The 144,179-nt window shown below is 41.6% G+C and overlaps 1 protein-coding gene across 1 annotated transcript; it reads right to left on the reverse strand.

The window, feature by feature from the left end:
* Positions 1-14,384: 14,384 nt before the first annotated feature.
* On the reverse strand, positions 14,385-76,687 carry LOC124582336 (dehydrogenase/reductase SDR family member 11-like). Its single transcript, XM_047131309.1, has 6 exons — positions 76,556-76,687; positions 74,653-74,658; positions 53,945-54,107; positions 42,806-42,935; positions 37,333-37,462; positions 14,385-14,429 (listed from the first exon to the last, which is right to left on the reverse strand). The coding sequence occupies exons 1-6, from the start codon at positions 76,685-76,687 to the stop codon at positions 14,385-14,387; spliced, it is 606 nt and encodes a 201-aa protein (XP_046987265.1).
* Positions 76,688-144,179: the final 67,492 nt, after the last annotated feature.

Raw genomic sequence — 144,179 nt, forward strand, 5'->3', positions numbered from 1 at the left:
GCTTCCTTAATGTGTTGCAGGTGAATGCTGAATTTTGCAGTTAAGATCTTTCTGAATACTAACATCATCAGACATTAGAGTTCCACTGCTGGGTGAAGTTTCCATCCAGACTTCTCCAGCCATTACAGTCACAAGCTACTAACATCCCTACATCTGCCGCCCATCTGCTGAAGTCACCTCTCCACCTCCCATTGTCAGCCTCAGTGCTTCCCTGTTTCACCTCTCTGTAGAGACTCCAGCAGAGAACTCCCTCAGCCCATCTTACACACATTCTCTGGATCTCATAACCCACCCACACACCTCCACTTAATTTCCATTTATCTCCCACTCCAGTTTCCTCACTGAGTCGTTTACATATTTCCCTATCTCTCTTGGCAATTTCCAGTACACATTTGTGATACTACTGAAGTGTCCCTCAGCCTTTTTAACGGCTTATGCATTGAAAATTTGTATCTATCTGCCACGAGACTAAATTCATATTATCAGAGAATATATAATAAAATGTATTACAATTTGTGGGTCCCAGTTTGTTTGAGTCTGGCAGAATGAATATGGGATCACAATAATTGTATAAGCACAAATTGTAAATATCTTAGAAAAGAGTCTGGACACCCCTAAGTAAGATGGAATTGACCACAAGACTTCCAGAGAGGTGGGCCCACCAGCATACCTACATAGAAGGAAATGGGTTGTATTGTGTTGTCAGGAAAGAAGCAATAACAGCAGAATGGGTCAATCAGTGGACCCCATGACAGTGAGTGTGTAATAGTCATTAATTTGGAAGGAGTGGAGGCTACTCAAGTCACATCCAATAACGTAAGTTTAGACCAGGTGCAAAAGTCAGAGAAATAGTATTGACATCAAAGATTTATACCAAATAAATTAATAGGAGATACCACAGACCCTCCATTGTACACAAAACAGGTCAGAACACTGTTGCAGAAGCTGTGAGAAGACACTAAAAAATTTAAAGGAGCACCATATCCAAAATAATGGTGAAGTTTTACAGAATCTCAAAATTTAGCACAGATTTCAGTCAGAGATGCTTTTAATATTTTCCACAATAAAACTGTCTGCAAATCTGGCAGAGAATCATGAAACTTAAATTACACATTTGCGATGCTACTTCAGTGACCCCCAGCCTTTTCAAAGGTTAACACATTAAAGCACCAGCCATAAACAATATTATCAATGGAAGTTCTTCGACATAGTCAGCTACTGTAAAATTTCTAAACTGAGAAGTGTTTAAGATCTCACGGTAGCCTCTGTTTAAGTACCTACTAAGTGATGTACTCAACTGGAATGAACTGCATCTCCCAACATGTAAGAAATAAATATATTTTGACGGCACAATTATTTGTAAATACGAAAGGAGACGGAAACACAAAGCACTAAAGGCAGTCATAGTCGTAGCGTGTGGCTCGTAATATTCGTGAAGAATCTTAAGACGCTGTACAGTTCGCAAGTGCGAAATAATGAAGAAGACTGTGTTGAAGAATCCAGCATGTATCCATCAGTAGGTGACGGGTGAACATCTGCCTGCAATCCAAAATGACGTGGCGCAGGCTGATCCACACTTATATTGGACAGGTGAAAGCAGCTCGTTACACGAGACCTAACCACCCGCTGGAGCGTCCAGCAGGCCAGTTGCGGATACGGCGTGAGCTGTGTAGCTGACCTAGGCTTACGGCAAGAGGCGGCTGTGGCTGCGGTGTTGGTGCGGCCAGCGCCTGCCATCATCCGGGACGGTGCTGCACCTCACGGCAGCTGTGGTGGTTAAATAAATTCCCTAGTGAGTGCCTGTCCTGTTGCTTTCCCTCCACTACACACTACAGCGGCGTGTGTTTGGCAACCATATAGACTCAATGAGTGCGTTATTCACGGCTCCGACATCCGCTGGAGTTCCGTCAAGTACTGCTCCATAACAATCCGAGAGCTTCCCATGTCTCTGAACTTAGAACGAGAAGATTCTGATTTTCATGTCTCCTTTAAACCTGCGTTAAGAGAATTTTGTGAATTTTGAAACTGAAGGTTGCTAGTGAGCGGAGTGTTGAATCGTTTAACCTGTAATGTCATTGTGGGGAGCCAGAAGGGTGGGTTCTTTGAAGTTTAATGACAGAGGGGTATTGACTACACACAAGCCACTGGTACGCTGTAACAACGTTGGAACTTCTCGTAGGCGATTGAGGCTGAGAGTGTAGGTTGAGTTTACAATTTTTCCTGCACATGGCGCCACACAGCGTCGGTTTACAAGGCTTTCCTGGGTTGTCGTATTGCTTATGTCAAAATCATATTTGCTTGTGTCTTCTGTGAATAGTGAATATGTAGTACAGTCGAAACCCCGTACAACGATTACCGATACCCTGACGAACCCGGGTGCAGCGATAATTGTGTAGAGTCCCAGCTGCTTCCCTATATGTACTATTCTGTATAATGGCTCTGAGCACTATGGGACTTAACATCTATGGTCATCAGTCCCCTAGAACTTAGAACTACTTAAACCTAACTAACCTAAGGACACCACACACATCCATGCCCGAGGCAGGATTCGAACCTGCGACCGTAGCAGTCGCGCGGTTCCGGACTGAGCGCCTAGAACCGCGAGACCACCGCGGCCGGCTATTCTGTATACAGCTCATTATAAGGACGGGGTAGTTTTAGCAATACCCTGTAATAACGAAGACAAACTTTCGTGGACGTATCTATTTTCAGCTTCTAAGGATTTACCATAAGGGTACGTATGGTTTCTAAAACCTCAGGACGTTCAGCGTTATATTTTCGGAAGCTTCGCTTCGTACAGCGGTAAGCAAGTACCGAAATCCTTATAGCCGCGGGCGACCCCTTCTCAGCGTCAGTTACAGAGTCATAGACCTCCTGCCTTTGAACCATTGTTATATGTTTGAATATGTACATTGTCGAACTTGAGTTGCATTCTTCAATGTTGTGTGGGGCTCAAACGAAGTTTATTTCCGTGACTTAAGCGATTTTTGAATGTTTCTATCTTGTTGCAAATACGGCATGGCCTTGACTAATAATATTTGGACAATGGCTGCAACTCGGAAACAGATAAGGCTAGAGATTGAAAAGGAGATTTTCAAAGAGATCGATAACGGAACGAAACAGCTAGATGTCGCGACGAAGTATAGACCTGCTCAGTCAACGTTATCTGCATTCCTCGATAGTCAAAAAGAAATTGAAGAAAGTTCTCTATGTGGCAAGTTTAACATTTCAAGAAAAAGAATGAAAGCGAAACGGTGGACGATGTGGACAGTGCTTCACTGCTATTTAATAATGAATTGCAAGCACAAAAGCAATAAATGGCCCATTGGAACGTCAAAAAGGCTTAGATTCCTATGATTTGCTTGGCGATTCCAATTTTAAGGCTGTTTACGGATGATTCCAGAGATTTGGAGAAAGACATGAGATCATTTTTAAAGTGATTTCAGGAGAAGAAAAATTAGCTGCTTTATGTGATGCAGAATGTTGGCACGTGTAGACTGGTGGAATAATACAGTCCCAAAAAGAAATACAGTGCATATGAGAGCGGGCTGTTCTACCAGCTGATGCCAGAGAAATCGATGGCCTTTAAAGGAGAAAAGTGTAGAAGAGGGAAGCAATTTAAAGTACTCCTTAGGGTCCTTCTCTGGAAACAACGAGTCGCTGAGACGGAAGTTGACACCTCTCGCGATCGGACGATCAATTAATACCTGATGATTAAAAAATATTAGAAACCCAGCACGTAGGACTACATATATTTTATCTTATTTTCCTTTAATTTTAAAATTGATTCGGGACCTTCATCTGTGATGTTACGCGTGTGCATGAAGACTACATACAGTACAGTACTATACTAGAGTAATTTTATGTATTTCCCTTATTATAAATGTCATTTATTTTAATCCATTCAATTACAAGGCATATTGAAAAGCATGAAGACGTCTGCTTTCTTTAGTGGGTGACTGCTTTTTCTTGATAAAGAGATAAAAGGAGAAATAAGTATGCTGCATTTCTGGTGGATAGTTGTAGTGCACGTAACAAAGTGCCAGCGTTGAAAAATGTAGAATAATGCTACTTCTCCCCGAAATGTACTCCGATCCTTCAGTCACTAGACATGGGAATAATTAAGAGCTTCATGACGAAATACCGTTCACCTCTAGTTCAAGACGTGATTTCAGATATTGAAAGAAAGGTGGACAGTCCCTAGTGTAGCAAATGCAAAGCAAGCTTGTGACATGATTCTAAAATCTGTCATCTAAGAGTTAAAGGGTAATTTTACCTGCTGAGTATACTGATGATGACAGTGATGTAATAAGTGAGAATCCTTTTCGTCTGATGTAACTAATAGGTCAATTGGAAAATGTTCAGCAAGTATGATATTCAGTCGCCAGTGTTTCAGCTGAACAATTGATTCCGGGAGAGGAGATAAAGACAATATTTACAACAAAATCTTTAAGGAAAAAGGAGCAAAGAAAAATAAGCGAATTCTTCTGTACACGAGCGTAAGGTACTCTAATGATAAGTGGAGTGAACAAATTGTGTTTTGTTATTTGTTTTTAATGTTATTTCTCTTCGAAAAAGTGCTACAGTTACTGCATATGCCGCCTTTTAAGTTGCAGTACTGTAGCAGTCATTATTAAGAAATCATCATCTCAAAAATGACACTCCTCTAACAATATCATTTTCTTGGTGCCATGAATATTGTTCTATAAAAGTTTCACCATATACGATATACTGAACTTACCATGTTTGAAGTCTTCCCTAAAACTGCAGTCACCTTTTAACGTAGGTATGCAATAGAGAAAGCATATATTTGAAAATACTGTCGTAGTGTTTCCAATCGTACTACAGTGATGTAGTGTTGATACTATTGAATATTTGTCATGTATAAATGTCTGACATACACTCATTATTCGTTACATATGCTTTACTGCTGTGATCGTTCTGTAAGGAAGAAAGCGGAAAAACGAATGTAATAAGTTACCACGTATTTCTGGTTGATAATGATCTAATAAATAGGCGGTTACGAGAGATTTTTCTACAAAACTTCACGACAAATACGTTAGCTAATTCATTAGTAAATTGTTGTTAACATTTTACCGAGTCAGACAATAATCGTGGCTCGAAAAGGAACAATCTGAGAAAAGGTATCACTCCCAGCTAAATTATCCTCTCCACAAAAAGCAGTAGTAGCAATATCTGGTGCGTTTCAGACATAAGTGCGTGCCCTATACAAGAAAGCTGCATACTGAAAAGAATTATCAAAACTGGTTAATTATCGGTCCTTCAGGTATCAATACAGATACGGGCAAAACAGCAGTTTCAGTATAGAAAATTTCGTTTACGTAACCATCACCACTTCACATTGACGGGGAAAACAATGAGAAAGTGCTACTCAACAACGATATAATATGCACTTGGCCGTTATCGAAAACACGCGGTGATGTTAAACAAATACAGTGTCTACAGAGCAAAATGCATCACATATTCAGTGATGTCAGGTCGGTTGTGCATATACTATCAACCTCGTTACACCCTCATTCACGATAAGATGACCGTAGCGTCGTCAACACAAAGTGCAACAATATTGTGGTCGACCAATACAGCTATCTGCTCACATTGTCAACATCCTAACTGCCATGCGCGAAATGCAACATAATAATTGACTTATGCTCCTACCAGTATTAAAATAATTTAATACTACTGTCTCATAAAAGTAGATTAATATAATTTTCTCCAAATTATTCACTTTTAATAACAACTGAGGACAAACAACTCTACCTAAGCCGTCCCAAGTCCCGTTGAAAAAAGAGGAGTGAGAAGAGTAACGCCTCGTTAAAAAACCTTGGTTCACTTGACCTGGGTGATAGTACCTTGTAAGGGTTCCTTGCCAGTATAACGGCGAACACCTCAACAGCAGTTCAAGCGGAGCAGCAGATCATCGAAACAGTGGAAATGGCAGAAGAGGCAAGTTTTGTAAAGAAGATAAAGCATATCTAAAAGTCCAGACACGTCTGTGTGGCAAACATCGATAACCTGGCCAGCGTCTGTTCACCATGTGAGGTGCGGCTCAACACTGAGCCTCAGGAACTAACAGTTCCTGGTTCCGTCCAACCAGCATTAGCTGGAACCCGACTACAAGCACAATAATTCGTACAAGTAACACTGAAGTTACTCCTGTGGCGACAATCAAGCTATCGGATTGTGGGTAGCTTGGGCTAGTACGCGGAAGAAAGTCGGAGTTCTCTGGTAAACTTCCACGAAAGTCTTACCCATATATTGATACTTTAACTTCGGAACATTTATTCAGACGAGCAAACTACAGACTCTTACTACAGAACTCAACAGAGAGAAAATCCAAGTCCTTGCACTTCAAGAGACTAGATTCACTGATTCGAAACGAGACTACAACAACAACCGTATCTTTAAAAGCAAAACAGACATAATTTGTTATGGCCTTTATTGTGAATAAGGACAACCTTGAACCTGTTACATAAATAAATCCAATTAGCAACAGACTAATGATCATGCGAATTAAGCGCACAAACAAGACATATACAATTATTAATGTTCTTCGCGCCGACTAGCATTGACAGCAAAAAATAACGAGGCAAGACAGAAAATTTTTGGGACGAAGTTGAAACTCAGATGAACAAAATTGGAAAGGAGTACATAATAATTCTTCTCCGTGATTTCAACGCACAAAATGGTAAAGAGAGGAAGTATAAAAAAAATAGTTGCAATTACGCAGCACACAAATTCACGAACAAGAATGGCGTCTGGCTCATAGAGTTGTGCCAACAAAACAATCTAAAAATAATGTCAACATCACTTCGAAAGTACCCTAAGAAGCAAAAAACTTGGCGATCCCTGATCTTTAAGCTAGGTGAATTTGAAGTAGACCATGTTGCGGTCTACTAGGGTTTCCGAAAAGAAATGCACGACATTGAAATCCGAAGAGAAGCAAATATAGATTCTAACCACTATCTTACCAGAATCAAAATTAAATTCAAATCCAAAAGGAAATACCAAAGGAAAACACCACTAACTCCTAAATTTGATTAAAAAAAAAAAGAAATCAAAAGTTACAGAGGAATGGAAAAACAACCTACAAACAACTGAAAAGATTTCCAAACAAAAATTATAGAGGAAGCAAGAGAACTGATCCCATTAACGAGAAAGTCCAACCACCCAGGGTGGAATTCAGATTTTGATAATGCAATGGAAGGGAGATAACGAGCCTCCTAAACTATAACTGTGCTAAGTAGGAAATCACACAAGAAAATTTTTTTGAAGTGAGAAAACAAACAGCTAAAATACTTAGACGAGCTAAAAGAAATCTTTTAATGAACAACTAAACTCAATTGAAGAAGACTTTAGGAACCACAAACCAGACGACTTTTACAGAACGCTTGCAAATCAGATCAAAAGATACACTCCACTAAACTTCTGTTTCAAGAAACAAAACGGAAAATTGGCTCTAGCTAACAAAGAAAATTGTCAATAATTAGCCAAATATTTCTCATGACTTCAAAACTGCTCACAACGATGTACGAGATTCCCCAGATTACAAGCAGCACATACGAAAGAAGCTTCAGTACCGCCAACTGAAAAAGCAATTTGTAGTCACATTAAAAAGCTCAATAATAATAAGTCATTGAGAGAAGGTGGAACTGTAGATGAACTACTGAAGAACAGTGGTCCAAATTCCTGAAAAAGGGATTAATCAAGTCATCCAAGAAATTTGGCAGACAGAAAAAATTCCAGAGAATTGTAAATGTGCTTTAATTCATCTATTGCACAAAAAGGGTGACTGATCAGATGCAAACCAGCACAGAGACATTTTACTTCTGCGGTCACTCACAAAATTTTATCCTCGTGTCTTCTAAAGTGAGCACAAAAACAGCTAGAACATACAGATTAAATTTAATTAGGCTTTAGACCTAATAGGTCGTTCCCGGAACAGATCTTTAATCTTAAAACTATTTTAAAAATTAAATCAATAAATACGAAACCATTGCTCTGCACATTTGTTGATGTTTTAAAAAAAGCTTACGATTCTATAGACAGACCATCTCTATGCAATATTCTAGAAGAACGCGGACTAGATACGAAAACTCGAAAACTGTTCGAACAAACACTGTGAGAAACCAAATCAAAAATTTAATTGATGTATGAAATGTCGTAACCATTCTTAGTTAAAACAGGGGTAAGACAAGGAGATGGGATCCCGCCACTATTATTCAACATAGTTTTAGACAAAGTAATGAGAGAATGGGAAATAGAACTAAGAAAACAAAACTTTTGGAATCCAATCGAACTAGGAAGAGGGCAAGGAAAACTGAACTTCCCATGCTTCGCGATTGCAGATGACTTGGCGATTGTAACCAACAAAACAGCAATAAAACAAATCGAGACCCTCGAAGAATGTGCAGAGAAGGTTGGCTTGGAAACCTACTTTTACAAGACTGAATTCATGTGTTCCAAGTTAGATATTCCGAAACTTTAAAAAAATGAGGTGAGATCAACAGAGTCAAACACTTTAACTACCTCGGTGGAATTATTAAACCAATAGGGTTTTAAAAATAGCAGAAAAATCAGATTGCAGGAAATCAAGTAAGTGGCCAGACACTACAACACAGTAATCAAACCGGCAGTCGCATATGCAAGTGAAACACACTCATTGAATCGAAAACTAGATTTACAAGAAATTCAGAAAGTAGAGAGAAAGTTTATTAGAAAAATTTTGACACCGTGATACACACAAGATGGATACAGACTGCAAACCATCGAGACAACAGAAAAAGTATCAAACATCGAAATTGACGTCAGAAAGAGGCGAATAAGGTTCTATGGACACCTACACAGTTTACCTGGAAACAGACTAACCACAAGTCTATTGAACTATGTGACATCCCTTAAAGGATCAACTAAAGTTAAGAAGGATTTGATAAAAGCAAAAATAGAGGTAACAAACACATCAACCAGGGATACATTCAGAAGCAAAATTGACTAGTGGAAGTTTATTCCAGAAATGGAACCAAGACGATACCGAGCAAAGTGGGCTGAAGAACGAAAGAAAGTCTTCAGGGAGAAAATGAAGAAATATTGGGAAAATAAGAACCCTAAGAAATATCGAAAATCACCCGATTATCGTTCTCCAATTGGAACATTCGCTAATAACAATCGTAATATTGACAAGAAACTCGAAATTTTAAAATTGTGAAGTAAGTATGCTCATAAACATTTTTGCACTTTTTTCCCTTAAACACATCTCATTGCTGCCAATCTCTCATCTTTGTCCAATGAAAGGTCTAAGCGAAATACCCCTTTCAGCTTGTCAAGTTATCATTTCAATAGTGCACTTAAATATTCATTAATGGACTTGACGTTCTCCTGTAACAGTACTGGAGGCAGCGGGTACTATCCATCAGTGTCATTCGTGATGTTCCTAAATGCAGTGTCGGACTTTATGGGAAGGTTTCTTTCGTACTTGTAAGCCTTTGGTGTGAGAGTTGGAAATGTATATAGTGTCAGAAATAGAAATCCGGCACATTTTTGTTATAACAGTGGGGAAAACAATTCAACACTGATAATTGAACTTAGGCATGAATATTTATCTCCAGCTGTGCTTAAGCATATAGCTTCCTATGCTCCATAAGCATAAGAAAAACAGAAGATTTTCAAGTCCGCTGAATCAGAAGATGCTGCTTGTTTAACATGAGGCTCTCCACTCAGTAGCAGTTCGAAACAATCGGCTGTCAGCGCCTCGCCGCAACAGGTTGAACTTCACAACCTGACAAGCTCCTGTAAGAAGTGTCGAGGCTAGCAGAGCTTACTAGCGGGCTGTGGCTGAATTTTCGCGGGTGATGTGGAATTCCACCCTTAGAACAATTGGCCAGCCGCGTTAGCTCCCTCTGTCCTAGCATCGTGGATTCTGACGCCATAGAGATTGCAGATAGAAAAGACAGGCCGCGGCGCGTACGTCACGATTGTAGGTCTGAACTCTATCGATCGTTCAACTCAGCAGACAAAATGCGTTTCCAAATCCGTTAATTCATAACTAGGGGTGTATGTACTAGGGAGAATTGCATCTTCTACTAGAATCTGCTGTTATGAAGTCTGACTGATTACTAGCCCTGAAATAAAATTTACGATCAATTCTTGACATAAATGGTATAACGGCTTTTTTATAGCAGTTAGTCTTTTCTGCGTAACAGTCCTCATTTCATACAAGATGTGGTACCTTATGCAACTGGTAGTCATTTGGCATGATTTTTATTTCATTGTACCCCAGTACAGCGGTAGCAAATTATTAATAGGTCTATGGACTTATCGTTATAAGACTACTAAACAATAAAACTACGTGATAGTGGATTCCAGTAGAAGGTGCAATTCTCGTTTGTAGATGCACACCCAGTTACGAGTTAACAGGTGTAGAAACGTAGTTTGTTCCTGAGCTGAGCGAGTTGGCAAGCGAGCTCGGCCTACCTTCGTGGCGTATGTGCAGCGGCCTGTCTTTCTCGCAGGTCTCGATTACATCAGTCTTCTAGAGGATTATCTACTTAGGACGAAAGCCCTTATTCCGCAGTGACATGAGGGGAAAACAAAGTGGCATCGTGAATTCTGTATTTAGTTAAAGTGGCCTATTTCTGTCACTATGACAATGTGACATGCCAGATTTTTGAATTTCCTGCCACTTCATGCTTGGATGACTTCTCTGCTTCCACCATGACGTCAGCGGGGTGAGGCAGTTCATCCATTTTCCTGATTTTCTTCCTAATTTCAGCTTTTTTATAAAAATTTATCTGTAAATAAACTCTCTCCCCTTGTGGGATGTGCAAGCACATATTGTATTCAACTACTGAGGAATACTGACTGTTGATTGGCCCTGCGATGCGCATGTGAAAAGTGTTATGTAACAAAACTTTAGAATCTCTGGAATACTGAATCTGAAATAATTAAAACTAATCTAATTAAATGCCAAACGTAACATACTGTGCTTTCAGAGCGTAATATTTAACTGAAACTCAATACTGAACTACATTATGATAGTTGCATGACATCAGGTGCAATTTCTGAAATGAAATACCCAAAAAAATAAAATGTTGTTCTACTCAGAAAAAAAATTCTGAAAATTAATCTCCTTGCTTGGCTCAACACTTGAGAAATCTGACTATGAACTGTGCGAAGTGAGATCTGTCCTGAAAAAAAATTAACCTACCTCTTGCTCACCATGCTTTTGTATGTCTGATGTAATGGCGTTCTGGAAAGCAAACTGAAATCAGCAGAAGCAACAGCTAAAGAAAAAATAAGCCAATAATTACAAAATTGATTTTTGCTCGTCAAAAATAATCTGTATCTTCATGTGGAGTAAGGTGCAATGCACACTGGACACAACATTCAAAACTTCACTAAGAATAATGGACATGACTTATACTTTAAAGAAAATCGTTCTTCAAAAATTAACCATTGATTATTAACAAAAAGGGACTATATAACATAAGATGACTAAAAATTACGAAATCCTCCAATTACAAAAATTACAGACATACAGTTAATAGTGTTATTTGAGGTACAACAAAAACAAAAAGATCAAATTAACGGTACTCATGAATCTTATTCGTCGTTTAAGTGACAAAAATATCCTCAGTTAACAGTTCTGCCAAACAAACATTTCCTTCCTACAGTGCACTGACAGTCTTGAAATATTCCACCAAAGATCTTCTTTATGAGCAGGGTCAATGACATGTTTACAAACAACTTTTATCTTCATAAAAAATATTTCAGATAATTGCTTTCAGATTCACAATTACCAAATAACCTTCTCTACAAAACTCAACTGCTCACTATTATACTTCAAGTAAGAACGCCCTAGCGCTGCTCAACTGACAGGCGAGCAAGCGAACCACAGATAAACACAGTCAAGGATATTATTCACTGCTCGTGCAGTGCGCTTATTCAGCGTCATCACAGAATAACAAAGGTGAATTATTTTCAATGGCACAAAACATACGAAAACCTTACAATTCTAGAATATCCAGCCATTTTATACAAAAGGCAGCTAGACTTTGTCACATGGGTGGGTGGAGGGAGAGGGGGGAGGATATCCGATGGTGCCATCGGTGACGCTACGACTGAGTTACTTCGTTCAAGTATATTGACGTTGATGATTTCAGGCTGAAATGAAGTCATTTGAAAAGAGATTCAAAGACAATTATCTGTAGCCTATGATTGTGGCAGCGTGTGTTTCCTTGTTTCTCCTAAGTAAAACATTGTTTAATGCCATAACGGTATGAGTGACAAGGTAGGTTTACCACTTTGACATGTTCTATAAGTCAACTCAAGTGTCGCTGACAACGTCGACAGTCAGTGCCTGAGAACACTGCACATCTCCGCAATTTACAAAACGTGTGTCACTGTTGTCTAATGTAGCCCCAAGCTCATTTAACTTCGCACAACAGATTTCCTGTTTCCAGTCAAAAAGGAGTTACACTTTATGAGAGGACTGCATCTAAGACACCTTGAGGTCAGACTAGACTAACTTGATATGCGCAGTTACGATAATTTCATGCAAAATGAGTTTTTAATTGTTGTATTTATGTGTAAGTTTGGTTATTATATTCCTTCTGCAGCGCATAAAAGTCGTTGTTTAAGCATTACGAATAATTAGGCGAACAGCATTGATAAGCATCCAACTCTGAACTGGATTGATAGCAACAGTCCTGTGCAAGAAACATACAGAAACAATTTTGAGAATATTTCTGTATTTCTCAGGGTAATAACAGATCAGTAACTCTAACTGTATTGCTCGTAGTAGTTGGGATAGTTAGTTTATGAGCTTGTGATACTTCTGTAAGTGTGTTACGATATTTGTAACTAGGTCCTGGCAAAGAAGAGCTGCATTGAGGCAACTCGCTGCCGATTTTGATTTAGGAAGGGCAGTGAAATGTTTGTGGAGTGGAACAATGAAAAACGGAGGTATTTTTCGATAGCTCCGGCAACCTGAAGAACAATATTTTCGGCCACACTCTTCTTGTTGTCAGGGATAAAAACTTTAAATGAAACTTAAGCGTGTATAAATTTTTTATTCCCCATCTGATCTCTTAAACAGCTTCCACCACGTATTTGTAAATACACTAATATTAATGTTTTACCTACATTGATAAAATACGCAGGATAACGGATGCAACTATAGGTTTGTTAGATATTACTTATTCCTTCCATACTGGTAAGTTACATTTAGTTTGAACATGAACCATCACATGAAAGGTTTTCTTCTTTCTTTGCAAGGAAGTGTCAAAATTTAATTCATGAAAAAGTCCCTCGGTATCGACTTCTGCTTGGACCTGCCGTGGTCTTTCCTCTTTTGAAAACAGTGACAGTTTCCCATTCTGCTGTGTCAGAGTAAAAATTTTTAATAGCTGTTTGATATGTGTGAGGATCATACACCTTGAAGAGAGGGCATTTGGAGATCTTACCGCCTGCACTGACAATGTTTCAGCAGCGTCTTTAAGTTCACAGTAGTCAGTTGTATGCATCTGATTCGCTGGACGAGTTCATAATTTCAGCTGATGGAACTGCTGAGGTATGCACTGCTTCTCACAAAGACCATGTAGCTTCTGGTAATGATGTTGCAAAGATTTATTCCGTGATTTGACATTGGAACAAGTCCAATGCCATGAAACGAAGTACTAAAATCACAAGAGCTCTGAAAACGCATTTTGAAAACAAAATATGTTTAGAACGTTGACATTTTCCCCTCTTCATATATTTCTTGTCATGATTTCTCTAGTCTTGAATACCTCTGAAATTGGGAATCACATCCATTTATGTGACTTGTTTCGTAAGTAATCAGTCACTCACATTTGATGGCACTGACGTTTCATACATATTTTAATGTTTAATCTTCCACTGTAACAGAAGAACCTTACGATCATAGACACATACCAAAAGACTGATGTTAATGAAGTTTGTTAATATACGAGTTATTAACCCATGATCTTCAGAAAATTGACAGGGCTGCTTCACATGCATAGATTGATTCAGTTTGTCTCTGTTGTAGCGTGTGTCACGTTTATTTTCCACTGTGTATTTTTTTACTGTATTACTGATGATGCCACAGATGTAATCTTCCGGTCGGAGGCTCTCTGAGCTGTTTCCAATTTGAACATCGCTATTCATGAAAGCTGAAGGTTTAACAGCAAGCTATATTCTGAAGAATTTCGTTGCCAAATACTGTACAGAGAAACTGTTTCCTTGGTTGTTTACACTTATATTACGCATTCAGAGTTTCTATTGCATTTTGCGTCGTATACTCGAGTACTGCTGCTGTAATAGGATACGCAGCGTCTTTGGCGAATTTTACGAAGCACTTTAATATTTCGTCAGCAATAGAAATCTCCTGTTGGACGAATGATAATATTGTAGACCTGCAACAGAAAAAGGAAAATTATTCTCTGTTATACAAGCACACAGAAGAGAAGATACACACGTAAACAATTGAGAAATCTAAATGCACCAAAGCAAAGACATAACACATTTTGTTAAAGTCATTTTACAGTATGATATTCACCAACTATAGTAGCAGTGTGTATATTAGACTCATTGAGCCCAGTTGCAAAGATATACATCTAAATTCGTGACAGGTATTTTATTAAGTCGCATTGCGTTTCGGATACGGTGAGTCCATCATCAGTAGATAATGTTGCTTCGTCTTTAGCCTATGATTCAGTATTTCGTCACTCTACCTTGTTGTCTGTCAGTTACGGGTTTTGTATATTTTGAGTTTGGGAAAGTTAAACTCTTAGAATGAGATTACTCCTAATTAGGCCTTGGCCTGAATCAGTTATAACATGGCAGGTCATGTCATGTCACGCCCGATGTTAATATCGATGACGTTATATCGTTGTAGCAGTATATTATGTAATAATTTTTTTAATATATGAGAGTAATAAAATCTGTTTCTGGCGTTGATTGCTACAACTGTACACAGCACGAAAAATCTGCAGACAGTATTAGAAAGATTACTGTCATTTATAAATTTTAATTCTGTGGAAGTCTGTGGAGTGTACACATATTAAGCAAGTTAGTAAATACATAAATATAGTATATACTGTAATTGTCAAATATGTCTGTCACAGGCAGTAAGAAAACAAGAAACAGAGCTTTAAAATGCTGCATTAGTAGCAAATATGTATTATCGTACGAACACAAATTCCCAAAAGCACTTCCAGTTTTGCGAACAACTGCTTTAAGGTGCTATCTGTTATGTCAACTGACAAACAGGTTTTCAGGCTTCCGAGCACTCATAGTCGTTGATTGTCATTAGATGACTAAACCCGATGCGTTCGCAGGGGAAGGTCGTAGAAACCTTGGCTGAAACATCAGTTTTGCCTTCCAGCGGCAGTTATAACACATTGGACAAGAAAATAATTGGACGCCCCCAGAAGACATGGTGAAGTTTATACCGAGTAACGCTTCCTACGGCCTCAATAACAGCCTCACTTTCCTAGACATGGATGCATGCGCAGATTAGGTTAGGAAGTGTGCCATAAGGACGTTGTGTCCTCTCCTGAGGCATGCTGGCCCTCAGTAGCGGCTCCTTGATACCCTGGAAACTCTTACTGAACGGAGTTTACGACCGAGCTGCGCATGCGCATTCTTTTACCAGGAGAGATCTAGTGGATTTTCTGGCCACAGGAGTAACTCAACATACCCCAGACAGTTCACAGAATCGCCGGCCCTAGTGGCCGAGCGGTTCTAGGCGCTTCATTCTGGAACCGCGCGACCGCTACGGTCGCAGGTGCGAATGCTGCCTCGGGCATGGATGTGTGTGATGTCCTTAGGTTAGTTAGGTTTATGTAGTTCTAAGTTCTAGGGGACTGATGACCTCAGATTTTAATTCCCATAGTGCTCAGAGCCACTTTTTAGTTCACAGAATCACTACCATGTGTGGAAGTACAGTGTCCCGTTAAAAAAATGACAACAAGATTTTGTTGCATAAGTGATAACACTTGAGGACCCACGATGTCTGCTCTGTACCGCTCTGCTGTTAGAGTTTCTCCAACTCCCAGCCTTGACTGAACTCACAGCTGATGGATCCTCACACGAAGACTTAGCAGTAAAACCACTATATATGCCTCTTCGAAACACTGGAGGAAAGGGACCTCTTCCCAGTTCGCCGCCATATTCACCGGCGATTATCATCAGGGGGCGTCCAGAACTGTTTTCTAGTCACGGCACCACTCCAAACGCATCCACCTGTGTGGTGTTGGTAACTTTACTCTACGCAGGGGACGGTAATTCCCTAGTCTGCCTGCTGCTGGTCTCTGACCACGGTGCGAGATTAGACGGAATGTTCAGTACCCTCTCTCGGATGACAGGTGCGGATGTGTGCACGATTCGGCGATTCTCCCTTTCCGTGGTCTGTTGTAGAGGCCCGGAACCTTGATAACAAGAATGCGTGGCCTCATTTCCCACGCCGTCCAATGAAAGGCAACATCGCAAATCTGGACGCTGCACTATTCGCTCTAGCGGCCTAATGGAGGCATTTCGTATTTTTGTCATGCGCTGATACCGCTGTGTCATTCGAGTACGTGGTATCTATGTGGCTTTCACAGTGATCACTGAACACTTGGCGTTCTTCACGCCCCTCGTAAATCCTATGAGGACTGGTAACAGCGCTCGACATGAACGACACTGACGCACCGCGGTCCCCATTCTACCAGTCACAAATTTGGAAGTCGGATCATTTACATACCCACCGATTGCGAAGTTATAGTGATATCCGGTCATGTGTTCTGAGTGCTTCACATACTTTCTCAGGAAGTACAAATGATTATAAAAAAAGGAAGAAACTAAAAATGCTCGCGAAATAGCGATCGGTAGAGTTGAGTGGTTTGGTCGTGAAACTGATTCCTGTTTATGTTCTCCAATAGCATGTGAACAGTGCAGGTCTGTGAAGAAACGGCTTTCAGAATAGAGATCATATTACCAGAACTGTGTCACCGTAACTGACGTAGTAGTAACCAATCTAAAAATGGCTCTTAGCATTATAGGACTTAACTTCTGAGGTCATCAGTCCCCTAGAACTTAGAACTACTTAAACCTAACTAACCTAAGGACATCACACACATCCATGCCCGCGGCAGGATTCGAACCTGCGACCGTAGCGGTCGTGCGGTTCCAGACTGTAGCGGCTAGAACCGCTCGGCCACTCTGGCCGGCCAGTAACCAATCTCTCTGTGTCCAATGTTTGCATTGTTATGAGGCATTCTAGCATTTCTGCAAACGACAATCCCACGGAGTAAGCAACAGATCTTACTGAAGCTTCAGGTAGGTGAAATAGGTTGCGGTCGTTAAAAAACTTGTCTGAGGGCTATCAAAGCTGTATTGACAGTCGAGTAGGGAACAGACTATGAAATAGTACCAGCAGCAAAGGTGTTTGCTTTCATTATTCCAGCCATGGACGCTTGCAAAGTTAGCCTTACCTCCTCTCTACTCGAAGTGAGAAGACTTCACAGGAAGAACAACTCTCAAAAGAATAAAGACTGTTGTAACATGAACGTGTGAAAGATATTCGTTCTACAAGACTTTGCTTTTCCATAGTACAGCTGTGAGGAAGTTATTTACTGTTCATTCAACAGAACTGACTTGACGTAGGAAGCATTTTAACTGAAAGAACAATAGTAACCACCACCTGCCGGTCCACATTCGGGAATATCATTTAACGTTGTTACTATCACTTTCCTTCAAGATTGTTTATTTAGCAACAAGAGTCCACCAGCGTGTATATGAAAAGATATTTTAGACAGCCATCCTCCTAGGCTGCGTACCTTTGATATTATTTTACAGTATTAGTTAGTGTTAAAATTCTGTTTTCTTATTTCAGTCAGCCCCATACTCAAGCTACAATTTCTCATTTTAATTAAAATTGTTGCTGTCTGACTAAGTGTCCGTGCTGAGTTTCTGGGGCAGTATATGGCCCACACTGGCGGTTAGTCATCTAGAGAGCAACGCTGGGTGTCCCTGCTGCTCACTGATGCCCATTCGCTCCCACATTCTGGCCACCCGCCCGGCAGCTGCTGAGAATATGTGCGATGTCTTTGATGTGAAACAAGTACGGCTCGGACGTAACTTCAACCCTGCCTTGCTCAGAGTCAACTCAATGTCCAGAATCCAAAACACAATAACTTTATTTTTAACAAATATAACAATTGTAATAAAGCTGGGGCAAGTAATGCATTTCAATGTCACAGCACTTTCCTTTATTGAGAGTGAGACAGAACTGTATCTCCATCTGTTCTCTTCACGCTCTTCTAAGTCTTGGCAGGTGAGATGAAAGGAGAACGGGGATAATCGAGCGTGGACTGAGAACGGCTCAATCATTTATGTAATTCCCGTAAATCCCCAACAGCGTTCATAGAAACACCTACACTGATGAGACGTAATATTAGGACCAGCTGCTTAGCTGCGTATTGGTCCACCTTTGAAGCGCAATGCAGAAGCCATTCAGCGTTCCATGGAATTTTGAAGTTCTTGGTAGGTTTCTGCAGGTATGTGGCGCTAGATAGCAACGCACAGGTCAGGCAATTGCCACAAATTACAAACCTACTGTTTCTGGGAACGAATCTGGGCCCAATGACCTATATGTTTCAGATCAGTTGAAACTGATGATCAAGACAGGAGAGTCATGTGAATGCACTGTAACACCCCTCAGACAACTTTAGCACGGTTCTGGATTTGTGACACGGACAGCTATCCTACTGCCCTGCCAGATGTCACCGCCGTCGAGGAGGGATGTAGGTGATCCACAAAAACGTTCACGCAGTTCACAGCTGTGAAGGTGCCTTCAATAACTTCCACAGTCCCATGGAAGCCGAGATAAATGTCCCTCACAGAACAATACTACCCCAACCGGCCTCTATCCATAGCGAAGAGGTCGTCACGACCAATAACCTGGTGACGCAAAAAATTTTGATTCATCCGACTAGGCTACACTTCTCCATTGATCCAAGGTCCAGTCACGACGATCCAGTGCCCGCTGCAATCGTGATTGCTTCGGTTAATGAGGGAACGCCTGGGAGTTGCCTGCTGTTGAGGCTCTTGTTGAGGGATGCAAACACTTGTGCGTGCACCAGCATTGTGCTCTGTCGTCGCATCTGCCACAAATCGCGCCTAGCCTGCTTCACGAAGTGGGCGAGCCTCGGGCTTCACCATTCTGTGATGAGGCGTGAGGTCCACCACGTTGCGGCCCATTCGTGGTTCACCGTCGTTCTACCACATTCTGCATGTATGTATGTTCTCAGAAAACTACCGTAATATACATTTCCTATCCTACTTATTTCCTCTCTCCTTCCACTCGCATAAAGGGTGAGGGAACAACAACTGCCTATAAGCCTCGTTACGGCCCCGAATTTCTCTCATTTTATCTTCGTGGCCCTTAAGCAAAATGTACGTTGGTGACAGTAGACTTGATCTGCAGTAGACGAAAACAGGGTCGTCGTCCCTCCAGGTATTCCCATTTCAGTTCCGTAATAGCTGCGTGCTGATCGAACCTAAGGGTCCCAAATCTAGCAGCACGCTCCGAACAGATACCATGTCTTATTTTAATTCGGCCTGTCGGGCATCCCAAACACTTGAGCAGTAGTCAAGAATGGATCACACTAGCATTCTGTACGCCGTCTGCTTTACAGATGAACAACTTTTCTCAGAATTCTCCAAATGAAATGAAGTCGATTATTCGTCTTTCCTACTACCTGTCTGAGCTACTGAATCCATTTCAGCTCCAACTGCACTGTTACGCCAAGATATTTTATTGATGTGACTGTGTTAAGCAACACATTACTAATGCCGTATTCGCATTTACAGGATTATCCCTGCTATGCATCAGCATTCTCCGTATAGTATTGTTTCTTCTCAATAGCTGGGTTGCTTAAGTATTTTATATATGCACCCTGTTTTTCTTTGACAGCTTTAATTATATCCTCATTCCAAATTGTTAGGCCTTTTCTTACTACAGGCTTTCTCCTGTTTGGGTCTGGGATGTCTTCAAAATCATGAATGAAAAAGTTCTACATTGATTCACACTGTCGGTTAAGGATTCATTGAGGTGATTTTAGCTTGTGAATGTAAATCCCTCCTGTAACCCTTTGTTTATAATATGTGGGCCACAAATTGTTATTGATATTACCAAAAGAGTATTCATGATGAGCAATATACGATGCAAATATGGTCTTGTTTAAGTTTTTGCGTCCTGTACAGAAGCAAGAAGAGGACATGTTAATTTGCATCTGCCAGGCTTTCAATGCCACTCTTCACTGGATTAATGTGAAAAAATTTTATTCTGTAGTTTAATGTCTATGTGGAACGGTATTTCATATAGTTCAACAGTTGTCACCATGTATTATATCCCGACTAACTGTCAACTAAGAAGAGTGAGTGTGGCTACAAGTACATCGGGCAAAAGAAAGACTGTATCAAGTGGGATACATAGTCAGTTTACGCTTTGATCGGATGGACAAGTCGACAGCGAAAACATCAGAGGCGGGCACATGTTCTCCTTTAATCAATGAGTTTTCGATTTTTTTTGGATATAAATATGCAGTCAGTTGCTTTTTTGGAGTTTTGATACGACTTATTGTACTATCAACTAGTTTTCGAGCCACTGCAGGTTCATAACGTAATGTACATATTACATCAACATTATGTCGTACACCAAGTGTATATAGACGACGTGGTGATAGTGCTGGCAGAGATAACGAAAATTTTGTAATTAGTAACGAAACGGAAAGGTTGTTATTTTATGGGTACTTACAGGGCACTGCATGGTGATATCCAGAGTAAACACGTTCCCACAATGCTCATTATCGATTATACACAATAGTTAACTACGGCTGGTTTGATACTTATTCACAGAAGGGAAACACTGGATGTAATTACAAAGAATATGAAATCGGTAGATGTCTGTCTTTCCTACTCATGATATTCGGCGCAAAGGGCTCTTCATGAGAGAATACAAGCACAGATAGCATATTTAAGGCAGTTTTCCTAGCTGCAGGTATGTTCTTATATTGGCAATGTACATCTAATATGGATTAAAAAGTCACACAAGAGACAAACAAACAAAGTGAAATATTAAGTATGTAATTAAAGGGCAAATGGGTTACAGTACGCCATATTTGTCATGTGACTATGAGAATATAATTTATGCAAGAGGATGAATATTTCTTATCACCTTCATTTCTCTTTCTGTATTAGGCAGGAATTGCCTGTTATGGCACCCATCTCTGTCGAGGTATTCCTTGCTCTCTTCTCCCATGGCACTTATAATTTCTTGTCTTTTAGGGAAGTCTCTCACTCTCCATTCTTTGTTGATGTTCGTTAAATTTTCTTCTGTAACCTCGAATTTTAGCATTGAGTCTAAAGATTTGCAGTTCTTCTCTAATAACTTAATTTCTTAGCCTGCCTTCTCTTGTTCAAACTTTAACACCTCTAAGGAATTTCATTTCTTGTGCCTCAACCCGGCTTTCTTGCTTCTTGGTAATCATCCAGGTCTCACTTCTATAGAGCAGTGTGGAAACTGCAACAGTTTTGTAAAATTTAATTTGAGTGTCTTTCCTGGTTTTGTTTTTTAGGTACCTCTTAACTGTTCCACATACCCAATTGAATTTATTTAGCTTCATTTCAATATCTCTGCTGTAGCCATGTGTCATTTTACATCCAAGGCAACAGAAATGGTTCACTTGTGGTAAAATCTTCTGATCTATCAGTATTTTGGTCCCGATTGGTTCTTTCCCCATGAAGGCCATTGTCTTAGTTTTTTTTTTTTAAAGTTCCATGGTAAATTTTTCACTTATTTGTTTTAGCGAGTAGATTCCTTTCTGACGGTCATCTTCCTTATCTTCTAGGATCACTGCCTCATCAGCACATAGTAAATTATTTAAAAGAATGTTTCTGTCTAGGTAGAATCCTTTATGAAATATTGATTTCCATATATGTATTATTTCATTAATGTTGGTGTTGGACAAAGTTTGAAAGATGCAGAACTTTGTTGTACCCCTTTGTTAGTTGGTATCTCCTTAGTTGTTTCACCATTGAGATCTAGGCTGATATTTGTGTCTTGATATAAACTTTTTATCACATTTACAAGATGCTTTGGATATCTGCGATTCATCATTATTTCCCAAAGTTTCTGTCGATTGATATTGACAAAAAAAATTTTAAAGTCAATAAAAGCAATGTATTTTGACTTATTACACTCTCTTCGTTTTTCTGTTATTTGTTGTAGAATAAAAGCCGCACCTATTGAGGAGTGTCCTTTTCTAAAACCCATTTGTTCCTCATGCAGTCAGTACTGATTCTGCTATGTTTTTACATCTTGTATTTAAAATCTTAGCATACATCTTGTATGCTGAGTCCTGTAAACGTATTCCTCTGTAATTATCACATAGGCTTTTATCTCCTTTTTTAAAAATTGATATCACTGTAGCTGTTGTCCAGTCGTTGGGAATACTCTTCTTCTTCCAACATTGGTTGAAGAGATGTAGCAGTCGTTGGTAGCATCATTCCTCCATATTGTAATAATTCAGCTTTAATGCCGTCCTTTCCTGTTGCTTTTCTGTTCTTAAGTGATGTTAGTGCAGATGTTAATTCGTCAGACTGATTTCATCTAATCCTTTCTATTGTAGTTGTTCAATTTCTGTTTCTTGTGCTTTATGATCAAACCACAATTCGCTGTACAGATTTATCCACTCTTCTTCTTCAACACAATTTATTTGTATTTTATCTCTTTCTGGTGTGTTTCATGCTTTTAAAACCTTATTTGGCATTTGTGGTCTTCCATGGATATCATGTTCGATATTAGAAATAAAGCTATCCCACTGTTCCTGATGTACTTTCTTTACTACACGTTTAGCATTATTTCGTTTCTCCGTATAGTATTGTTTCTTCTCAATAGTGGGGTTGCTTAAGTATTTTATATATGCATCCTGTTTTTCTTTGACAGCTTTCATTATATCCTCATTCCAAATTTTAAGCCTTTTCTCATTCTAGTCCTTTTCTGTTTTGGTCTGGGATGTCTTCAAAATACTGAAAGAAAAAGTTCTACATTAATTCACATTGTTCGTTAAGGATTCTTTGAGATGATTTTAGCTTGTGAATGTAAATCTCTCCTATAACCCTTTGTTTATAATATGTGGGGCACAAATTGTTATTGATACTACCAACAGAGTGTTCATGATGAGCAATATGCGATGCAAATCGGGGCTTACTTAAGTTTTTGCATCCAAAGGCCTCTTTATATTCTTTGTAGCACGTTGCAAAAATTTTCCCGTTTGTCCTGTACAGAAGCAAGAACAGGAGCATGTCACGCTTTCGATGCCACTCTCCATTGTATTAATGTGAACAACTCTTATTCTGTAGTTTAATGACTGTGTGGAACGGTATTTGTTATAATATGTGGTCTGAAAAGATTTGTAAGTTTGTATGACACTTTGTCAAGAAATGTAAGGCGGGCAAATTTTGGCGTTTATTTCTTGGCTTCTGATGGTGGTGGTAGTTGCCTAAGTTAACTTTCGATTTTTCAACTAGGTTGTTTATGAGGGAACTGTTATATATTTTTGGCTATAGATTTAAGTATGTTCATTGATTTACATTCATCTGCTTCACTGATGGTGTTGCATAGCGTGCACTTACAAGATGACCCGAATAGATTTTGTGTTGGTCAGGATGGTATACGTTATTGGTAATTGTAACATCAGCAGTGGTGGATTTTCTATATGTTTGGGAGGTATGCTTGTTCTTGTGACTACAAAGACTGAAAATAGTCATATGAATCGAATTAATTCCTTCATGTCCCTGATCTTCAACTATGATACTGATATTTAAGTACATTTCATTCATGTCATCAACTAAATTATTTACTTCTTCTTTTGGACCAGTGAAATGTGCCATTGTGTAACTCACGTATCTTTTATACCACATAATTTTGGCGGGATATTGTGGATGAGTTAATAGTTTTTGTTGTAGGTTATGTACAAATAAGCCTGCAAGCAAACACACCAGGTTACTATACATTGCCAGACTAGTATCTCGTGTATAATACTTACCATTGAATAAAAATATATGTTACAACATTAATTCAAGCGATATCCTGAGTTCAGAAATTTCTACATTGATTAGCTTTTCTGTACCTGATAAAAATCTTTTGTATTACTGACAGGTTGTATTTGAAGAATATATTTCTCTAGACGTTTACTATGCCAATGGAGGCAAATACTGCAGTGTCTAGCGTTATTAGATACTTAATGTTGCTAATTAACACAAAAATATTTTCAATTGAAAAGATGTTTTCGATAGTTTAATATTTCTTCAGTGTATTATTAAGATTTGTGGTATTTTGTGTCGTAGCTTGTTTATAACATTTACAATTGGACATATAGGATAACCACTTTTGTGAATCCTAGGTTGAGACCTTAGCCTCGTGGACTGTTTATTCATTACAACACGGTACTGGGCTTCATTAATGGTTAGTAAAAAATTTAAAATTTAATAATTTTTTCAGCTGACCGTTATAATTTAGGGGTGTGGTCTCTTTTTAGTTCAGTGATAATGTTAGATACAAAAAATTCGATTGGGTTGGAATTGTAGTCACTTCGATACACAATAACTGCTGTGTTGCTGTTATCCGCTTTTTTTAGAATGGCACCATACCCAGAAAAGTTTCTGTTGATGTCTGTATTATCTCTTTAATTTGGATTGATGTTGAAAATTTGTTTACCTTAAGATTTCCTTTTATGATTATTTGCTTTATGATCTATGGTTAAATTTAGCTATGGCACAGGCTATTTTGTTGATAATAATTAAAATGTTCACATTATTGAGTAAATTGTATGGTTCTTTAGAATCAGGTGTAGTCTAGTGTGGAATTTATTACTTTAGTCTTTGTTCAATGGCTGTACTTGGGAAAACCCCTAAACACTGTGTTTTTGGGCACCAAAAGTATGCTACTAGTTGTGCTGCTGGCCGCTTCTGTAATGGTAAATCGCTGAAAATTTTACCGTATGTCCTTAACATGATGTTCTCTGGGAATTTCTAAACCTTTCTTCGATTTTAACATGTCTTACAGGGATCCAGAGGTTTAAATTCACCGTACATAAGTAAAACATCTGAACTGAGGCGTAAATGTAGGTTTAACTGACGTAGAGACCGCATGGCAAGGGTTCTGACGTCACTATCTTGAGCTGGAAAGTATTCGTTGGTGCTTCTTAACTCCGTAAGCACCTTACAAAAAATTGTACGAATTTTTTTGTACTTTCAAACACCGCATGATTTGGTATACTGTAGGCGTAGCCTAAAAATATTGAGCTCTTCTGTGTAAAGGACTGTAAAGTGAACGTATATTGGACGGAAAACGATTCTGTTTTAACGTTACAATATATGTATTTATTTTTCGTTTATATGTGTGGTAGTATGTAAATACGTCGAAGTATATAAGTAAAATGTCAAGACTTTACTGAGATACAGACTTCATCTTATACAAGCAGCACACCCTGCTGTAACAGGGCAAAGAAGGGAATTAGTTGAACAATTCTTCTGTCGGAGCACAGAAAAGACAAATACGCTTACTCTGTAAAAGGTTCAGAGAGAAGTGGGGAACCAGCTGCCTCAGTCCATTTTCCGCCTTCGCCACCAAAAGTTTTCGGCATGAGAACATATTCATCCTTTCTTGTGCTGCAAGACAGTAGCAGAGAGACACTGACATTAGAAAAGAGATAGAGAGAGGGAGAGGATTTGGGGGATGTGGCAGCGAAAGAGGAAGAGATGGATGAATGTTATAATAGTGGGAACTAAAGAGAAAGGAGACAATGGAAAACAGAAAGAGAGATGAGTGGAACCACACATAGGCTTAGAGGTCTGGAACGTTCCCATCCTCCCTCCCAATCAATAAAGTTAACAAAAAAAGACTGCCCACTTTCTCCCACATCACCCACGCTTTTAAGTTTCCTAGTCTAGAGACCAAAGCCTCAGGGAAACCACCCCCAAGGACACAAGTGGAGAGGAGACAATAGAGGCTGAAAAAAAGATAACAATGGCAGTGTGACACAGAGAGACAATGAAAGTGAAAGGAGGAGACAGTCGTAAGGAAGAGCGAGAGAAGAGTATGATGACAATGACAATCGGAGAGAGACAGACAGGAGAATGTCCAATGAGAGAAGAAGTAGACATGGGAAGGGGACGTAGCAGTGAGAGGGAGATGATGAATACAATGACATCGGTACTGAGAGGGACTCCGCGCGACTGCTACGGTCGCAGGTTCGAATCCTGCCTCGGGCATGGATGTGTGTGATGTCCTTAGGTTAGTTAGGTTTAAGTAGTTCTAAGTTCTAGGGGACTGATGACCACAGTAGTTAAGTCCCATAGTGCTCAGAGCCATTTGAACCATAAGAGGGACTGGGTAAAAGGAAATAGAATGTTGTGTATTAAAACAGTGCGAATATTTCACATGCCAAAATCATTGGTGAGGTCGTCGAAATGAGGACTGACACAGTTGGTTACCCACTTTTCAGTTAAAGTCATTTATAGAGCAGTCCATTTGCATTCTTTGTGCTCAAATTGTGGTATTTTACTGCTGGTATATACTGCTACATTTAACAATAACTCGCAGGGTTCCCTAAGTGATCGTAGTAATGTTGCCGACCAAAGTTTCTTTTCATTTTGACTGGTAAACAGAAGAAAATTCTGTCCTATTGTTCTCATCCTTTTCATACACTCCTTTATTTCCTTTTGAATCAGCAGAACTAAATATGCTACTTTGTTTCTTACCCAATAACTTGTTTCCACTTACGTCAGTTTCATCTGTGTCACATAAATTCCTCATAAGCGCTATTACACTGTCAACATTCTACATCCTGTTATCGTATCTCGAGGTGGATCTTCAATTATTATTATTATTATTATTATTATTATTGGCCCTTGATGTAAATTTAATATTTATCTGTAATGGGCTGTGTGCGTTTGTAGCAACCAATGTTTTACACTCCTGGAAATGGAAAAAAGAACACATTGACACCGGTGTGTCAGACCCACCATACTTGCTCCGGACACTGCGAGAGGGCTGTACAAGCAATGATCACACGCACGGCACAGCGGACACACCAGGAACCGCGGTGTTGGCCGTCGAATGGCGCTAGCTGCGCAGCATTTGTGCACCGCCGCCGTCAGTGTCAGCCAGTTTGCCGTGGCATACGGAGCTCCATCGCAGTCTTTAACACTGGTAGCATGCCGCGACAGCGTGGACGTGAACCGTATGTGCAGTTGACGGACTTTGAGCGAGGGCGTATAGTGGGCATGCGGGAGGCCGGGTGGACGTACCGCCGAATTGCTCAACACGTGGGGCGTCAGGTCTCCACAGTACATCGATGTTGTCGCCAGTGGTCGGCGGAAGGTGCACGTGCCCGTCGACCTGGGACCGGACCGCAGCGACGCACGGATGCACGCCAAGACCGTAGGATCCTACGCAGTGCCGTAGGGGACCGCACCGCCACTTCCCAGCAAATTAGGGACACTGTTCCTCCTGGGGTATCGGCGAGGACCATTCGCAACCGTCTCCATGAAGCTGGGCTGCGGTCCCGCACACCGTTAGGCCGTCTTCCGCTCACGCCCCAACATCGTGCAGCCCGCCTCCAGTGGTGTCGCGACAGGCGTGAATGGAGGGACGAATGGAGACGTGTCGTCTTCAGCGATGAGAGTCGCTTCTGCCTTGGTGCCAATGATGGTCGTATGCGTGTTTGGCGCCGTGCAGGTGAGCGCCGCAATCAGGACTGCATACGACCGAGGCACACAGGGCCAACACCCGGCATCATGGTGTGGGGAGCGATCTCCTACACTGGCCGTACACCACTGGTGATCGTCGAGGGGACACTGAATAGTGCACGGTACATCCAAACCGTCGTCGAACCCATCGTTCTACCATTCCTAGACCGGCAAGGGAACTTGCTGTTCCAACAGGACAATGCACGTCCGCATGTATCCCGTGCCACCCAACGCGCTCTAGAAGGTGTAAGTCAACTACCCTGGCCAGCAATATCTCCGGATCTGTCCCCCATTGAGCATGTTTGGGACTGGATGAAGCGTCGTCTCACGCGGTCTGCACGTCCAGCACGAACGCTGGTCCAACTGAGGCGCCAGGTGGAAATGGCATGGCAAGCCGTTCCACAGGACTACATCCACCATCTCTACGATCGTCTCCATGGGAGAATAGCAGCCTGCATTGCTGCGAAAGGTGGATATACACTGTACTAGTGCCAACATTGTGCATGCTCTGTTGCCTGTGTCTATGTGCCTGTGGTTCTGTCAGTGTGATCATGTGATGTATCTGACCCCAGGAATGTGTCAATAAAGTTTCCCCTTCCTGGGACAATGAATTCACGGTGTTCTTATTTCAATTTCCAGGAGTGTATTTATTAACATTATAAAACTTAATGTAACTTTTATCAAACTTCGAACACCTATCTTTTTAGTGTAAGAAACCTGTGCAAGATGTTGGATTACCTATGATAGTCTGTAATTTTCGTAGGAAGAAGAAATGCCTAATTAAATAAATATTTTATACGCAGAAAAGGTTATCTGCATCTTTTATGACCATTGTCAGTACGTACTTGAACATGTGGAGGTTGCGATAACATATAGATAACTGCATCCGCTATGTCTTCAGGTTCCATCATAGGCGTATGCATATTTTCTAGTGCTTCAAGCGAATACTTTTTTAAGTTATTATATATAGCTGTTTTCACAATTCCTGGCGATATTTCCTAAAACAAATATCAAAGGTTAACAAACAGAAGACATTACTTAGTTTTAAAAAACTGTTTTATTTGCCCTTGAAATTTATTATTTATTTAAGGATCATTTATATATTTCTCAAACTTATTATCCTAGTTCAAGTATATTAAACGTACGACGGTTATTGGGCAAGTAAGAAACAATCGGTCACAAAGTGGAAACCGCAGTGAAAATCAAAAATGTTTGTTTTGGAACAGTTAGTTACAACTTCCACCTCCTTCTGTACATAGTCGCCGCTCCGACTTAGACGTCCGTTCTAGCATTGTACCAACTTTAGAATACACTCATCAAGAAGGCAGCTTACTGTGTTTTCCGACAATTTTCTACTCCGGTCTGCAGCTCGTTGTCTGTGTCAAAATGTTGTCTTCATAGCCGGCAGTTCATCTGAGCAGGGACGAAAATCTTTGGGAGCAAATTGCGGGCTGTATGGTGGGTGATCAAACACTTCCCATGGAAAACGCTGCAGGAGCGTCCTCACTGTCCTTGAAGTGAAGTGTGCGGTCGGAAACTTTCATAAACAAGATAATGCATGACAGTTACGTCACGTGGAGTTGCATGAAACGAAGCCAAAAACTCCCGGCACGCCTCATATTTTGTGGAAGTCACCATTCTCTGGGCATCGTTATGCACTCATTGTGCGCTCAGAACTAGAAAGAGCAACTTTACACTATCTACCGGCATACTAGAGACACTGTCCAACATATTTGTGGGAAGTCTGATCGGATTTTCACTGTGGTTTCCATTTCGCGACCAATCATTCCTTACTGTCCAAATTAGCCCTCATACATTGTGAAATAAAGGTTTTACAACAGGTTTCACCAATAAATTACATGACTTGTTCAGTCTAGAAAACGTAAAGAAGGGTTGTTAGGTCAGATTCACTTTTCACGAGGTGTTAAACTCATAAACAGAGAATAATTTCAATTACATAATTTAATTAGTGAGATGCGTATGTTTGGCTTATGTACACTAAAGTTCAAGCCTGATCTTACTCAGTCTGATTAACGAGCTACTATTTTTCCAATCGTATATAAGTATTGTGAGACAGATGCTTTCGAGTAAGTGTTTAGTGCATCCACAGAATGGTGTGTGTTCTTAGCTAATGAAAGAACTTATACATGCATTACTCGGTCAAATGTCTTGAGAAATCCATAGCTGTTAGTAAGTTATGTTACGTAAGTAAAATTGTATAAAGACTCGTTGCACTACTTTTAGGCACTCTTTCTGAAACATGGGTAAAATTATTTCTATGTGCGTCTTTAGGTAGCTGATCTGGCGAGAGAGTGAAACGGAAGTATAGGGCCAGAGCTTTATGCTCGTGGGTACACACACACACACACACACACACACACACACACACACACAGTATCCCAGGAATACTGCAACCAACTTTCGTGGGCGGGGGTTGTTGAATGTGTCTGGAGGAACAATTCTAGAATAGCAACCCGCGCTCAGAAAGATCAGTAGTAGAAGAATGCGGTAGTTTAGACACTAAGTCAGTATTTTCCAAAATCCTAATGTGGAATACAAGAGGCAGGACAAACTCAAATGTCTCCATCCATTAACAAATTAAAAGTTACTTCTATCTCTTCTTTCGTTGCTCCACGAAATTGTACTGGATAGGCATTGAAAAATGTGTATGAAATTCTGTTTAGCAGGAATGAATCAAATTTGGAAGTCCATCTAGTTGGGCACAGTTTCATCAGAGCCTAACACGTCTGTTAGTTCATCAGTTTCTTTTATTTGTCATCTCTGAAACACGTAATCACTGAAGAACACATACATTCATGGCCCTTTGTCGTAAAACTGTTGCAGTTCCTACATATTCATGACGGAATCATTTCGTAGCAAATTTTGTTGCGTAATGAACAACATGTAAACTCAGTATCTAGGTAAAATGCTTTACTTCCTGATTGCAAACCTGTGTATTTGCCATTCATAGATACAGCATGATTATATTATTGACCACTGTATTTATCCAGCTGTATTTTCATCTCGTCTAAATAATTTTATTATTTACTTTTCAAAATTCTCAGTATCATAGCCACTTACACCACTGCTTTCCTCATTTCAATCTCATTTCCATTTGAGTTAGTAAAATTTAAGTGCAAATATCTTATAACACAAAGTTGGTCCATTCTAGAAGTAGTAGGGCAAGGAGAGAAAGAGACAACCTTGAGCCCAACCTAGAAGTCATTCTGGGAAATATCACGCAGTTGAGCTTTTCATATTTTACTGATGTCAACATCAGTATTTCCTTATCTCCAGTCACTCGAGGAAGCATCTCACGCTGCTCGTCCCAAGGTCAAGGAGGAGAGGGCCTGTGCACACCTACTGCCACTGTGGAAATTTTGCATTAAGCACCCCCCGTCCCCTCATACACACACACACACACACACACACACACACACACACACACACACGTTGAGCACCCCCTGCATTCGTGGGAGCGAGATTCGACTGCTGTTCACATGCATTACTAACTTCCAAAAATTCGTTTAAGGACTGCCTATGCCTGTCCTCACGTTGGTACCTAAGTATCATTCGCTGTGGAATACAGGAACGAGTAAATTGCATACTTCTTAATTCACAAATAAAAACCGACATTTGATCTAAAATATAAGTAATAAATTAGGAATTCTTATTCATTGAAAATGAGATTTTTACCTTAAATACTATCCCACAACGTCTGAAAACATAAATAAGAGCAAGTCCATTTTCACATCTTGCTCCTGTTACTTACCAGATGGTTGCATGAAAAATCGATATTTCTCTGTAAATAATTAAAAATCAGCATTTGCTTCGAAAATGTAAATAAAAAATTAAAAATTCGTATTTGTTGAAAGTGATCTGTAGCTTAAATGCGACTCCATAAACCCAGAAAACGCGAAATAATTGCAAATCCCAATTCCTCCTATCATCAGCACAATACTGCACTGTAACGTCGAGTCCATAGTTAGATCTTTGTACCACGACAATAGATGGCTCCAGTGTCAATTAAAAAACAGCAGCAGCACGAAAAATGCATAATTTACATTTCTATTAGAGGTTAAAACGCTGTCTGATGTTGCAACATTGCAACACTGCAGTGTAAAAGAAAGTGTGAGTTAATTTCCACATATATACAGACGTTAAGTTAGTGACCAAAGTCTGAAATATGCACCCCAAGGCAAAGGTCAACAGTCGTCATTTTAGAAATTAGGCCTTAAAATTCTATGTCGTAAAACTACCCTATCCAGGCCTATAGCTGCAGAAAAATATGTCTACGTTGGCATTCAAATAGAGACACTGGATCTAATTATTCACAACACACCTTCAAAGTATGTATTTCAAAGTGTTTAAATAGTGTGAAGCACCAATTTAGGAGGGACATCGATGATACGTCGTGTTGTTCAATATAAAAAACATAAACGAAGCTTTCCAGTGGCAATTATTACTATTATTACAAATACCACAGCACGTAAATAACTGCAGCTTGCAGTCAGAAGGCCCTGTAAAAGCTTTATAGACTGTATTTGACCGATATTAACCCTCTCAATACCAAAGGGTTGGGGGGATACGTTACTTTATGCCTTCCTTTTGGAAATATTGAAATCTAGTCAGGTGTTTTATTTCTTAAAATTTTGTAAAAAAATATTTATTGTCTTTAATGAAGTCTTCCCCCAGATTCTATGAATCTTCCACATTTCTCGTTTAAGTTTAATCGGAAAATTTAAGTTTAAGTGAGATGTTCATAAAGTCTTCCGCTCTTGATAGTAATGCGACTTCCCACGACAGTCGTCTTACTCCACAAATAATAACATGGTGTGACCTTAGAACGCGGGGAAAGTATGTGTCTCTGGGTTGACAACAACAATGGTCTCAACAATGATTCATTTCCGTTTGGGTCTTTATTGTTTCCTGTTCAAGGGCACTTAGTTCAGTGTTAGATACAACTGTGATTGAAAATGTAGTGACAGTCACTTAGTGACAGAGGAATACCATAGATCCTGGAAGAATCTACAGATTCTCAAGTTGAATTTGATGAAACTGACGACTAGTTAGTGAACCTGAAGAAGTATGTGTTGTGCTCGAGGATATGGACAGTGACAGAGAACCTAAGACTGGGAACCTAAAACTGATGAGGACGCAGCTGCCAGTTAATGACAAGTACATTACAAGCACTGGAAAATTTTTTAGCACCAAACCTCCTCACATTAGAAGACTAGTGGCACAAAACATAGTCAGAATGAGAAGGCATAAAGGCGAAGGTAAAGTAGGAACAACAAGAGAATCATTCGAAATTTTTTATCTCCAGAAATTGTCAACATCATAATAAAGCGTACCACTGAAGAGGCACTGAGGCAGAAAATACCCAAGACAGACAGTATTGAACTCATGGCGTATATAGGACTTATTTTTATTATGGGGAAGGAGAATGACAGTAAGTCATCTGTTACGGATTAATGGTCCTACACTTCAGGAAGGTTTGTTTATACTGTTACCATGAGCCGAATCACTTTCCAGCAGCTGATAGTAGAGAGTCGAGAAGCGATCGCAGGAAACCTGATAACTTTGCTGCAATAGGAGTAATTTTTCATAAAATAAATTAATGACTGCGAAAATATTATTTTGTTGGGATGCACATTGTTACTGATGAAATTTTTTCATTGTTCCACGGCAAGCGTCCCTTCAAGACCTTCATGAAGGGAAAACCTGGTAAATACGGTTTACTTATACGCATGCTCACAGACGCTAAAACCAGATATGTTCTCAGCATGGAGCCTTATGCTGGGAAAAGAAATGATGGTGCAAAACAACAAAATTCCGCTGCAGCTGTGGTCAAACGCCTGGTGGTTCCTCTACATAAATCAGGGTGACATGTCACCACAGACAGATATTACGATTCAATTGATTTGGCCGAAGATCTATGGAGGAATCACAAGCAAACTCTCTTGGGAACATTACAAGCTAATAAGAAGCATATACCTCAAGAACTGAAAGATATCTCATGACGAGAATTACATTCTAGTGAATTTGCTTTCAGTGATACTAGTACTGGAAATATTCCAATTGTTTCTTATATTCGCCATGAAAGATCTTAAAGAAATTTACTGTTTCAATCATCTCAACGTTATGACGCCGCAGTTGGTTCACCTACTGACACTAAGAAGAAAACAATTACAAATTTACATTACGGATTCCTCCAAATTGCTTAACATCTAAGGATTATTATGGAGGAGTACGAGACCAGCTGACGAACCCTTTGGTTAATAGTTATTAATAGTGAAGCCTCAGTATTATGTGATTGATAGAAGATCAGCACCGTCATGCCTTTCACTGTTGCATGGACAGCGAATCCTGTATTTTAAAAAAAGGAAAAACAGTTTAATTAGCAAAAATCAGTCTGACAAGTAAAATGAACAGGCAAACTGCTGCGCAGTGATTTATTTCAGCCCATCATTTTTGCAGTGCAGTCCGAGCAAAGCCGAGTTACCCGTTGCCAAATAAGGAACAACTGTAGGGCATAAACGAACATTTTGAGAGAATTGATTGGCGACTCCATGTTGTCTTGTGCACTACGACCAGGTAACAGGTATACTTGAAAAAAGAGACAGCATTGGTCGTATATTTTTTACTATTGCAAAATCGATTTTCTGTCACTGAGTGACCATCTTCAGTGCTGTATTGTATAACTTAAATTGGGATGCACTGTTGTCACTAAGCTTACGGCAGTCACATAGACTCATGTGATTGCCGTAAGCTTAGTGACAACAGTGCATCCCAATTTAAGTTATACAATATAGCACTGAAGATGGTCACTCAGTGACAGAAAATCGATTTTGCAATAGTAAAAAATATACGACCAATGCTGTCTCTTTTTTCAAGTATACCTATTTTGAGAGAAATTAAGATCAGTTTTGATTTACAGAGTTTCACATAAATTCAGAAGCTGCATTTTTCTGATAGGGGCACATTTACATTACGTAACGGTTAACCATTGTGTAAGACAGATTGTTCATGATAAAGCCACCCTGAGTATTCCTGTGAACCATTATTGACATAGATTCTAATTTACAGACGGTCAGGTGTGTTGTAGATTAATCGGAATCTCATACATAAGAAAAGTTATTTGCAAGGATCTATTTGCGTTCAGGAGTAGGGAAGCAATAGACGATTCCATATCAGAGATGGTAACCAGAATATTAGAACCTTTCTTTCAGATAGTTAGCGAGAGATTCACTCACACACACATACAGAGCAGTTTGCCAATTACGAAACAAAAGCATTTAAAACACCAATTGTAGAGAATGGACGGGAGCAGAGAGGGAAAAGGGCCTTGAAACACAGCGAAGTGGGATGTAAAATACGCGAATCTATGCTGTTTACAATTAGACACAACGTGATGTGGAATAGAAAGAACGCAACATACCAGACTTCATTTACTAAAAGTGTTCAATGATTATCATCCGACGAAGCATATAATTTTGAAGATAAGTTGATAAAATATTGACAACAATGTGGTTCCTTTTATTCCATGTAAGATATTACGGATGTGATTACAGAGAAGTACATTTGAATAGCGATGAAGTGACGACCTCTTGTGTGTACTAAAAAGTGTACAACGCTCTGAGCAATAGGGTTCCCGTTAAGCCACATTTTATTATTAGGACTATCCCGGCAGCCTCTGAAAATTGGTGACTGTGTTTCACTTCACTCTGAAATGAGAGTCCCATTAAAAGGCTGAGACAGCTAATGGACGACACCGAGTTTCCAAGTACCTGATATACCTGAGTAGGAACCTCAAAGGCCTTCCCAGTAGAAACTAACGGACCTTCTGTTGAGCTGGTGCCATCTTGGCGACTCTGCAATGCACAGAACAGAAACCAGAACCCATTCACGAAAAGCTGGCGTGTGAGTATGTAGGGAACTTGATGCAGACAGTGACTGGTGCATCGAGTCTTGTGAGACTGCCGTGGGAACATCTTGTCTCAATACTGGTCGCCGTGGAGTGATTCTCTGGAGTGGGATCGAAGTGGTTGGCAGCCTGTAACGTCGAATGATAGGGTGGAGCTACCTAATTTCTGCCCTTTATTGTGCTACAGTGGAAACTGAGACCACCATTAACATGGTGACACTATGGGAAATTCAGCGCCATCAAAAACAGGATTAGGGGGGAAGAAGAAGAAAACTCTTGAGCACGGTCCTTCGAGGGGATGGAATTGGTTGATTTGAGCGCACTCTATGTGAAGAGGTGACAGCGTTTCGGAGTGGGCACTCTGACTTGCCATTCATGCGACATTTCAACATGCCTCGTATTCAGTTTCCAGACTGATTGAGCCTTGCATTCATCCAAAGATCTACTGTCATTTTGTGACATCCACAGCTTCCGTTCGTTGTCGGACGGTTCTTCTTTCAGTCCACTTTTCCGATTGTGTTCTTGTTACCTGACCTACAACTGCAAAAATATAGCTTGGATGTCACCCTTGCAGGTAAATTACTGCAGATAAAATTCATCACGTGTACTCTGGGAGACAGCAAACAATCGATTTGCAAGGGGCAGCAGCTCTGTGCCAATGTCGAGTGACCGTTTCTCCTGCGGAACGATTACTGAGAAAACATCGCACATGATGCGTATTGAACTGTTCTCAGTGTCGCTTGTAAAGCCGCGGCCGGCTACAGAGAAATGCGAAGATAAAAGCCACCGGCTGTCTGTCAACAGCCACGCGGCACCACGCAGCCTCAACTGCAAACTGACAAGTCATGCGGGCCCATCTTCGCCTTCTTCCACCACTGATTTCAGCATGGCAGATAAAATGGTCAACTCCTTGCTGCAAGTCTAATTGCTGAGCAGTGTCTTCTTCGTACTAGGCCTGAGAATTCCATTATTTGTTGAATCCAAGCACGGAATAAACAATTACTGTTACATGACTTTAATATTTGATAGCCGTATTTACTAGATGAGTGCGACAACAGGGGATTACTTCATTGCATTTGTTCCCTTATTCATTCTTTCAGCAAGGCCAGTGGACCAAGGTGCCCATGGAGAGCTTCTATGATGGTTGGAGCGCAGGAGGGAGTGGAGGAAGGCAGTGGGACTGCGGAAGTAAGGAGACGGATTCTGTGTGGGTAAGTCAGCCAGTAGGAGTCTTGCTACCGAAGGTTGGAGTCAAAAACTCGGAGCATTGGATCAGACAGACAGCAAGTTTTAGATTGGCATACAGTCTGCTCCATAGTGGCAGATTCGTCTGTGAGATTGTGTTAGCAATGGTTTATTTAATTAACTTCCTATGTCTATAACGAAGCCTGGATGCTTATAATGAGCTTTTTAAGTTTCTGTTTACTCCATTTCCTTTCCTGCAATTTATGTACACTTGTTTCAACTGTCTATTTACCAGACTGGAAAATTCTGTATGATTGAAAAGTGTATTTACGTAACCACAAAATTAAGAAACACCAGTCCCGCTCGGAGGCTTCGAAACGAAACAACATAATGCATTTGAAACTCACCCCACACCGTATGTTGCTCTTCCTGGCAACCAGATCCTTCTTCAGTCCTTCAAGCAGAGCCTTGACAGCATGCTTGCTGGCGTAGTACATCGAGTACAATGGATCGAATGGCATGATATGACCAGCTATACTGAAAACAAGAAAAAGAAACAAACTTGTACTGCCTGTACTATGTGGATAAAGCTTATATACTGTGTAACTTGGCAGGATTTAACCACCAAACATGAATAATTTTGACAATTCGTATTTCATTTACTTAGTAGGGGATCGCAGTTTTTAGGGGGGCGGGAGCTATCGAATTATTAATCGTTCCTTGGTTGGTGCTGGGTAGCCTTATACTAACATTTCTGTGGAGATGCAAACTGAGAATGTAATTTTCTGACAGAAAGGCGAAAGTGGGACTTCACGGTACCTGTGATCGACATGGATGCTGCTGGGAAGCCCGTTTCATGGATCTAAAAGGAGAATGCTGATAGTTTACAGCCCAAGACAGTCGCCTCATCGTGAGGCCGGTGGAAAGGACTTCTCTTGATTGACCTGTGGTCGCTACGGAGGCTTAGGCGAGATGACGCAGAAAGCATGAGATTGTAGACATAGAATCTTACAAGTGCCACGAACAGCGTTTTTCAGCATAAGGAATGTACGTGGGATGCCTGCCGCAAATCCGTGTTAACGGCCGAAAGAAGTACTTACGCGAAGTGCCATCCCGCATTTCTGCCAAAAGACACAGAAACGTATTCGGTTAGTTCAATTGCAGATGGAGGAGAGGTCATAATTTGTTCTAGAAACTTCTATTGGGCTGAACATGAGCTGTAAGAAGTTGACTGATAGCTTCTTGATGTGTAGAGTGGAAGGTACTCAATTTGTAGTCGGGGCTGTGATTGGCTGTAAGGAGAATACACACTAACGACGGGAGGTTTACTAACTGGACGCTTCTGCCGGAGGGCGTCTCTTGGTGGTGTCGGTAGGATATATTTGACTACAAAGCGATTTTGAGAGCTCTCTAGTGAGTGTCGGTGAGTGAAAAACTTAGGTGGATACCGTTTCGAGACATGGCTGGCGAGGTGTCAGAGAACTGTCTCAGCATTAGATTCGAATGTGCTGATGTTGCCACTAGGAACTGCATCATTCGTCTCTCTATGAACAGAGGTATGTACCTGTGCTTCTTCGGGGAGACGAAGTCATTACAGAGAGCTACTTTACGACGTTACATTTATGAAATGTCTCTGCTCCTGGCTTATAAGGAAGTAGAATTCTTAATTCGTCATTTCACGGAAGTGGCCTCGACCCCAGGAGGTTGCAGACGCCGTTTGACGTCCTCTGTGTAGTCAGAATTTTCAGCTACGCAAAGCACTTTGTCTCTACGACTACTGGCAGCAGTTTACAGATAATCGCTCCAGAATTGTTCTTCACAGAATTCAATTCGGCGATATACGCACCACGGCTCGGCAGATAGGCACTTTTTCAGAATACGAGCGTTCCATTTATTTGATCTCAGTGCCTTTTACTGCCAGTGCCAGTAAGTGTAGGGGCTTTCTTAACTTAGATGTTAAACAGTGTCAACCACTTAAATGTTTCTGTCGAATAAAATCTCAAATTAATATCAATTAGTAGCAGCTAACGTCCTATGCCAATGAATGATCATTTCGCATTGTTTCTTCGAGAGTTGTTTTTATAATAAAAGTATTGTCAGTACCCGGATGATCTACTCTTGCTAGAATTAGACTCCAAACACCGATCTTGATCAAGTCAGAGTGGAGATTTGTCACAACTTGGGGACTAACCCAGACGGTACTCCCAGTTGGAGACTGTCAGTGGTAAGGTTAATTTAATTCACTTATTAAGCGTGATCATGCCACTGCCATCACATCATTTACTGCCATACACATAATCACACGCAATTAGAAGGGGTAGTATTGGCACTGAAGTGACAGCACTCTTATGAATACGTCTGTATTTCTCATTGTTTTCTTTCCTTAAAATACATAAACTTCAGTGTGATACTGAAGAAGTTGCAGATTCCTCCCTACCAACCATGGGAGCGAAACAGAGGATTAGGTGTGAGGAGTGTGTTTGATAGATTCGACAGGTGCAGGAACTGATACACCAGATGTGCTGTACATTTAGTTCCTCCGAGGAATTTTTCGTTGATGAGTATTACTAATGTTAGTATCAACTCTGCAGCATGTTGTTGGTCGTAACAGTGAGCAAGTGACAGTATTTAGCACTACTGGGCAGTGGTTTAGGCACATGATGAGTTAGTACACAGATATAGCAAAATGCCTGCAGCTCTACAGAGAGTAGGTTATGAAGATCTGTAGGTTACAATAATTGTATGCCTTTGTTTCTATAGTTCAAGTGAACACAAAGAAAGCACACTGCACGTCGTCAGGTCTACGCGAAGAAGTTTTAATGTCCCGTCGACATCGGGGTTACTAGGGACAAACACTAGTCCTGTTTAAAATGATCACATTAAGAAATCAATGGTGGCCTTGAAAGAATTATTCTGGCTTAGGCCTTAAAATGAACAAGGAAACCACAGGAAATTTTCATGGGGATCGCTGGACGGGGGTCAAAAATCCACACCTCCACCTTTTTTATGTACCATACCGTCTCGCGCAATTCTAATTTTCCTGTTTCCTTAGATGCATGAGAATTCTAGATGGTAGCAGAATGCTACATTACTTTCACAGACGCTGTCTTCTAAGGGGAAGCGAAAGTAGATCCGTTGTAACGACTCCTTCATTCGAGAAAACCGTGTATAATGCAAATATTTTTTTCTGACAATCAAACGTCTTATCTACTCTGGTGTCAAAAATCCAAGCAACAAACAGAAATCATGCAAGGTTGCGTTAATTTTGCAGCAGAACAAAATAAACAGATGACAGTAAAGTAGAAACAATGTAAAAAATACAGAACGTAAACAACTGCACCATTTTTTCTTCGTTTTTTTTTCAGCTTAACGCATTTTCACACACATTCCGACGACTGGTTAATGTGACTGTCCCGCTTCCATTCTCTTCACTGCAGAGAGTCTGATAGGCGACTCCTCTGTGCCACACGGCACCGTCTGTGACTGTGTACACCACGACCGCGGTTGTCGGACTACTCGACAAATACTGCCTCGTTTGATGGGTGCTCTGACGTCATCGTTGGCGTTACCGGAATGTCATCGTTCATGCAGATCACGATTGTATGGACGTCTGTTGACATTTGCTATGATTATATCGTGAATTATACAGACAACGGGGGAATAGTGGTTTAATTTTGGACACCAGTGCAGACTGTGGAGATAAGAGTCAGCTTTCATGTTCGTTAATAAACACGCAAAAATACAAGAACTTCTAGCCATTCTCGAAACGTGAGACGTTGATTGGAAATTCGGCAACGAAAACGCCCAACAACAACAAAACATAATCGTAATGGATATTTTGCAACTTGCGCAGTTGTTAAATTTTTCATCGAGTGCAGATAAAACTAAAGTTCAGACGAGGTCGGCTGTCATAGACAGGACATTACCGACTGTCACTCACGCAGACACACACACACACATATATATATATATATATATATATATATATATATATATATATATATATATATATACCGCCGCCCGAGCCACCACCACCACTACCATCACCACCACCACCACCATCACCATCGTCACATCAACACTACCACCAACAGTAACAGCACCAGATTAACAGTAATGATTCACAGTGGTGTCAACAGTTAAGTGAAAACGAAGACCATAAACTCTAAAAATAAAAAAACCAACTGCAAATCTTCAAGTGTTATCTTAAACTGGGTAAACACTACACAGTTTGTAACAAGTGAGGTAGTGTTTGTTCTTTTGGCAGCTATAAATATGAACCAATACCTCGAGAAAAGAGTATTCGGAAAACGGAAATCATTTTATTATTTTTCAACGACAGTACACGATATCATCACCTGTAATTCTACTGTCCGAATTGTAAAGAAAGTAGCTAGTCTTCTAATAATGAAAGGTAAATGAGGTGTAAAGCTAAACCTAACAGGAAAAGTATCACGCACGCTTATAACGCTGCACGAAAATTTGCAAGAGTGTACTTACGAGATGACATTGCTTGTGGTTTTTCAAAGCAATATTCAATTTTTATACCACGAAAAATCATTTCTAGTTATATAGCTGGGTAGATAATCTACATATCCTGAAAAAAGTATATTTAAAGATGTACATTTTTCTGCTCTGGGAATTTGGTGAGCGTAAAAAACCGAAATAGTTATGATAGGTCTCAAAGAAAAAAAAAAAAAAAAACAGAGTACAAGTTTACAAAAATCTGCAACCTAACAGCTAGCGTCAAATGAGGCGTAATGCAACAATTTATTTTAAGCTGTGTGGTGCCGGCCGGAGTGGCCGCGCGGTTAAAGGCGCTACAGTCTGGAACCGCACGACCGCTACGGTCGCAGGTTCGAATCCTGCCTCGGGCATGGATGTGTGTGATGTCCTTAGGTTAGTTAGGTTTAAGTAGTTCTAAGTTCTAGGGGACTTATGACCACAGCAGTTGAGTCCCATAGTGCTCAGAGCCATTTGAACCATTTAAGCTGTGTGGTAATACGAAGTTGATTTACTAAGTGTAGTGAAAAATCAAGGGAAAAAGTTGCTCGATAAACAACTCACCTTACTTCTGGACGTTGTCTCCCATGAGGGAAACACACGTGGTCCAGCGATCTTCCAGCATTTTCATCCCATCAATAGAAATAGGTTCTGTCATACTCTTCGAAATACTCGTTGACTGCGGCTGTAACGTTTTCATTTGTTGAAAATTCCTCCCCAGCAAACTAAAATTTCTGGTTAGGGTACCGAAAAAAGTAACTTGGAGCTGAGCTTCGTGTGCAAAGCGAATGAGGAAGCAGTTCAAAGCCCAGTTACACCATTATCACTGATGTGTGGGATGGAGAATTATACTGGTGAAAGAGCACTTTTTTGTGTGCCAGCCTAGGTTTTCCTTCAGCCAACACAGTGTAAAATGATCCAGCAATGAAGCATAATAAGGTTCAGGTTCGGTTCTACATTTTCCCAGCTAATCAATGAGGAATATTCCTTGAGACTCGCAATAAACAGCACGGCACTGGAGAATTCTGAACCAATCTCATTGTACATTGGTACATACATTTGCTACATGATGAAGAGGAGTACTGTAATCCAAGAACTGTCAAGAAACTTATTACCTCCTCCCTAAGGTATCTCATGAAATGATCTTCATGTCAGAGCTATCGCAGGCGTCAGTGCAGAATTCGAGCATAGGGCGTTTTTGAGGTACCCGAGACAATGTTTCTCACACGATAGCTGATGTTGACGTTTATTGGAAGCTAAGAAGCCCAATAAAGCATCTTCCCTGACAGTCACATGCTGAATGGCTGTATTTTTAAGAATACCTCTATACAGACTCACAAGACGAAAAAGTATCACTATAGACGCTTTGAGGTCTACCTGCATATGTGGATGACGAAGCCGTCGTCGACTCCCCTGTCCAGCATGCTCTGGACGGCCTCCCTCGTGCAGACGGACAGCCCCAGGACGTTGACGTCCAGTGTGTGCTGCCACTCGGCTGTCTGTCCAGCTGGGAACACAGCATGCCACCATCATCAGTCAGCAATAAAGCGAAGGACGAGGCCTGCAGTGAAATCGTGTGTACCGTCACATCATTCGAAAAAAAAAAAAAAGCATCATTCGAATTGCTTACGCTATTAAAGCTACTGACCCTGTATACAATGAAGCTACTCAGAACAATTTTATGTGTAGTGACAGGGCATCGTCGTTTAAGCCGATTCCGTAATCCTCGTAACAAGAAGTCGAGTGCATACTGTTGTATCTACGTCTTCACAGCCACTTTATGTCACAAGTACTATCAATTTGAGACTGTTAAGACTGTCTTCCACAGGGTCCAACCTGTAAAAGTCGGAGGGTGTCACTTCTGAACTGTGCAATGGGTAAGGGATGTTGGTCCAGTGTAAGAAGGTGCCAGATTAGCTGCCAAAGATTCGTGCGGTTTGGCATTACTATTGTGAATTTGGTTCGCTTTCTTATTCTTGTGTAATGTCTTCCGGGTAATGACGCCTTTATGCATGCGAAAGGTGAACGAGTCTCTCGTTATTTATGAACAGCGGCATTACAGAAAAATCAAGAACCGCGTCCTTATTATTCCAAAAATAGAAATAATGAATTTTTTTGCTGCTGGTTGCCTCTTACATTTGTTTAGCATTCGGAAGAAGATACGTCGCTTGTACCTCGACCTTTATTATTCTGGATTATATACAGTGTGGTCGGAAACAATCTGAAAAGCTTTTGAGGCTGTTGGAGAGTAGGCTGAGTTGAGAAATAGTTGTTAAGAAAAGAACTCGATACGTTGCTCCGTTTCCGAAATAGTAAGCACTGAATGTGCTTGAGTGCGCAAATTCAAGCGGCCCCCCAGATTCAATTAGTATCAGTTGTTATAACATGGATGCCAACTTTCGAGACTGTTCAGCCTTCGGCTCTGTTTCGATCCTTACTACCGTCCCATGATTATTTATTCTGGCGATCTCTTGCTCGGTATTCGGGAAACAAACGAACATGTTTGGCGACACTGTCTCTGGCGGTCCTCTTGAATTTGCGCGCTCAAGTTGCAACGGCCTGACTTCCATTGCCTTTTATTCGGACACGGCGCAAAGTACTGAATTATTTCTCAGCGCAACTTACCCTGCAACAGCATTAAGTGCTATTCAGACTGTTTCTGGCAACTCTGTACATTCACGTTTCATCACCGGCCAGTAGACGGGATGCAACGATATCTTTGTTGGCTTCCAATACTTGCAAACTTCTCTTTATCAGTCGCAATCCAATAGATTCACACATTCTGATAGTACAAATTTTCTTCCATTCTGCGTAATGCTTTTGGAACGCAAACAATGTTCTTTGAAAGCTCTCAGTTTTTTAAACAATTCTCTGCATAAATAGACTTTCGCCTCGCTGAGGATTTGTGTCCATGATTCTAGTTTAAAGTGTCCCACTTTTGACACCTTGAAACAGTACGTAACACTGTAATTCCTTTACTAACAAAAAAATTTATTTCATTATATTTCATGAATCTCATATTTTATTTTTCAATTTCAGTATTGCTTAAATGTTTTGAAGGAATCATCATAAATCATTTGTAACTGATGTTTTATCAGAAAGGTGCCTCAAAACCAACATGCATTAAATTTATGAATTTAAACTACAAAGAACACAGGTAAAACAAAACAAGTCGCCTGTAGTGAGAAGTTCGTAAAATAAATCAATCGTACTGTGCAGATGGAATCTGTTGCCTAATTGAAAAACGACTCAACTTAAACAAAAATCATTGAAACGAGTTCTGTAGGTTAGAAATATCTATAATACCAAAGATATGCGTAACTTTGTGTTACAAAATCAAAGTGGTTGTGCCAAACTTACACTAATGATGCGGCAGGGAATCATTCCATCGTGTAACACTGGTTAAAAATGAATAAAGGTAAGAGGGTAGATGGACAAGCGTTAGCTCGCCCTCTCGGATAAATCCAACGAGTAAAACGATGTTAACCTGGTATGTAGTCTCTCTCTCTCTCTCTCTCTCTCTCTCACTCACTCACTCACTCACTCACTCTCTCTATTTGTTTAGTCGATTCCCACTAACCATGACCCCATAAACTAAGGCACGCTAATTTCTTCTGTGCTGCATTTTCTCCTGCAGGCGTTCCAGTTTCGAATCCATTACTGCGATGACCCCGTCGATCCATCTCATCCTTGGCCGCCCATTTCTTCTGCCTCCGATCTTGCCCAGTATTACCGCCTTTTCCATCGAATGGTGTCTTCTAGTAATGACCCCAAAGTAGGACTGTTTTTTTTTTTTTTTTTTTTGTTTGTTTGTTTGTTTGAGAATTATACCGTCGAAGCAACAGTCTGGTATTATCTTCTGTATTCGTACTCTTTGCAGTCCATGAAACTCTTAAGAATTTTCTTCCAATGCCACAATTCAGAGGTATATATTCCACGCCGTCCAGCCTTCTTGCGACTCAGGTCTTACGTCCGTATATCACAATTTACTATAAGGTTTTTTGTTTTAAAGTTACGTCTCTACTCCTTAAAACACTGTCGACGCTGTACCTCCCCCATCCTCAAAGCAACAACGGTTTCTTGTTTTGGTGGCTGCATTCACCAACACAGAAAATACCTCCGTTTTTTCTCCTCCTGTATGCCATGCAGTGATATATGCAGTTGCACAATTTTCGTTTCCTTGACGTTCTCCCTCGGACCAGCAGGATGTTTAACTCTCTTTCACCTTCTGCAACCAGTATGGTGTCATCTACATATGTAAGATTACTTATATCAATCTCAGCTAATTGAATTCCAGTTTATTCTTCATCATGCCCAGCATTCCTCACAGTGTCCACTGTTGAGCCAACTGACTTTCATCCTTTCCTGTCGCAAGGTTGAACTCCCCTTGGTAGCGTTGCAGGCATGTGTCATTGTAGGAGGGGGGGGGGGGGGGGAGAGGGTGTAGAGGTGGAGCAGGGAACAATGGAAGAGAATCATTCTACGGTTGGGGGGGGGGGGGGTGGGTTACCAACGAAGATGGGACCAAGATTTATACTGACCCACTCCTGACGAAGGTGCGTCTTAACAAGATAACATTAAAGGCCGGCAGTATGAATAAGCACCATCCACCCTGTACACAAGCAATTGACCAAAATAACTAAAATCTTACATGACATTTTAATTATTCTTCAAAAAAAGTGTTCAGATGTGTATGAAATCTTATGGGACTTAACTGCTAATGTCATCAGTCCCTAAGCTTGTACGCTACATGTTGTTGTTGTTGTTGTTGTCTTTAGTCCTGAGACTGGTTTGATGCAGCTCTCCACGCTACTCTATCTTGTGCAAACTTCTTCATCTCCCAGTACTTACTCCAACCTAAATCCTTCTGAATCTACTTGGTGTATTCATCTCTTGGTCTCCCTCTACGATTTTTACCCTCCACGCTGACCTCCAACGTTAAATTTGTGATCCCTTGATGCCTCAGTACATGTCCTACCAACCAGACCCTTCTTATAATCAAGTTGTGCCACGAACTCCACCCCAATTCTATTCAATACCTCCTCATTAGTAATGTGATCTATCCATCTAATCTACAGCATTCTTCTGTAGCAACACATTTCGAAAGTAGCTATTCTCTTCTTGTCCAAACTATTTATCGTCCATGTTTCACTTCCATGCAAGGCTACACTCCATACAAATACTTTCAGAAACGACTTCCTGACACTTAAATTTATACTCGCTGTTAACAAATTTCTCTCCTTCAGAAACGCTTTCCTTGCCATTGCCAATCTACATTTTATATCCTCCCTACTTCGACCATCATCAGTTATATTGCTCCCCAAATAGCAAAAATCCTTTAATACTTTAAGTGTCTCATTTCCTAATCTAATTCCCTCAGCATCATCCGACTTAATTCGACTACATTCCATTATCCTCGTTTTGCTTTTGTTGATGTTCATCTTATATCTTCCTTTCAAGACGCTGTCCATTTCGTTCAGCTGCTATTCCGAGTCTTTTGCGGTCTCTGACAGAAATACAATGTCATCAGCGAACCTCAAAGTTTTTATTTCTTCTTCATGGATTTTAATACCTACTCCGAATTTTTCTTTTGTTTCCTTTACTGCTTGCTCAATACACAGATTGAATAACATCAGGGAGAGGCTGCACCCCTGTGCCACTCCTTTCCCAACAGCTTCTTCGCTTTCATGCCCCTCGACTCTTATAACTGCCATCTGGTTTCTGTACAAATTGTAAATAGCCTTTCGCTCCCTGTATTTTACCCCTGCCACCTTCAGAATTTGAAAGGGAATACTCCAGTCAACATTGTCAAAAGCCCTCTCTAAGTCTGCAAATGCTAGAAACGTAGGTTTGCCTCTCGTTAATTTATTTTCTAAGATAAGTCGTAGCGTCAGTATTCCCTCACGTGTTCCAACATTTCTACGGAATCCGAACTGATCTTCCCCGAGGTCGGCTTCTACCAGTTTTTCCATTCGTCTGTAAAGAATTCGCGTTAGTATTTTGCAGCTGTGACTTATTAAACTGATAGTTCGGTAATTTTCTCATCTGTCAACACCTGCCTTCTTTGGGATTGGAATTATTATATTCTTCTTGAGGTCTGAGGGTATTTCGCCTGTCTCATACGTCTTGCTCACCAGATGGTAGAGTTTTGTCAGGACTGGCTCTCGCAAGGCCGTCAGTAGTTCTAATGGAATGTTGTCTAATCCCGGGGCCTTATTTCTACTCAGGTGTTTCAGTGCTCTGTCAAATTCTTCACGCAGTATCGTATCTCCCATTTCATCTTCATCTACATCTTCTTCCATTTCCATAATATTGTCCTCAAGTACATCACCTTTGTATAGACCTTATATATACTCCTACCACATCTCTGCTTTCCCTTCTTTGCTTAGAACTGGGTTTCCATCTGAGCTCTTGATATTCATACAAGTAGTTCTCTTTTCTCCAAAGGTCTCTTTAATTTTCCTGTAGGCAGTATATATCTTACCCCCAGTGAGATAAGCCTCTACAGCCTTACATTTGTCCTCTAGCCATCCGTGCTTAGCCATTTTGCACTTCGTGTCGATCTCATTTTTGAGACGTTTGTATTCCTTTTTGCGTGGTTCATTTACTGCATTTTTATATTTTCTCTTCATCAATTAAATTCAATATGTCTTCTGTTACCCAAGGATTTCTACTAGCCCTCGTCTTTTTACCTACTTGATCCTCTTCTGCCTTCACTATTTCATCCCTCAGAGCTACCCATTCTTCGTCTACTGTATTTCTTTCCCCCATTCGTGACAATCGTTCCCTTATGCTCTCCCTGAAACTCTGTACAACCTGTGGTTTAGTCAGTTTATCCAGGTCCCATCTCCTTAAATTCCCACCTTTTTGCAGTTTCTTCAGTTTTAATCTACAGTTCATAACCAACAGATTGTGGTCAGAGTCCACATCTGCCCCTGGTAATGTCTTACAATTTAAAACCTGGTTCCTAAATCTCTGTCTTACCGTTATATAATCTATATGATACCTTCTAGTATCTCCAGGATTCTTCCATGTGCACAACTTTCTTTTATGATTCTTGAACCAAGTGTTAGTATGATTAAGTTATGCTCTGTGCAACATTCTACCAGACGGCTTCCTCTTTCATTTCTTACCCCCAATCCATACTCACCTACTATGTTTCCTTCTCTCCCTTTTCCTACTCTCGAATTCCAATCACCCATGACTATTAAATTTTTCGTCTCCCTTCACTACCTGAATAATTTCTTTTATCTCATCACACATTTCATCAATTTCTTCTTCATCTGCAGAGCTAGTTGGCATATAAACTTGTACTACTGTAGTAGGCGTGGGCTTCGTGTCTATCTTGGCCACAATAATGCGTTCACTATGCTGTTTGTAGTAGCTTACCCGCAATCCTATTTTTTTATTCAGTATTAAACCTACCCCTATTTGATTTTGTGTTTATAACCGTGTAGTCACCTGACCAGAAGTCTTGTTCCTCCTGCCACCGAACTTCACTAATTTCCACTATATCTAACTTTAACCTATCCATTTCCCTTGTTAAATTTTCTAACCTACCTGCCCGATTAAGGGATCTGACATTCCACGCTCCGATCCGTAGAACGCCAGTTTTCTTTCTCCTGATAACGACGTCCTCTTGAGTAGTCCCCGCCCGGAGATCCGAATGGGGGACTATTCTACCTCCTGAATATTTTACCCAAGAGGACGCCATCATCATTTAACCATACAGTAAAGCTGCGTGCCCTACACGCTGCGTAACCTAAATTATCCCAAGTACAAACCCACACACCCATGCCCGAGGGAGGACTCGAACCTCCGCCGGGAACAGCCGCACAGTCTATGACTCCAGCGCCTGAGGCCGCCCGGGATTAACCGAAGCTGAATGTATAAAACATTTGATGAGCCCAGGAAGATCATAAACGCTTATGCAAACGTTTGTGGAGGATGCAGTGTCTGTCGAACGTTCGCCAAAAGAAGTCCATTCGTAAACGGTCGGCGGAATTGGGAGTTCTAAACTCTACATTACAAAATCATATCAGGAATGATTATAAGCTAAAGGCATTTAAACCTTCGTTTGCAAACGAACTGCATGGTAACAACATCCGAATAGTCATTAGGCTTGTGTGGGTGAATTCTTGATGTCTTAGCAACTCTTCCTTCAAGTGACAGATTGTTTTTCTTTGACAAGTGTGCAATATGTCGCAGTGCAAGAGACAGAAAGGTTTCTGGAGTAAAGAAAACCCATATTTTTATGACGAACTAGAACACAACCCAACACATGTCCTGACGTTGGCTGCAATGTCTGCAACCCACTTGGTAGCTCTATATTTCTTCACCTCTTCTGTGAACCACACTGCTTATGTCACCATGCAACGCGATTGGTTTATTCCGCATCTGCAAGATCGGGAACTGCTCGGGCGTATGTGGTTTCAGCAGGATAGGGCACCAGTCCATTCTGTTATCGCTGTTAGAGAATGCTTCAATGAGATATTTTATTATAAACGGACTGGATGTTGTTCTGTCCACTCGCTTGTACCTTTGGAGTGGCCGCTTCGAAGTTGTGATCTGTCATCCTGTGAGCAATGCATTTTAAGGGGTTCATAAAATGGAAAGTTTCTGTCACACGTTGCGAGACAGATGTACTTAAGAATTTTGTTCGGCGAACGTTTACTGCCTTCATGCCAGAAATTTGGAGGAGAATTTCGCATCTTACATGTAAGAGAATCACACTGTGTTGTGAAAACGGTGGCGTACCCAGACACTCCGGAATAAATAATTAAGAACAGTCACACAACCTCAAAGATGTCCTCTGTCATGTTGCCATATGAACACAGTGTCAACATCTAAGTATATACGGACACACCATAGGGGGTAATGCGACTTTGTGATCACTCGTTGGTCTTCTGGGTAATCCACGTTCCAAAATTCGAATCTCAATGACGGCTCGGAAGTTCTTAATTGCCGAGAACATAAAACAAATTTTTCCACAAATTATTAGTAAAAAGGATTTTTCTTCACTTGTGAAGATTTCCAATCACACATTAACCATTTGGAATTAACATCGTCCCTCACGTATGCTTAAAAATAATATTTGACCGGGGAAAACATCTGAAAACCTATCACGAGCTTCTAGAATCCATTGCACGCAGAGTCGCCGCTGTATTGCTTTCCAAATGTGGACCAACAGGCTTTTAAGCAATTGATCATTATGTTTTTTCTCATAAGTGTGTAAAAGATTTTACCAATTGTTGAATGGCAGTTTATTCTGGCTATAGTAACGCATTATTAATCTGTGTCGCCTACCAGGATAACTGTCTAGGCCTGTACAGCACACGTCTTGGAGACTCATTCAAACCCCAGACAGGTGAGCCCAATGTTGCGCCGCTACTGCCGCTGTTAATCAACGGACGACCGCCTTCAGTAACATGAAATGTATTCGCAGTAGCGATTATGGGCAACCATCAGCTGTATAATGGAATGATTGTAATTGTCGTTGTACGGAAATTACTACAGATCAGAACAAAGCAGACTAGCAGGTGGGCATTATCTGAAGCTAATTCCACAGGTTCGAATACTGTAATGCGCTGGTGTCCCCCTCATACCGCAGCACTGCAGTTACTGCAACTGTCAGCCTGTGTCCCAGCTCGAGGTAGTTCCTGCTTATACGTATATAGGACGAAATTAGGCCTCCCTCGTGTGTGTGTGTGTGTGTGTGTGTGTGTGTGTGTGTGTGTGTGTGTGTGTGTGTGCTAAGAGATTCCTCCTGCTTATTTTTCGTTCAAATTCCATGAGCCGTGAACAACAGCTACGTCTCCTATCCCTAGTCTCAACAACTGGTTTATCTCGCAGTGTGTTTGCCGTTTCAACATGACATTGCCTTATCTGCCCGCCTATGAACGCCTAATGCTATTAGTTTTCTTTGGCTACGTGGTCTATAGCTGGGCTCGTGATATGGCTTACCGCCACACACTGCCTTTGCTATTTCATCATGGAACTGCTTCATCTGCCATCTTGGAACGTCGTAGACGGCTGGTTTGCTTTCGGCATTTTCCCAGAGTAGCTTATGATTCTTTTCTTTGTTGTTCCTGCTGCCTCTTTTCCTCTTTCATTGACTAAGCGTATCAAACTTAGTGAACTGAACGATGCTTTATCGAAAATTGTATCAATAATATGTGACAACTTTGCTTCTTATGCTACACGCAGTTTGTACAACAGAAATGAGTAGTGGTTGCTTCTGTGAGGGCGCGCTCGCACGCGATCGTACTGGCGCCACTTCTGCGCGCGTTCCATCGATTCTAGCCCTCGTCGTATCATCTTTGCTTGGTTGAGTGTTACCTTTGGGGCTGTGTAGTAAGGAGTGGTGTATGGAAGACGGATCTGGACGGGTGTGCCTGATTACCCTGCGTAATGACCGATGCAGAGAGTTGAAACCGTTGACCGTTAGTCTGTAGGTGCCCTCCTTTACCTGCAGCGTTTACCGTTGCTTCGGGTGAGCTGAGAGGGCAAAAAGCGGCTCTCGTCGCATGTATCGTGGTTACGAAATACATCAGTTAATTGTGGTGGCCTAAATACGCCGAGGTGTACTGAACCTCTTGTTAGCAGCTACCAGCAGGAGGGCAGTATTATCCAGTCCATACTTGGAGTCCTGAAGCTATTGTCCTCCTTCGCATTTATGTGAAATCATGTACGAAGACTATTCAGTAACTGCTCTACTTAAAGACTGTTAATTCTCGTGCGGTGCTAGCTGGCCAGGTATCCGGTTCTTTTATGCCTTTCAGTAACACCTTTTGGACCTGTGTGTGTCAGTCTGGAGGTTTCTGTAAGTGCCAAGCTAGTATTTTGCAATGGTAATCTGGTTCCTGAAATCACTGTTATCATTATTCGATACTACTGAGTGTGATTTTTCTTTGTTGTAGACGTTATGGCCTTCTTTCAAATGACTTTGTACATTTTTCCTTGTTATTTCTAGGAAGGTTAACTTGCAATGTTTATGAGCGGGGCGCTCCTGTGCTAAAGTTTTAATAGTTGGTATACTTGCGAATAATTTTAATTGTCCGTTTAAATACTACTGTGTATATTAATTTCTGTCAAACGTGTCTGCTGTTTGTCGTTTGGTACATGTCGACAGCTTTGTATAGGCAGCTGTTGTGCTGGTCCGATGCAGGAACGCGTCTTCCATCTGCTTCGGCGGCTTTCCCGTCAACGCACGAGGCCTAGGTGTTGGCAGGTCACACACGCTTCTGCGGATTTCTCATTTCCACCTCAAGCTGAGCAGTTTATTGCCATTCTTTTGGTATCATGACTTTGGTCATTTTGAGAAAGTAATTTGGTCAGTGTTTCTGTTGTTGTAAGATCATTGTAATTCACATGGTTCAAATGGCTCTGAGCACTATGCGACTTAACCAACATTATAGGTACTTGTGTCCAACGTTTGCCTCGGAGCAGGTCTTGAGCATACTGTTGCAGTGGAGAAATGGTTCAAATAGCTCTGAGCATTATAGGACTTAACTGCTGAGGTCATCAGTTCCCTAGAACTTAGAACTACTTAAACCTAACTATGTACATTACACACATCCATGCCCGAGACAGAATTCGAACCTGCTACCGTAGCTGTCGCGCGGCTCCTGACTGTAGCGCCTACAGCCGCTCTGCCACCCCGGCCGGCTGCAGTGGAGATGTACGCATTTTAACGCCCTTTATTTGATGTTTGTTGAACTTAAATTCAAGTCCTGCTGTGGGGTTAGTCCAAAGTTGTGCTGTTAGACGCGCAGACGCAGCCCTGCCGCCCGTTTATTTCATCGATTGTTCGTAATCGGTGCGTGTGAATTCCTAAGGAACCAAACTGCTTAGGTCATCGGCCCCTAGACTTAAACTCTACTTAAACTAACTTACGCTAAGAACAACACACACACCCATGCCCGAGGGAGGACTCGAACCTCCGGCGGGAGGGGCCGCGCACTGCGTGACATGACGCCTCAAACCGCGCGGCCACTCCACGCGCCTTTGTAATCGGGCCATCACTGTGTTGCACCGTTCACATGTTCTTAAACTACCACTTGTAATTATAAGTATAGTGCAAATGTCATTATGCATTGCGATATTACTTTAAAAACCTCAATTATCTGTGTTAATTTAACGAGATTCTTGGTAACTGTTGGTTGGCTTATGAGAGAATTGCTATTAATTTTTTATTTTTATTTATTTATTTTTTTTTTCTTGAGGTGAATGATAAATGACGCACGGAGTTGGCCCACCCTTGCACATGTTTTCCTTAAGTTAATCCCGATCCTTGCTCTGAGTCTCAAAAATATCACACGACACGAACAAGACATCCAGCCGTGGGCCAGAGAGAAACAAGAGAAACAGTAAGCGTACAAGAATCCTTTTCAGCACCGGTTCTGTGCGTAATTTACCACCTGTCCATATAAACCGTAAATCTCTTTCCAGATTCTTTGCAGCATCATGACGTCTCAAGATTCTTACTTGAATGGAGACGAACTGTGGCTCACTTACTTGTGGGAAGGTTTTCTCTGCAAACGCCGGCGCTGTTGATAAGAACATCGACCCCTCCTAAATTCTCTTTGATCCATTTGAAGGCGCATAGAACATTCTCCTCGCAGGTAACGTCACATTGCAACGGATAGAGCGTACCCGGAGCGTCCTTCAGTTCTCGAGCCTGCAAGAAATAAACGACAGATTTGTCGAATCTGCACGAGACAGAAGAAAAAAAATCATTAGGAGATAGATCAAGTGTATCATTTAACAAAATTCCAATCTACACAAGTGAGTGTCGTAACTACATGAACAAAGGAGCTGTTGCCAAGAAGGATGATAATATTTTTGTTTCTCTCCCCAGACCCTCGGAATTCGCGAAGACAGGTAGCCTCACTTAACTTGATCATATGTGTAAAGAAACTTACCATAGTCATTCAATGTTAAGCTTTTACCACTGACTAATCGAATTAAAGCACCAAACAGGTAACAACCAAAAACTTACATTTTCATAATTCTTCAAAGAACTTAAAGCAAATCAGTATGAGAAATAAACAATTTTTAGGACTTCAGTTGGTTATGTGTTCACTGTTGTACTTAGTGCACCAGAGACTTAAAGACCAGCTCTTCACCTGAACAGTAACCACAATTCAGATAGGATATCTCGCCGGCAGCTGTGACCGAACGGTTCTAGGCGCTTCATTCAGGATCCGCGTGACCGCTATGGTCGCAGGTTCGAATCCTGCATCGGCCATGGATGTGTGTGATGTCCTTAGGTTAGTTAGGTTTAAGCAGTTCTAAGTTCTAGGGGCCTGATGAACTCAAATGTTAAGTGCCATAGTCATCAGAGCCATTTGAACCATTTTTCAAATAGGATATCGACTATGTCAGGTGTGCCGCTCTACTGGAAGCCACATGCCCTGCTCTTAATCTATTGATGGTGGAAATCTTCCGCTTTAGACTAGAATTGTGGGGAAACAAGGGTGATGTGGTATGTGCTGTTAGATACTTCGGCCCCAGGTAGTCTGAAGTTGATGGCGCAACATAACGACTCTCTTTCAGGAATCTATTCATAACCTTCCATAAAAGGAAGACGTATGGACAACTTATTACAAAATATAACAACGTAGCAACATATCAGTATCACGTGCTGTTCCTGATTTTGTTCTGTTCATTGTGAATGCATTATAAAAGAAAGACAGACACAGCCATAACACAAAAACAGACATAAAGCGAAGTAGCAACGGAAGTAATAGTGGGTTCTTCACTGAGGGACACCGCTAATAAATATGGACTAAATTTCATGACACTATCACTTTCCCTGTCGAACAATGAAAACTGGTTACCCCAATCTAGCTACATCTACTGTTTACAACTACACTGATGGGAAAAATCGCAATATCAAAAAGTGATTAATGTAGAGTAATGAAATTTACGGAATACATTTGTCTAGTTAACATATTTAATTGATTAACATTAAGAGGTCATAGGTTAATGTAAGCGCGAGATAAACCATTCTAAATGTGAAATTTTTGTACACTGATAACCCGTGTAGCCACCAGACTGTCGAATGCAAGCATGCAAACGCGCATCCATTGTGTTACACAGGTGCTGGACGTCAGTTTGTGGGAAGGAGTTCCATGCCTATTGCAGTTGGTCGGTCAATAAGGGGCGGTTAATGCTGTTGGTGGATGACTCTGGAGTTTTTGTTCGATGACGTCCCATATGTGCTCGATTGGAGACAGATTCGCTGCTCCAATTGGACAAGGCAACATGTCGAGTCTTTGCAGAGCACGTAAGAGTAAAACAGCGGTATGTGGGCGAATATTATCCTGTTGGAAAACAACCCTGGTCTGTTATTCACGAATGGCGGCACAACAAGTCGAATCACCAGACTGACGAACAAATTTGCACCCAGGATGCGTGGGCTGTTCACGAGAGAGCTCTTGCTGTCGTACGAAATATCACCCCACACCATAATTCCAAGTATAGGTCCATGTGTCAAGCATGCAGACAGGATGGTTGCAGGCCTTCAGCTGGATTCCTTCTTACCAACACACTAAGGCAGAACCAACATTCATCAGAAAACACAACAGACCTCCACTCAGCCCTCCAACGAGCTCTCGCTTGATACCACTGAATTCGCAAACGGCAGTAGTTTAGGGTCAGTGGAGTTCACGCTATAAAATGTCTGGCTCGGAGCTGTCCTTGGGGTAATCCATTTGTAACGGTCTGTTGTGTCACCGTGGTTCAAAATGCTGCTCAAATGACTGCTGAAGATGCAGTGCGATGTGTCGGAGCCATACTCCCAAACAGATGGTGTTCCCTCTCGGTAGTGCCCCGTGATCGTCCAGAGCCCGGTCTTCTTGCGACCGTACATTCCCGTAACCACCGCTCCCAGCAGTCATGTGCTGTGGTTATATCCCTGCAAGTCCTTCTGCAGTATTGCAGAAAGAACCTTCAGCTCCTCGTAGCCCTATTACAGGACCTCGTTCAAACCCAGTGAGGTGTTGATAATGGCGTCTTTGTCCCTGTAAGGGCAACGTTGACTAACATCAACTCACCGCGTATAATCTCAAAGATAACTAACCATTACGACCGCACGTATTTGAAGCCAACCCATTTTGGCTTCTCATAATTGTACTACTAGCGAAAATATTAAGTGACAAGGGCGAATTGTGAATCGACATCATCTTTAATATGAAGACACACGCTTACCATCTTTCGTTTACGTCGCAAAACTCCTTGGTGTTGAGATTTCCGTCAGTGTATAGGACCACCTCTTCATCTGAGTAATAATCGCAATTTGAATAGGATTTTAATTATATCCGTTTTATTGGAATCTAAGTGGGTGCTCTTAACCCATTAATGGTGAGAATTTTCTTCCCCTTCAGACTAGAATCTTGGGGAAGCAGGGCTGTTGTGATACGTGCTAATAGATGGTTCTGTACCCAGATTCGTTGAAGCTGATGTAGCAACATAACGTTCACCATTCTGCCGTTGTCTCAGCTAACTGCAGTTGGTATTTGTCATAGTGAAGATGAAATATTAAAGTCTGTAGCAGTTGTTGCTCCTGTCGGGCAACCAGAGCAGCGCGATATTCACTGAGTCTTCGATTTATGGAGTTCTTGCGATGTAGCAAGATATCTTAGGAGGTCCTGCGCTAAATAGTTCGCAGTTTTTTCTCCAAACAGACCTGGCAACGGGCAAGAGAGTAATTATGGAATCGGTACGTATCAAGAGTCTGCCGACTTGTTTCATATTGTATGATCTGTCAGAAAGGAGGTAACATAGGTGTTAGCCCGAATTTTTCTGTGGGTCCCAGACAGAAGCGGCACATATTTATCTTTGCAAAGTACACAGCTTCTACAAGGATGCCTCATGTCGTCGAGCCCCCTGTGAACAACTATTTGCCAGGCTTTCCAAAATCAGTATCATTTGGACATGGTTGAGTCTCAAGTCGCTTGTATATATCGCCGCTTTGCTAACTTCATTATCTTGTACTGAATAACGAACGCGAACTGGGATATCTATTGCTTGACATCAAATTACCCCAGTTCAGGGTATATTCATATTGGATATATGTATACCACGAACGTACAGGAAAAGACTATGTACAGCCCGAGCATTTTGCTATGAACTGGAGCCAAGCGGACTGTCTAAAGCAGAATCTTCGCCAGTTCGGTGCAGGGCTTACCTGAAGAATCCACGAGCTACGGAGACTCGTACAGTTATCCCAGTGTCCACCAAAGACCAGAAGCGGCCAAGAGGGAAGAGAGGGCATGTGGAACACATTTTGTTGAGTGTGACTCGAAATTCCCCAAGATCTCCAGATAAAAATTCGTAATCTGAAAACCCAATAACTGAAACCGATGTAATATCAAATATGGGACGTGAGGTTCCTGAAGTGTTAGTTGTCATCTGCCGGAGCGAGACCTTCAAATAACTTTCACATAACACTAGAATCTCCGTTCAACAGTAAAGGGAATGTATATGGCAAAGTTGGGACAGAAACTCTCCTCGTTGTTGGGTGCGCAAAATTATTAGGTTAGGTGAAATGCAAATAAAACGTAACTGCTAGTACACACAGACGAAAGTAACTAACGGTGGTCCAGTTAGCCTGATAACTGCATGCTTGCACAAGGTGTCAGCATTAGACGCGCCGTTCTTAAAGTCATTCAGCATAGCCTAAATAGAATTACACGGATGCAGCTCAACTATACCTTAGCAGAAAGGGGCTACTTTCATACAGCTAGTACAAACCAGGAAATGTTCACTTACATTATCGACTGTGAGAACAAGCATTCTTGTAAAGTAATGTTAAACCGCTCATCAGATAACTGCTCCGAAAAATTAGTTTCGCAACAATCACGTGAGAGATACAGTTTAGCGCTGCTGACAACAAGTAAAGTAGATCATCCTGAGTCCGCCGACAAAGAGACAGTGATTGGCGAACATGGTTAGCGATGTTGGTCACCAAGAGAAAACATTCCAGAATCATAGACGAGTTGTGGCTGATGTTCAAACTCACTATAGATCTCTACGTAGCTAATAAAAATATGATGATGCCCTGTTTTGGTTAAATAGTAAGCCTACATTCTGAAATTGCTGCAAATTGAATTTTGTTACACCCTTGCTAAGGAACAAATACAGTATCACTTAATACAGTCTCTGACTTATTGGCTCTCCATGCTCTTGCACTGTTTTGCATGATACAGTCGTAGGTCTTCTCATTCGTTGTCAGTTCCCGTCAAAGTTTACAGTATACTGATCACGTAGACTCTACCGACAAGATGTTTCGGTTTGGAGGGAAATGATCGATTCAGTAATTCAGTTTGCAGTAACTGCACAGCTCACTCTTGTTTTCACATCATGCAGGGGCTCTTGACGTAATTGCTGAAAATTTAACAGAACTCCAAGGTCGGTTATTCTTAGAGTTCATGTTTCCAACCTATTAGTCACGTGGAATGTACCGCTGTTAATATTCCAAGTAAGAAATGTTATTTCCAGCGCATGACATACATTGTCCCTCCAAATTTCTCTCCGATAAACTACCGTAGTTAAACTGTAAGGTCATAAAACAAAACATCGGTTCTTTGTAATACAAATATTACATAGCTTACCAGAGATGTATGACGCGTGCTTTTTACGAAGTTCAAGCCCGATTACGGTTTGGAAATTGTAGTATATTCCTAACAGTCCTATAAAATGATCGTCGGCAGCTGAAAATGCATACGAAGAAACAGCGACATCTCACGAAGAAATAAACACCACTATCAGTAGCCAGAGGAGGTGTAACAGTCTTATCGCAGGTTATCACTGCTCCTTGTAACGTTCTTCTTGCAAACTGAAGTCATGGTCCAATCAATGTTAGGTTGTACTGCTCATGTGCAGGATGCTATGACCGTTTCACCTTGAGACCACCTCTTTCCACCATTAAGGTGTTCATATGTAGCATCAGTCTACTTCCCTCCAGAACACACAGTTTCATTGATTTCGGTCTGTGCACGTTTCATGGTATTCATTCGTAATATTTCGTAATATTTCTAGATTTCGCAATTTTACATATTCCATATAGGTAAGAAAAGGGGGTCGCTACACTTTCACCTCCGTAATTACAACTACTTTTCAAGATCATCCAACCACCCGCTTCCCCCATCCGAAATACAAACACATGGATCATTGTATATAGGAAATGTCTTAGGATTTTTGGTAGGTTAGCGATTACTAAATGTTTTTGTACTAAATCTGAAGTACCTTTTGCATATACGTTCACACCAAGAAAATAACTCATTCCTTATTTTTTATAGGTGTACTTTTAATAATTCCCAATTTAATTTTTAGCTTATAACATAGACCTGCATCTTCATCATCTATTTCTTTCTCCAGCATGTAACTTGACAAATACAGAGAAATACTTTCTGGAATTCTAATACATACAAAATTTTCTTCCTGTAAAATACTAATTTTGTGGTTTCAACTATTAGCTCCGTTTCTTTCTGCAGTTCCTCTAGGCGAGAAGATTCGAAGATTTTAATTATTCCTCTTATTTTTTCCATTATACTTTTGGTAATGCATACTACATCTTCCAGTGTGTGTGCCGGCATCTCCTCGGCTCCACATTCTTGGGGGAATTCAGTATAGAACTTCAGTGGTAGGACAACCTTCGTTCTGGAGCACATTAACTGATATCAAATTGATATGCAAATTAAGTCGTGACAGTTCACTTATTTATGACATAAGCCTATTGTTCTGCTAGGTGGTTTTTCATGTAATCTCTCCCCCTTCCCCACCCTCTCCCTATTGTTCTGTTAATTGCTTTATGGGGGCTGATTTATGACTCCCTGAGGGTAATTCATCCTTCTGAGAAATCTCTCACACCTCCCCCTCCTCGTCCTCCACCCCTCCAGGAAATCCCCTCAGGATACAAACACTTTCGATATCTAACTAAGGGATTAATAAATTAAATTGAACAATTAATTAACCTCTCCTCCTCTGGGAAAACTACCAGCTGCCTTTCCCTCCCCCAGATCCCTTCGCCTCCCCCATCTGGAATTAGGAGAAATAGACTTAATTGATTGTCCACTTGACAGGAATCGATTGGGGCGTATCGAATATTTTTAAATAATTTATGGCAGGCAAGGGAGTATGTGTGACATAGTTATTTATTCCTTTAAAGAATCTGTCGGGAAATTTACTGTAGTGTATGTAATACTGGTTCTTTAAACAGTTTCTGGATGACAAGACAGTATGGAATTTTTAAACATTTATGGCGCTATTTTATTGTGGTCATACATTGAATACTGTCATGAAACACTCATCACACATAGGGGCAGATTGTCCTGAAGATTTATGGCGAAAAAGCTCTCGAACACGTCACTGAATGTGGGACCAATCTCACTGCACAGTGCGTGCCACAAGTCAGGAACCGTCGCAACTGTGAGACCACACTAATCCTCTGCAAACAAAGGATCAGGCAGTGGCATCCCTTTCAAAATTGATACCAGACTCATTTCTTGCCTCTCTCTCCCTCCTCCCCCCCCCCCCCCCCCCCTCTCTCCCACAGCGTTTGTTTCAAGTATTACTTTCTGTTTATGTGAACTAAAATATGCAAGCACACGCAGACCAAGATGTCCTCCCCCGACCCCATTTCATCCATCCCTCGATGGCCCCCACACCTACCTGGCGCTGGTGGTCGCTATATCTACTTGTCCTGACACTTCCATAGCTAGGGAAACCGGTAACAGATGGAACAAAAGCATTTGAGACGGAGTTGTTAGTGTGTGTTGTGTGCCGCACTAATCCCTTCTTTCTCCTGAAAAGACTAGTGGATACCCGGAAAACACCCAGCTGTGGATTTCTTGGAAGTATTCCCTTACTCTACTGGATTGATTTACTAATTAATTAAATCAATACCATTCATGTGCTGCCAGTTTTACCTTGTACCCGATTGGTGGATACTAGGAATGCTACATTTGGTGCGATTCGACCACATAAGTGCCCGGTTTCCAAACTCTCCTGGAGTTTTCTTCCCTTACCTCCTGTTGGTGGATACTGGGACAGTTGGGTCATTTGGTAGGAAATCCACTACTCTGGAGGTAGCTGAAAATTTCAAATTTCTGCTGAATTGCGTGCTACGACCTTAAACAATGTGTGGAGGAGTTCAATCGGTATGTATGCGCATAATACCACTATCAGGAACAATAAATTTTTCAGTCGGGAATTTGATAATGTGGTTGGGTTTTTGGTGCACTATATAATCCCTAAGTTGGTTTTCTCAGCCCACAGCGAAATGAAGAAGGAGAAGGAATGGTCTACCATGTGGCAGGACAGTAACAACAACGAATATCATCTTTCTACTGCAAGACAGAGTCCACTGGACGCTACTGAGGAGCAGTATATATATCACATAGTTAAACCGTGTTCCTATCTGCAGTAGCAGTTACCACAGTTAGGTCTCGGAGATCGCTGGAACAGTAGCAAATCCGACGCTCTCACGTCGGGAAGTCCACACGCAGCGCCCCAGGCCAGAAACCGCGCAGCACTTGTTGCCGCTGTGTACGTACATCTCAGCTACCGCGCCATGTCAGCAGCCTGACTCGGCCCACCAGACAGGAATGCCCAGCTGTGGAGGCGTCTGGCGAGGATTGGAAAGGCAGTAATTTGGAATTTATCAATACCTCCAGCGCCACTTGTTAGTGATTGATATTGAATCTTCTCAAATATGAACATAAAAATGGGATAATAGAATGAATACGATCATGAAGGCTGCCCAACACATACTGAGTACTAGTTGGTTATCCACCCACCTAGAGGGTGACACGGTTTACCCCAGATGACTGGTTTATGAGGCTTAGCGATGATTTGCACCTGAATCCAGAAATGTCAATTCATTTTGACCACCGGCTACCTCTGCCAAACACCCAGAATTCAGGCAGAGTCGTCCTAAGAGACCAGTCACATATTTATCAGTGTAATTACAATTAAATATTACAATGACATTTGACAATGAACAAAGTATTGGAAATGGCTCCTGTTGTCGGCTTTGGCTCTGGAAATATCAGTGTCTATACAATTCTTATGAGTCGAAATGATTTTCCACATAAAACGTTTCATCCCCTTATGGCAATCAAAGCCTTTAAATTGAAATTTTCCGAATCAGTTCTATACCTCCCTTAAAACCAGACTTAGTTTCTTTCGTTGGACATGTCGGAACACTGACCACAGTAATCTTACACCCTAAAACATACACATCTGTGATTGTAGTTTACATGTAGTTTACATGTGTACATGTGTGGTGCGAATGTGGACAGCAGAAAAAATTATTTGATGTACACACTCGCACCAGTCGGCTGTCATTTCGCACTGCAGAGTAGCAAGCGCCCCCCCTTCCCCACCTCTTCCCCCCCTCCCCGTCCCTTCGCCACATCATCGTTATCACATACCTTTTGTGGAATAAAGGGTCTAGTTACAATTAAATAAGTCCTCGTACCTTTTTTATAAAGGGCATTCAAATGAAACCTGGTTACTTGTGTAAAGAAACGGTAACGATTTTAATAACTCAAAAATGTAGTTATACACAGCAAACACACTCAAAAATAGTCGCCAAACTATTGGCACATTTATCCCATTCGATTACATCCTTGAAGAAGCTGTCGGATCCAGGCCTGGACCCAGTCACGTATTTCGTCGTCCGTTGCGAATCGATGTCCGCGAATAGCTTGTTTTAGAGGTCCAGACACATGAAAGCCACACCGTGAAAGGTCGGGACTGTAAGGAGGAGGATCCAGCGTTTCCCACCGAAACTGCTGCAATGTCGTCTTCACCGCATTGGCCGTGTGTGGGCGGGCATTATCATACTGGAGGATAAACGCCATTGGAAAACATGCCTCGGCATTTCGACTAAATGTTTCGTCTAAGATTCTATAACGTGGCTTGATAATGCTGGGCATTGATGGTGATTCGCTGTTCCAGGAACTAGACTAGCAGTAAGCCCTTGTGGTCACATTAGGACATCATGACCTTACCAGAACTGTTGTTCACTGCCTTTGATTTCCTTGGAGGTGCTTGCTCTGACGCTTTCCGGTTCAAAATGGTGACACCATGTTTCGTCACCTGTGACAACACGCGAAAGAAAGCCGTATTTCGTATATTGATAACGTTACAGATGACTCAAAGACAGCGCCATTCCAGTACTGCGCTGTTCGGCGGTCTCTTGGTGGGGAACCCATTGCGCACAGATTTTTGGAAAGTTCAAGTGTTGATGCATTATGCTGTGGGCGGTGCCCACGCTAATACCCAGTGACCGATAGAGCTCGTCCACGGTGATTCTGCAGTTGTCCAACAACAAAGCATTCACTTCCGTAACCGTTTCCGGTGTGATGACACGGTGAGCCTGTCCAAGACGACCGTCGTCTTCCAGTGACTCGCGCCACTCAACGAATCGTTTGCGCCGTTCCACGACACTTGAACGACTCATCTTACACAACCTCCATTTGTCGATACATTTCAGTAGTGGACGATAATGTTTGTGACCACCTTCTCTTTGGCGAGCACCCACGCTGGCACTATGCAACATCAAACGGTGACCACGCGTCAGTCTCTCTACCAATAGATGGCGCCACCATACCCGCAATTATACGGTGCCACATCACGTGTAAGGGAAAGGCAGACGCACTGACCAGGTTTCATTTGAATAAACCTCATATTTCCTCGTCTTCGCCACTTCCATGAAACCGTTTCGTACTTTTGTTACTTGTAAATCAAACCAACACAGTGGCGTGTTATGTATTCGGACCGCCATGCTGAAGTTCGTGTTAGTGCATTTGAACCTTATATCATGTTTAAACGCATAACAATCGTAGACCCAACACCCAGATCATACAAATTTCTCGACTAAGACATCATTGCAAGTGCTGTATACTACAGTGCGTCCAATCGGGGTTAATTTTCAAGGGCCAAGTAAACCGGTAGAAAAATGTTTGCATACAATAATGTTATCGCAAAAGTGTTTGGTATCGGCTCTAAGCACACTTTCCCTTGCGAAACACTGCACCTGTTTAACACTTTGGAGGAGATACACGCCGAGACAGATCTGATGCAGCTGGCAAAAATTAGTTTGTTATGAAAAAAAAAAAAAAAAAAAAAGAACCCAGCGTACAGTATGCTTCGTATAATTTCAATATTGATCGAAGTAATTGTATTCTCGCACATGTAACAAACAAAATCTTTATATGACGCTGTAACAGGTTCTTCTTTTTCCGAAACAAAACTTATTGCTGCCCGTGGTGGCCGAGCGGTTCTAGGCGCTTCAGTCCGGATCCGCGCGACTGCTGCGGTCGCAGATTCGAATCCTGCCTCGGGCATGGATGTGTGTGATGTCCTTAAGTTAGTTAGGTTTAAGTAGTTCTAAATTCTAGGCGACTGATGACCTAAGATTTTAAGTCCCGTAGTTCTCAGAGCCATTTGAACCAAAACTTATTTTTGCCAGCAAAATCAGTTCCGTCTCGAGGTGTTCCGCCTCGAAAGTGTTAAACTGGTGCAGTTTTTTGCAATAGAAAATTAAATATCGAACAGTTTCACGATAACATTATGGTGTGCAAACGTGTCTCTACCCGTTTACTCGGCTCTTGGAAATTAACGCCGAATAGAGGTACTATAGTATATTGGACTCACAATGATGTCTTGGGCAAGAAATTTGTATGATCTGGGTGTTAGGTGTACGATAGTTATGCGTGTAAACATGATATAATGCTGAAATCTGCTAACACAAACTCCAACATGGGGGTCCGAACGTGTAAGACGCCACTGTGATAGCTGGATATACAAGTACAAAAAATACGAAAGGGTTTCGTGGAAGTGGCGAAATCTAGAAAATAAAAAAGTTGCGGAAGCTTTTTAATTGTAATTACATCCTTTATTCCTCGACAAAGATGTGATAATGACAATGTGGCGTGGGATGGGGGGAGGGGAGAGGGAGTCTGCTATTTGGCACAACGACGCCCAACTGGTGCGAGCGTGGACATATAATTTTTTCTGTCGCTATACAACTATAAATGATAGTGCTGCTTGAACGTAAAGTTACTGTGGCTTATATTTCAACATGTCACCAGACTTTAGTGGGAAGTGCTCAGACTACTATGCACGTAAGAAAATTACATATGTGCAATTGTAAAGGCATGATAGATTTGACATCGGTAATTGTAATTTCAATTCACGGAAGAGAGTATAGCCGACATAGGGAGGTGATAGACTCAACTCGTAAACAGTTACATAATACAGCAAATGCAGGGGTTCAACTGGATCTGATATAGTGTACAAACAGGGCGGGCAATATGGCTGCAACAAAATGGATCACAGAACGTCCTCTCATTGGCTCCCCTAAGCAGATTCTGGCATGTTCTTTGTGGCACTATCGACAGCGTCGTATATTACAGTACACCAACACATATCGGTGATGACTTTCTAATCATTTCATCACTGGGAGCACTGTTGATCATCACATATTGCCGGAGGCCTGTGTTCTACAACACCTGTTTGAGAGAGTCTTGGAGAGGATGCAGCACTTCCCAGAAACGCTGACTCAAAATACCTACAGTCTATTCCAGAATCTGACTGGCTAGGAGACTTCAAATCAAATAATTTTTTAGAAATGAGGAGAATCGGGACACCTAGTCTGTGTGTGTGTGGACAAAATGTTTCATTTCACCGATTGCTGTAAGGGACAGGAAAGGTTTTATGAGGAAAATTATGTCCACTCATAACAGTGGTATATTTTGTGGACTGGCAAGACAGCCAATCCACTAGGACGGGAGGCCGAAGGGCACGCGTTTAAACTCACGCAGGCTGGCGTGAGGTCTGAGAAATGATAAGGAATTGAGACTAGCAAAAACGGTACGTAGCTTCTGGAATACTTAACTTTAATCCATAATTGGTGAACATCGGTCTGACGGTACATGCATCACAAGATAAATAGCAATTGATAATGGCGCCTTGCTAGGTCGTAGCAAATGACGTAGCTGAAGGCTATGCTAACTATCGTCTCGGCAAATGAGAGCGTAATTTGTCAGTGAACCATCGCTAGCAAAGTCGGCTGTACAACTGGGGCGAGTGCTAGGAAGTCTCTCTAGACCTGCCGTGTGGCGGCGCTCGGTCTGCAATCACTTATAGTGGCGACACGCGGGTCCGATGTATACTAACGGACCGGGGCCGATTTAAAGGCTACCACCTAGCAAGTGTGGTGTCTGGCGGTGACACCACCGTATAGATATTGAAATTTCCAGAGCCGAAGCCGTCAACAGGAGCCATTCCCAATACTTTGTTCATTGGCAAATATTATCAGACTGGTACGATGATCGTAATATTTAATTGTAATTACACTGATAAATATGTGGCTAGGACGAGTCTGCTAGCTGTCCAGTTGTTTGGCAGAGGTAGCCAGTGACAGGAACTAACTGACATTTCTGGTTTAAGGCGCAAGCCGTCGCTAAGCCTCACAAGCCAGTCCGGCGAGATAAAATCCTGCCACACTCTAGGAGGGTGAACAGCGAACTAATACTCAGTATGTGCTGGGCAGCCTTCGTGATCATATTTGAGAAAATTCAGTATCAATCAAAGACAAGTGTGGCCACTAGAGACATTGATAAAGTCCAAATTCCTACCATTTCAGTCGTCCCTAGGCGCCTCCACACCTGGACATTCCTGTCTGGTATGCCAAGTCTGGCTGCAGACCTGGAGCGATCGCTGAGACGCGCGTACACGGCGGTATCCAGTGCTGCGTGAGTCTCTGGCCTGCTGGGGCACTGCGTGTGGACATCCGAACATGAGGGCGCGCCGGCTTAACGCTTGTTTCAGCGATCTCCGACATCTAACCGTGACAACTGCCACTATGAAGTGGAACGTGGTTCAACTATGTGATATATACTGCTCCTCAGTAACGTCCAGTGGTAGACCGTGTCTCCTACTTCTTCGTGCCGGTGTAGCTGAGAGAACCAACTTAGGGATTGGAATGCAGTATTTGGTGTTACGGAGAGTACTCTTTGTCACTGGTCCGTTACCTAGCTTGCATAATCTGTCGCCCAGAGCGAAGTCTCAACTGAGAGGAAAAAAGTGCAGGTGACCCCTGTGTATAAGAAGAGTGAAAGAACGGATCCGTAACGCTATCGAGCGAAATAATAAATCTCCTTTGGACAGAAAAGTTCCTGTCCGCAAATCAGCGCATATGTAGAATGCACCGCTCGTGAAAAATTCAACTTGTCCTTTTCTTGTATGATAACCTGCGAACCATTGATGAAAGGCAACAGGCAAATTCAGTTTTTTTATATTTCCAGAATGCATTCCAAACATTGCCACACAGCGCTGTGTTGTGATTTAATGAAGGTCCGACGGTATGGACCAGTACCTAGTACGTTGTTCCAGAGGGCAAATGAGACGAGGTTATTATATGGAGTATGCCAGGGACGAGTGATGGAACCTGTCTTATTCTATATATATGGCTAAACGATGTGATGGATAAGGCAACTGTTTGCTGACTACACTGCAGTGTAAGGGACAGTGTTTTCGTAGAGTGTGTTAGAGGCTACAGGATGAGTCGGAGATCATTTCAATTTGGTATGATGAATGACAGCTTCCTACAAATGTCGAAAAGTGTCTGTTAATGCGGATGAGTACGAAAAACACTCCTGTATTGATGGGTACATTAGTGGTGTTGTGCTGAAGGACAAAGGCATGGCGATTATCCAGGCTGTAACATCTGTAAGTGCGGACATTCTTATACATGAGACCTTTATGTGTACACACATCAGCGTGCTGGTTGTTGTTTGTCTGCGTGGAACAGTCTTCCTACAAACACATCAGAAACTTTAGGAGCTGAGGCTTTCTGCATGATCATACTGCACCACTAGGAGGATTATGCCTGTCAGTATACACTAAGCGTTTTGCGACCACACGTCCGCACTTCACACCCGACTTATTGCCCAGGAGGAAGACGGTCATTCACTGTTTTCTCTTGCAACATCTACTTAGAGATACTAACCAACTAAAAGATATGACTTGTAATGACTACGACTTTTAGACTGCAGTGACATAAATAAAGATGTAACATTCTTCCGTACGCTGTCCTCAGCCACCAGTAGAAATACCTGCACTTACAAAAAGCAAGTCCCTCTAACTAAGGGCTTACGTTCAAAGGACGTCATTTTTCCAAGTAGAGAAGGAATTAGAATATTTCTTCAAAATATAAGAGGTATTAGAGACAAAATTAGAGAACTGCTTGTAGATTATTGGTATATCGGAGCACCACTTAAATAATTTAACACTTCAGAGGCTTCATTTACCAGGACACAGATTGGCTGGATGTTTTTCAAGGAGTTCCCTGCGGGGTGGAGGAGTGGCTATGTATGTAAAAAACAGTATTCCATGTGAGTCCATAGACGTATCACAGCACTACACTGAACACATATTTGAATGTTGTGCAGGGGCAGTTGAATTTAGTGACACTATACTGCAAATTGTGGTTGTTTTTAGGTCCCCTAACTCTGGCTTCAGATTATTTCTGCTCAAGCTAGACAGGGTTTTTGGTTAACTTTGTAGGAAGTACCAGAAATTAATTACATGTGGTGACTTCAATATAAATTTTGTGTATGATGGTGCAAGAAAAAGGATGTTGATAGTCTCCTGAATTCGTATATTCTGATGCAGGCGGTGTTTTTTTTTTTCAACTACGTTGCAGGGGAACAGTAGCACAGCCATAGGCAATATTTTTATTCATTCTTCATAACTAGATGGGCATTCTGTTAGTAAAAGGGTGAATGGTCTTTCAGACGATGATGCACAAATTTTAACACTAAAGGGCTTTTGTACTCAAACAAAAGTCACGTATACTTACAAACAATGTGGGAAAGATAATCCAACAGCAATAGACAGTTTCTTAAACCTCGTTAAGGAACAAGAGAGGCAGGATGTTTATTGTGCCGATAAAATAGATCACAAATGTGATGCTTTCCTTAACAGATTTCTCATGCTCTTTGAGAGCTGTTTTCCATTGGAACGTCCTAAACGTGGTACTATCAGTAAAAGGCTGCCCGGGTGGCTGACTGGTATGATAAGGATATCATGTAGAACAAAGCGGGATTCGTATCAAAATGCTAGAAGCAGTCACTATCAAGCTGCAGTAGCCCATTACAAACAGTAGTGTAAGGTGGTTAAAAATGTCATTAGGAAGGCAAAAACTATGTGGTATGCAAATAGAATAGCTAATTCACAGGATAAAATTAAAACCATATGGTCGGTTATGACGCAAGTGCCTGGTCAGCAGCACAAGGTCGACGATGTAAAGTCAGTTCGTAGTAAAAATATTTCTGTTACTGATAAATCAGATATATGTACAGCATTTAACAATCATTTTCTGAGAATTGCTGATGAATTAAATAAAAATCATGTAATTTCCTTGACAAATGTCTTTCCGAGATTGGTGTCTGAAACACTCCTCTGTGATATAGACAAGAGGGATATTGAGTCAATAATTAAATCGCTGAAGACTAAGGTCTTTCATGGTTATGATGGAGTGTCTAGCAGAATATTACAGAACCGTGCTGCACATGTTAGCCCTGTATTTAGCCATATTTGTAATTTTTCCTTTAGGAATGGATAGTTTCCTGAGCCACAAAAGCACTGAGTAGTAAAGCCACTTTAGATAAAGGGAGGAAGGGATAATGTAGATAATTTTAGACTTATTTCTATGCCATCAGTGTTTGTAAAAGTTATTGATTTGCTATCAAATGTACAGTTAGGCTTTAGAAGTCGTTTAACAACTGAAAATGCTAATTCTCATTTCTCTGTGACGTACTGGATGGGTTCAACACAAGCTTTCGAACGCTAGGCACATTATTTTATTTAACTAAGGCGTTTGATTGTGTTGATCACAAAATATTGCTGCAGAATTTGGACCATTACGGAATATGGGGAGAAGCTCACACTTGGTTCACCTCTTTCTTTAGCAACAAACAGGAAAAGGTTATTATTCGCAATGTTGAGAATGGCTGTGATGTGGGGTTTTAGCGGAGTACGCTCAGGTGGGGGGTGCCCCACTTATGAGTGTTGGGGCAACTCCTGTTCCTTATTTATATAAATGACATGCCATCTAGTAAAACGGGTAGCTCAAAACATTTCTGTTTGCTGATGACTCTAGCTTGGTAGTAAAGGATGTTGTGTGCAACACTGGAACGGTTTCACATAGTGCAGTTTATGACCTAAGTTCATGGTTTGTAGAAAATAAACTAACGCTAAATCACAGGAAGACCCAGTTTTTAATGTTTCTGACACACAATTCAACAAAACCCGACGTTTTAATTTTACAAAATGGGCATATGATTACTGAAACGGAGCACTTCAAATTGCTAGGTGTTCAGATAGTTAGTAAACTGTGATGGAAACCCCACGTTCAAGATCTTGTTCAGAGACTTAAAGCTGCCATTTTTACTATTCGAACGGTATCTGAAGTGAGTGATCGTTCGACACGAAAATTAGTGTACTTTGCTTATATTCATTCGCTTATGTCGTATGGTATTACATTTTGGTGTAACTCTTCCCATCTTAAAAGGATATTTTTGGCTCTGAAACGAGTGGTTCGGGCAGTAAGTGGTGTAAGTTCACGAACTTCTTGTCGACCCCTGTTCACGAGTCTGGGTATTTTAACATTGGCCTCTCTCTCTCTCTCTCTCTCTCTCTCTCTGTCTCTCTCTCTCTCTGTTATGTTAATCGAGGACCTAGAAACGACGGAGAGGCTCCGTCCCCACCGCAGCCGCAGTGGTCCACAACCCCACGACGACTACCGCAGTCCACATCACCCCTCCGCCGCCCCACACCGAACCCAGGGTTATTGTGCGGGTCGGACCCTGGTGGACCCCCCATGGAACGTCTCACACCAGACGAGTGTAGCCCTTACGTTTGCGTGGTAGAGTAATGGTGGTGTACACGTACGTAGAGAACTTGTTTGAGCAGCAGTCGCCGACGGTGTAGCTGAGGCGGAATAAGGGGAACCAGAACGCATTTGCCGAGGCAGATGGAAAACTGCCTAAAAACCATCCACAGACTGGCCGGCTCACCGGACCTCGAGACAAATCCGCTGGGCGGATTCGTGCCGGGGACCGGAGCTCCACCGCGCCTGATTAGCCGAGCGGTCTCAGGCGCTGCAGTCATGGACTGTGCGGCTGGTCCTGGCGGAGGTTCGAGTCCTCCCTCCGGCATGGATGTGTGTGTTTGTCCTAAGGATAATTTAGGTTAAGTAGTGTGTAAGCTTAGGGACTGATGACCTTAGCAGTTATGTCTCATAAGATTTCACACACACACACACACACACACACACACCGGCGCTCCTTCCCACCCGGAAAGCCATGCGTTAGACCGCACGGCCAACCGGTCGGGCTTATATATTCCTTACTGTCATTTCTTGTTAACAGTATTAGCTTATTCCAAGGAATAAGCAGCATTCACTCAGTTAATACTCGGCAGAAATCAAACCTGCGTTTGGATCGGACTTCCCTGACTCTTGTGCAGAAAGGTGTGCAGTATACTGCTGCATCCATTTTCAATAAGCTACCACTCGAATTAAAACATCTTAGCAGTAATACACGCGCATTCAAATCGAAACTGAAGAGTTTCCTCATGGGTCACTCCTTCTATTCTGTCGAGGAATTCCTTGAAAAATTAAGGTGATTCTTGTTGTTTTGTTGATCGCGTTTACTTAAACTTATGGACCGACTTTTCTGATTCATAAACGTTTGATTTTTGTCTGTTATTACCCTTATGTTGTAATTTCATATACTGACATATTCCATGACCTTGGACATTAGCTCCTCAGTTTGGTCCTACGGAACTTGATGTGTAAATAAAAATAAAATAAATTACACCCGTTACGCTCTGTAAGTCTACGTGTAACATTGCAAAGCTATATGAAATGAAACGAGCAAGTAGTGTCGGCAGTAGCGAAGGCGATTTATCGATTTAAATTTATTGGAAGAATTCTGATGAAAAGTTTGCTCAGATATGAAGGAGACCGCGATTAGACTAATTGTGCGACCCATTCTTGAGTAGTACTCCGGTACTTTGGATCTCCAGAAGTGCGGATTAAAGGAAGATATCGAAGCAACTCAGAGACGGTCTGTTTGACTTGTTACTATACACTCGAGAAACACTCAAATATAGCAAAGATGCTTCGTGAAAATAAATGGGAATCCGCGGAGGGATGACGCTTTCATTTCCGTAAACACTACTGAGAAAACCTGGACTTACCTTAATGTTGCGTTTGGCTTCTATATTCACATTAGTGAAATCCTTCAGTAAAGTCTTATTCTGTTTGCTTGCCGACATTAGATAACGTGTTTTGAATCTCTGTGAACATGACAAGTTCAGACAATAGCGTTTACAGTATTACAGTCCTACAGTCGGAGTCACTTGTTAGCAGCAAGAACTGTTAATACATTTTGCAAAAAACAACGTACCGTTTGTGGAAACGGTGATGAGCACTTGTTCATCAAATACCGCTCATAGGTATGAAACCAACATTACTAAGCTCACAAGTAAACCAAGTGAAAATATAGCACTTGTTTCAGGTTTTACTATAACCGTTAGTATTGCCCATAGCAGCACTGGTGATGCACAAGTGGTCGAGGGGTATCGTCTTTGATTCGAACTTGGGACCGAAGACGTTTTCGTTACTAAACACGAAACTGTTTAAATATTGATTAATAACCAGCATTGGCGGCCGAGGACTTCCGGCATAAGAATCACCCTCATTCTGGCAACGATATTGTCAAAGAGGGCGGTGCAGCGGACAGAGCTTCAGGGCACTCTCTTGACCTCGGGTTAGGAAACTGCTCCTAAGGGCGAAAGAATCAACAATATCAAATATCCAAGGTCATGGAACGTGCCAGTAGATGAAACTACAACAGAAAAGTAATAACAGATAAAGATCAAATGTTTATGAACCAGAAAAAAGTCAGTCCTTAAGCTTACGTAAACGCAATCAACAATGCAGAAGGCAACGGAAATCACTGCAATAAACACACATAACGTGTATCCACAAGATATATGGCCTGTAACTGAAAAAGTTTCATGATGATCTCTCCATTGGAAAAAGATTCCGGAATAGTCCACCATTCGGATCTCTGGGAGGGGACGGCCAAAGGGGAGGTGACCATGAGAAGGCGGTTAGATAACCAACGAAAGGATAACGTTCTACGAGTCGGGACATGGGTCTGTCAGGAGCTTGAACGTGGTCGGCGAACTAGAAAATCTAAAAAGATAAATTCTAAGGCTCGTTATAGACATAGTAGAGGCCAGTGAAGTGAAATGGATAGAAGAAACGGATTTATTGTCAGATGAGTATAGGGTAATATCGCACGGCATCAAATGGCTTAGCGGGAGTAGGATTCATTACGAATAGAAGGTAGGACGGAGAATGTGTTACTGTGAACAGTTCTCTGACAGGGTTGTTTCTATCCGAATCGGCAGCAAACCAACACCAACGATAGTTCATGTGTAAACGCCGACTTCGCAAACTGAGTATTATGAGATGGAGGAAGTAAATGAGGATATTGAGCGGGTAATACAGTACGAATAGAGAGATAAACATGTAATAGTAATCAGGGACTAGAATACAGTTTTAAGGGAAGGAGAATATGGGCTTGAGAAAAGGAATGAGGGAGGGGACAGACTGATTCAGTTCTGTAACAAATTTAAGCTAGTAATAGTGAATATTCTGTACAAGAATCGCAAGAGGACGAGGTATACTTGCAAAAGTCTGTGTGATAAGGGAATATTTCAGTTAGATAACGTCATACACATACAGAGATTCCGAAATCAGATACTCGTTTGTGAGGCGTACCCAGGAGCAGATATAAAGTCAGATCAGAATGTAGTAGTGATGAAGAGTAGGCTGAAGTGTAAGATTTTAGTCACGAAGAACCAATACGCAAAGAAGTGGGATACGCAAGTACTAAGGAACGACAAGATACGCTCGAAGTTCTCTAAGGCTGTAGATATAGCAATAAGGAATAGCTCAGTAGGCAGTACAGTTGAAGAGGTATGGACATTTCCAAAAAGGGGCATCAGAGAAGTTGGAAAGGAAACATTGGTACAAAGAAAATAGCTCCGAAGAAACCATACTTCTGTTGATCGGTGAAAGAAGGAAGTATAGAAGTGTTCAGGGAAATTCAGGAATACAGAAATACAAGTTGCTGAGGAATGAAATAAATAGGAAGCGCAGGGAAGCTAAGACAAAATGGCCGGATGAAAAATGTGAAGAAATCGAAAAAAATGAAGGTCGGTAGGACTGACTCAACATATAGGAAAATCGTAACAGCCTACGGTGAAATAAATAGCAAGGGTGGTAACATTAAGAGTGCAACAGGAGTTCCACTGCCAAATGCAGAGGAGAGAGCAGATAGTTGGAAAGAGTACATTGAAGGCCACTATGAAGGGGAAGATGTATCTGTTGTGATAGAAAAAGGAACAGTAGTGGATTTAGAAGAGATAGGAAATCCAGTATTAAAGTCAGAATTCAAGACAGCTTTGGAGGAACGGATAGATAACATTCCAGGAGAATTTCCAAAATCCTTGGCGGAAGTGGGAACAAAACGACTATTCAGGTTGGTGTGTAGGATTTATGAGTAGTCTGGTGATATACCATTTTACTTTCGGAAGAATATCGTCCACATGGTTCCGAAGACTGCAAGAGCTGACAAGCGCTAGAATTATTGCACATTCAGCTTAACAGCTCATGGCTTAAGAAAAGATAAAGTCACCAGAGAGGCAATGCTGACATGTTGCTTGAAAATGGAACCAAGACTAAAGAAAAATCAAGCTACATTCATAGGAATTGTAGACCTGGAAGAAGCTTTAGAGAATGTAAAATGGTGCAAGATGTTCGAAATTCTGAGAAAAATAGGGGTAAGCCATAGGGAGGGATGGTTAATATACAATGCGTACAAGACCCAGGAGGGAATAATAAGACTGGACGACCAAGAACGGAGTGCTCGGATTAAAAAGAGTGTAAGTCAGGGATGCAGCCTTTCGCCTCTACTGTACCATCGAAGAAGCAATGATGGAAATAAAAGAAATGTTCAGGAGATGGATTAAAATTCAAGGTGAAGGGATATCAATGATAAGATTTGCTGATGACATTGCTATCTTGAGTGGAAGTGAAGAAGAACTACTTGATCTGCTGAACTGAATTAATAGTCTAATGAGTACAGAATATGGATTGAGAGTAAATCTAAGAAAGACGAAAGTAATGAGAAGAAGCAGAAATGAGAACAGCGAGCAACCTAAAATCAGGACCGATGGTCATGAAGTAGATGAAGTTAATGGATTCTGCTTCCTGGGCAACAATATATCCAGTGTCGGACGGGGCAAGATGGACATCAAAAGCAGACTATCACTGGCAATAAGGGCCTCAGCTCAATTTGTGGAAGGAATTTCTGAGAGGGTACATTTCGTGCGCAACATCGTGTGGTTGTGAAGCATGGGCTGTGGGAAAAACGGAAACGAAGAGAATCGAAACATTTGAGATGTGGAGCTACGGACGAATGTTGAAAATTAAGTTAAATGATAAGGCAATGAAGACGAATTTCTGCACAGAATCGGAGAGGAAATGGATATGTGGAAAACATTCACATGGTGAAGGGACAGGACGATAGGACATCTAAAACATCAGGGAATGACTTCCATAATACTAGATGGAGATGTAGAGGAGACAAACTGCAGAGGAGGACAGAGATTTGAATACATTCAGGAAATAACTGAGGACGTCGGTTGCAAGTGCTACTCAGAGATGATGAGTTTGGCACAGGAGAGGAATTCGTGGCACTCGGCATCAAACCAGTCAGAAGACTGATGACTCATAAAAAGTAGCGTTTGAGGATGACCTATGAAGGCTGAAAACCAGTTACGATTGTGTCATAAAAAAGTGATGGAGTTAAAAATAGAAAAAAGTAATACCTTACTCTTAATACATCACATTCATTTCTATATGGCACTGAAACCAACGCTATTTCTGTTTCAGAATTTCTGGGACAGATTTTGAACCTGTCCAGTTTTGAGATGCTGTACCGAGGCTGCTGGTTAATTAATTACCTGGACCCTGTCGATCCTCTTGTCGAGGCCGACGACCTTGAGCCCTCTCCTGAGCAGCGATAGTGCGGTGGCGGCGCCGATGCCGGAGTTGGCGCCCGTCACCAGGGCGACGCGACCTGCGTACCGCTCCATCCTGACAGCAAGTGGCGCGCCTCAGCGGCTGTTCGCCTCCAGAGGACAGGCGGCCCGCGTAGGTCCGGCAGGGCAGCTCGTTATCGCCCGATCGCAGTCCATATCCCTCTCTGCCGGCGCGCAAACAGATCTGTCTGTCCGATGGACGACTTCAGTGGAACGCTTCAACGAGTAGCTTCTAGAACCTGTAACAGGTAGAAGAGCAGTTTTTGCCTTATTCAAATCGACATTCGGTTTGACCGCAACTGTATGTAAATAAATAAATACGTAGCAGCATTTGTTCCAAACAATTTCTTTGCTGACGACCGGTCTGTAAAGCTACACAACGTCGACGGAGTAAAGTACACATTCGAAATGAAGGCAACGTTCTACGAGGGGCATTCAACAAGTAATGTAACATAGTTTTTTCTCTGTCCCTTTCTGTTGAAAACATCAAGAATCTGGAATATCACGCTTCAGCTTCTGTAGTTATAAAAAGTTTCGATATGTGCCGGCGCTAAATGTCGCCTTCCAAATGACATCTGTAATGCAGGTGCGTTCAAAGCACAGCGCTGTCATTAAGTTTCATTTGGTGGAAATCCAGAGTATCGCAGATATTCATAAGTGCTTGCAGAATGTCTACCGAGGGCTGGGAGGGCGTGTGTCATCACTGCAACAGAGTCGCGCTAACCTGACCGATCTCCCTCGTGCCGGTTCGTTGCACAGGGCTGTGAATCTTGCAGTGTTGGAACGTGTGAACACTTTCATTCGAGGTGACTGACGGATCACAAACAGACACCTCACTCCAGAGCTGGACATCTCTGTTCGTAGTGTGGACACTCTGAAGTTCTCCCTGCTGCCATCATGAAACTGAATGATCGACTTCAGCGTGTTCGTTGCCACGAAAATGTGAACGACTGTCTCCTTCTCCATAACAACACAACACCCCACACATGTCTGCGTATCCAAGAGGATCTCACAACACTTCACTGGAATGGGCTTCCTCATTCACCCTACAGCCTGGATCTCGCCCTTTCCGAGTTCCATGTCTCTGGTCGAAAGAAGAATAGACTCCGCAGGAATCAGTACGTGGATGATGCTACAAGACGTTGGCTCCGACGTGGACCAGCAGGTGGTACCATGCGGGCATACAAGTCAGCGTGGTAGGGAGGCGTAAGGCCCTCTCATCGGACGGAGATTATGCTGAAAAATAGAGTTTCGTATCCAAAAGAGAGGGAAACAATATCCTGCACTGGAATGGCAAATCAAACCAAACTGCCTTCAGAAATATCTGTTGCATTACACACTGAACGTCCCTCATATTATTATTTCTTCAAATAGCTTCAGGCATTGGTCCACACAACCAAGTACTAAATGTGTAAACACGAAAAAAATTAAACTGCAAACCCCTTGGGTACAGGTTTTCTCGGCAGGTATGTTGACTTTTCAGGGATATCAGAAGAACGATCATTTGAAGGCGAAATATTCATATGGACATATTCTCGAATAGTTTCCGAGATAGTATAGTTTCATATTCAGCTTCAGTGCTGTTCAGTAAAATATCGGGTTTACACATGTACAGATATATAACAGGTAGTAAATGTTACAACATATTTTAAAAAGTGTCAATTGAAAAATATCATTTTTTGTAACAGATTCACTTTAAGCCCTCTTATGCATGTCACATTACAAGTGTTTTATAGTTGCCAATAAATTCTAGAGTATCCCACCGCAGCTTCATTGCGTATGCGGAATCTTTGGAGGACATGTACTGTTGGTTGTGCGAGTGCTTCTGTACGTTCCCTAATGAGAGCAGCAGCTTCAGTGATTACACCAAGCAGTTCATCTGTCGTATTCACGTTTCGTTTCTACACCCCACATTTCATCTAACACCATAAACAAAGACAATTCCCAATATACTTGAATCTTTACCATTTCCTATGGGACACTAAAAAGGGGTTCTTGTAAAACTAATCTGTACGTACTTTACTTCTTCTGTTTCGTCTTCTACTTCTTCTTCATCTTAGTCGTTTCCTATTTCTCTGTAATGCATGTTTAGGCAACGTTGCTTTTTGTTCGTCATTCCTGTCACGTACTCGTGACAGTTGTTTTAAATAGTAAATATTATAGTTCTTACGCTAGGAACATCGCGTCAGGGAGGCATTTTCAAACCTTTCGTTTTCCTTAAATGCGCACTTGATTTGCCGTCTTAAATATAACTTTCCCTTTGTTTCTTCATTTAAGATTACGTAGAGTAGATGCTGATTTAGGTTTTCCGTGATTTCCCTAAATCGCTCCAGGCAAATGCCGGGATGGTTCCTTTGAAAGGGAACGGCCGACTTCCTTCCCCGCCTTCCCTAATCCGATGAGACCAATGACCTTGCTGTTTGGTCTCTTCTCCCAAACAAATCAACTCCAACCCAAGAATAGATGCCTATGATATAAAAATATGCTTTTGTAAGCTAATTAAATCCTCCTTTACTGTATTTGCGTCGATAGCTGATGAAGCTAGAACCTCTGCTACTGATTCTTACTCGGCACATTTTCAACTTTCAAATCATATGCACACTGTTTTTAGTGTTCACGTTTGCAGAAAACTTACCCACGTCTCCTTCGTTAGCCTATAAACGTGTGTCTCCTCAACGGCCGTTCAGCGGATGTCGCTGCTCTATGCGCCTCCGCAGCAGGCGCCTCCTTCCTGCACCCATGCTGACTGCCGTTCATAGGCGACGGAGGATGGGATTCGCACGCCAGAATCGCAACTGAACGTCCACTGAGCGCCGACAGGTGGCCTTCCCAGGTGAATCACGTTTTCTGCTTCATCGTACAGATTGCCGTTGACGCGTACGGCCCTGCAACGTTCGCCGGCAGCTTCGAAGCTGGATGTGCGAGCGTCATGGTCTGGGCATCGTTTTCGTGGCATTCCGTGGATGACATTATTCGCGATCGTAAAATGGATCAACACAAGTATGCATCTATCGCTGAGCCCATGACCACTCCTACATGCAGTCTGGATTTTACTCGGCACGACTGCATCTACCAGCAAGACAATGCAAAGCATCACACAGCTCGGAGTGTACACGTGAAATTCGAAGAGCACCTGCATGAGGTTTCCTTTCTCCCATGGTCTCTTCCTATTTGAGATCAGTCAAGTTCTGTGGGGCCACCTCGATCGGGCTGTTCGCGCCGTTGATCCTCATGGAAAGTACACAGGACAGCTGGCCACGCCACTGGACTACACACGGCTCCACGTCCTTGTCCGTAACTTCCAGAGCTCACTGACTGGCTACCTGCAAGTCTGCGTTACAGATGGTGGTTGTTGAGCCTTCTGACACGTGTTCACATAAATGTGACTGGATCGTATATAGTGAACAGTATGATATTTGTGTCATTCAGAGTTAGGCTTTACAATAAAGTTATAAAATGAAAGAAAAAGGTGATAAGTATAAACATATATTATCGTGAAAGATACCTTTGGCGATAACTAACTTACAGATTCGATGATTCAGAGAAATTAGAACTTAATGGAGTGAGAAGTAATACATTCCATCGAGATTTAGGTTTCAGTGATTTCCCGAAATCGCTCCAGAGAAATGTCGGGGTAGTTCCTTCGAAAGGGCACGGCCGATTTCGTTCCCCACCCTTAACAGAATACGAGCTTTTGCTCCATCTCTAATGACCTCGATATGGACGGGGCGTTAAATCCAATCTTCCTTTTTTCATTTCGTTTTCTCTTTTTTATGTTTTACACACTCCAGTAAAATGGAGACTGTCATCTACAAGTGCAATTTGCATTTGCCTTAACTGCAAGTCTTTGAAACCTATCTCAATACGGGAGGGATATTAGTGTGAGTGTGTGCTGTTGTATGGGAGTTGAGTAAAAACAAGGAAACACCGCAAAAAATGCAGGCGTGAACATAAATTCAGATCCTAGCGAAGCGGCAGTGTGCGCCGTTCTATTTCGCCACGAACGCCATCTGTGCAACGATCACATTACGTTGAAAATGTCAGTTGTAGACAAAACAGTTTTCTGCTTGGTTGTGACAGCATTATGTCGGACTTAAGCGTTTTCCGCGGCTGTTGCGCGTAATAGTATATCTAACAGACTGTGTGTGTCAGTTGTTCACATTTCTTTTGGTTATACTCGTCGAATACTCACTGGTGATTGTAGCAGTTACGCGGACCGATCAATTCCACAACATTGTATCCAGTCGCTGCAGACGTCCTTCAAGATACTTCTACATTAATTATGTCTTCTGTGTACAGTTCGAAGAAATCGACTTGCGTTCCAGCATGCAAGCTGCTGGCTCATTACTGACTGAAAACATGTGGCAGCACATCTCTGCAGGGGAGCACGCAGAAACGAACTTTTATTGCAAAGTTCAAGCGTTATTGGCCATTGTCGATTACTGCATTCGCTATGATATCGCCCCATGATAGCAGAACAGTACTCATCTTCTATAGCAGCGGAATAAAGATGCCCTTCAGTTTCACAATCAGCTTCATCCCATTAAGCTATAAGTATGTTTAATAACCTCTATCGTGTGCCTGAATATCGTGTGATAATACAGGCCAAGAGTTTCACCAAACAGAATGTGATGCTCTCCTGATCACAGAAAATGTTTCGGAACAGCTCATATATGCCTGTTTCTCCACTTTAAAGTTGGGTTGCTTCACAAAAATTCAGCTAACAAACCCAGTAATAACCCAGAATATTTTAACAAGTGTGATGTTTTCGGCTATGGAAGCCACATCCACAAACTGACCAAAAAGACAGAAACTCGTTAAAAAACCATCGAGAGTATTCGTATTTGTCCAAAATAGAAAACAGTCACTGTCATCCTGTCTCAAGAAAGACCTGCGAAGTTACATCCTCACAACATAACACAATCTATGGAGAAAGATGAAAACTATCACATTTCATGTATCGGTGACGAAAATAATACAACATCTTTCAATTAGAGAACATATCGAAAGATATGCCAAGAAATTTTAGGTCGTACAGATCAGATGAGGTTGAGATCCACATTCGTGGATGGTCTTGCATTGAAATTCAGTGCAACAGGAAGTAAACCAAAATATCAAATTGGGTGTGACGGTTATCAAAAAATTTGTATCAAGTACTGAGGACAACAGAGAAAACAAAGAACTCAGCATTTGTTTTGCTAGATTTTGCGAAGAATACTTTTCTCAATTATCTGCTTTCCTAGCTGAGTACCATCTGTAAATAATTTAGCGTTACACATGTGTGTGTCGTTGTGGAGATCAGTCGAAGACTGCTTCGTGCAGTCCTCTGCACTAGTCTGTTCTGTGTAAAGCTCTTCAGCTCTACGTAACTACCGAAATTTACATAAATTTGAACCTGATTACTGTACTCTAGCCCTGGTCTTCTACTGTACTTTTAACTCTCCACACTTCCTCCATTTCGAAACTGTCATTCCTCGATTCCTTTTGGCGTGTCTTATCAAAATGAAATTTGCTTGTTATATTTGCACATTGCCAACCTTCAGTTACTTACGTGTCGCTTATTCGCGACGAACTTTTGTTGTTATCGCAGAACCCACTGACAAACTTTCACTGCAGCGTCTGTTACGGTAGTTTCTCTGCTTGAGTTATTTAGGACGTGAATAACCTAAGCCAACCAAGGGAAAGAGAGCTGAGACGTTAGGCATTCTTTTACAAATTCCGAAGGAAAACAGAGCCTGCGGTTTCCTTCTTTTCTGTTCGAGGCTGTGACAGAGAAAGGTGTCCTTTCTTACGGTGTAAAATGGTGTACCGTTGAGACCGACAACTGTGCGGCTGGTCCCGGCCGAGGTTCGAGTCCTCCCTCGGGCATGGGTGTGTGTGTGTTTGTCCTTAAGATAATTTAGGTTAAGTAGTGTGTAAGCTTTGGATTGGATTGGATTGTTTGGGGTAAGAGACCAAACAGCGAGGTCATCGGTCTCATCGGATTAGGGGAGGAAGTCGGCCGTGCCCTTTCAAAGGAACCATCCCAGCATTTGCCTGGAGCGATTTAGGGAAATCACGGAAAACCTAAATCAGGATGGCCGGACGCGGGATCGAACCGTCGTCCTCCCGAATGCGAGTCCAGTGTGCTACCACTGCGCCACCTCGCTCGGTTGTAAGCTTTGGAACTGATGACCTTAGCAGTTAAGTCCCATAAGATTACACACACATTTGAACATTTGAGGCCGACTGTATATACGTGAAGGGCGTTCAGTATGTAAAGCAACCATTTTTTTTCCTGAGAGCGTATTATGGATTCAAATACGCCATACTATTCCCCACAGCCATTGCCTAAAATATCCTATTTTTCAACATTACCTCCGTTCAGTGTGACAGCCTTATGCCACCCTACTGGGAGGGCCTGTAGTCTCGCATGGTACCATTCTACTGGCCAACGTCTGAGCCACCGTCTAGCTGTAACAGTAAGCTCACCATCACCCACGTACAGCTTCCCGGAGACTGCATCCTTAACTGGACAAACAGATGGAATGCTGAAGGTGCGAAATGTTAGCACTTGACTTTGAGTAAGTCAGCACTACCAAAAGAGACACACAGCTGTGCAGCCTGGCGTCTGATTGTGACTTATCGGTCACTTAGAAACAGAGTGTCCACACATTGCAACACTGCAGGAGTGACAACTGTGTGCGGCCGGCCGGCAGGCTGGCTGTCAGGCAGATTTACGCGACCTCGTTGCGACGATGACAGACTCATCGCCCAGTGACCCACCGTGATTTTGTTCACTGCCAGATCTCCGTAGACATTCTGCAAGCGGCCTGAATATCTGTGATACTCCAGTTTTCCGCCAGAAGAAACTCAGTGACAGCTCTCTGCTTGTAATGCACATCCGTTACAGGCGCCATTTCGAAGGTTACGTATAGCGCCGCCGCCTGTCGGAATTCCATGAAACTGGAGGGCGTGAAGCAGGAATATATCACGATGCCTCACAATAAAATATGCATCTTTTAACAAAAATGGTGGAGCAAAAAAAAAAAAAACAAAAAAAATGCTTTTCATTACTTATTGACTGCCCCTCGTATATGACGAGAAGACTGTGAGAGTTGTAATATCCACGCCTATATTTTATGCAGAATAACATTCACGACAACACTGTGTGTAGAAAGTGAATGAACATGCTCGTGATATTAATAAAAAGGACTTCGTCGTTAATAAAATAATAAATAATTATTGTCAATAGCATAATTTAATATTTTGTAAAAAACTTTATCTTAGACAATACTTATAGAAAAACATAAAGGAAAACTCTTTGTTATCTATGACTCTTCTAGAATAATCCTTCTTCTTGTCCGAAGTGTTGTACTGATAGGATGTGACTGATGTCTGGTAACACAGAGGTCAGTAAAAAACCGTATTATGTTGCTAATTCAATATTTGGTAAAAACAGTTTATGTGTCACTGAAATAAATCTTCTGTGATTGGAGTTTTACTTCAGTTTGATTCTCGTCATATGCAAATGTTAAGTTTTCTGATCAGCTACAAAGCAGCGCAACCATTGGAGCTATTGATCTACTGCGTGGTTTATTGGTAAACGCTGAATAACAAGCGATTAACACTAACAAGGGAACCTCCCCATCGCACCCCCCCCCCTCTCAGATTTCGTTATAAGTTGGCACTGTGGATAGGCCTTGAAAAACTGAACACAGATCAATCGAGAAAACAGGAAGAAGTTGTGTGGAACTATGAAAAAATAAGCAAAATATACAAACTGAGTAGTCCAAGCGAAGATAGCCAACAACAAGCACAGTTCTGACCTCAGGAGCGCCGTGGTCCCGTGGTTAGCGTGAGCAACAGCGGAACGAGAGGTTCTTGGTTCAAATCTCCCTAGAGCGAAAAATTTTTCTTTATTTTCGCAAAGTTATGATCTATCCATTTGTTCATTGACGTCTCTGTTCACTGTAATAAGTTTAGTGTTTGTGTTTTTCGACCGCACCGCAAAACCGTGCGATTAGTAGACGAAAGGACGTGACTCTTCAATGAGAACCGAAAACATTTGATCGCAAGGTCATAGGTCAACCGATTCCTCCACAGGAAAACACGTCTGATATATTCTATACGACACAGGTCACGGTATGTGCGTCACATGACAGGAATATTTTGTCCACCCACATAACTTGTACACTTGGCGAATGGGTAAAAACATTCTCTTACGTTGCCCGATTTAGGTTTTCTTGTGGATATGATAATTACTCCCAAAATAGTGATGAAAACATAAGAGTTTGTCACATAAACTGCAACAAATGAATCCAACAGTTTCACAGTCGCTCACTTTTCCTTGTGCTCTGTCAAAACATATGTTTTTAACGTTTTCAAATTTTTCCGCGTGTAGACTGACAAATACTGCATATGTCCAAGCAAATCTGAACATGTCCTGGAATTTTGGAGAGCGAAGTTGATTATGTGTGAGTGCCTGAACTTTGATAATTGTCTGAAAATAAAAAATTAAAATTTTCGCTCGAAGGAAGACTTGAACCAAGGATCTCTAGCTCGGCAGCTGCTCACGCTAACCACGGGACCATGGCGCTCCTGACTTCAGCTTGTCCCAGATGTTGCATATCATTCGCATGGATTACTCAGTTTGTATATTTTGTTTAATTTTTCAGAGTTCTACACAACTTCTTCCTGTTTTCTCGATTGATCTGTGCTCAGTTTTTCAAGGCCTATCCACTGTGCCAACTTATAACTAAATCTGAGGGGGGTGCGATGGGGAGGTTCCCTTGTAAGAAATATTTTCAAATGTTAATACATATAGTGAAGGTACAAAAAGGTTTAATATATATTATTTTTTAGTATTAAAACAGGGGTTGGAGCAGAATTGATAACTCATTGCCTTACATTAGCCGCCATACTGCAGCGATAGTTTTTAATTGACTTTATATACAGACATAAATGTTGTTGCTCATAATAGCGATAATATATCTGTATTGGTGGCCCAGAACCTAATCTGAGGTAATAAATTCCAATTAGACTGTGAATAATCTCTAAATATAGTGAACTTCCATGAAAGGAAATAGCATCTTATGTGATACAGATTCTTATAAGCTGATGTATGAAGATTGATTATTTCTTAAAAACTTTAATGAAATATTTTTACACGAAAAAACACATTAGTGTTGTGTGCGTGAAGTTTTGTGCGACAAAACTGATCATTTTGCTTAGGGAAAAGTGTTGCCGCCTCGAATAACAGTAGCGTTAAATTCGATAAACGATCTGTAACTAGTAAAAAGAGTATTATGCAATAGCACTCAAAATTACTAAAAATCATTACTCTTGTTTTGTTCAGATTACACATCATACATTTGGCTTGTTTGCTGGAATGTATATGATTACTTTTGTGCGTGAACTTAGTGCCATTTACAATGCTTGGCAGACAACATTGCTACACATTCCCAGGTGGAGATTTGTTTAACAAAATAACCATCACTAACCGAGAAAAGCTGTTATTGAATAAAACCTCATGTTACATTAATAATAAGTAACTAGTTTTATTGCAATCTTGCTGAAATTGTACAACACGTAGTCAAATCACAGAGTAAGCAATATATGAAAGCAGCAGTGGGTTTGTGTGTGTGAAGCCCTTGTGTGATATTAGAGATCCTCTTATACGACTATTCTGCATCACAGATGACCATTGTTTTCTTTACTAACTATTTGGCGAGAAATGTTGGGCTGTCGACGTGATAAATAGAGTTTAAGTGTCACCTGAATAAATCTTCTTTGGTTGGAATTTTATTTCATTTTAATTCTCATCATATATAAATGTTAAGTTTTCTGATCAGGTACAAAGGAGCGCATTCTACAGAATGCCATGGGAGAGTGCCTTTCTGCGGTTATAGTTCACTTTTCCAGTTTTAGTTTATAAACTGCGTTTAATTAGCCATCAGGATAAGCAAGTCGGTATTTCATCCACCACATACGTTCTGCATCGTCTATTCCTTTCAAAACTTTGTGAAATAACTGGTCTTTCTATGCTGTGCTGAGACGAGGAATTGTTTCAACTAACCTTAATTAGAATCTTATAGGTTAAAACGTGCCCATTGCTGAAAAAAAAAATACTGATATTGTCTAAATTTTCATAACTGAGTATTCTGCGGGCCGAGCTTTCGGCATGTAACGTGAACATTTTCGAAGTTCCATGTTTCCTTCTGCACAATGTTGTTCTGGCGTAACCACAAGCGCCAGAACGGAGCTGAAGAACGCAAGAGAAGAGAAGGCGGTGAAACAACGCCAGCCAGTGGTGCGCTGATTAGGACCGCACCACGACAGCAGCGGCCTCTACAGGAGGAGACCATAAGCGCCGTTCCTGCCAACCTTGGCCGCTCAGTATTCGGACAGCATGAGCACGGCCCAGGAGAGACTGTTATGATACCAGTGAAGTGTGATCCATGTCAACTGCTCGCATTAACACTGTATATAGCAAAGGTCACTTATTTGCATATCGCCCCTCGCTTGCGACCACTTATTGTAAATACAAGTTAAGTTTTGTCATTCTTCTTATTTGTAATAATAACTATTAATGTAATTTTGCTTGAATTGTTGTACAACATTCCGAGAACGCACCATCCTTTAGGCATTCTATGCGAGACGAATGGGCAGGGCCCCACAAATGTCTATCATTCTCGGACACCCACTGCGCCGAACTGGCTGAAGTCACAAGATATCTTAATTTAATTTGGTCGTAATTTCTTTTTTGTGTGCAAAGGAAATTCTAACGCAAACTTGAGAATGGCCGATGAGGGATAAATTTTAAATATATGTCTTCTCATAAATTTTAATTACAGGGTAGTTGGGGTTAATGAGCGCAGGAATATTGGATGGTGTGCTGGAATGCACGTTAGGGAGAAGTTTAGCTTAGTAGTTGACTCCAGGCTACATTTATTCATGAAACAGAATGAAATACTCTACTCCTGTAAACACTTGTAATGTAGAAAGTCCTTTCACTATCGATCAGTGAGGGGTGTCTGCTTTAACTATTTTAGTCAACAGTATTCCAGAAGGATTAGGTCAAGTGAAAAATTCAAACTGGACACTCAAATGAAACAAAAATCCAGACACTTAAAGAGAGCAGACGACAAGTTCACCATCTCTAGGGCAGACGATCTGCGAAAACTGGCTTGAAGCCGACAATGGAAAGACATCTAGAAACTTAATAAGGATCGCGATGCAAGAAGTAAATCATGACTGGATGAGGAACAAGGCCTTCCCTTACTGAATCTAGTTAAAGGACCAGATATTTATCACTCACGAAGTGTCCAAAAAGTGCTTCCGACAAATGAATTAAAAATCTCAGATACTTCCTAACGTGGAAATACTTACTATCTCACAAGTAAAATCACATTTCTAGTGAGCACAGCAGTGGCAGTCACACTAAACAGACCCCGAACAGCGTCTGCTGACTCTGAACAACTTTCAGCCTGTAGCAACTCCGAGGATAGAGACAGATAAAACCTGGGAGGTGGCGAACTGACCAGTCGACAAAGCGACTCTGCAGTGGTGCCGAGCGTCTCCTCCAATCAGGAGACAGCAGACACAGCACCTGGTTTCTCATTTCAGTATTTCCTAAGCATAAAAAATTGAAGCAATCGTTTTTCTTGCGCAGCGATCTTTAAGAAACCAACCGTGAAGCCACTCGTTAAGAATGAACAAGCAGACCGAGCTTCCCCCCTCTGCTCGCACCCGCTAGACTGCCGACACAACGTAGCCTCCGGGAAAAGATCCTACGGCCATTCCAAGGTCCAAGACGGGACCGAAGAGGACAATCTAAATTTATCGATGTGCGTACGTTCGTATTTACACAGACATTCTCACAACCAAGCAATCATCCATGTTTAGGAAAGGTGGGTAAGGGTACGAAATATGTTGAATTTCGAGCGTAATAAAACAGAGAATAAAAGTCATATCCGTCCCCAGTGTGAATTCTTCTCCTGGTATGATAAAAAAATCTAAGAAAATGCAAGCAGAAAAGAGACAGTCTGCAGAACATAACAAAGTTACTGCACCCTTCTTACGTAAAACATTTGTCTTCCCGAGATACAACAATAATTATAAAGGTCAAGGGAAATCTAAAATGGTTATCTCTGATACGCACCTTTCATCAATTAAATTAAGTACAAATTTTGTAGTTAAGCAGAAGTGAACACTCCTGATAGTAATGAAACAAAATATTGTCATTGTAGTATATACTTTTTTCGTATACTTGATGCACCAAAGATAACGATTAGCGTCCTGTCTTTGAGCACGCGTCATACATCTACATCATATTCCTCAAGCCACAAAACGGCATGGAAGGTAATTCCGGTGCCACTAAAAGATCAGCCATTCCTTGTTACACGAACGAATAAAGTGTGTGTCGGCTTCTTCTAGTTTATAAATACAAGCTCATTTCTTATCATTCTATGTTTCACAGATGGCGAAATGTTATGTGTTGCATGACACTTGTAACTTCATCTACGTTAATTAAACAGGACAACGACCAATTCTCTATCATTGTGGACCATCTTGATTCATTAATGCTGTCACGTACTGAGCCTTGGTAATTACAACATTAGCTAAGTAACTGCACATGCCACCTGGGGAAAATTTTTGTGGATCACTAGGCTATACTGGAAACCACTTCATAATCCTTTGCAATAATATCGTTGGTGTGATAAATAATCGGATCTCGAGTATTAAGATTTGTTTGATCTTGTCTATATAGATTATCTCCATCGACTTAGTGATTTTACACGTTTAATGCGTCCTTCATGCGACCATGATGAAGTTGCCAAAAGAATAATCTTCTGTTTTTTGATATATACAATTCTACCCCAAAGAAGAGCATGAGATGGGTGCTCAGATTTATAAAATAGTTAAGATAGTACACGTAAAGTACATACCTGTAAGTTAGCTATTGAGAGTATCCTTAAGCTTCACCTTCTTAGAGTAATTCTATTGAAATGTTAGCTGTGTGTGTTTCATTTACATCGCATCCACACACCATTTAATATCACGTTTTTGTATTTTGTATTACTTTCACATATTAGCTGTTGACGTTCACTTACATCACGACAACAGTGAGGCCATAGCTTTGACTAAGTCATGTGCATTTTCATCCTTGTGAGGATTTACATTTGCCTATTATGCAAGAGCTTTTTCAGTCTAAGTATTTTCCACAACTTCTGCTGTTAATTGTACATAATTTAAATCATATTACAATCATGACTTCGAATGGGTAACATCTTTCAAGTATCATTCCTGGGAACATCTTACATTTTACTAGATCAGTGTTAAACGTATTACTAATGTTGTTAATCAATACCATAGAATACAATTACCCTCACAGACACTGATAATTTCAGGAGGAACATGTTGAAATTTATCAAGACTATTTATTAAAGAAATTTTCTGCTATTTAGTGGATAGCGAAATATTTTATTTCTGATTTTACTTGCGAATAAGTACGACTTCCTAGCAGTAGAGGTTGCGAAAAGCGATCAGCTTGGAATGTGATCTTCTGTTTAGTTCATAAAAAAGTTTGAAGCCTGCTCTCCCTTTTTAAGAGTGTCTGATGAAAGTTGTCCATTATACTTGGATATTTGCCAAATTCTATAGATTAGGTTTGTTTCATCTCAGTTATCTGCAAGGGATTATTTCTCTCACCTTTGGACCCACTGATTGTCTTTCGTTATGTGATCTGCTGTAATAGTGTCCATGATAAGGTTAATAAGAACAAGAAAGCAACAGCCAACGAGGTAATCAGGTCCAAAGTCATTGGACATATAAAAGCAGAACATCAATGAAGTCTTCTTATTCATCTTCCCATGACTATGGTAGGGATAGGATGTTCTGTCTTATAGCGTGAAATAATGTGTTGTTGAAAGTGCCTGCATTTACACATGCTGAGAATATATATGACACATTGAAACTATTGCTGCTTTCACATCCACACACAAACAGGTGTGTGTCTTTACACACACACACACACACACCCTATGATAATCGGGCATTCATTGGACAAATATATTATACTAGAACTGACATGTGATTACATTTACACGCAATGTGGGTGCATAGATCCTGAGAAATCAGTACCCAGAATAGCCACCTCTGCCCGTAATAACAGCCTTGATACGACTTGGCATTGAGTCAAACAGAGCTTGGATGGCGTGTAGAGGTACAGCTGCCCATGCAGCTTCAACACGATACCACAATTCATCAAGAGTAGTGACTGGCGTATTGTGACGGGCCAGCTGCTCGGCCACCATTGACCAGACGTTTCCAATTGGTAAGAGATCTGGAGAATGGGCTGGCCAGGGCAGCAGTCGAACATTCTCTGTATACAGAAAGGCCCGTACAGGACCTGCAACATGCGGTCGTGTATTATCCTGCTGAAATGTAGGGTATCACAGGGATCGAATGAAGAGTAGAGCCACGGGTCGTAACACATCTGAAATGTAACGTCCACTGTTCAAAGTGCCGTCAATGCGAACAAGAGGTGACAGAGACGTGTAACCAATGGCACCCCATATCATCACGCCGGGTGATCCGCCAGTATGGCGATGACGAATACACGCTTCCAATGTGCGTTCACCGCGATGTCGCCAAGCACTGATGAGACCATCATGATGCTGTAAACAGAACGTGGATTAATCCGAAAAAAATGACGTTTTGCCATTCGTCGTTGAGTACACCATCGCCGGCGCTCTTGTCTGTGATGCAGCGTCAAGGGTAACCGCAGCCATGGTCTCTGAGCTGATAGTCCATGCTGCTGCAAACGTCGTCGAACTGTTCGTGCAGATGGTTGTTGTTTTTCAAACGTCCCCATCTGTTGACTCATGGATCGAGACGTGCCTGCCCAATCCGGTACAGCCATGTGGATAAGATGCCTGTCATCTCGACTGCTAATGATTCGAGGCCGTAGGGATCCAGCACGGCGTTCCGTATTACCCCCCTGAACCCACCGATTCCATATTCTGCTAACAGACATTGGATCTCGACCAACGCGAGCAGCAATGTCGCGATACCATAAACCGCAATCGCGATATACTACAATCCGACCTTTATCAAAGTCGGAAACATGATGGTACGCATTCTTCGTCCTAACACGAGGCATCACAACAACGTTTCACCAGGCAACGACTGTCAACTGCTGTTTGTGTATGAGAAATCGGTTGGAAACTTTCCTCATGTCAGCACGTTGTAGGTATCGCCACCGGCGCCACTCTTGTGAGAATGCTCTGAAAAGCTAGTCATTTGCATATCACAGCATCTTCTTCCTGTCGGCTAAATTTCACGTCTGTAGCACGTCATCTTTGTGGTGTAGAAATTTTAATGGTCAATAGTATATATATTTGTGTGTGTGTGTGTGTGTGTGTGTGTGTGTGTGTGTGTGTGTGTGTGTGAATCAGCAATAGTTGGTAGGTGTCAGACATTTTATTAAGAACAAATCTCTCCTGGGCATATCTAACCATTATGCACTACAAAATGCTGGCAGTGTGCAGGCCATGTTGGTTGGTGCAAATTTGTCTGCCTCAGGGCAGAGTGACTCTCAATGAATACGATTCTTTGAAATAGCTTGCGTTCTGTTTATGAAATGGCTTTATCTTGCGGTTGGCTTCAGCAAGTCGGTATTTCATTCACCGTATAAGCTGTACCTGACATCACTTCAAATATCCGTCGAAAATCTGATTTTTGTAGGGGTGTGCTAAGGACAACATGTGATACATGTTACTTTAGGTGACGTCACTATGGGGAATTTTGTGTATATGATGCACGATAATATTCAAAGTAATAAATCTTATACGTTTTATTTCAAATCCATACCAATGTTAAATAAAGCACAGTTTTTGTGAGTCAACATGTGTTGCTAAACAAGCTTTCTTCGAAGCCTTGAGTGGAAGTAACAAGTTAAATACTCTCGTGGTCAATTCAATGTATATTTCATTCAGAACTAGTTGCCCATAATGAATATTCAGAAATACAATACTTTTTGTTTTATTAAGCTACTTTATTGAGAGGGCAGCTGCCTCAATCTCATTACACGTTTTGTGGTATTACAAGCTCGCCACAGTTAGACAATCATATTATCTATTAACGCACAACTACTACTCATATCTTACTAATCAGAGGAAAGCTAGATCCTAGAAACACTCAATCTGTTTCAGTAAAAGGAAAAGTTAACCAGCAGTAAATATTTTAAATCGCTCCCTTTGTCAGAAAAATTCTAGGACAAGGTTTTTTGTTTCTGAGTTTGCAATACTAAAAAGGACAAATGTTGTTTTTATGTTACCTGGCATGTGTCCATTCCTGAAATGATCTCGGCCATGTTACCGTACAAACTAACGATGTGACAGTGGTGTGCTTAGCAACACACTGTTTGGGTTTTTGGCGCATTATTTACGCTAACACAATGGATACTGATCATGAGCAAAGAGTGAGTGTAAAGTTCTGCATCAAGCTCTGGAAAACCTCTAGTGAAACTGGGCAATAAACGCAGGCGAGGCACTTTCAAGAACATAAAGGGTTTCGTTAAGACAGAGATTCGAATCAAGACGAACACGATCTGGTCGCCCGTCTACAGCACATAGCGATGCAAACGAGGAGCGTGTAAGGCTTTTATTCCAAGCGACTTGCAGCTGTGCGTGGGACATCAGGATAACTCAATTTGAATCTTGATGTGTCTTGAGATTTTATGCGAAGATTTAGGCAAACGGAAAATTACTGCAAACTCGTAACTCAAACACTAACAGACGAACAGAAAGAGGGAAGACGAAGAGATTCTGCTGAAGTACTGGATGGAGTCATTCCACATTTCTGTCAAAAATTATTGTTAGTGATTAAGTTTGGTGATACCGGTAGCAAACAACAATCTTCGAGAACAAAGACAATGTTGAACACATTCCTTGATACTAAAGGATTAGTTCGCCTCTAGTATGTTCCTCCAGGTCAAGCAGTGAACAAAACTGGTTACATCGAAGTCTTGAAAGGTTTGCGACAAGCAATTCGACATCGCTGCCGTAATTTGCGGCATTCACAAGATTACTTCTTACTGCATGACAACGCAAGACACCTCACTGCTTCATCTGTTATCGAGTATATGTTCTGTCATTCTATTATTGACATCCCACATCCACCATATTCGCCCGATCTCTCGCCTTCAAATTTTTTCCTTGTTTCCGCGAATGAAGAGGTGACTGAATGGAAAGTTGCATCAAGATATCGCAGACATCCTATAAGCTTTGAGAAATGAACTTAGAAGCACCACAACTGAAAATTTCCCTGCTTGCTTCCAAGACCTCCAGCAACGTTAGTAACCGCTGGTAGGTAGCCACGGGGACTACTTAGTTCGGAGCTAGGATCATGACTTGCCAAGCGCAGTTTTCTATTCTTTAAAAACCCTGTCCTGAAGCTTTTCTGACAAACTGACTATTTCAAACATCAAATATGAAATACACTGTTCGTTTTTAGTGTCGGGGTCTGAGAATCGCCACTGAGAGTAGCCCGACCTCAGTATAATAATTGAGAAATATTCATTTTCGCATGAGGGCAAAATTTATGCAGGACTTAACCAACACCAACTGTTGCAATTTAAAGTACAAGAGAAATATTGACTATACAGAAATCATACAGTCTCTAATAAAATGAAAACATTTAATTGCAAGACAGATCTTTGTTTCAGTGAATATAAAAATATATCAGCTCAACAATTGTTCTTTTGGATAACATTCCCTAAGCTTCAAAGTCTTTTAAATGTCTCTAACTATAATTAACGTCTGCACAAAATTTGTGTTGAGGAACACTTTTCAAATAATGTTTGCTTTGGTCCTCATTACAGGTAATTTTTTAATAGACAGTCAATTCTCAGACCAAATTCTATAAACATGGTACCCTGCTAAACATTCACTTTTCACAACATCATCCACATTACTATTGACGTTCATAGTTTTCCCTCAATCAAAATAAAGCTGATAACTATTCAGTGTACTCAGCCTCAGCAAATTCACTGTACGCTAGCATTCTGTGATGACTGCTAGTTCTTCTCATACTTCTGATGGCTTGATTTTTCATTTCTCATGCATTTATTCACTGTCAAATTTTACAGTCTTGAATCGCCTATTTTGATATTTTTTCTTTCTATCTTTTTGCTTGAAATCTTCTTGTCTTGCATATCCTCTTCTTCGTTTATAACGTTAACATCGGTGTCTATTCTTAAAACTCTGTTCGTCTCTGCATGGTCAAACAGCATTCTTCTACTCGTTACGATAATTCTATGCTCTACACAAAATCTTGTGACTTTCGTCACAAAGAAACTCCCTCACTTTCCTCGAAACTATCACTCTTTCTCACTGGTTGAATTTCTTGTCCTGTCTGTTCGTCATTAGGTTACCGAGCCCCATCAGCGACTGACCCCAACCATTTTTCGGTTCCTCCTTATCAAAATTTTGCACAGATAATTTTCCTGCTAGGCGAAGGCGATCTCTATACTTGTAAACTGCATACAGTCCAAAGGGCTTGTAACATTAGAATATCTAAAATACTTCAATTTAATTTACACTTAAATACAGAATAACAAAAGAACTAGTGGTATAACTTATATCACATTTTCGTTACATATTTAATGAACCACTGAAAATGCACTTCGTTTGTTGGCGGAGAAAATGTCCATTACAGTATCACCATGGAATGAGGAAAGAAGCGATCAGCAGGCATTTGTACTTAACAGAGGAGATATAAAGCAAACAGAAGAAACTGACTCGCAAATATTTCTTTACGCACTGCCTTGCTTCTTGAATGCCTTTTACACAAGAAGAATCTATTTGATGAGTTCTGTAAGGGATGTCTGACACGATAACTGTTTGCTACCTCACTATACTCACATTCACTGCCAGAGTTTCAAATGTCTGTTTCAGTTTGTTCCTGTAAACATCATACGCATCACCAAGTATTGGAATCTATTGATTTTTTGATGCATTGCGTTTCATTAAAATTTCGCACATACAGCAACCATGATTTGCTTGTAATGTATGTCATTCTCTTTGCGTGGTTGTCTGAACATAGGCTGTTTTATTATGATCCATAACAGAAGCCTTTATTTCGGTTCCAATATATTGGCTAATTGCAGGCACTTTTTCTTTAGTTGGTTGCTGAAGCACATTTCACTGTAAGACATATAGTCAGTCTCATGACATAATTGGAGCTATTGGTTTTTTTTCTGAATTAGGGCATTAATATTTACTGTGAGATAGAGACTGATTTCTTGTGATATTTCTTCTTTTATTTATTTACTGCGGTTACTTATACATTGCGAAGTGTCACAAGCGCTTGTTATTCGTTGAGTCACTCGAGAATGGCATTCAAATTGAATCGACGAATAGTTTAAGAAAGCATTTAACTACCGTACTTTTTCTTGTGCTTTCAAACACTTGCGGACCGACGAAACGGACGACTCGTTACAATTTTATCTTATGTAGCGTATTTGTTTCTGTCTTCTATTCCACCAGGAAAATTATTCTTACACCACATAGCTATGTAGTCTGTGTTTTGATAGCTTAGTAGTTTGTCTGCTGGATTAGTTTCGCATCAGGAATATGTTGGTACCGAAATAGTTTTTACATTCACTGTATGCATTCCGTGTATTTCGAGTAGCAAAAGTGAGACGTGTGTATCAACAAACCAATAGTTCAAAGAACGTTCATCGCAGTCTTCCTCCAAATTTTTTCTATTTTTATTTCAGCGACAGAGACACTTTTGTGAACTTTACGCCGTGCTATGGTCCATTCATACGTTCCACCGCTGTTCGGACGCAACATATCGGCTCAAGAGGCGTTGGCCTTTTCATCTCTCTATTAGGTTGCCAGTTCGGAAGTCATATATGAAAAGCTACATTACCTCTCCTCCGAAGGTTCTGATCGCATTCAGTTGATGCTGTATCTGTAGGGTGAGGATAGCAGAACAGGTTTACGAAAATGACCTCACTCAAAGTTATGAATATGGTGAGATCAGTGCAGCTGGCGTACACAACGAATAACAAAGATCAAGCAGAGCCAGGATTAACAGAGCTAAAATCATTTTGTGCCGACCTATGACCCAGTTCTGCACTAGGGGATATTCATGGCTGCATACACAGGATAAAATCGCAATTTTGGTATGATCTTGGCAAGATGCAGTACAATTAATTAAACTGACGTTAAAGAGCCAACACTTTCCATGTCTATAGGGAATAAAATTTGTACTCTTACATTAACGCGTACGTATTATGCACACTGAACCATACAGCAATCCATACCTGAAAATAATGGGAGACAAACCTATTCCCTGAGAGCTTGCCATTTACTGACAGTTTAAAGTGTTATAACTGCCTTTCTTGAAGTGGCTACCCCGTGTATCAACGGAAGATGGAAGTGAGAAATTCGTATAGAGCACGTATACAATATTCCTAAAGAAACTACGAGTAGAAAGGTAGGGTACTCTTGGAAGTCGTATGGAGAATCACAGAAAATATATTACAGCTCTCCCAATCATCAGACTGAAGGCGCAGATTTATATCGGTACGAACGCGAAATCTTCAGATATGTACTCATCTGCTACATGGAAGTAAGCTTCGTATGAGAAAGTGGATTATGAGAGTTCTTCGCAAACTTCCATCAATGTTTTATCCAATGGAGTCCCAAACATCTTATGGCTGATATATACCCCCATATAAGTTGTTCACAAGTGTGGACAAATTTCCAGCCCATGATTTTACCCATAGTCATTGGAGATATGGTGTTACACCTCATTACACACATTTATCGAACACACTCTAAAAAATATAAAATTAAATTGAGCTTCTCAGCATCTTATGAAGTCTGTCATTGTGAAGCGAACGTGGTATAGTAAACTAAGCTAAAATATGTGCCACTGTCGGAGGTACGTGTTTATCCTATTTATGGCACTGTACTGAGTTTTTCAAGTGCCTTAGAGTATCTTGAACGAACATCGTAGTGGTTGGTGGTAATACAGCTGCATATGGTGATCAATTACAAATAATGTATCCTGTGGCAGCAAGGATATACACACACACACACACACACACACACACACACACACACACACATATATATATATATATATATATATATATATATATATATATATATATATATATACACCTTTCCATGATCGATTTTTGGGGTACTAGTCCCATCTTCACAATCGCCTGAAGTACAAATCGAATCGATGTTGTATATTCTTTCTCTGAATAAAATTTCACTGAGGCTGTCTACGAAATGAGAAGTGTACTATACCCACGTCTATAAGACTACATAAAATGGCCCAGCCGTGAGGTGACAATGTATTTGGTGCTGTGGACGAGGTGCTTACGTGTTTGGCATTCGGTTGACAGCAGGCTGTGTTGTTTTATTTTAAATAGCTATCTTTGATTAGTTTCCACAATGCAAAGCGTATATTATTGATTGCTATTAAATACAGGAAAATGAACTTCTTAGAAAGTGTGTTCGTGAACTATCATTTTACAATAACACACTTAAAGAACTAGACAACAGTTGACGAAAAACAAAAGATTTATTTTTTGTATATAAATGAGAAAAAGATTGGTAATAAAAGTTCAAAACTGAACAAAAATAAACTCGAACACAAGAACAAAGAACAAAACTGTGCAAATAACTCGAAGAGAAGAAAAAACTCGAAACAAACAAGAACTATTGGAACAAATAAATCTTTTCCTCAGTTTCTGGATGCAGCAACCGAAGCATGGCTGCTGAGATCCTCGGTTGCCCCCTCCTCCACTTCTTTACGAGCTTTTTCATTACCAGCAGCGTCTACCTAGGCAAACAGCATAGCTACAGTTGTGACAAAATCAGTCTTCACCTAGGACTTACATAATAAAATAATAGTAGCATAGTATATCCAGACATTGTGACGAACAAACAGTTAATACGGAATACCATTCTTGTTATTACGCGTGTAGTGCAAAGAAGAGATGAGACAATAAGAAGATTTAACGATATCCATAACAGCTGATAGCAAATAAATGATACACTTTTACATGTCGTCTCCGGTCTGTCACAATTTATAAACTAGTAAGCTGGGGTATTTAGCAAACGATGTTGTGGCAGAGTGAATGGAGCCATAGGCAACCTTTAGAGGCAATCTAACTGTCACAGAGCACCGGACAAAATATAACATGGTGCGTCTAAGTGCTGATAAGAAACGCTTAGTCCTGTTCTCCACAAGAAGACCAGACCTGAGGGACAGACAACAAATCAGTAACAGACAGATACAGGGGACCAACCACGTCAAATACCTAGGTGTATTATTAGACAATAAATTTATATTCAACTTACACACACAAGTTAAGAAAGAGAAGACGATCAGACTAATTGATGCCCTACATCCCTTACTAGACAGCGAAAACCTGAAAGTCAAATAAAAAATAAGACGTTATAAGGCACTCACGATTAAGGCCAAGACATACAGAAGTTCGTTTTGGGGCACAGTACTCCTGACAAATATACTCAAGTCATATGAAAGAGATGCTTAAGACACATTTTAAAATAACTCCGATGGTCTAGAGCCAGAGACCTACATATTGAACTTAATGAAGTCATGATAGGTTAGTTGGTTGAACAAAACAGCATTAAACTGCTTGAGAAAATTGAAAATCTTAGACCAGCCTCACAACATTTGTAATATACGAGCACATTCAATTGCCAAAGATGGCCTCATGTACGAGTTCCACGAGCAATGATAGCAGATTTCGAGTTGTAGCAGCACAGTATAATCAAATCCAGGACAGGAGCACAACGTCCTGTTAACGTCAGAGAAGCGCTAAAATAATACTAAGAAGTCCAGCCTCCAGAGAATACCGTACGGCTACTAACCGTTAAAAAATATAAAAGAGAAGTAAATTGTTTACAAACAAGAGTCTTCGTCTATCGCACAATGTTCAATGGGATACCGCTGAAGATCTCTCTATTAACAACGGGACTTTAACTAGATACACACTGATACGATTTCTGGCTGATTATTAATTAAGTTGCCCTTTCAATGTAATTTTTTGCTTGTAAGTCAGTCTGATGTGGGTGTTGTTACTGTTATCGAATTATCTGTTCTGAATTTATTCATGTTAATCTAAAACGGATAGTTCCACTGCTTGCGAGCAGTCTTGTAACTGGGAATTACCCAACTCGGTGGTTTACTTTTATTCAATGAAGAACTGTGTGTCAGTTATAAGCATCGTTTGATTTCAGCTGTTACGAGTCCTCCAAAATTACCCATTTCCTCTCCTTCCCTAGTGCACATTTGCTTATTCAGTGCATTTTGCGTTTTCTAGACACCCAACATAACTTAAAGTTAATACGGAAATATGTGATATTGCACTGTGCGTCAGGGTATGAGGCAATCTGTTGCAATGAACTGATGGAATAGCGAGCGAAAAGACAACTCACTGCCTGCCGGCGTATAGTGTAAAGTGCCACTGTATGCAGCTGCCTCACTGGTGAAGCCTGCTACCTGGCTGAGGCGTGCCTCATTCCAGCCAGCGGGACGAAGTAAGGTGCTCGTTGGCGTCCTGATTAGGCACTTCCCTCTGAAACACGTATTCCTGCTAAAGGGAGCTAATTTGGTTAGTGTGGTGGGGTTTGTTGTTTGGGTACTTCCTACAGCTGAAATCAAAGGGAAATTTCTCAGGAGATGATTTATTTGTGAACAAGAAAATAGGAATGCGGCCGAACAACTTAGTAGCCAGATGAACATGAGTAGCCAGATAAACATCAGTCCTACACCCACATGATGTTAGTACGATAGGCTGCTAGCTTGTACATCATTATAAGGTGGAAATAAATAAAGTTTAAATAGAAAAACATATTCATTGCATGTAAGGAGAAAACAAGTAATTGTGATGCAAGGCAGGAATTCGAGAGCAGGACAATATAAAATACACTCTATAGCGTCCCCAGTGCCATATTACGAAAAGACAATATTTATAAAGAAGACATTCATAATTTGTAAGAGATTTTTTTTATCATGTAGCCGTAAAATAATAATTTCTCTGTGTAGGTTTAGATTGCAAAGAAATAATTTATGACAGAATGATCTAAAGAGACGACAAGATACGCTCTTTTGTTAATTTTTTTAGTCGACTTCACTTCCTCTTTTGTCTTGAATGTGTCTAGAGGGACATCTTGCGTGTGCTGACGAATGTAAGCATATTTGTATGAGTTAAGCATATAATATACTGATTTTATATTATTGTGCACTTTTAATTTGTAAGAGGTGATCCCGATTTCATGTCCGCCTTCCTTGAATTAACCTGCATTCAAGTAATTTACAGCTCAACAATCGCAGCGGCCGATGCAGCCAACGACGCCATTACGTGGCGATATTAACTTATGAAAATTTAACGGAAGCTGAAAACTCGCCCGCTATTAGCATAATATCAATTTTTCTCCACAGCCGCACGAAGTTGCAGAAATACTTAGCTTTAAGATTCTTATTTTCAGTACCATAGCCGAGACCCAGAGCCAGGACTCTGACTACAATACAATGGTTAACGGAGGTAAGAAAATACTCTCGCGCGTGTGTGGGCCGCAATTGTAATTAATAACTAAAGATCTTTTGCTTTAACGTCAACTGACTAGCCGAGGAAATTTATATGAAAAGTTTATTACATTGTTCAACTTAAATATCATTTTTATTAAGGCCCACCACGTAAGTCGGCAACAATCAAAAAATAATAATAACAATAATAATATATACATTAAATTACGACGGCCGACGGACGCGAGATTGGCGCCCAACGTGGGGCCCGATTAATATGATTCTATTGTAATGAATGTAATTATGTATGTGTCTAATTGTTGTAAAATATTAATGCTTGTATGAATTCTTTTACATGTACAACAACAAAACCACACCCTGAGGAGATCTGGAGAGGAAAAAGTGTAGAAAAGAAAAAGGATTGCGAGAAAGAAAAATAAGTAAGGTAAGGCCTATTGTGCAAGCATCCTGTGTAGCTCTGTGCGGAATATCGAACACATGTGCACATGAGATACCTTCGGTGTTTTGTGTATTTATGTGTTTATTTTTGGAGGGATAATTATTCGTTTTGTGTATTTATGTGTTTATTTTTGGAGGGGATAATTAATCGTGTGTGTATCAGTGTTAAAGATTTGTCAGTGGCTTAAAGTGAATTTAGTATGGGTAAGATAGGACAACCTAAAGCATCCGTACCAGAAGAACAAAATTCTGTTAATATGGAAAGTGAGGATCATTTGCAATACGTAAACGAATCCCAAGCCACCGCCTCGGATAACATAATTTCCGGAGCGGGGGGCGAGGATCTGTGGACGGTGAATGACGCTCCACAGCAGAATGGGAATAGAGTAACAACTCCACTGCCTGGGCAGGGGGGCCAATCGAGTGCTAGATTAAGCGGGGCACCAGTATGCTCACCAATTGCAGACCCATTTGCAGAATTTCTGCGCAGGTTAGAAGAAAGAGATAGGGAAAGAGATCATAAACTGGCTCAGATGCTCCATGAGCAAGAGCAACAAAGAGAACTGAAAGAAAGGGAAAAGGAAAGAATGTCAGAACAGAGGGAAAAACAAAGAGACGAAAAACTGGCTCAGATGTTGCATGAGCAGGAGAAAAAATTAACGCAAAAGCTCATTGAGCAAGAGCAGCGCAGTGAAGCAAAACTCGACAGTATCCAAAGCGAACTAGCCGAGATGCGGGACGCGTGCAAAGAAATACCCGATCTTGTGCAAAGCTTAGCCGGCGAAATGCAAAAATTACAGATATCGCAGGCTAGGCTTGAAGATAATGTCCAGACTTTAACCAACCGCGTAGATAATGTGGAGATAGATGCACGGAAAAGTATTGACGCATATTTGGAAGTGCAAGCTCAAAAAGTAGAAAAAGAATTAAAGGAATGGCTAGAAGTAAAGGATCGCGAGATATCTGCAAAGATTGAAAGCGACGTAAAAACAGCTGTAGAACAAGCGACTGCGGCCGCGAGTGTAAATATTGACGCTAGCGCTGCTGCACTACATGCCGAATTAACACAGATCAAATCCCGTGTGACAGCGGAGTTGCCAAATATGCAACAGGAGGTCGCGCGGAGACTGTCTGCGTTGGAAAGCAATGTAAACAGTGGCGGACAGATCATGAATCCGACTCCGCGTACTGATTACTATAATAAAGCTGACGGTAGGCAGGGTGCGAGTGCGCAACCGCAACCTAATGCGAATTGTGAGCACGAACAACATGCGATACCGTGCAGCGCACATCACGAAGTGATGAATGTCCCAGAATGTAGCAATCAGATATGCAAAAAAGAGGACAATGTAATAAAACACAGGACATTCCAACCCTTCAATAGCGAAAAACGAAATGTCCACCCTGTTGTATTTATTAAGAGCTTCAGGAATGTGTTTCCCAGGACATGGACGGAAAGACAAAGAATACAGTTCGTGGTCTCCTTTATTCAAGGTGACGCGACACTGTGGGCCACCGACGTGTCCGAAAAATGTCTAACGATGCAACAGTTTGAAGGTGCATTCTTGCAAAAATTCTGGTCCGATAGCGTCCAAGAAAGACTACGAAAGGAGTTGTACAGTCCAGAAATGTACAATCCTAAGATGGGAACGTTACGCAAATATTTCGAAAAGTATATAAACAAAACCAGGTACTGGGACGAGCCAATGTCCGATCGTGACATAATCAGATTAATAAAAATGAAGTTGCCCAGTGAAATTAAAAGATATTTCATCAATGTGCCGGAATACGATATAGAACAATTCATGGAAATAGTGGATTCTGTTGACCTATTGATCGAAGATATGAAAACCGAAAACAAGTGGAACCATGCAGGCTATAATCAACACAAAGCCGATTACAATAGCAGCCACAGTAACGGTAGTAACTTAGTACCAAATGGTAACGGGAATAGGCAAGAGCACCGGCAACAGAATCAAGGCACAAACAATGGCAATGGTTATAACGGCAACGGTTATAATCGTGAAAATCGAAAGAGACATCATGATGGACGCATGAGTAATGGACATAATGGTAACGGCAATCCGCAATGGCGGAACAACCGAAACCAGTGGCGTGGTCGTAACGAACCGACACCACAGTGGCAACAAAACACAGCGCCACAATGGAACGCCAACCCAGGTCCGTCACAGAACATGTCAGGGAGTTACAACCGACCACCACAAAACCAGGGCCATACACAATATCAAAATACACCATCGGGGAGGCAGGGCGGCCAACCCAACAGTAGCAACAACAACAACCAGAACCACAATGTGACGTTAGTGGAAGTGACAGACAACTGTCAACCCACTGATGCTCATCCGTTAAACTAAAGACAGCCACAATACGCTCTCCGTTGTTGGCTGCAGGATGGTGTAGTGAGGGCACATTCACAGATGACAGCCATAAACTTTGTATGCTGAGATACAATGAAGGAACAAAAATACAAAAGGAACTTGTAGACATACCGCAGACATGTAACCGAACCGACAAAAGTGTTGTGCAGGCTATATTGCAAGCAGATATGTATGGAGCACCAATACACATAATAGTCGATACCGGTGCGTCAACCAATGTCATGAGCGCAAATTTTTACAAGTACTTGAGTCAAAATAATAGAATACCAGTATTGCCAGTGAAGAATTGTCGTGTTACAGGTGCAATAGGTGCACAATCTCATATCATAAAGCACCAGGTGCAAGTCGAGTTTACGGTAGGAAATGAAGCAATGAAAAGCTCGTTCCTAGTAGTTAAGGGATTAGGTGTTGCTTGCATCCTGGGGATGGAATTTTTACGCCAGAGGGACGCAAAAATCGACCTCTTGTGCGGGGAAGTAAGCCTTATGAATGAGGATAGACGTGTAATTTTGCCGTTGTTGAGGACACGGGAAGTGCACGGTAAATATTGCCGGAGCTTTCAAACGAGATTCGAAGGAATACAGGTAATGAATTTATATTCTGACTTAAGTACAAGACAAGCATGTTATAAGGAGTTTATTACTGAAGACAGAGAGGAAAAAAGGAAACTGATAGCCATGAAAGTTAGGGAGTCAGAACATTTGACTGAAGCACAACAAAACGAATTGACTCAGCTACTTACAGATTATGAGAATGTGTTTTCGGAAAAACCCGGTGTTATCGAGGGCTACACCTATAACATCGAAGTGGTACCTCACGATACTTTCTGTCACGCAAACTACACCATCCCGTGGTCAAAGAAGGAGGCAGTTACGAAGGAGATAAGAAAAATGCTTGATTGGGGGATAATTGAACCATCTCTATCCCCGTACAGCAGTCCGCTCGTGGCCGTAGCGAAAGCGGACGGCAGTATACGTCTCGTGCTTGATGCGCGCGATATTAACAAAATAATTGTACCTGTCAGAACGCGACCAGAAAACCTGGATGAACAGATACAGAAGTTTTATGGAGTTAAATATCTGACCTCTGTCGATATGCGTTCGTCGTATTGGCAAATCCCACTAACTGAATCATCAAGAAAGTACACTGCCTTTGTGTTTGCCGGCAGAAGTTACCAATTTAAAGTTTTACCATTTGGATTAAATGTTAGTGCAGGTGTCTTCATTGCAGCGCTCGATAAAGTATTAGGACCAGATTTGTTGGACCGAGTAACGTTGTATGTCGATGACTTATTAATAGCTACTCCCGATTGGGAAAGCCACATGGACACGCTGAGATGCGTACTAAAAAGATTTTCTGAGGTAGGCGTAACAGCAAACCTCGCAAAATCCAAATTTGGCAGGGAGAGAATAAAATTTCTTGGTCATGTAATATCACCTACAGGTATTGTGCCCGATCCGAAGAAAATGGCAGCAATTGAGAACTTCCCTCCTCCTAGAACCAAGAAACAGTTAAAGGCATTTCTGGGTCTAGTGTCATTTTTCAGACGATTCATACCTGACCAGCTTTTAAATGATAATACCCTGTTAAACTTGTTGAGAAGAATACACCCTGGATATGGAATGAACTGTGCCAGCAGTCATTTGAGCAAATACGACAAGCCCTTCTAAATGCTAATCTACTGGCACATCCTGACATGTCAAAGGAATTTTGCCTTGCTACAGACGCCTCCACTGTCGGACTAGGCGCGTGTTTATTTCAAATCGATGAGGATGGTGGAAACAAGAACGTAAGAATAATCGGTTTCGCAAGCCGAGTGTTGTCAAGTTGTGAACGATCATATACAGTCACCGAACTCGAAACACTAGCAGTAGTATGGGCCATGAAGAAGTTCAGATACTATGTGTACGGAAAAAATGTAAAAATTTTCTGTGATCATCAGGCCTTAAGTTTTTTGCTGACATGCAAGTTAATGCACGACAGGTTGACTAGGTGGGTGCTTGCTCTGCAGGAATATCAATTTCAAATAATGTATATAAAAGGTTGTGACAACGTAGTGCCTGATGCTTTGTCACGGTTGCCGCAAGGTCTGCCTGAGTTAACAACAATACTAGAACAGGCAACAGAGTACAAAATTTTAGTTATGAAAGACCCTACTTGTCGAAAAAAGTTCCTGCAGACGTGCAAGCAACTGCCTAGTTTACAGGACGAAGATGCAGCTTGGGGAAAAGTCAAACAAGAACTCCTATCTTCGGGTGGAAATCAGATAGGTAGCCATTATTCTGTGCAAAATGGGGTATTATATTACCGGAAGGAGGTTAACAAGGACTTGTGGTGTATCTGTGTACCGGAAGTATGTATTAGTGATTTAATCTGGCACGTGCACCTTTCGTGGGGACACGTGGGTATTGAAAAATGTAGAGCACTTCTCGCAAGACAATGTCATTTTAAGAATATGAAAAGAATAATTCAGAATGTTGTAAGGACATGTGTAGTTTGTCAAAGGACGAAACCTACAAATCTGCCCACTGTAAGTGAATTGCATCCTGTTGTTCCTAACAAACCATTACGACTAGTTTCTGTTGACATTCTAGGGCCACTACCCACTGGCAGAGGTGGTGTGAAATATGTATTTGCTGTATATGATGCCTTTTCCAAATTTCTAAAATTGTATCCTGTAAAAGCTTCAACGGCCACACCCCTCATTCAAAAATTACGAACAGATTATTTTGTTAATGTTGGCAAACCACAGATTATATTATCCGATAATGCCACCTATTTTACTGGTCTCAAATGGAAAACGTTTCTACAAGAGCAAGGTGTTAAACACATTTTTGTAGCTCGATTTCACCCGGAGAGCAGTCTTGTAGAGCGTACCTTTAAAGAGTTGAACAGGTTCATGAGAACTTACATTCCGAATCGCCACACCAAGTGGGCAGAATACGTTTCGACTTTTGAGGAACTCCATAATAGATTGCCACATTCAGCCACCGGTTATACTCCACTAGAAGTCATGTTTGGAAAGAATGAAACCGACAGCTGGCTGTCACCATTACCAACTGTACCACGACAAGTTGTACCTCACGAACAAATTATAGCTGAGACTCTAAATAACTTAACGAGGTGCGCGGAGCGCCGAAAGGAAAAGCATGACAAGAAAATAAAGAAGGTAACAGTGTATCAACCAGGTGACTTGGTTCTAATAAGGACTCATCCCAAGTCATCTCTGTTAGCGAAAAAGAATAAAAAATGGCAACTGGTGTATGCCGGGCCCTACAAAATCATAGACATACCACATGGATGTAGCTATTTGTTGGATGACGTAGAATCTGGAGAGATTAAAGGACTCTATCCATACAAAGACTTAAAGAAGTTCGCTCAGTAGAGCAACGTTTACCTTTGTGTGTAGTAGGTTAAGTTTATAGCGTATTTTTTCTGTGTGTAAATGTTCCGATTTTAGTGTAATATTTAAAGACAATGAGGCACACAAGATTAGTGCGATTCAATTTTGTAGATGTTAAGGAATAATAGTATTTTTAAGCAATTGCATTTTGAAGAAAAAAATGAACGTAGGTTTAAGAATATGTTAAAAATTTCATGTTGAAAAATGCTTTAAAAATATTTTTAAAAAATTCAATAGCATGTAATGATGAAAGAATTTTTCATTAGTGTGTCATGAATATTTTTGAACTGTAGTAGTAATGCAACTTATGAAATTCAATATTATAGTGTATAAGTCGTTTCATGTATTTATGTCTATACCGATCTTAAAATATGCTCAATCATAATTTACTAAACAACATGAGTGCAGGGTGTACATCACCCAAGGTACCTCATGTGTTGTGGACAAGGTACAAAGCAAATCAATAAACGCGACTACCGCTAAGCACTGTTAAAATATATTGCCATCTGCTAAGGCAGAGATTTGCACGAATTTGTAGTGCAAACAAAAGTCACAAATGTAACATTAATCTAGGAACTTGCACGCTAGGCCTAGATTATAAAATGTGTACAATAATGCGAGAGGCAAGGTTTTGTAAAGTCGAGTCTGGCTCTGGAGAGCAAGTACGCAATGAGTGGGCAGACATGACATGGGGACTTACCTCAGAAGAGACGGAAATACAATTGTATAGTCAAAAAATCTGAAGGCAAGTACGACTCTAAGTGGAAAATAAAAAGAGATAATTAGTGCGAGAGACTGGTAAAATCCAGCACTAGCCAAAATCCAGTTCAGACTGAATGAAATACATTAGTGTTTGTGAACTAATCGAAACAGTTACTTTAAGCAGTGTGAAAAACTGTGAAGGTGAAACTGTGATATGGACAGTGAAGTGCTAGTATTGAACGTTCAACAGCGGTGAGGACGCCAAACGCCAATATTACGCACGAAAAACTGTGAATTTGCCTATAAATGTGAACTGTTAACGTGAAGTGAACCCACAGTCAATATTTTTGGGACAGACTGTAGTTTCAGTGAGCACAATAATGCGAGATTGGAATGCGATGCGCGGACTGTTGCAAAACAGCGACCGCAGAAACGGCGAATGTTTGTGCTAAGCTCGTATTGGGACACTCACCAGTGCCTGCGAGTGCGGCGAAAACATAAATAATTTTATCAAGACAAAAACTGACGTGTAATGGAAACAGTATTGCATCAAAACTGCATTCACGGGAGAAGGTCCATGTCATGTTTTCTGCAAGACAGTGCTAGCTTGACACTCGGAAACTGGCGAAAACTTAACAACAACTGCCGCACTAATAAATGCTCCTTTCCCACTAGCGTAACCATCTGAAGCGGGAAACAAATATTACGTTGGTTGTGTGTGTGTTTCATGTACTACGTCGGAGATGCGTAGCAGAGCTGACTCCTGCCAACAAGAGCGGGGGGCGGATATCATCCCACTCCGCCACGCCCGGCCGAGACAGAAGCGCATCGCCAACGGTGCAGCCGATCAGCTGATTCTGACGTTTCGCGACGGCGAGACACACGCTGGCGTCGAGCGGGCGTTGACCTCTCCGCAGCCACCGCGAACGCCGAGCACCGAACACACCAACCGACGCCGTCGCGAGCCAAACGTCGCGGCGTAGATCATCAACGACACCGCAATCAATTGTTTTAATGACCTCATTTTTTGCATAGTGCAACAAAAATATTTGTATGCACATCCTGTACTCCAATGACATTCCAGAAACAATTAAGTGAAAGTGACCAAAGCAGTTAGTCTATCGCTCCGCCGAGGTTTTCCCCAGGTTTCCCTACGGCCGCGCCAAATGGGGAGCGAACAGTTGACACCCCTGGGACTTCAAATATTCCGGACTAACTCGTGGTTGTATACCTTGAACCTCATCTGTATTACACTTTGTGGACAACACACCTCAGTAATTTAACGCTTTAAATATACGATGTGACATATGTAAACTGTGAAAGAAAAATCTGCGTGTGGACACGGTGGACATGAAAGAGGAAATATTTATGTCAAAAACACGAACATTTTTTATGACATAAACATTTCGGGGGGCAATATAGCGTCCCCAGTGCCATATTACGAAAAGACAATATTTATAAAGAAGACATTCATAATTTGTAAGAGATTTTTTTTATCATGTAGCCGTAAAATAATAATTTCTCTGTGTAGGTTTAGATTGCAAAGAAATAATTTATGACAGAATGATCTAAAGAGACGACAAGATACGCTCTTTTGTTAATTTTTTTAGTCGACTTCACTTCCTCTTTTGTCTTGAATGTGTCTAGAGGGACATCTTGCGTGTGCTGACGAATGTAAGCATATTTGTATGAGTTAAGCATATAATATACTGATTTTATATTATTGTGCACTTTTAATTTGTAAGAGGTGATCCCGATTTCATGTCCGCCTTCCTTGAATTAACCTGCATTCAAGTAATTTACAGCTCAACAATCGCAGCGGCCGATGCAGCCAACGACGCCATTACGTGGCGATATTAACTTATGAAAATTTAACGGAAGCTGAAAACTCGCCCGCTATTAGCATAATATCAATTTTTCTCCACAGCCGCACGAAGTTGCAGAAATACTTAGCTTTAAGATTCTTATTTTCAGTACCATAGCCGAGACCCAGAGCCAGGACTCTGACTACAATACAATGGTTAACGGAGGTAAGAAAATACTCTCGCGCGTGTGTGGGCCGCAATTGTAATTAATAACTAAAGATCTTTTGCTTTAACGTCAACTGACTAGCCGAGGAAATTTATATGAAAAGTTTATTACATTGTTCAACTTAAATATCATTTTTATTAAGGCCCACCACGTAAGTCGGCAACAATCAAAAAATAATAATAACAATAATAATATATACATTAAATTACGACGGCCGACGGACGCGAGAACTCCTGGAAATGGAAAAAAGAACACATTGACACCGGTGTGTCAGACCCACCATACTTGCTCCGGACACTGCGAGAGGGCTGTACAAGCAATGATCACACGCACGGCACAGCGGACACACCAGGAACCGCGGTGTTGGCCGTCGAATGGCGCTAGCTGCGCAGCATTTGTGCACCGCCGCCGTCAGTGTCAGCCAGTTTGCTGTGGCATACGGAGCTCCATCGCAGTCTTTGACACTGGTAGCATGTTGCGACAGCGTGGACGTGAACCGTATGTGCAGTTGACGGACTTTGAGCGAGGGCGTATAGTGGGCATGCGGGAGGCCGGGTGGACGTACCGCCGAATTGCTCAACACGTGGGGCGTGAGGTCTCCACAGTACATCGATGTTGTCGCCAGTGGTCGGCGGAAGGTGCACGTGCCCGTCGACCTGGGACCGGACCGCAGCGACGCACGGATGCACGCCAAGACCGTAGGATCCTACGCAGTGCCGTAGGGGACCGCACCGCCACTTCCCAGCAAATTAGGGACACTGTTGCTCCTGGGGTATCGGCGAGGACCATTCGCAACCGTCTCCATGAAGCTGGGCTACGGTCCCGCACACCGTTAGGCCGTCTTCCGCTCACGCCCCAACATCGTGCAGCCCGCCTCCAGTGGTGTCGCGACAGGCGTGAATGGAGGGACGAATGGAGACGTGTCGTCTTCAGCGATGAGAGTCGCTTCTGCCTTGGTGCCAATGATGGTCGTATGCGTGTTTGGCGCCGTGCAGGTGAGCGCCACAATCAGGACTGCATACGACCGAGGCACACAGGGCCAACACCCGGCATCATGGTGTGGGGAGCGATCTCCTACACTGGCCGTACACCACTGGTGATCGTCGAGGGGACACTGAATAGTGCACGGTACATCCAAACCGTCATCGAACCCATCGTTCTACCATTCCTAGACCGGCAAGGGAACTTGCTGTTCCAACAGGACAATGCACGTCCGCATGTATCCCGTGCCACCCAACGTGCTCTAGAAGGTGTAAGTCAACTACCCTGGCCAGCAAGATCTCCGGATCTGTCCCCCATTGAGCATGTTTGGGACTGGATGAAGCGTCGTCTCACGCGGTCTGCACGTCCAGCACGAACGCTGGTCCAACTGAGGCGCCAGGTGGAAATAGCATGGCAAGCCGTTCCACAGGACTACATCCAGCATCTCTACGATCGTCTCCATGGGAGAATAGCAGCCTGCATTGCTGCGAAAGGTGGATATACACTGTACTAGTGCCGACATTGTGCATGCTCTGTTGCCTGTGTCTATGTGCCTGTGGTTCTGTCAGTGTGATCATGTGATGTATCTGACCCCAGGAATGTGTCAATAAAGTTTTCCCTTCCTGGGACAATGAATTCACGATGTTCTTATTTCAATTTCCAGGAGTGTATAACAGAGCACCATGATCTATGGGCAAGTAATAATAAAGAAAGGAGCCTGGAGGAATGTGCACAAAAATCAATTTAATTTGTTTTTTTTTTTTTTTAAGTGAAAGGAAGCTATGTATCTTTTGGAAACCTGGAGATACCAGAAGACTTCAGAAGACTTTTGAGTGTTTCAAAGGGAGGTTTATGCAACCGCTGGTCAGAAAGGGTTACGTATTGCAAATATGACGAACGGTTGGTTTCGAGAGTTGTGATAATGAAAGATGCATAGGATAAAATGGAGGAAAAGATAACTCATCAGTAAAGAATTTTATTCACGAAAGAAGAAAATACCTAAATACAGAAAATTAAGCCAGCAGATGTGAATACACAGGTTTAAAAATAATGGAGAAGAAACTCTTAATTTGACTGGGGGAATAATAGACGCCCCACACAGGAATTATTTAAGAAAACTTTGGAGAAAACTCAACCACATAAATCAATACCTAGGGCTCAGATAGCAAGACAGTATGAAGCAAGAGAGGAATTACTGAAACTGAGATACAGTGTACGGACAGATTCAACAAAGAGTACCAGCTTGAAGTAATTATTATCGAAAGGAAAGAGGAATTAGACGAGGGTATGAAGGAACACATTATACTGTGAAAGGAATTTCACAGACCACTGAAAGACATATGTCGAAGAAGGACACCTAGAGTAGACAAAACTTCTTTACTGTTATTGGGATCATTGTGAGAAGCAAGAAAAAAAAAAAAGAGTTCACCAGACACGTAACACGAGCAAGGTTGGATACATACTCTCAGTCTTCAGAAATATGTAATGATCCCACTTCGAAAGTGGAAAAATTCCAAAGGAGTGTGAATGTTAATGGAATGGTTGGAAACACGAAATTATGATTAGACTGGCAAAAGATGAGGTTAGGTTCAAGAGGGATGTAGAGATGCACGAACCACTACTGTCTCAATTCTACAACTTGGGAGATCCACTGAAGCAAAGCAAACGGACATTCATACCTGCTGCATTTCTGAAGGTAACAAGGATGAAATGCGAGTCACGAATTAGACAGGCTTTTAGCCTATTCCACATGCTATTCAGTGTCGACATTCAGCAAGCAATACGGAAAGGAAACCGAAACTTGGAATGAATATTTTAGTTCTGGAAGAAAAAAAAAAATAAAACTTTTGTTTACTCGATGACAATGCAATTATATCAGAGACGGTACTTTACTTGAATTATCAGCTGAAAGAAATGGGTAACCAATTGAAAATATGTTGTTAGCTGAATGTTAAAAAAGCGAAAGTAAGGTAGTAAAATGCAGTAGAATAAAATCGAAATTGTGAGCTATGGAGGGAAATGGATTAGGAAATGACATTGAAAGTATCAAAAGAGTTTCGCTACTTGGGTGGAAAATTTCAGATGGATGCTGAAGTGCAGAAGATGTAAAACTGAGAACGCCAATAGCTAAATTCAATGTCACATGGTCTTTTCTGAAGGTATTTGTCTACAGTCTAGCCTTGTACATGAATGAAACGTGAACTGTAAGCAGTTCAGGGCAGAAAAGAGCAGATGGTTTTGAAGGGAAGTGTTCCAGAAGAGCGCTGAAGACGAAGTGGACCTATGGCGTGGCTTACATGGGGCAACTCAATCGAGCTGGGGAGAAAAATATTTTTATGACAGAAAGTGAATAAAAGGTGGAATCTGTTGATAGGATGCGTCATGAAGCCTCAGGGGGTTATCAAGTTGGTGAAAAAGGACTGAGGGAGTGTGTGTGGACGTGGAACGTGGGATGTTTGTAAAATTCTGCTGATAGATGGAGACTTGAACATGTTAAGTGGACTCACATGAATGACGCTTGCCATAGTTATGAAGAAACCAAGAGGCTCTCACTCGATGGACTACTGTGGCGAGCTGCATAATGCCATTATTCAGACCGGAGACAGCAAGAGCAACGGTTGTGCCTCGGGTTGATATTCTAATAGTTGCCTGTTCCGTGCGTACCAAGCGTTATAGCTGTACTGATGCTATTCACAGCAAAATAGTGGATGAGGCTAAACAGACGGATCCTTACACGAAAAATATTCCGTCATGGTATATTCTGGTAGCAGTGGCGACTGAACTTATGTAACATAAGAGTTGTCCTTGTACCTTCGCATGCAGTAGCTTTATTAATCTTCTGACATTCAACACACTTCATCATACCATTCTCCTTTAAACTCGTCGTTGTTAATTCTTATTGTCATATCACATGATAAAACGTTCACCGTTATTTTGTGTGTTAGGTTATCCGCATTCTTTGGTGTAACATTCAGTGAATTATCACTCTGTCACAGCAGAATGGCTCAGTATCATTGTTCGTCATAAATATTTCAATGAATCTTACATCTGCTCCCGACATGTCCTTAGATGTAACTTTGGATGAAACGAAAGTCCTCGTTACCAAGCTCACTGCGTTAATGTCATAATTCCGTCGGTTCCTAAAACATGCGTTACATTGGATGTCAAATTCTGGTGGGTATCAGTCACTATAGTGATGTAATTGTTTTTGACTGTTTTATCGATGATATTCTACTTCATATCATGTTCATCTGTGGTATTCAGGCGACATCTCATTCTGCCTCCCGGTTTCATATCCTATTACACTAACACACCCTACTATGGCGCCCAGTTCAGGTAATAGGTTTTCTTACGTCGCTTATACATGTGAGTACATCGCAATCTTTTCCTTTGATAAAGATACGCCTTCGCTTTAATATTTCTGTTTGGTGCGTAATCGAGCAGACGAACCGATGCTACTGCGGTCAATGTTTACATTACTGTCCAGCAGGTAGGTAATTTCCTCTGTTCTTTCCAGCAAATAGCTAAGGATGCAATCTCGTTGAAGCAAGAGGTACTTGAGATCACTTGAAACTAGTGGAACAGTTCATCTCTGAAGGAGTCGACTTCGGCGAAGTCTTACATCTCCGGAAGAAACAAACCAGATAGAGACCATATTCCAAAGAAAACTACAATGTGTAGAAGTTGTGAGTTGGCTAAGACACAGTACTCGAAATCAGTACGTGCCCTTTTAAATGTTCACCGACTATCCAGATTTAGATTGTTCACGTTTCCATAAATTACGTAAAACATTGATCGTCATAGATGCGTTGAAAGTGAGTCAATCGATTTGAGTATTCGTCATTTCCCAATCAGAAATCACGCTACGTAAGTAACGTCTTTGTCGCGGAATAAAAGTTAACTGCTTATCTTACACCATTACCTCGAACCTGCCGTGTAGACGGAAGGATGTGACTCCAGCCAGCAGTGACATACTGTCACTTGTGACTCGCAAGAACTATGGTCTACAACTGGCACGACTCAAGTCGTTGCAGGGTGCCATGTAACCATACCGAACCCGAGACAATTTTGCAGTGGAAGCTTATAATCTCTAGTGATACCATCGCGTTAGACCTTGGATTCAGTTCAGTGTCTAGTAATTGAAGGACGTGAGTACACTCTAAATAACCAAGTGATGTACATATATAGACTAACAAATTACTACAGTTTCAGTTAAACTGAATTATTTATGTAAGAGAAAGGGCTTCACAAATTGAGGGAGTCAACAGTGCGCTGTTCCTCCTCCGGGCTTTATACCAGCAGTTTTTCGACGTGGCACAGATTACTGCTGTTACTGGATGTGCTCCCGGCATCGTGGCATATTCTGCCAATAGGAGTGTTTACTGCATCAGAATCTCGAACTGGACGGAGGACAACACGCTTAACACTACGAACGTTCTGAATCGGGGAGAGATCCGACGAACTTGACGGCCATGGTAGGATCTGACAAGCAAGAAGGGAGGCAGTATAAACTCTCGTCTTGCTGAAATATAAGTCCTGCATAGCAACAAAGGGTTGCGTGGAATATCGTCAACGTACAGCTGTGCTGTAAAGGAGCCGCGAATGGAATCCAAGTGGTTCCAGTTGTGAAAAAGAATGGCGCCCCAGACCGTCACTCCTGGCTGTCAGACTGTACGGAGGGCGGCAGCCAGGGGCTTCCTGAGACACGTCTTCTTTGGTCACCGGTGCTCAACTCGAAGAGAGCTTCTTCGCTGAAGACAATTCTACTCGTGTCAAAGAGATACATAGCTGAAAACGCATATATACGCCCCAGACATCGGCGAGATACCAATTTGAATGTCTCCAGACGTATGGACCGACAACCAGAAATACTGCTTAGTCCGCCTTTTCCTTTCATAGAAGGACTCGGTTGGTTGTCATCCGTGGCAATCTTACAAAACTGCGGTGCGTCGAAGGTATTCTGCACCCCGTTTTATTGCCCTTTATGACAAACCGTCCTCGGATTAAATTTCAGCAAGATAATGCTTTTCCACACAGGGCGAGATTTTCTGCTGATTGTCTTCGTTCTTGCCGAACCTTAACCTCACCAGCAAATTCGCCGGATCTCTTTCCAATTGAAAACGTCTGCAACATTGTGGAAGGGAACCTTCAACCAACTGAGGATTTTGACCATCTAACGCGCCAGTTGGACAGAATGTGGCACGATACCTCAGGAGGACATCAGACAATCATGTCAATCAATGCCAAGGCCACCAACTGCTTGGAGAAGGTCCACAGGTGTACCAACGCGTTTCTGACTTGCTCAGTTTGTTAAGATCATCCAATTTTTTTGAACGCATAATCATTTGTTTGTCTGTACCTGTACACCTGAACATCACGTCTACCGATATCCTTCCCATTCTGATAATTCGTTTGTGGTGCGTCGTTCTTTTGTCTTAGCGTGTAATATAGGATTGTAATATAGTGAACCTGTAGTTTAGTCCTTCATGTAAACGAGACAGTCGACTACATTTTATAGTCGTGACAGGTAACCGGATTGTGAGAGGTTCGCGAAAATTATCGTCCGACAGGTTGGCTGTTTCTGCAATGCAGACAGTCTGAGATGTATTTGTCTTTTCGTCGCTCCAAACTGAGTGGCCATTTATTCCTGCTAGCTCTTCATTGTACTAATAACAATAACTTACCTCAGAGGGATCCTCCTTCGGCAGATCAACGAATTCCACCTCTGCTTTTTTGCAAAAATTTCGGCGTTCACAGTCAGTTTACAGGCGTCGTTCTCGAGCGGTGGAATATCTTCTAGCAGATTGGTCACGTCGAAACGCCCAATGACGCGTACCTGTGAATGGTTTGACTTCATCATCACTGACTCAGCTGTAAAGGCAAGCTTCTAACCTACAGAGCACATTAGATACTGACTTAACTTTCTGAAATGGGTTATACGAGATCTCTATGTGTAGGTTGTAATAAAGATGAAGAACAGTGCTACAGATGTCTGTTAAAAAGTAAGATAGAGGTAGAGAACTATGAGGTACAGGAATTTAATGGGGGGGGGGGACATTTTTATGGGGCAGACTGATCAGGAAGGCTAACGTGAATGTTCGTAAGGCAAGGAGGAATAGTTAATCGGGCGCTTGAAAGTAAGAATTGTTAAGAGATGGTCAGGTTCGAACATAAGAAGCAGGTTATTGCCTATGCAGTGCTTCGTGCATACCATGATACAAAATGATCACGAAGAAGAATGAAACTTTCTAAAAGAACGATGATCTAAAAACATCAGACATTGTCTATGGTCTATATGGCATGTAATGTGTTTGATGGTTTTTGTTTACTTCTTACAATAGGACACATAAAGACGTACAGCAACTACGTAGCAAAACATACACTCAACTCTAAACAAGGGAGCTTGCTAAAGAAAATGTCGATATATATGTTTTTTATTACTACTCTGAATCATGTAGTAAAGTTAAGTAATACATCCAATTATCGTGATATCGTTTTGAATTAAATGCAGTATATTTGTCAGTTGTCCAGATAACTAATTTCATTTACAATAAAAGTGTTTTGTCAAGTATAAAACGTTCATACGCCTTTCACATTCATGTGTCATATACCAGAACTTGTATAATTGGTCTGAAGTTGTTAAAGCTTTATGTTTTAATTCACTCCAATAACGTTACATCCGCTTCCCCCCAACAGATGTTGTTCTACTTAACTGATGTCTGTTATACGCATGATTTCATATTTTTAACCTCCAATAAATAGAATTACTTCCTAATGAATTACTAGTATTCTTCTTGTTGAGTCATATATTTCTCATCAATGATTTCTGTGACGTTACGTATCACACATTTGTATTCATGCAGTGGTAACACTTTTATATCTAGAATTGTTACTGTGTTATCACGTGGAACTATTTTGCGCGCCTTTGTGTACGTCACTCTAAAAAATGGTTCAAATGGCTCTGAGCACTATGGGACTTAACATCTATGGTCATCAGTCCCCTAGAACTTAGAACTACTTAAACCTAACTAACCTAAGGACAGCACACAACACCCAGCCATCACGAGGCAGAGAAAATCCCTGACCCGCCGGGAATCGAACCCGGGAATACGTCACTCTCTTCGCTCAAATCATCCCAGCTAATAAGTGCGAGGAGCGTTTTTAGCCGTACAGAATCTGTCCCAGATCGAGTCATTCAATAAAGTAATCGACTTCCTTAGGATTTCAGATAATCAGGGCAACACCATCAACCACAGAGTAGTAAATTTCAAAAAGATATAATCCGACGTATCCCTAACAGCACAGCTGTGGCGAGGCAACATAACATGTAGAAAGTACGTGCAGTGGCAGCCGCAATGACGGGAGTGTGGTGATTGAGACGTAACGTACCAGCGTTGACGAGGTCACTAGAAAACTTTGCCTAGATATGGGAAAGGATGATGAGTGAAAGAGCATGTGTTCTTTTCGATTGGATGCATCTCGACTATGTTTTATAACAGGACCATCGAAACCCGTAACACAGTTTGCACAAATTTCCATTTCGTACTAAATTATTCATTTACTCTGATTAAGTACCTGAAGTAAAAGGTGGTCAGAGGTAATCCTCTTTTGTGACTAAGAAGCGCAGTCTTTTGGTAAATACTACTATGTAAGTCGTATTTCGCACATTCATTGTTTTCGGATTACATGGTTATGACGTTTGAAGTGGGACACACTTGCAGATAGACGACGAGCTAAAGGGAAGGAGCTCTTCACTATTATTCCAAAAATCCTATCTTCGTCGAGGATGTAGAGCATATATTATTACCACCAGCTTACAAATCTCGCAATGATCATCATTCAAAGATAAGGGAAATTAAAGCTCGTACTAAGCTGTTGAGACAGTTGTTTTTCTCTCGTGCGATCCACGAGTGGAACACAGGTGGTGGTTAAATATGGCTTTGGCGCGAATAGTGCCCTCCGCCACACACCGCTTGGTGGCTAGCGGAGTTATATGTAGATGTAAATGTAGAGGTAGAGTTTGCCTCTAAGATGTTGCTCAGCCTGCGACAGAAGGTGATCCAAAACATTGTTACAGCCTTATTTTAAATAATTTAGCATCGAAAGCAGCCTACTATTGCTAGTTCCAATCAAAATTCTTGCTTCATTTCTTTTTATGAATTGCTGTCCAATAAAGACGTCGTAATATTATAGTAATTATGTATAACTTCGGTATTAACAATGATTGATAGCGGTGTGGACCTAGTTGCGTTAGTAATGAAGCAACCGGTGTCACTCTCCCGCGGCCCACAACTCGAAATCGCACTGCGTGTGTAACGCCTTCGTCGCAAACTGAAAGTCAGCTTCTAATCTTACACGTTTGCCTCGAACTTACGACACCGATGGACAGATGAGAGTCTGGCCAGCAGTAGAGCTCGACCAGCTGCGACTCTCCAAGGGTGTCGTCTATATTCGGTGCTTCTCAACTTCTTTTAGACCGACATCTCACGCTAGTGGCATTCCGAAGTCATGGCAATTTTACATCTGAAGCTTACTGCATCTCAGCAAAATTAAGTTGTATCTGAAGTTTACTTTAACGTCTTCTAACCAATGGACGTTAGTATTTCTGGATTGTAATAAAATGTAAACGTGACTCTCGAGTGCATTTTGCTGTCCTGAAGGCATGTCTGGAGCGTGAGAGATCGAAATAAATCAATAAATTTCGCAGAGTGGGTGATTCTGCAATGCATGCAGTCAGAGGTGTAACTGGCTTTCTTCCGCTGTCAACCTGTCAGGCCCTTTCTTCCTACTAACTATTCATGGTAGTAATGCTACTGACTTACCTCTGTACGGCCCTCCTGCGGAGCATCGAACAACTCTGTCTCTGGTTTCTGCGGTAAAGTTTCAGGTTGAGCACTCCGATCGCAAGTGTCGCCCTCAAAACGTGGAATCTCTCCAGCCACCTCTTCCTCTCCAAAGTCCCAAGTAAAATCAACCTGTGGGAGGTATGAGTTATCATCACTGATTCATCTAGAATAGCATGTGTCTAAAGATCAGCAAAGTTAAGACGTCTTTCTCAGCATTCTTAAATGGATTACATATTAAGTAACTAAGCCTTCACTGCAGACAGTAATGAAAGTGAAATACAGTGTTTTTAATGTATGTTATAATTGTGAAGATATGGGGAGGTTAGAAAAAAAGAAGCAGACCATTGCATATACAGTGGGATAGGGCGCGTGGTGATATAAAATGATTCGGCCATACAAAAGAGTGACACCAAGCAAGACTATGATGATACAAAAAACATGACGCATCCTTTTTTAGCCGTATGATAGGTGACGTCTTCGATAGTTTTCGGTTACTACTTGCAATCTTACAGCAACTACGCCGGTCGATTTAAAAAAGGAAGATTACTAACGAAAATATAAGTATATTTTGATATTGCTACGCTGTATCTTCCGCCAGGATGAAATATTACGCCTGATTAACAATACATCATGTAGAGTTATTTACTCTATCTTTGTCAATGTCTTGATATATTGTTTTTTACAATAAAAGTAATTAGTAACATATTTTACCTTAGGGTGTTGTAACAAGTTGAGGATAATATTATTGGTCTGTAATAGAGTGAATGTCTCTCATTGCTCTTCTTCTAAATCTGAGTGTCAGCTGCGGTCTCTCATGCTTTGAAAGCACCTATGGAGCTTGAGTGATTCTCAGTAATACAATGAAGCGCCGACGAAACTGATATAGGCACGTGTATTGAAACACAGAGATATGTAAACAGGCAGAATACACCGCTGGAGTCCGCAACGCCTGTATAAGACAATAACTGTCTGGCACTGTTGTTAGATCGGTTGCTGCTGCTACAACGGCAGGTTATCAAGATTTAACTTAGTTTGAATGTGGTGTTGTAGTCGGTAAACGAGTGATGGGACACGGCATTTCCGAAGTAGCGATGAAGTGGGGATTTTCTCGTACGATCATTTCATGAGTGCACCGTGAATATCAGGATTCCGGTAAAACATCAAATCCCAGACATGGATGTGGCCGGGAAAACATCCTGCAAGTACGAGAACAACAACGACTGAAGAGAATCGTCCAACGTGACAGAAGAGCAACCTCTCCGCAAATTACTGAAGATTTCAATGCTGAGCCATCAACAAGTGTCAGAGTGCGAACGGTTCAACGAAACATCATCGATATGGGCTTTCGAATCGGAAATCCCACTTGCATATCCTTGATGACTGCAGTATACAAAGCTTTAAGCATCGCCTGGGCGCGTCAACACCGACATTGGACTGTTGACGAGTGGAAATATGTTTCCTGGAAGGACGAGTCTCTATATTTAAATTGTATCGGGTGGATGGACGTGTTCGGTTATGGTGACAACCTCATGAATCCATGGACCCTGCATGTCAGCAGGGGACTGGTGGAGGCTCAGTAATGGTGTGAGGCGTGTGCAGCTGGAGACAGACATGAACATTATTGAGAGTTGCAATTTCTTGTTCAGAAGAGATCTCCATCCCTTCGAACTCTTACGGATTAATATACAGGCCTGCACGATTCATGCTGTCAGTTCCCTCCAACACTACTTCAGTCGTTAGTCGAGTGCGTGCCACGTCGTGTTGCGGTACTCTGGGTGCTTTTCAGGAGCCCTACATGATATAGGGTATGTGCACCAGTTTCTTTGGCTCTTCAGTGTATTACCTGGCAGTGGAGTATTCCACAGTGCATACCATCTGAGATACCATCTGTACATTCTTTCCTCACACCCTGTCTGGCCGTTCCCTACTGCTTCTTTATCATGGTAGTAATAATATTGACTTACGTCAATGGGATCCTCCTGTTTCTTCTCTCGCCTCTTCCGGCGGTTGCGAGGTTCTACAGGAAGGTTGCAGTTGTGGGCAACAGATGGAGGAATTTCTTCGGCCACATTTATCACCTTGAAGCGCCCAAATATACGAACCTGGGGGAGTTTTGTTTTTACCATCACTAATTTAGACAAGACGTCATGTATACAGCAGATATAAAGGTTTAGATATCTGAATTGTAATAATTAAACAGACTATATATTCAATAAGTGGCCCGTAATTGCAGTTTTAAGGAATTTTAGTACGGTGCTATTGATATGTGCTGAAAGTTAAGATATCGAATAAGGTAGAGAGCTAAATGGTACTAGAGTGAAAAGACAAAGAAAGATATTTATGGAGCACACTTAGTAAATTATGTGTAGTTTGTTGCTACTAGTGCTAAGGCATCAACAAACAGTTAACTTACGTCACTACAGCAAATAAATTTGAAGTGCCAGTACACAATTAAATACGTAGGGAATTGCAAGTGAGAGTGCTTACTAACGAAAATGTAAATTTATGTTTATAATTGTCTTTGTTATCACACTAATTTCTCTTAGCTTATTCTTCCCATCGTCATTTCAATTTATGTTTTCTCTTCCTTCTCACCGCCTAATCAACCTCGAATTCCGATTCTGGAACATTACATTGGGTCTCTATGGCAGCACTGTTATCTTTTGTTTAAGCATCCCCGCCCTCTAATACCCTCTCTAACACCTCTGTGGTCTCTGTTCCGGTTATTTATTTTCTTATCAACTATTCTTAAAGTTTCTAAACTTCCTCCTGCATCGGCTCTAGGTAAGCGTCACATGGACTGGAACTGAAACACACGTTATATCGTTCTGCCATTGTGTGCATTTTTATACGGTGGATTCGTACTACTTCCTCAAATTATTGCACTCAAATTAAAGTCATCTTTCGTCTTCCTTTTAAACTGAAGGCATACGCTTTTACCAGTTTATGGAAGTGCTTAGCTTTATGCAAGGATATCCGAACTAACACTCCCTATGGCCGTAACCTGTCTACTGGAGACTGAGGTAGCACGTCGAAAGCTTTTGACAGTTTTGGTGCACTAAGTCACTGTTAACCTTCGTTTTTCATTTCGTGAAGGTGGACCGCCGAAGAACACTATTGCGTATGAAACGAGTGATATATTCCGAACCCCCGGCAGTTTTACAGAGGAAGCTTAGTGCACGAGTACTACTGCTGCTTTTCACCTTTGATTTACCTTAGGTTCTTGTAACCAGTGCACGATACTATTACTGGATTGTAATCAAATGCAATTCTTATTTAGTCCTTCATGTACAAATGAAAGAGTGATCCGGCAGAGTAACAGATTCTGCAAAGCGTACAGTTTGCTACTTTATTTGGTCATTCTTCTCTCTCGTTCTTTCTTACCCTTTCTTCGAGATTACTTCACATGGTTGTATTGAAATTGACTTACCTCTGCATAGCCGTCCTTCAGCGTACAGTCCACACCGTTATCTCTATACTTGATGCGACTAGCTGATTCTGGGCTCCATTGGCAGGGAAATATCTCAAAGACAGAAGGCACTAGTGACACACTCCTCTTTTTCAAGCGGCCATAAGCCTGGAAGAGTGGGTTGCATATTTTTCTAACAGATGCGAACATTCTAAACACATGACTTACAATACTGAAACAGATTTTATACAACATATGCAGTCCATAACTGTATCGTTTAAGAGATATGAAGTACGGTGCTAGAGACGGCGGTTATAAATTAAAACATCAAATAAGGCAGAGAACGAAGAGCTACAAGAATAAAACGTGAGGTAAGATTATAACGGAAAACACTAGACAAAACTGTGGCACGGTAATATGGCTACTGCTAAGGCATCCTGTAATAGTTAACCTGGCGCTTGAAAGGAGAAAAATTGTATGTACAATGGTTTAGAATATGTGAAGCAAATGTGGATAGATATATTCAGTAAACACGTAGTGAAATATGACGGCCGGAATATGCCGGACTGAAGCTCGAGTACAAGACCTTTGCCTTTCTGTGAAGTTTGGAAGTCGGGAAATGAGGCACTGGTGGAAGTACACTTGTGAGGACAGGTCGTGTGTCGTTCTTGGTTAGTATAGTCGATGGAGCGCGTGCCCGCAAAAGGCAAATTCATTCTGCTGCCATCGTCCCACTGTGATCCTTATACTACTGACGAATGACATGTCATCTGAAGACTCGGAACATAAACACTGCAAGCCACTCTAGGTTTCAGAAAGCCTGCTACATTAAATATCACTTAAGCAACACACATCTGCGTACACTAAACGCATATCCTTATTGATGGCGTCATGAAAATAATGCTATGTCATATAGCTCTGGTTAAGGTCATGATGTCAGACATTCCTCACCGATGCTTGCTGAGAAGAGCATTGATAACGTAAATAATTGTAGACGTATTACAATCTACTGTGCACCTATTTTAATACCGCGTGGTCTGCGATGGTGTCACATGTCTGGGTTACATCTACTAAGGGAAATGAACTTATCCATTAAAAGATATAAAGTTTTCCTAAATGTTTGAACCATTCATCAATTGCTACTCCTGAATATTCTCAAACGGAACGATGTTTAATCCTACCAGGCATGTTTTTACGGTTTGACCCACAAATCTGTAACAATATCGACAGAATGTAATTTTCGGTTGCCTTCATGCGTACTTCACTTTACTATTTACTAAAGACAGAATGCTGCTGTTCGCAGCGTTGCGACTGATTGCCACATTATGTACAGAAATTGCCTCCTAGTAGGAAGAACATAAGTACGCGGTCTTCTTTTCTCAAACCGTTAATGACTGCATCCTTGACTGAATGAAATTGTAATGTAATATACAGATATTGTATAAACACAGACTGTGTGATGGTTTTAATAATTAGTCTCTCCCTCCGCATGCACAACAAAATGCAAACATAGAAATTATGGGCAATATGTGACATATAGAAGTTTTGGTCGGTCCGGGATGCGTACGTGTATAGCCGAAATGTTTTCTTCAGTTCAGTTTACTAGCTTAATTCCAACCATTAGAGTTGTTACCGTAGTCACCAGTTATTACGAGTCCGCATCTCGTGGTCGTGCGGTAGCGTTCTCGCTTCCCACGTCCGGGTGGCCGGGTTCGATTCCCGGCGTGGCCAGGGATTTTCTCTGCCTCGTGATGACTGGGTGTTGTGTGCTGTTCTTTGGTTAGTTAGGTTTAAGTAGTTCTAAGTTCTAAGGGACTGATGACCATAGATGTTAAGTCTCATAGTGCTCAGAGCCATTTAAGTTATTATGAGTCCTTTTGTAAGCAGGTATAGCTATTACGCTGATCCGAAGATCATAGGAAAGTGAGCTGCTTGTGTTACGGGGGTGATGGATACGAAGACGTGTGGCTGCAATTGGGTTACGTGGCTCGATCCACACTTATTTCACTATCGCTGTAAATGCACTTATAAAACGGTGGGGTCAGTGTGCACTGTAGGAGGACCTGTCGTTTGGTGATGGCTTGTTTATGACGAGTAGTTGAGAGAGTTCAGCCGAGTCCAGAAGCTGATACAGTGAGATTCTGTATGGTGCTGTACCAGTGATTATATTAACTGTAATGTAACTGGTCGTTGGCTTCATTGTGGGATTGTTCATACACCTTGGAGTTACTCAGTGCTCACCTTCTCCATGTCCACTTTACTGTAATCATAGACTTCCGTCGAACGTGCTTTCTTTGATTTCTGCCCCAAATCACGTGTCTTCTTCCTGCAGGGAAGACACAGACAGCACAAAATGCTGTAAAGCACCTGCGAAGACAAAAGAACATTAGAACACATGTGATTCAGAGTTTATGTATTCAGACAGCAAAATGACACCGCCTCATACTCTTGCTGTAGAGCAGTCAGTAAGTTACGAATTTTTTGTGGACTACCTTTCACATGGACTTGACCCTTTCCTTAATTTGTTTGAAAAATACCCTAAAACTACAAAATATCTATGAAGAGTGCCGGAAACTCACAGACTATCCCCCTGCCTCCTCTATCCCAGGAATGAACGACATGTCACGAGGCAGGCACGCAAGTAAGCATCACGACGTTCACGAAGAATGGCAGCCACTATCAGTACACGCGTAACACCAGCAGTATCACATTAACAACCGAGGTACTCTTCCCCACCATTAACAACCGAGGTACTCTTCCCCACTAAAGTAGAGGTACACATGAGACATTTAAGAAATGGAATTGTATGTGCTATCACCTATCACGGTTTTCGGGGTCGTTCAGTGGAGCGTTCGGTCAGCCAAAGAAAGTTAAGAAAGTCTTCCGAGAGATTTCATATCCAATTATATCCGCAGCTTGCGTTTCCGAAACCTTTTTGGCACAAGACAGACGTACCATTTCTAGAGAGTTCTGTATTATCAGGTCGAGCAGACCAGACTGGAAAGACGGTGTCGCCGGCCGCAATGGCCGAGCGGTTCTAGGCGCTACAGTCTGGAACCGCGCGACCGCTACGTTCGCAGGTTCGAGTCCTGCCTCGGGCATGGATGTGTGTGATGTCCTTAGATCAGTTCGGTTTAAGTAGTTCTAAGTTCTGGGGTATTGATGACCTCAGCAGTCAAGTCCCGTAGTGCTCAGAGCCATTTAAACCAAAGGCGGCGTCCCTGTCCTGCTGTGAGAAGAAGACACTTTTTCGGAACGATAGATCAGTTCCCCTAATATAAGACTGTAGATACCAGTAGCACAGATATAATTACGTTTTGTATTATTCACCCTGTTATCGGCACGTTTCTCCCCGTAAAGCAATGTAAGCGAAGTGGAGTGGAATGCACTGTTGAACAACCTCTGGGGATCTCAACGCTTATATCGCAAGACAGGTAAATTCGTTCCGGAGAAAACGAATCCTATCGGAGCACAAAATTCGAATATTCTCCTGTTTGAAATGACTCTGACTGAAGGATGGTCTACCAGCCGCCGCATTGTAGTTCCCTCAGCACCTTTAAAATTTTCCCAAATGTTTTTGCACGCGAATATATTCGCACTCTATTTTTATCCGGCAACTCATCTCTCATTCCGACAAACTCCCCTCACTGTAACCCACACCCCTACTACTACTACTGTATCCCCCCACTGTCATTGTCTCCCTCTTGCTCTCTCCTACTGCTACTATTTCACTCACCCCTTCAAACTGCCGCCGCCTTCTCACTTTCGCTATCTCTCTCGCCCTCGATGTCACAGTCGTAGACGCTGTCTCTCTTTATCACTGGCTGTCATTCACTTCCAGCTGCACCTTCCCTTTACTCCTGTCTGTCTGGCACAGTCTCCTTCACTCTTTTCCTAGCACTGTCAACTACGATACTATGCCACTGTTTCAGTCTCTTTCTCTCACATTACTAATGCCTCCTTCGATCTTTCTATGCCACAGCCACCTTTTACTACCTTCCAGTATATCTGTGTCTTTTCCAATGCCGCTTTAACTACTTCTCTCTGCATAAAAAAGCGCGCGAATTTGCCTGCATGCCAAAATTGTTGGGAAATTTTTAAAGGTGCTGGGGAAACCAAAATGAGGCAGCTGGTACTCCACTTTTCTGTCAGAGTCTTTTGAACAACAGAGTGTTCGCCGTATTAGTGCTCCTGTAGGAGCATTTTTCCGCTACTTCCCCACTTTTGCCACCCACAGTAGGGAATGCCACTCATATGGATAGAACTTTATGGTTCAGTAAAATTTTGATACATTACTTATATGAAACTCAAATATTGCGCGACTAATTTTACACCTCACGGAGTATTTAACGCGCACAAAAGTTTCCCTGTGCTTCAGTACTACAACGTGGGCTTCCCAGAACTCTTCTGATGTTAGTGAAGACACTTTACAACTTGTTCATCGGTGCCACGCCACTTCATAAACTACGTTTTCGGCTCACAACGTATTACGCTTCTTCGTTACACGCTAACACCCCTGTGATATCATGGAATACGGAATCTTCACAAATGATTGCGTAGCGTTGACTAACACGTAAGTAATATAAGATCTCCATATCTTGAAAAGACAACCTGCAATGCTGGAAGACAGATGCTGCAACTAACAGGTTGTAAAAATAAAAAAAAGTTCGGGAACATCAGAAACAAATAATTACTGTGAAACGTTGAATAGTGTCATTAAGCTGTCCGATGTGTTGAATACAGTATGAAAACTCAGAAATCGCAAATGAAGCCCGGACCAAATGTTTGTCTCACGATTACAGTCCCGTTATTCCACCAGTAGCAATAGCATCTGGCCATTTCCTGCGATCACCTTTCCAGCTGAAAGAGCTGAAGAAAATGCTGCAGTCCTCGACGAACTCTGTCCTTGGAGTGAATCATGTACACTATCCTTCGCTGTGTAATTCGCCAAATAGTGCATTGACAAAGTCTCTACGAACTTTCAACGGTATTTGGATGACACTCCTCTGCTCACTGAACAGTTCAAATAATTATTCCAGCTCCGTGACCTAAAGCAATGGCCGGAAGTAGAACGTCGTCTTGAGCCAGAAGGACCCTTAGATAGTTTATTAAGACCCACTCAGAGTGGTAGCTGCGATAGAACTATTTGCTTTCAGAAAACCAGGTGGGGTTTCCGGAGGGTAACGGAAACTATGCGTTCTTCGTATTATACATTTTGAAATTTTTCGTTCAACACTAGGCAACATTTTTGCATTAGCGTTTATCGACGTAAAGGTGCGCACGACAATGTTTAAATTTCACTTCTACTACAAAAATTAGGCGATATGTGTGTTCCAGAGACGTTTTTGTTTGGCATTCAAACCTTCCTAAGATACAGTGCTCTGACTGCAGAACAAATTGCTATTACAGCCTAGAGAGGACTGCCTCAGTGCTCCATGCCCAGCCCTTATATGTTTTAAACGTACACACGAGTTACGGACCACGTACAACATCATTTCACCCGGCATTGAAACTATCCGGGTTGCAGATGATTTATACCTTTCTCCTATACACCACGATCTTGAAGCCTGGTCAGCGTCTTGAATCCTGTACAGCATGATCTTGAATATCTTTGCACGGCTTTAGACAGAGTCGTTTACGCATTAACACGCTGTTACAAGGTCAACGACCTAACAATTTCAACTCAGAAATGTTCCATGGTTCTCTTTAACCGGAGATGGTTGCGACGGTGCAATTCATCCATTTTATTACATAGTGTCTCTCTCCCATAGGCAACTGAAGCCTGTGGTGTTTGGAACGCGCTTCAGATGGGATGATCACGTATCTCTTGTAATCAGGAAACAGCATTAACATTACGATATCTGTAGATGAAACTTGGTAGGGTGTGGAGCCCACCATTCTCTTGAACATATCCTAGGGCCTCCTCCGCTCAGTCATCGATTATGGATACCAAAGGTGCACCTCATAAACTTGAAGCAGTACATTTCGGTTGCCAGCGATTTTCCCTTGGAACAATGCGATCAACTTCGACAAATACATTACCAGTAGAGACGCTTGAATCTCCGCCGTATAAGCTACTATTTCGCCTCACACCCCGTTACACGTGCATATCTTACATGTTCAAGTAGGGTAACTTTCGACCTTCGTCTCACGGAAACGGATGAAGATATGAAAACAACTTTCAAGGTTATCTGGACTCGGTATTGTAGGAGTATATCGTAGGAAATCCAGTCATATGCAATTAAAATCCGTCTTGGAATCCGCGGCTCGGTTTTGGTAGAAAGAATACATGAAAAAAGTTTTGGGTGGTTTTCTGACAACCGCCCATAAATTAATGGTGCCTCCACAAGTCTCTTAATACACACCATACACCATATCAATCGCAAAAGGCAGCAAACGATTGTGTCCGTTTGCCACAGCAAGACATATTGTGAAATGTTCATAATTTGAGCCTGCACTGTGGGACATTGACACTAAGACGATGCTCCTGTTGGATATACAATATAGAAGAGCATAGCACTTAAAGAAAAAATCTGTCGTCAACTGCCATGTTCTTCTATATTGATCCCAACTTGGCCGGCCTTGGTGGCCGAGCGGTTCTAGGCGCTACAGTCTGGAACCGCGCGACCGCTACATTCGCGGGTTCGAATCCTGCCTCGGTCATGGATGTGTGTGATGTCCTTAGGTTAGTTAGGTTTAAGTAGTTCTAAGTTCTAGGGGACTGATGACCTCAGATGTTGAGCCCCATAGTGCTCAAGGCCATATGATCCCAACTTGAAGTTGTAATATTTGCTATTATTACGTGGGTCTTCAAGACTTTAATATTTGCACTGAAGGTGGTTACTCAGTGACTAAAATCGATTTTCATTAATAAATGCTTTCACACCCTTTACGACGGGTGCTACCGATTTTGTTGTTTACATACTGTCAATTGTCAACGATGGCTGTCCTCTCCTGATGTGTCTTCCCCCATAAAGGCAGCTCTGTTGACGTTATCACGTTATCTTCGTTACCAGATGATACGGTTTCTACTCAATATGGCATGACCCATTAGGATCAGATCATTTCCCTAATGTTCTGATGACAAACCGACAGCAAGAACGTGGAATTCTTTCCTAACGCTCCTCGGCACTCTTTCAAACAATCGTGGAGAATACAGTAGCAGTTGTGCCAGAAACGGATCCATAGAACATATACTGCTACACATTGTTCAATGCATTAAATATGACAGATCTCTCTGTCCCAAAAACGACAAGCTACTTCGTTACAGATTAACAGCTCTGTGACATGGGATACGAAATCTTCACAATTACTGCGCAACGTGGACTAGCGCTTTAGCAATATAAGCTCTCCTTATCTTCAGAAGACAACCTGCATTGCTAGAAGACGAATGCTAAAACTAACGTGTTGCACGAAAGAACTAAAAACGTCTAATCTGAATAAATTATTGTGAAACAATGAATAGTGATATTAAGATATCTGATATGTGGAGTACAACAAGGAATCTCAGAAATCGTAACTGGAACAAAGACCCGAAAGACTTCGTTCGATGTAGTGCTTGACAATAAAGTACTTCTACATCTACATCCACATCCATACTCCGCAAGCCACCTAACGATGTGTGGCGGAGGGTACTTTCAGTACATATATCGGTTCTCCCTTCTATTCAAATCTCGTACTATTCGTGGAAAGAAAGATTGTCGGTATGCCTCTGTGTGGGCTCTAATCTCTCTGATTTTATCCTCATGGTCTCTTCGCGACATATACGTAGGAGGGAGCTGTTGTGTCTAGACAAGACAGCCTAGACACAATGAGAGGAAGCCGAAAGGCACGCGCTAAGCTAAAGGAGGATGGCGTGAGGTCTGAAACAGTATACGTAATGAATGCTATAAAGAAAATTACGTACCTTCTGGAATACTTAACTTTAATCCATCCTTTTTGGTACATCTGGAGATTGTGGCGATACAAGCGAGACTCTTTAGATACATGCAAAGTTACTAATGGCGCCTTGCTAAGTCGTAGCCATTGACTTAGCTGAAGGCTATTCTATCTGCTCGGCTAATGAGCAATGCTTCGTCCATATTGTCGCTAGCAAAGTCGTCCGTACAACTGGGGCGAGTGCTATTCCGTATCTCGAGACCTGCCTTGGGGTGGCGCTCGGTCTGCGATCACACAGTGGCGACACGTGGGTCCGACATGTACTAATGGACCGCGGCCGATTTAAAGCTACCACCTAGCAAGTGTGGTGTCTGGCGGTGACACCACAGGAGCAATATACTGCTTGACTCCTCGGTGAAGGTATGTTCTCGAAACTTCAACAAAAGCCCGTGCCGAGCTACTGAGCGTCTCTCCAGCAGAGTCTACCATTGGAGTTTATCTATCATCTCCGTAACGCTTTCGCGATTACTAAATGATCCTATAACGAGGCGCGCTGCTCTCCGTTGGATCTTTTCTATCTCTTCTATCAACCCTATCTGGTACGGATCCCACACTGGTGAGCAATATTCAAGCAGTGGGCGAACAAGTGTACTGTAACCTACTTCCTTTGTTTTCGGATTGCATTTCCTTAGGATTCTGCCAATGAATCTCAGTCTGGCATCTGCTTTACCGACTATCATCTTTATATGATCATTGCATTATAAATCACTCCTAATGCGTACTCCCAAATAATTTATGGAATTAACTGTTTCCAGTTGCTGACCTGCTACATTGTAGCTAAATGATAAAGGATCTTTATTTCTATGTATTCGCTGCACATTACACTTCTCTACATTGAGATTCAATTGCCATTCCCTGCACCATGTGTCAATTCGTTGCAGATCCTCCTGCTTTTCAGTACAATTTTCTATTCTTACAAACCCTCGATGTACCACAGCATCATCCGCCAAAATCCTCAGTGAACTTCCGATGTTATCCACAAGGTCATTTGTGTATATTGTGAATAGCAGCGGTACTACGACACTCCCCTGCGGCACACCTGAAATCACTCTTACTTCGGAAGGCTTCTCTCCATTGAGAATGACATGCTGCGTTCTGTTATCTAGGAACTCTTCAATCTAATCACACAATTGGTCTGATAGTCCATATGCTCTTACTTTGTTCATTAAACGACTGTGGGGAACTGTATCGAACGCCTTGCGGAAGTCAAGACACACGGCATCTACCTAGGAACCCCCTCTGATTCTCGTGGACGAATAGAGCTAGCTGGGTTTCACACGGTCGTCTTTTTCGAAACCCATGCTGATTCCTACAAAGTAGATTTCTAGTCTTCAGAAAAGTCATTATACTCGAACATAATACGTGTTCCAAATTTCTACAACTGATCGACGTTAGAGACATAGGTCTATAGTTCTGCACACCTGTTCGACTTTCCTTCCTGAATACGGGGATGACCTGTGCCCTTTTCCAATGTTTTGGAACGCTACGCTCTTCTAGAGACCTACGGTACACCGCTACAACAAGGGGGGCAAGTTCCTTCGCGTATTCTGTGTGAAATCGAGCTGGTATCCCATCAGGTCCAGCAGCCTTTCCTCTTTTGAGTGATTTTAATTGTTTTTCTATGCGTCGTTCATCTATTTCGATATCTACCATTTTGTCATCTGTGCGACAATCTAGAGAAGGAACTACAGTGCAGTCTTCCTCTGTGAAACAGCTTTGGAAAAAGGCTTTTAGTATTTCGGCCTTTAGTCTGTCATCCTCTGTTTCAGTACCATTTTGGTCACAGCATGTCTGGACATTTTGTTTTGATCCACCTACTGCTTTGGCATAAAACCAAAATTTCTTAGGATTTTTTGCCAAGTCAGTACACAGAACTTCACTTTCGAATTCGTTGAACGCCTCTTGCATAGCCCTCCTCATACTACATTTCACTTTATGTAATTTTTGTTAGTCTGCAAGGCTTTTGTTATGTTTATTTTTGTTGCGAAGTTCCCTTTGCTTCCGTAGCTGTTTTCTAACTCGGTTGTTATACAACGGTGGCTCTTTTTCATCTCTTACGATCTTGCTTGGCACATACTCATTTAATGCATATTGTACGGTGATTCTGAACTTAGTCCACTGATCCTCAACACCGTCTGTACTTGAGACGAAACTTTTGTGTTGAGCTGTCAAGTACTCTGAAATCTGCTTTTTGTCACTTTCGATAAACAGAAAAACCTTCCTAGCGTTTTTAATATTTCTGTTTACGGCTGAAATGATCGGTGCAGTAACCACTTTATGACAGCTGATACCCTGTTCTGCGTTAACTGTTTCAAATGTTTCGGGTCTGTTTGTCACCAGAAGGTCTAATACGTTATCGCCACAAGTCGGTTCTCTGTTTAACTCGCGAGAAGGTTTATTGGCCTAGAGAGACAGCAGTCCAACAGTAGATTAATCACCCTCCTACGGGATGTAAGATAAATTCCTCCGCACATAAGTTCCAAATCGGATATGTAGCGTCTTTATTTCTTACTAGTTTAAGCATTAGATCCGGTGTTTAACACCTACGGTTGAATTCAATCTGATATCTACATAGGCCCACTTGGTATTCCATTCCTACATCTGTTTGTAAACCTCGAGATTCTCTTCTACGGTTTTACGAAAAACTGTTCTGGCACAATCAGTTCAACTGTCTTATTCGACGAACATTGTTATGTTTATACTAATGGCTTGTTCTTTCAAGAGATTTCAGCAGTACAACGTGTATTTCTTGTCCAGAAGCTGAAATATTCCAAGCAGTTTCGTCTTCCACCTCATGTCTCATTTTCTATAGCAGAAGCTATAGCGATTCGAGAGAGTCTCAAATCTGGTCGTCCCGCGAGGCTCTAGAACGTTCTGTAGAGTAACAATCCAAATGTGTATAGGAATGTGTTCAGCAATGACTATGGATCAGTGAAATGAATATTCGGGTACTGCAACTAAGCGAAGAGGTACATGAATCTCCTTTCCGTGGAAACGAGGTCACTTGGGATTAGTTTACAATGACTAGGACGAACAGATGACGAACAAGGCCGGTGTTTCTTACCCTGCAATTAATGTCATTTACCATCCTCTGATATCGGGTTGCAGAGGACGGAACTCGCCAAGGAAGGATGGGGAGAGGATTGGGTCTTCTAGTGTACCATAGAATTCAATACTACACTCCAATAGAAGCACCTATTAGAAGCTCCAGCAGGTTTCGAAAGTTTCAGGAGAGGAGGAGGCTGGTAACTGTTTTTCTACAGATACATCGAAATACAATGCAACTGTTTCCTGCACGATCTTGAAGGTCTCCCTTCCGTCAAGTGTTACTGTTTTATTGTACCATGAAGATCCTGAAATACCCTTCCCAGTCCTCAATAAGCACGTACTCTGTATCCAAATTTTATTTGTTTTGGTCTAGGTCAGATAGTTAATTGAACTTGTTGTGCCTGATTGTAAGTTGCACTTTGCACCATGTATTTTCTGTTCATCACTTGGTTCCGTTTCTGCAATCTCCCCGTAAGTTTCAGTATCTGACTGAAGAAAGCTGTTTATCGCAGTGTTAGCGTGGTTTGGACAGAGAAAGGTAATTTAGGGTTGTACATGTGTATAAATTCCGCTATGGAATAAGAGACCGCTTATTTGCGAAAAACAATGTAAAGATAAATTTTTTCGCTGTACGAAAGCGTGATGAAAAGTGATGCCTCCAAATTTTTTATTATGTTCTCAATATCGGTTGAGGTATTACATGTCATGCAAATTACTCGGTTGACTTTTTAGCGTCGGAGATGGAAGTTGAAATACGCTGGCGCTAGAGTGCTCCGAGTTTTTTTCGTGTAACATGTCTGTGTCCATCGTAACTATGTCGTTGCGTGAGAAACAGAATCACAAAATACAGAAAATACGAATTCGGAGAGTTCGTCTACACATGGAACACAGACGAGGGCTGTGACATCTGAAACAATCCGTCAATTGTGTTCTCTGTCATCGATACATTCCCGACTAGGTCTCATTTGTTTTCCAAAACTTAAAGATTACCCTCGAGGACTTCGCTTTAATAGTAATGGTTCAAATGGTTCAAATGTCTCTGAGCACTATGGAAATTAGCTTCTGAGGTCATCAGTCCCCTAGAACTTAGAACTACTTAAACATAACTAACCTAAGGACATCACACACATCCATCCCCCAGGCAGGATTCGAACCTGCGACCGTAGCGGCCGCTCGGTTCCAGACTGTAGCGCCTTGAACCGCTCGGCCACCTCGGCCGGCCTTAATAGTAATGAAAGGGTGCAAGCAGAGGTGATGTAGACATGAAGAATAAAGGTGTAGAATGTGAATAACGTACGCTTTATTTAAAAACCTTAAGAGATTCAGCACTTTGTACACATTCAGCAACGACACACACATTCACATTCACAGTAGAGAATACAAGGCGCAGAGGACAGTGAGGAAGAAGAGGTGGAATGTAATGACAAAAGCGATGCATTTCGAGTGAGGAAATGCTCCAGAAAACCAAACCCTGAGCCAACACTAACAGTAAATATGCTCCATGCCTTGTGTCGTGTCCACCTGAGATACTGAATACATCCGAGAGAAGTTGATTCAGATGTGCGCTGCCTGGATGTAAGGGTTTCACGTTATGCAGTACACTAAATGTATTTGTCTCACAGAAAAAAGGAACTGTTCTTTTCAATTCCATGAAAAAGCAGAAACGCAGCGACTTCAGGCAGTAACACATGTTGTCCCACGCTAAGACCACTGCACAACTAGACTGGTGCGCCATCAGAAGACAGTACATGCCCTGAGCCTTCTGCAGACACAGCTACACTGCGGTACGTATAATAACTGCGTCATGCTTTGAGAGAGAAATGGAACGGCGACTGGAAAGCTGCTCCAAAGTTGAGCTGCGCGAGGCAGTCCGATTCGTGTCGGCAAAACATCTAAATTTCACACAAACTGACCGTGAATTCTGGCTGTGTGTGGACATAATGCAATGACGCGTCCCGCTGTATTGAAATGGTGTCATCAGTTTAACCAATGCTAATCAGCTGTGTAAGACGCTGATAGGAAAGGAAGGACATCGATATTGACATCGACCAAAGAACACAATGTCCAGACCATCGAGGAACTGATTCAAGAAAGTCGCCATTTTCCGGCGATGAAGACATTCACATTGAGGTTCTGGAGAGATTCCGTGACCAACGAGTGTATTTTTATAATCAAGTAATTGAAGGACTGGTGGAAGGCTCCGAGGCCTGTTTACAGGCATTTGGTAACTATGTTGCTAAACTGTCTCATGTATCTGTGTCAGTTTGAAGTGTAGGAGAGCATTCAGTAAAATTTACTTGGCCTATCACGGGAATCTCTATCTTACTATTTGAGGTACTATTCTGTGGTACATGCAAATATATATACAAATCAGTCGACAGGTTATAAGTAAACGTCAGCAAATTAATCCGCGGAAATAAGTCATTACCAGGATGAGAAACGTATGTGAGTACTGATGTAAAATATGTACTGTGTGTCCTAATATTTGGTGAATATCAAGAATTTGTGTAGTTTAGTATTTCAATCTTATTTGGTCACAGGAAAAAAACATTGACCACCGACTCAAAAGTTTCACGTATGATATGTAAGTTCAAGATTCAAGAGGATACAAAACATTTTTTTGATTTACAGGAGGTAAAAACATGATTAAATAAAATTTGTGTTAACTGTGATTACATAAAGGTGATATTGTCCATGTGTATGCTTCTCATTCTCTCCTGAGCTGTGTTTGGTATATTCTGTCTGTAGCTGATATGTGAATATTTATTAGCTACAAACCATGGCCCTTCAAGAAAATTGTACAATAATTTGAAATCATTGTTTGCACCGCTTATATTCTGCTTGCTCAGCATATATTATTTTGTATTTGTACCAGGTTTTTCGCAGTGTGGCTCAATAAACCCAATCCAAAAATAACGAGTAGTAAAACTCCTACAAGTGAAAGCTACATTGGTGTTGCCTGTTCTATTTATGCCTGTTTCGGATAAATCCACACGTTGTCTGCTCTACGACCCAGTTGGTTTCAGCCTATTTGGCAGATTAATGTACGAGTGCTGTTGTTTTATAAAGACCCGATCGGTCGCAAAATGGAAAGCACGGTGATAATCAAAAATTATTTATTTGGAAGAGTTGGTTGGTTTGGGGGATGGGACCAAACTGCGAGGACTTCGATCAATTCGGATTATGGAAGGATGGAGAAGGGAGACGACCGTGCCCTGTCAAAGGAACCATCCCAGCATTTGCCTGATGCGTTTTAGGGAACTCACGGAAATCCAGAAATCCGGATAGCCGAACGCGGGTTTGAACCGTCGTCCTCAGGATTGCAAGTCAAGTATGCTAACCATTGCGCCACATCCATCAGTTCGCAGAACTTGGCTAACACCATCCATCTTCTTCTCTACATGGTCACCGTTCAGCGTTAGACAAACGTCGCATCCTTGTACTGCATTTGCAATACCCAAGCCTTAGAAGGCAGCTGCCTGCGCTTTCCGAAAATTCTCTAGGCTGGTCTGCAGTCTTGTCTAGTCGGGACTGCGTGGTGGATGATATGTGCAGGTGTCGCAGTGCTCGTCTCTGTTCCACGTGAAACCAACTCTTCTTCATGGAGAGCGGTTCATGTGAGCAGAGATGAAACTCAGAGGGAGCCATTTCGGGCTGTAGGGCAGGTGATCAAACACTTTTCATCGAAAACGCTGCAGGAGCAACTTCATTGCCGCTGCAGTGTGTGGCCAGAAATCTCATGAAGAAGAAGGAAATCCCTAACAGTAACGGTACGTGAGCTGCATGTAATAAGGCGAAATCTATCGGCAGGCTCTTGTTCTTGGCGGGGCCATTATTTTCTGTGCACTTTTACTTGCTCTCTGTGCTCTCACAGCTGAAAATAGTGACATGACGCGGTCGACGAGCATACGTGGGACACTGCCGGAGACATCTGTGCAAGGTTTCATCGGATTTCCTCTGTGGTTTAGACTTTACTACCCAGCAGACCTTAATAATGGAATAGCCTTCGTATGAGAGGACTACTAGTAACTTGCTGATATTAGCGACGCCGACAGAGCAGCGAAACTGGTTTCGCTAATGCGTCTATTGGCCAGCGACCCATATCAATCTTAATCAGCTACGGCTTAATTTTGAATGTGGACGAGTAGGAAGAGCAGCACACGATGACGGAGAGGTTAATGCACTGGAGTTTCCTACGTTTCGAGCCGTTCAGGGATCTCAGCTAATATTTATTTCATTTCCGTAAGTCAGTTCAGTCGGATGCCAGATTGGTACATCTGAGAATAGAGGATCCTTACGGTGGCACATCTTTATCGGATCCTCGCGTCACCGAGTTGCCAAGGCCATGTTTTCCTTTCAGCTATATTGCGATCCACCGAATAAGCTGAAGATCCAACACAGCTCTAGATATCCTTCTAATCTGTTGGCAAAATTTAGGATCATTAGTCAGCAGTTTGATTCCTAGTAATTAAGTCTCCATCTTCCTAATTCGTGCCTGGAACTCAACAAAATCACTCACTATTTTAATTGGAAAATTATTATTTTTCCACACAATAAATGGTTCACAATTATCATCCACTTCGAAACGTCTTTTTTGAGTCTGTGAAGTCTCCCTAAGTAGTGAATGTATTCTATTATCGACAACGCTAAATAACTACCTTCACTACATTAGTCGTAAATTTCAGTAAATGTATCAACAGCAAATATATAGTGGACAAACATTTTAGATTCGTAAAATAGCTGCTAGCTGCGTTTACTGAGTCATTGCGTTGTCAATATACACCTCAACACAAAATGCAGCTGTAGCAAGATGAATAAATACGGTGGCATTGACACGCGCTTTTTATGCTAGTAGATCCCTTAATATATATATGCGCAACACACTCACGGGCGTTTAACCAATTATACTCCATTTAGACCTGTTCTGTGACTTATATATCGTTGTGTCCGAATAAAACGCTGAATATCGAGGTTCCAGGAACATGCAAATAAAATTCAAAAACCCTAAATCGTTTTCTTATTCATAGTACTTAGCTAGAACATAGTACCTGACAGGAAGGAAAGTTATTATGTATTACTGACTCGACATAGTACCGACGTGCAAGGTACTGGAGCTCGACTTTCCAGCAAAAAACGACATTTAACATATTTTTCTGAGCATGTCAACCTGTATAAAATATTTCAAATCACTTTCAGTAACAATAATGTTATTGTTAAGCTGATCATAACATGGTGTCTGAACTTAGTTTCTTCGCAATGCTTGAGCCGAAAACAAAATTCTGATATTGTGAGGAAAGAGTGATGATGATTCAAAGCTGGTTTATCTTTTATTTTCCACGCAGTCGCACCTTCTTGTGGACTCAACACTATTTGTTTGTGGGAATCGCACATTCAGCTTTTACTTAATGAAAAACCAACTTAAACTGGATATTAATATTACTACTACAGTGCTACATTCGCATTACATGTGAGTCTGTAATCTTTGGATCGCATTTAAACAGTCCTGTTTATGAAAAGGTTTAATTTGATTGACACCGGATGTTAGGAAATCTATCTGCGTAGCACATACGGCAAAGAACGTATCTGTGATGGCGGTAGGTCGGAGAATTACTGATGAACCATTTCATCGGACGTAGACTCACTACGGCTGGGAGAAACATGTACACACCCGAGCGGGAGACATGAGAGCTAAAGTTTAGCAACTTCTATTCCCGATTAGTGCATCTACTCTGTGGACTGGTGAGATTGCTAGAAGAGTCCTGAGGAAGTGCAATTCAACCACAAAAGAAGATACTTACAAAAACCTTTGTCCAAGCAATTCTTCACTACTGCTGATCACTCTGGATCCTTGGAATAATAGAAGAGTTGGAGGAGATCCAACAGAGATCGATAGGTGCTCTCGCGGGATTGTATAGTAAGCGGGAGAGCGTTAAGGAAATGCTCAACTCCAGTAGGAGACTGCACAAGAGTTGTTGTGCAACACGGAGAAGATGCTGTGGAAATTGGGAGAGACTGAGTTCCGGAGAGAATAGGGCAGGATATTATTTCCTCGCTTACAGCTGTCCTGAAATGATAATGGTGTGACACTCTGACTGATTACAGACATTACAGTAGCGTATTATTAAGCGGTCGTCTCAAGCACGAATCGCGAATACAAGAGGAAAAATGGTTCAAATGGTTCTGAGCACTATCGGAGTTAACTGCTGAGGTCATCAGTCCCCTAGAGCTTAGAACTACTTAAACGTAACTAACCTAAGGACATCACACATATCCATGCCCGAGGTAGGATTCGAACCTGCGACCGTAGCAGTCGCGCGGTTCCAGACTGTAGCGCCTAGAACCGCTCGGCCACTCTGGCCGGCAATATAGGAGGAAAGGTGGGAATTCAGAAGCACTCTCGGCCACACGTCGTAAGGTGGCTTGCGAAGCATAGATTTCTATATACAGTGATAGGCGATCACGCTGGAGACTGTGAGCCCCACATACGAAGCTCTATATTATTCTGATTACGACGTATGAGGTAATAGCATTCAACAGTAGCCGTTTTTTATGGCTGATGCACACAGTCGGGGATTTCTACTTCGACGCTGATGATGGCTGAGTGTAGACAGTTATTGGTCACTTACCTCCACTGGCTTCATGGTTTCCTCTGATATCTGCCTCTCTTCAGTAATCAACCTTTTCTCGGCGACGACTTAAGCTCCTTCAAGGACAGATGTGCAGCTCACTTCACTTTTCAGGAGATTCTTTTTCTACAATCACCGATACGCACCTCAACAGCTTAAGTTCACCAGGCAGACAATTGCTAGGCAACGCACGCAGCACGTCCCGCGATCTTTAATTGTTGTGAGGCTCGCCTAGGAACAATGCTAATAAAGACTTATCATCGCGTGTGACTCTAGAGAACTTTGTAACCAAACGCGATTTGTTTGTAACTGTCGGTAATCCACTAAATAATACTCGTAAGAAAAGAAAACACAAAAATTTTATTTCTGCATCACCGAAAATCCGGAATCTTAATTTAAAGTTGTCCCAAAATAGCAAAATAAATGGGTAATAGAGACTTTCAGCAATATCCACATGTTTTGCAGTTACTTTGACTAGAACCGTTCCTCGAAATATGGCTCTGAGCACTATGGGACTTTATATCTGAGGTCATCAGTCCGCTAGAACTCAGAACTACTTAAGCCTGACTAACCTAAGGACACCACACACATCCATGTCCGAGGCAGGATTCGAACCTGCGACCATAGCGGTCGCGCGGTTCCAGGCTGAAGCGCCTAGAACCGCTCGGCCACACCGGCCGGCGAATCGTTCCTCGGTTTATATTCCTGTGATAAGATCGAAACATTTTCATATTGTGTTATTCTGGCGAAAATGAGCACGAAATATGATTGAAGGAGGTATTCGCCGTGAAATTTGTAAATTTATGCATTCAAGCAACGTGACCATCTACAGTTAGTTCAGTGAATTGCAATTTATTTCTGATTTTGGAGAAAACAACCGACACTGAATGGCGCGAGCGACAAGATCACCTCATCGTGAGGGCTAAATGTCGTGTTAAGAAGAGTAAGCGATAGCACACAATGACGATACCTCCAACGTATTAACAAATTAACGAAGGAGTAATGCATACAGTTGTTTCAATATAAAGTCGACTGCTCAGGTTGGGCGTATGAAGTACTATATAGCAGAGCTCCCTGTAAAATACCCTCATTGAAAATGGCGTGTAAACATACGACTGAAGTTCTTTAAATGCGAAATGTGAGCTAACACAAAAGTGCTACCGATCGGAGGTTTGCGTGCCCCTTTCCGGAACAGTGCAGTGCATGAGTAGTATGGAAAAAATGAGAAAGAAAGAAGGAAGGAAAGAAGCCTGGGTTTAACGTCCCAGATAAAAAGGGTGAGAAAGGAGTACCTGAATGAATAAACGTGTTTCACAGTAAGGGAAAAGAATGTACCAGGGTGAAAGGTGCAGATACGTTCCATACCAGAAATTATACCTATAGCTAAAAGTTGACAGTAACCAAGAAATGACAAAACGCTTTTAACTAACGATTTCCAAAATGGAATTTCTCACCCGCCTAGCTTCAACTACGATTTGCGATCAGAGTCCGTTTATTCCTGTTGTGCGGCAGTAACCACGTCGCACACCTTTCCGCATCTCCGCCAGTGCACTCACTGCCCATCTACACACCTCTTGTGCGCCATACTACCGCCATCTGTATGTGTGCACACTGCAATCTCGTGGCTTCGGTCACGTCAGTGTATTCTTCTGTTTGAGTTCAGCAGAGGGGTGATAGCAGAGGAGGCAGCCAGAAACATTTGCACCGTCTATGGAGTAATACAATCGGACAGAGATTGGCAAGGAAATCGTTTTCTAGTTTTAAGGATTATGGTTTTGAGATTAGGGAGTCCGCAGCTCGTGGTCGTGCGGTAGCGTTCTCGCTTCTCGCGCCTGGGTCCCCGGGTTCGATTCCCGGCGGGGTCAGGGATTTTCTCTGCCTGGTGATGACTAAGTGTAGTGTGATGTCCTTAGGTTAGTTAGGTTTAAGTAGTTCTACGTTCTAGGGGACTAATGACCATAGATTTTAAGTCCCATAGTGCTCAGAGCCATTTGAACCGTTTGACATTAGGGACTCTCCACGTTCAAGAAGACCTTCGAGGTTTGATGAAGTTATTGTAAATGCATTAATCCTCAATGGCCCACTTCATCATACTCGAAAAATCCCATATGTGAGGAACTGTGATCATTGCACCCTCGTGTGACTTTCGAAAATAGGAAACGTAAACGCAAAACAGTTACAAGCAGTGATAGTTTTGACGAGGCCGTTGTCAGGAGAATTGTTTGCAGCTTTTATCTGACCGAAAAACGAGTGGCTACAGTGGAAGGAATTAAAAAGAAATTAAAAGAAGCTGTAGACTTTGAAGGTAGCAATACTAGTGTAAGGTGGTTGTTAAAGAAAGGTAGCAATATTAGTATTTTTTAAAGAAAAAATGAAGCAGACTCATATTGTTAGACAGAGACAACATCCTATAAAAAAGAATTGCATATCTGAAACGATAAATACACTCAAGAGCAAGAGCCAAAGAAATTGGTTCACCTGCCTAATACCGTGTATGGCCCCCGCTAGCACGCAAAAGTGCCGCAACACGACATGGAATGTACTCGGATAATAGATGAAGTAGTGCTGGAGGCAATTGGGCCCATGATTCCTCCAGGGCTGTCCATAAATCCCTAAGAGTTCGAGGTGACGGAGATTTCTTCTGAACAGCATGTTCAAGACATCCCAGACATCCTCAATAATGTTCATGTCTGGGGAGTTTCGTGGGCAGCGGAAGTATTTAAAGAGCTCCTGGAGGCACTCTGTAGCAATTGTGGACGTGTCGAGTGTCGCATTGTCCTACTGGAATTCCCCAGGCCCGTCGGAATGCAGAATGGGCATGAATGGATGCAAGAGATTAGACAGGACGCTTACGTACGTGTCATCTGTCAGAATCGTATCTAGACGTATCAGGGGTCCCATATCACTCGAACTGCGGACGTCCCAGACCATTACAGATCCTCCACCAGCTTGAACAGGTCAGGTGAACCAAGGTTTTTAACGAGGCGTTACTCCTCTCACTCCTCTTTTTTCAACTGGACTTGGGACGGCTTAGGTAGAGTTGTTTGTTCTCTGTTGTTATTAAAAGTGAATAATTTAGAGAAAGTGTAAAATCTATTTTTATGAGACAGTAGTATTAAATTATTTTAATACTT

Source organism: Schistocerca americana, unplaced genomic scaffold (genome assembly GCF_021461395.2).
Source record: "Schistocerca americana isolate TAMUIC-IGC-003095 unplaced genomic scaffold, iqSchAmer2.1 HiC_scaffold_41, whole genome shotgun sequence".
NCBI lineage: Eukaryota > Metazoa > Arthropoda > Insecta > Orthoptera > Acrididae > Schistocerca > Schistocerca americana.

Coding starts and splice junctions, on each gene's coding strand:
- LOC124582336 (XM_047131309.1), bottom strand. CDS start 76,687: ATGGAGCGGTACGCAGGTCGCGTCGCCCTGGTGACGGGCGCCAACTCC. Junction 42,936..53,944: donor CAGAGAAAACCTTCCCACAA/GTAAGTGAGCCA, acceptor CTGTGTTCCCAG/CTGGACAGACAGCCGAGTGG. Junction 37,463..42,805: donor TTCGTCATCCACATATGCAG/GTAGACCTCAAA, acceptor TCTTGTTTTCAG/TATAGCTGGTCATATCATGC.